At 45.6% G+C, this 144,179-nt stretch overlaps 1 protein-coding gene across 6 annotated transcripts; it reads left to right on the top strand.

Moving 5' to 3' along the window:
* Nucleotides 1-25,768: 25,768 nt before the first annotated feature.
* Nucleotides 25,769-99,036, top strand: LOC139263343 (aftiphilin-like). 6 transcript variants are annotated; one of them, XR_011593125.1, is made up of 8 exons: nt 25,769-26,291; nt 29,787-29,872; nt 32,735-34,124; nt 54,167-54,336; nt 57,674-57,789; nt 61,053-61,179; nt 85,081-85,212; nt 97,051-99,036. XR_011593125.1 is itself a non-coding variant. In XM_070879253.1 (7 exons), the coding sequence occupies exons 3-7, from the start codon at nt 33,459-33,461 to the stop codon at nt 97,186-97,188; spliced, it is 1,215 nt and encodes a 404-aa protein (XP_070735354.1). In that variant the 5' UTR covers nt 25,769-25,918; nt 29,787-29,872; nt 32,735-33,458; the 3' UTR covers nt 97,189-99,036. The 6 variants fall into 6 exon arrangements, 4 of the variants coding, with proteins under 4 accessions (XP_070735354.1, XP_070735355.1, XP_070735352.1 ...); XM_070879253.1 differs by lacking the exon at nt 54,167-54,336 and having other exon boundaries at nt 25,769-25,918; nt 57,638-57,789; XM_070879254.1 differs by lacking the exon at nt 54,167-54,336.
* The last annotated feature ends 45,143 nt before the right edge of the window (nt 99,037-144,179 follow it).

Here is a 144,179-nt window from a genome sequence, read left to right as displayed (position 1 = left end):
GCTCGCTTTCCCACTAATCTTTGTATCATCTGCAAATTTTGTTACACTATACTCTGTCCCCTCTTCCAGGTCATCTATGTATATTGTAAACAGTTGTGGTCCCAGCACCGATCCCTGTGGCACACCACTAACCACTGATTTCCAACCCGAAAAGGACCCATTTATCCCGACTCTCTGCTTTCTGTTCGCCAGCCAATTCTCTATCCATGCTAATACATTTCCTCTGACTCCGCGTACCTCTATATTCTGCAGTAACCTTTTGTGTGGCACCTTATCGAATGCCTTTTGGAAATCTAAATACACCACATCCATCGGTACACCTCTATCCACCATGCTCGTTATATCCTCAAACAATTCCAGTAAATTAGTTAAACATGATTTCCCTTTCATGAATCCATGCTGCGTCTGCTTGATTGCACTATTCCTATCTAGATGTCCCGCTATTTCTTCCTCAATGATAGCTTCAAGCATCTTCCCCACTACAGATGTTAAATTAACCGGCCTATAGTTACCTGCCTTTTGTCTGCCCCCTTTTTTAAACAGAGGCGTTACAGTAGCTGCTTTCCAATCCGCTAGTACCTCCCCAGAGTCCAGAGAATTTTGGTAGATTATAACGAATGCATCTGTGATAACTTCCGCCATCTCTTTTAATACCCTGGGATGCATTTCATCAGGAGGAGGAATTCATAGGATGCATACGGGATTGTTTCTTAGAACAGTATGTTACAGAACCTACAAGGGAGCAAGCTATCTTAGATCTGGTCCTGTGTAATGAGACAAGAATAATAAACGATCTCCTAGTGAAAGATCCTCTCAGAATGAGTGATCACAGTATGGTTGAATTTGTAATACAGATTGAGGGTGAGGAAGTAGTGTCTCAAACAAGCGTACTATGCTTAAACAAAGTGGACTACAGTGAGTTGAGGGCAGAGTTAGCTAAAGTAGACTGGGAACACAGACTAAACGGTACACAATTGAGGAACAGTGGAGGACTTTTAAGGAGCTCTTTCATAGTGCTCAACAAAAATATATTCCAGTGAAAAAGAAGGGCGGTAAGAGAAGGAATAACCAGCCGTGGATAAACAAGGAAATAAAGGAGAGTATCAAATTAAAAACCAATGCCTATAAGGTGGCCAAGGTTAGTGGGAAACGAGAAGATTGGTAAAATTTTAAACCACAGCAAAGAATGACTAAGAAAGCAATAAAGAAAGGAAAGATAGATTACGAAAGTAAACTTGCGCAAAACATTAAAACAGATAGTAAAAGCTTTTACCGATATATAAAATGGAAGAGAGTGACTAAAGTAAATGTTGGTCCCTTAGAAGATGAGAAGGGGGATTTAATAATGGGAAATGTGGAAATAGCTGAGACCTTAAACAATTATTTTGCTTCGGTCTTCACAGTGGAATTCACAAAAACCATGCCAAAAATTGCTGGTCACAGGAATGTGGGAAGGGAGGACCTTGAGACAATCACTATCACTAGGGAGGTAGTGCTGGACAGGCTAATGGGACTCAAGGTAGACAAGTCCCCTGGTCCTGATGAAATGCATCCCAGGGTAATATAATATTGAAATTAAACAGGAGCTGGATTAAACACAAGGCCCTGGAATTCCCACTGGAGCAAAGGCAAAATTCCAGTGAATCTCCAGATCAGGGGCCGCAAACTGGGCAGAATCCAGTTCTGCCTGAATTCCCTCCCATATTTCAATATTTCACAGAGAACTGTTTTCGGATGAAGGGGACAGGCCTGGGAGAGTTCAGAAATTCCATTATGATCATTCATATAAGGTCTCAGCCAAACTATCATCAGTGAAAGCAGTAATAAATCCTGTTGCGGGCTCTTGAAAGGTTCCATACCTTAAATGAGATTACCAAGCAATGGAGCAGAATGTTTGTAATCGAAGAGAGCTTAGTACATGAATCCAGTGGAAAGGCAACATCTGAATATTTGAGAGTTACTGTTCAGAGCTGACAATCAAAAGAAGCACTTCTTTTTGGAACGTGAGATTAAGAACAACTCAAATTGGCAACTAGGAATCTTGTAACCATTATGCTAATTCTTGTAACCATTATGCTAATTGTGCTAATTCACTACTCATTCATTGTTGTTTCCGTATGGTATGGGCAGAAAGTTGAAAATCAATCGCAATGAGTCAGAGAAAAGAGATTGTGTATCCTTTAGACTGTTGTATTTTAACCAAGCAACTATGCATTCACAATCTCCATAATCCTGCGCTGAAATAAGCTTTGGTGAAAAAATGTATACATTTTTATAAATGAAACTGATATCTAACAAGAACAAAATCTGATACTTGGATAGGCAGGCAAGGTGGACTGATGGTCTTCTCCTGACTGACATAAGCGACTATGATACCAACATGAACTACTTGTCCCCTTGCCTCCATCTACTTTATCTGGTGTCAGCTTTTATTAATCCATTGTATTGGACATTAGTGAAACATGTTAGAAGTAATTTTATAAGTCTGCATTGCCAGTGGGGAGCCTTGCCCTGGATTCCCTGGATCTGGGGTGGTCCCAGTGGATTGGAAAGCCGAAAATGTTACGCCTCTATTTAAAAAAGGAGGCAGACAAAAAGCAGGAAACTATAGACCAGTTAGCCTAACATCTGTCGTTGGGAAAATGCTGGAGTCCATTATTAAGGAAGCAGTAGCGGGGCATTTGGAAAAGCATAATTCAATTAAACAGAGTTAGCATGGTTTTATGAAAGGAAAATCATGTTTGATAAATTTGCTGGAGTTATTTGAGGATGTAACGAGCAGGGTGGATAAGAGGGAACCAGTGGATGTGGTGTATTTGGATTTCCAGAAGGCATTCGATAAGTTGCCACATAAAAGGTTACTGCACAAGATAAAAGTTCACAGGATTGGGGGTAAGATATTAGCATGGATAGAGGATTGGCTAACTAACAGAAAACAGAGAGTTGGGATAAATGGGTCATTTTCCGGTGGGTAAACAGTAACTAGTGGGGTGCCGCAGGGATCGGTGCTGGGGCCTCAACTATTTACAATTTATATTAATGACTTGGATGAAGAGACTGAGTGTAATGTAGCCAAGTTTGCTGATGATACAAAGATGGGTGGGAAAGCAAATTGTGAGGAGGACACAAAAAAACTGCAAGGGATATAGACAGGCTAAGTGAGTGGGCAAATATTTGACAGATGGAGTATAATGTAGAAAAATGTGAGGTTATTCACTTTGACAGAACAAATAGAAAAGCAAATTATAATTTAAATGGAGAAAAATTGCAAAATGCTGCAGTGCAGAGGGACCTGGGGGTCCTTGTGCATGAAACACAAAAAGTGAGTCTGTAGGTACAGCAAGTAATCAGGAAGGCAAATGGAACGTTGGCCTTTATTGCAAGGGAGATAGAATATAAAAGCAGAGAAGTCCTGCGACCACTGTAGAGAGTATTGGTAAGGCCACACCTGGAGTACTGCCTACAGTTTTGGTCTCCGTATTTAAGGAAGGATATACATTGCATTGGAGGCTGTTCAGAGAAGGTTCACTCAGTTTATTCTGGCAATGAGGGGGTTGACTTATGAAGATAGGTTGGGCCTATACTCATTGGAGTTCAGAAGAATGAGAGGTGACCTTATCGAAACATATAAGATAATGAGGGGCCTTGACAAGGTGGATGCAGAGAGGATATTTCCACTCATTGGGGAAACTAAAACGAGGGGACATAGTCTCAAAATAAGGGGCCGCCCATTTAAAACTGAGATGAGGAGGAATTTCTTCTCTCAGAGAGTTGTAAATCTGTGGAATTCTCTGTCCAAAGAGCTGTGGAGGTTGGGTCATTGAATATATCTAAGACGAAGATAGACAAATTTTTGAGCGATAAGGAAATAAAGGGTTATGGGGAGCGGGCAGGAAAGTGGAGCTGAGTCCATGATCAGATCAACCATGATCTTATTAAATGACAGAGCAGGCTCGAGGAGCCAGGTGGCCTACTCCTGCTCCTATTTCTTAAGTTCTTATGTTGCCCACAGCAGCACATGTCAGAAATTTGGGCATGTTGTACCTATGATTTTCTGACCAGAATTATTGGAACATGTTGGGAACTTGCCTAAATTTGCAATAAATGCTTATAAAATTACCCCTCGAGTCTATACATAAGAGTCAAAGAAAGAACAATGACCCATAACCTGTATCTACAGGACTGTATTGTAAGCTCAAACTGTTGTGACCTTAGTCTCTTTATTCAGACTCCAGAGTGGAGAAGCAGCATGGTGAATCTCCTTTTATAGCTGCTTGCCCTCGGGTGCACAGGTGACCCTTAGGTCTCCCACAGGTGTGCCCCCTAGTGGCAAGTCTTACATATTGGTGAGGTTTACATACATACATAACAGCCACCATGGGCCCTTTCCTGCGGTCTGGAGGGGAGCGTGGGCACTGTTGCATAGTCAGCCTGATTGTCTGTCCCGAGGTAAGCATCCAGCCCCTCGTCCTCCTCTTCCTCTCTCTCCTGAGGTGGACCATCAGTCCGTTCTGGCAATTCTTGTCCCCTCCTGATAGTCAGGTTGTGCAGCATGGAGCACACGACCATGAATTGAGCTACCTGATCAGGGTAATATTGTAGCTCCCCTCCTAAGTGCTCCAGACATCTAAAGCGCTGCTTAAGCCCACTAATTGTTTTCTGGACCATATTGCGTGTGTCTCTGTGGCTCTCATTGTATCGCTTCTTGGCCTCGGTGTGGGTGTCACGCAGGGGGGTCATCAGCCAGGTGGCTAGGCCATATCGTTTGTCACCAAGCTTGTGGCTGACTGGTAAACATGTCAGAGACAGCGCTCTCATGCAAGATGTGAGCCTCATCGAAGCTGCCCGGATATTTGGCATTCATTGCCATTATGATCTGGTTGTGGTCAACAACTAGTTAGACCTTCAGGGAGTGAAATCCTTTTCTGTTGCGAAAAACCTCTGGGTCCTGAGAAGGTGCCCGCATGGTGATGTGAGTACACTGTATTGCTCCCTGCACCCTGGGGAACTTAGCAATGCGGTAGAATGCTCCAGCCCTGTCAGTCTGAACCTCCGTGGTCATAGGGAAGCTGATAAAGTCCACCCTGTGCGCGTACAGGACCTCCGTGACCTGTCTAATGTAGCATTGTATGGCATGCTGAGACAGAGGGGAAATGTGGAAATGTCGACCGCAGAGGCCTAAAAGGAACCGGATGTGTAGAACGACAGTGCCACGGTGACCTTGACCTCGATGGATAGTGATGTCCTGAAGGTGCTGGCAGGCTGCAGATCTGACCTGATGAGCTGCATATTTCAGTGATCATCACTTTGTGGAAGTGCAGTCTCCCAAGGCAGTTGTTCTCGGATAAGTCGAGGTAAGACCGTTTCTCCCTGTAAGTGCGGGGGTGTATGGTCTGGACCTCCTCCTCAATCTGGCACATCTTAGATTGGGCAAATAATGCTGTGGATTAGACATTGTGCCATTTACACTCTGCCGCATCTGTGTTGCAATCGATATAAGCTGAGAAATGGCTGGCCCCATTGCAATGAAAGTATAATGCCAATTGTTCACAGACCAATACATTTCCACACTAAAAGACACCTACAGTAAAACCCAATCATCCACAGTATGAAAAGATGTCTGTTCAGATGGTCACATCACCTGAGAACAACTCCAGAGTCAATCCAAACTTCCCCGAAGTTGAAGCAGCCTTTTCAATGAAATGACCTGTGATTTGCAAAATGGCGTCCACACCGCTGTGATTAGTTCAGAACAGTTCAACTTTTTCAGAGCGGTCTTTTCGGCGAGCGATATTGTGGGCGAGATGTGTGCGAGGTGCTGAAAGTGACGCTGGCCGATATACTGGGCGCTAGTTTCAGCAAATGTGAACTTTACGACAAAAAAAAGTGGGCGGGCGGTATTATTGAATCTCGGTGTTAATTACGTGCCGAAAGTAATGCTGGGTGATATTATGGGCATTGGGTTCGCCCATTCTGATGATTCCGGCCAAAAAAAGTGGGCAGGCGGTATTATTTTTTCCTGGTGTTACGTACGTGGCGAAAGTAACGCTCGCCGATAAGTGTCCGAAAAATGGGCGTCAGTTTCCATTTTGTGGCTAAATGGGCGATATCTGGGCGTTACACCTCATTTCAGCTTTAAAATGAACGTTGAGTGGACGTTATGCATGCAAAAATAACGGAAAATCTAGCCCATTGCCTCCCCAGACCCAATGTCACTCGTAAGTTGCGTCTCTTTCAGCTCAGTATACGCCAGTTAGTTTTCATCTTCTTCAACTTTTTGGACTTGGAGCTCCAACTCGGCCAACTCTGGGTCCGGTGCCACAGGTGGGTTCGTTGTTGAAGTTGACTGCAAAGCATCGTCTTGGCCTTCATCTTCATGATCTTGAGTTTTTAGCTGTTAAAAATGATCTTGTTTAAGCAGTTTAGCTACTTCTCGTCTCTTTTGCTCCTCGTGTAGCTGGTGCTCCTTCCTGTTTTTCACCTCCGATTTGTGTGTAGAATAACAATACAACATAATGACAAAAACTGTCATGTATGTAGACCATGTATACTTACTGTATAGTTACATAAAGTGTGCCACCAGAGGGAACTGCGGTGGGAGACCTGAGGGTCACCTGCATAGGTGTACAGGGCCCAGTATAAAAGGCTGCCCATCATGCTTGTGCCTCACTCTGGAGTTACAATAAATGGGACTAAGGTCACAACAGCTCAAGTACAATACTCGACCTTGTGGAGTCATTCATAAGAGTATTAAAGACATAACAAAAACTTTATTAGATAAGTCTACAAACATTAGTGTTGGATTAGATCATGTTATTTCAGTACAACATGCTGGGCCAGAAGTGTTGGCTGGCATCGCCCTGCCAGGCACTGCAGGTATCTAGAGTCTGTTTACATCAAGTCGAGAATAACATGCCCCTGAGCCCTCGCGGCTTCGCCCTGCTCTTGCTACGTCACTTATGTCAATACTGTTTACCCTTAATCCAATCCTGTATGGGCCCACTCTAGGTTTGGTCCCTGGGTGACTGCCCCATCCGCTCCCCCACCTACCCCCGCTTTAATCCATCCTTACACCTGCTTCCTTGCCTAAGATAAAGACTTTAACTGCACCATTTTGTGCAGAGATTTAGGTTTCAGAAGTTTGCAGGCCATTTCTGCAACCTCAGAAGTCACTCTCACCACGTTGGATATCACTCCACTACATTGGAGGATTATGCCTCTGATTTCCACTTTACCTGGCATCTATTAGATCAGTATGGGTACCGCTTATACTGTTTCTCCTAGGACCTCAGAATCAGACCAAGATGAGCCCCAGCTCCAACAACACCAGCCACACCAGCAGCAGCCACAACACCACCAGCAGCCTTCTCCTCACTGAGCTGATGCGCTACAGGAAAGAGGGGGCAGCACAGGGGTGCACCACACCGGAGGCGATATCCTCAACACAGCATATACAGGCAGAGGATGAGCTTCCTGGATGTGACTGAACAGCAGTGCTTTGGGAGGCTCAGACTATCATGTCAGTTCATGGCAGACATTTGTAGCTTGCTGGAACAAGACCTGCTGCTTAGCGGACCTGGAGGACAAGCCTTACCAGTGGCGACCAAAGTTATCAGTGCCCTCAACTTCTTCACCTCAGGCTCCTTCCAGGGATCTGCAGCAGATATTTGTAGGGTTTCACAGTCAACCGCCTACAGATGCATCACCCAGATGACCGATGACATGTTTGACAAGTGAGCCAATTATGTAAACTCTGCCACTGATGAAGCCAGTGTTACTGAGCGGGCGCTCGGCTTTGCAGCTCTGGCTGGCAGGGCGTCATCGACTGTACACATGTGGCCATCACTGCATGGGCTTCCACTTCCTCAATGTGCAGCTCGTCTGCAATCATAAAAAGATCATCGTGCATGCGTGGCCAGATTCCTTGGGAGCTGTCATGACTCTTTCATGCTGGACCAGTCCACCCTCCCTCAGCACTTCACACCTCCAAACAGACTTATCAGCTGGCTGCTTGGAGACAAGGCCTATCCACTGAAGACGTGGCTCATAACACCCTTGAGGAGGTCAAGCAATGAGGCCGAGGAGCGTTATAATGACAGCCCAACAGATGTGTCATAGAGCAAGCGGTAGGCATGATGAAGATGAGCTTCAGATGCCTTGACAGATCTGGAGGAGCCCTTCAGTATGCACCAGCCAGAGTCTCCAGAATCATCGTTGTATACTGCGCATAACACAGCAGCAAGGATTGGAGCAGCAGGAGGAGCAAGGTGCAGAGCACACAGCCTCTTTGGAGGAGGAGGGGGAGGAACAGGTGGAAGATGAGGAGGAGAAGGAATCCAAAGTGGAGGTGGCACCAGCAGTGGCGTACATTGCTGCCGGGGTGGCTTCATAATGGCCTAATTTACTTAACTTGCACCTGTGCACCCGCCCCGAACAACACCACAAAGCAGTCCTACAATGACCAAGTCATTGCTGTCACCCAAACCCCCATTGCTCGAGGTTAAGTAATGTCTCACCATTCATTCTAAGTGAAAAAGCCATTTGGCCGGTAGGACGCAAAAATGTACAAGACCAGAAAGTTGTGCAAATAAATAAATTTGTGTGCATCATAAATATAACTGAACGTTAACATTAACATTTTGTCATATACCCATGTGCATCTAGGATTGTGTCTTTTTTTGTTTCTGCGTGCTTCTACAAGGTGCACCTCTGTGGCTTCAGCAGAGGTAGAGGCAGACTGCTCACTTCCCTACTGTGACTGCTTTGACACTTTTGGCGGACGTCCTCTGGGTTTTGGAGCCAAAGACTGCTCCTCCTGCAACTGTGCAGGGGCAGACTTGGCCATCAGGATCCGAGCCAGCATGTGAGGCTCTGACTGAGGGGGAGGCAACAGGAGAGAAGTGGGATGCTTCCATGTCGTCTCTCACCATCATCCCTCTCATGGACCACCCGCACCTCCTTGCTAGCAAGGAGCTGAACAGCACCTTGCTGCACATCAGTGGGGCGATGAACAGCCCACGTCTATGTTAAATGTTGCTCCTCGAAATGAGATCAATGAACGTCTGTAATCTGTTAATCACAGCAACAAAAACAACTTGTATTTATATAGCGCCTTTAACATAGTGAAACATCCCAAGGCGCTTCACATGAGTATTATGAGACAAAAAATTTGATGCCGAGGCACATAAGAAGAAATTAAGGCAGGTGACCAAAACCATGGTCAAAAAGGTAGATTTTAAGGAGCGTCTTGAAGGAGGAAAGAGAGGTAGAGAGACAGAAAGGTTTAGGCAGGGAATTCCAGAGCTTAGGGCCCAGGCAGCTGAAGGCACGGCCATCAATGGTTGAGCAGTTATAATCAGGGATGCTCAAGATGGCAGAATTTGAGGAACGCAGACATCTCGGGGGGGTTGTGAGGCTGAAGGAGATTACAGAGAGAGGGAGGGGCGAGGTCATGGAAGGATTCAAAAACAAAGGATGAGAATTTTGAAAACAAGGTGTAGCTCAGCATATAAACTGACATTTGTGTGTTTATCTCATTTGAGATTTTGGTTAGCATAATATCTACAGTAAATATATAAACTATTATACCACTTTGTCATCTTTTGTTCAATAAATTTGGTTAGTTAAAAATCTAAATGTTATGCAACTCTACCATTTTTTGAAGTGGGAAGAAAATTCTTGTGGAGGCACAAGAGATCCAGCAGCTTTTGTAATGAAAGGAAAGGTTTCCATTCATTGCGCAGTATTGGTAATGTATTTAGATATCAGAGCTCATGAAGATATTCCATAAAAAGCTGAGACTCACTCTGACAAAAATTTACCATTTTGTTTTCCTTAAGATTATTTGGTCAGTTTTCTGTTGATAACCCCAGAATGCACACAGGGTTAAAATCTGTCCTTGCGAGCTGTTTTCTGTAAATTGGAGGGAATTAAATGACAACCTGGCTAATATGCGCACCTCAGGGCAAGGCAGGGACAAGATATGCGTTGTTCTGGAAGCCCTCGGTATGCATGATCTCATTGCTGCCACTGTAAATGGCTGGGATCTGTCTGGCAGATTATTCAAAGTATTTGGCACAGATCAATTAAACTAGTCATCGTATTCAATTCAAAAACTCCCGAGGTAATTGATATCCTGAGGGAGTGATTTTTGACCAGCAGCTATGTTTGTGGTGAAGAAATGGGCCAGGCTTGCCTATGGCAGGACCAATGATTCTTTGCAGTCCCTTTGATGGCAAATTATGTGGCGAGGGCTTTCTAATTACACGTTTATATTGGGAAACCAGCGCTTAGTTCATCAATCAGTCTAGAGCCAACAAATGCCGTGCCAAAGACTTGAGCAAAAAAATCTCGGCTGACACCTGGGGGCTTGACAGGGTAGATGCTGAGAGGATGTTTCCCCTTGTAGGGGGGATTTGGAACTAAGGGGCATAGTTTCAGAATAAGGGGTTGCCCATTTAAGACTGTGATGAGGAGGAATTTCTTCTCTCAGATGGCTGAGAATCTTTGGAATTATCAACCCCAGAAAGCTGTGGAAGCTGAGTCTTGAATATATTCAAGGCTGAGATAGACAGATTCTTGAACTATAGGGGAGTCTAGGGTTATGGGGAAAAGCAACAAAGTGGAGTTCAGGCCAAGATCAGATCAGGCATGATTTTATTCATAGAATCATAGAAATTTACAGCGTGCAAGGAGGCCAATCAATTATTAAAGATGAAATAGCAGCGCATTTGGAAAGCAGTGACAGGATCAGTCCAAGTCAGCATGGATTTATGAAAGGGAAATCATAGTAGAGTGGACAAGGGAGAACCAGTGGATGTGGTGTATTTGGACTTTCAAAAGGCTTTTGACAAGGTCCCACACAAGAGATTGATGTGCAAAATTAAGGCATATGGTATTGGAGGTAATGTACTGACATGGATAGAGAACTGGTTGGCAGACAAGAAGCAGAGAGTCTGGATAAACAGGTCCTTTTCAGAATGGCAGGCAGTGACTAGTGGGGTGCCGCTCAGTGCTGGGACCCCAGCTATTTACAATATACATCAATAACTTAGATGAAGGAATAGAGTGTAATATTTCCAAGTTTGCAGATGACACTAAGCTAGGTGGTGGTGTGAGCTGTGAGAAGGATGCCAAGAGGCTGTAGGGTGACTTGGACAGGTTAGGTGAGTGGGCAAATGCATGGCAGATGCAGTATAAGGTGGATAAATGTGAGGTTATCCACTTTGGTGGCAAAAACACAAAGGCAAAATATTGTCTGAATGGCGGCAGATTAGGAAAAGGGGAGGTGAAACGAGACCTGGGTGTCATGGAACATCAGTCATTGAAAGTTGGCATGCAGGTACAGCAGGCGGTGAAGAAGACAAATGGTATGTTGGCCTTCATAGCTAGAGGATTTTAGTATAGGAGCAGGGAGGTCTTACTGCAGTTGTACAGGGCCTTGGTGAGGCCTCACCTGGAATATTGTGTTCAGTTTTGGTCTCCTAATCTGAGGAAGGACATTCTTGCTATTGAGGGAGTGCAGCGACGGTTCACCAGACTGATTCCCGGGATGGTAGGACTGACATATGAGGAGAGATTGGATCGACTGGGCCTGTATTCACTGGAGTTTAGAAGGATGAGAGGGGATCTCATAGAAACATATAAAATTCTGATGAGACTGGACAGGTTAAATGCAGGAAGAATGTTCCTGATGTTGGGGCAGTCCAGAACCAGGGGACACAGTCTAAGGATAAGGGGTAAGCCATTTAGGGCTGAGATGAGGAGAAACTTCTTCATGCAGAGAGTTGTTAACCTGTGGAATTCCCTATCGCAGAGAGTTGTTGATGCCAGTTCATTGGATTTATTCAAGAGGGAGTTAGATATGGCCCTTACGGCTAAAGGGATCAAGGGGTATGGAGAGAAAGCAGAAAAGTGGTACTGAGGTGAATGATCAGCCATGATCTTATTGAATGGTGGTGCAGGCTCGAAGGGCTGAATGGCCTACTCCTGCACCTATTTTCTATGTTTCTATTCAGCCCATCGTATCGATGCCAGCCGACAAAGAGCTATCCAGCTTAATCCCACTTTCTAGCTCTTGGTCCGTAGTCTTATAGGTTACGGCACTTCAAGTGCATATCCAAGTACTTTTTAAATGTGATAAGGGTTTCTGCCTCTACCACCCTTTCAGGCAGTGAGTTTCAGACCCTTACCTCCCTCTGGGTGAAAATATTTCCCCTCAAATCCCCTCTAAACCTCCCACCAATTACTTTAAATCTATGCCCCCTGGTTGTTGACCCCTCTACTAAGGGAAATAGGTCCATCCTATCCATTCTATCTCGGCCCCTCATAATTTTGTACACCTCAATAAGGTCTCCCTCAGATCCTCTGTTCCAAAGAAAACAACCCAGCCTATCCAATCTTTCCTTATAGCTAAAATTCTCCAGTCCAGGCAACATCCTCGCAAATCTCCTCTGTACCCTCTCTAGTGCAATCACATTTTTGCTGTAAGGTGGTGGTCAGAACAGCATGCAATACTCTAGCTGTGGCCTAACTAGTGTTTTATACAGTTCAAGCATAACCTCCCTGCTCTTGTATTCTATACTTTGGCTAATAAAGGCAAGTATTCCGTATGCCTTCTTAACTACCTTTTCTACCTCTCCTGCTACCTTCAGGGATCTGTGGACATGCACTCCAAGGTCGCTCTGTTCCTCTACACCTCTCAGTGTCGTACTATTTATTGTGTATTCCCTTGCCTTGTTAGCCTTCCCCAAATGCATTACCTCACACTTCTCCAGATTGAATTCCATTTGCTACTGTTCTGTCCACCTGACCAGTCCATTGATATCTTCCTGCAGTCTACAGCTTCCGTCTTCATTTTCAACCACACAGCCAACTTTTGTATCATCTACAACTTCTTAATCATACCCCCTAGATTCAAGTCTAAATCATTGATATATACCACAAAAAGCAAGGAACCTAGTACTGAGCCCTGTGGAACCCCATTGGAAACAGTCTTCCAGTCACAAAAATACCCCATCGACCATTACCCTTTGCTTCCTGCCTCTGAACAAATTTTGGATCCAACTTGCCACTTTGCCTTGGGTCCCATGGGCTTTTAATTTGCCATGTGGGACCTTATCAAAAGCCTTGCTAAAATCTATATTCACTACATCAAATACACTACCCTCATCAACCCTCCTCAAAAAATTCAATTGTTAATCAGACACGACCTTCTCTTAAAAAATCCATGCTGATTCACCTTGATTAATCCATGTCTCTCTAAATGAATTATATCCAATAATTTTCCCAACACCGAGGTTAGGCTGACTGGCCTGTAATTATTCAGTTTATCCCTTTCTCCCTTTTTAAACAACGGCACAACGTTAGCAGTCCTCCAGTCCTCTGGCACCACACCTGTAGCCAGAGAGGATTGGAAAATGATGGCAAGCGCCTCTGCTAATTCCTCTCTTGCTTCTCTTAACAGCTTGGGATACATTTCATCCAGGCCTGGGGATTGATCCACTTTCAAAGATATTAAACCCCTTAATATTTCCCCTCTCGCTATGTTTATTTCATCTAATTTTTCACACTCCTCCTCCCTGATTACAATGTATGTATCGCCCTTCTCTTTTTTGAAAACAGATGCAAAGTATTCATTGAGTACCATACCCACATCTTTATTGTCTCTAATAGGCCCTATTCTTTCTTTAGTTGTCCTCCTGTTCTTAATGCATTCATAAAACATCTTTGGGTTTTCCTTGATTTTACTTGCCAAAATGTTTTCATGCTCTCCCTTTGCTTTCCTAATTTCCTTTTTAATTTCACCCCTGCATTTTCTAGACTTCTCTAGGGTTTCTGCAGTATTGAGCCCTCGATATCTGTCTTATGCCTCCTTTTTTTTTAATCCTACCCTGTATGCCCCATGACATCCAGGGGGCTCAATATTTGTTAGTCCCACTCTTTTTCTTTAAGGGAACGTACTTGCTCTGAACCCTCATGATCTCCTCCTTGAATGCCTCAGTCCACTTTGGCTAAATTATATCTCAACTTAGTAACATTTTCTTTTCCCCAGTTGAGAACTTTTATTCCTGGTATTTCTTTGTCCTTTTCCATAACTACCCTAAATCTAACTGAAATATGATCAGTACCACCAAAATGCTCTCCCACTGATACCCCCTTCCACCTGCCCAGCTTCATTCCCTAAAACTAAGTCCAGAACTTCCCCCTCCCTTGTTGGGCTTGCTACGTACTGGCTAAAAAAGTTCTCCTGAATGCATTTTAGGAATTCAGCACCCTCTATACCTTTTGCACTAATTCTATCCCAGTTAATATTAGGGTAGTTGAAATCCCCTACTATTAGTGCCCTAAAGGTTTTGCCTACATATTTGTTCTTCTATTGTTCTCTGACTGTTTGGGGGTCTAAACTCCCAGCAGTGTGATCACCCCTTTTTTGTTGTTCAGTTCAACCCATATGGCTGCATTTGATTATCCTTCCAACATATCCTTCTTCACAGCTGTAATTATTTATTTAATCAATACTACTCCCCTCTTCCATTTTTATCTCCTCTCTATCCAGTCTGAAAACCTTGTAACCAGGAATGTTGAGCTGCCATTTCTGCCCTTCTTTCAGCCATGTTTCAGTAATAGCTATATCATGCTCCCACGTGTCTATCTGTGCCCTCAGCTCATCTGCCTTATTCCCATTTAGCACTGCCAAACTTCCTTGTTGTCTATTTTCTAGCCTTTGTTTCCTCTACCTTCCAAACTCGCTTACTAATTTTCTGCCTTCTAATTCCAGCTTTGCTTCTCTCCCTTCTGAAACCACTCTCAGGTTCCCATTCCCGGCAAGCTAGTTTAAACCCTCCCCAACAGCACTAGTAATCCCCCCACCCCGCCCCCACCCCACCCTGCGAGGATATTGGTCCCGGCTCTGTTAAAGGTGCAACCCGTCCGGCTTGTACAGTTCCCACCTCCCCCAGAGATGGTCCCAATGCCTCAGGAATCTAAAGCCCTCCCTCCTGTACCATTTCTCCAGCCACGCATTCATCTGCTCTATCCTCCTATTTATGTATTCACTAGCACGTGGCATCAGGAGTAATTTGGAGATTACCACCTTTGAGGTTCTGCTTTTTAATCTCTTTCCTAGCTCCCTAAAATCTGCCTGCAGGACCTCATCTCTCTTTTTTACCTATGCCGTTGGTACCATTGGTATTGAATGGCAGAGCAGGCTCGAGGGGTTGTATGGTCTACTCCTCCTCCTATTTCTTATGTTCCAAAGACACTTCAGTGCCATGCTGAGGGAGTGCTGCACTGTCGGAGGAGCCGTCTTACGGATGAGACGTTAAAACATGAGACCCCATCTGCTCTCTCTGGTGGATGTAAAAGATCCCATGGCACTATTTCGAAAAAGAGCAGCCGAGTTATCCCAAGTGTTCTGGCCAATATTTATCTATCAATCAACTAACAAAAAAAGATCGTCTGGTCATTATCACATCGCTGTTTGTGGAAGCTGGCTGTGCACAAATTGGCTGCCGCGTTTTCTGCATTACAACAATGACTACACTTCAAAAATACTTCATTGGCTATAAACCGCTTTGGGATGTCCTGAAGTTATGAAAAGCACTATATAAATGCAAGTCTATCTTTTCTAAGTCAGTGACTTCATGATTATGTTTAATCATGTAAAAGGTGAACATCCATTTTCAAGCTTTAATATAAGTTGAAAGATAGCCGAAGGAGTAGCATCTTTATTGTTTTTGATACATTGTGAAGGATAGTGAGGTTTGTAAATTACTGTAAATAAATACACCGTTTTTTACTGATTACATTAATTTACCTGTTCTATGCTAATTAAGCTGTCAGGTGATTTATGGCCTGAGCAATGGTCTGGTAAGAGTCCATGTTCAATCTGTCTACCGAAGAAAGGAGAATTACATGGCAGCACATGATTCATTCCAGTACGTCACCTGTCATGTTTCAGGATTTTTGACTATTTGCCCTAGATGTTTTTGGTTTCAGCTATAATATGGTGTTGATACAAAATCTGATTCAAAATTCTGGGATTTAACTCCCTAATGTCCAGCACCTTTTCTTGTACTTGGTAGAGAAGAAACTGGAGCAGTTGAAACATTAAGGTGTCTTAATGAGCTCTCACAAAACGCAATTAGCCTAAATAGGTGGATTGCTATCTTATTCTGTCACTTCCTGTAACATTCAGATGTTGGATGAGGTTGCTTTCGTTGACCAACTGTAATCAACTCCTCGGAGGGTGGTAGCCAGTTTTGTCAACTAAACTGGTCAATTGTCAGATAGAGAGAGCTGGGGAGGGTCAGAGGTCAAGGCTTGTTGTCCAGCTAAGAAAGGAACAAAGAATTATAGGGGGGAATATTAACATGGGTGAATGGGTGGGAGTGGGTGTGGTTGGGGAGTTAAATGGGCAAATAATTCCAAAGCGCGTTGGGAAGACAGGTTCAACCCACCGACTTACGGGTTTTACTGAGGTGCGACAAGGGGCGGTCAGCCAACCTGTTCCCAGGACGCAGGTTAGCATTTAAAATATGTTAATGAGGCTGGAAGCCTCGGATTTAACCTGCTACTGCAACTGCACAAGGCGAGGACAGCCTCGGGAGCACTCCTTGTGGGCCAGGAGGAACAGGAGTGCTTCCTCCTGGCTCGCCAAGCTCCCCGACCATCAGACCGTCTCCCCCATACAAACCCCCCCCCCTTCCCCGCCTCCAGGATCAGACCCCTTGGGATCCAAGATCGGACCCCCTTAGGATCGGACCCCCCTCCCCGGTCAGCAATCAGACCTACCTGGTCCTGCGGCCTCCTCCGGAGTGCTTCCCGCATGACTGGAAGCCAAGCCTGTCAATCAGTGGGGAACCTGTGTCAGTGGTTTGTCTTGGTGGTTTTGAATCACCCTAGCCTATGGTTCTAGACACGGGAATTATTTGGGGGAACAGAAAACTGAACCAGAGACAGGTCTTTTGGCCTCAACCGTACAATACTTTATTCGGTTCCACACACACAGACACCAGCAAAAGGAGCACCTGGTGGCATAAACGAAACAGTACAACAGTACAAAAACTGGCCCATCCTAACAGGCCCTGTCACGAATTAAGACAACTAAGAAAACAACACACTATGGTAAGGTACAGGGTATAACTGGATTCGTCCAACAAATCCCACCTTACACATACTATAACTACACGCAGCACCTCCCCACTAAACCCCTAAGGCTTGGTTTAGGACACATGACACCTCCTCACACTCGATTCGTTGGTCTTAACGGTGCACGGGCTTGGATAATGCTCACCCAGATTATCCGTTGGGTTACTCACTGCAGCTTCCTTGGGGAAAGCTTTCTCTTCCGATTCCGTGCCGCCGTTGCAGCATTCAGGTCCTGGTCTCGAGGGTCCTTCCGAAGGTAGAGTAGCGAGGCTCTTGGTCCCTCGCTGGTGGGTTTCCTCTCTGACCTGTACGGAGTGCACAGTTCTTGAAACAAAGAGAGAAGAGAGAGAAATAGCAGCGAACTGCCTTCTCTTATACGTCACAGTCCATGCTTCTTCCTGCCAAAATAGAGTATTTCCTTTGTCTGGGGTGATTGTCTGAATGGCCCATCATCCCAAATCTTACGTTCATGTATTCTGTTGATGGCTCCTGATGGGTTTCTGCTTCCACTGGGTCTGGGACTTAATAGCAGTTCTTTGTTCGGTTTCCCGCCTTTCTGGGCTATCTCATCCAGGTAATGGCGTAAATGGTCGTTGATGGGTTTCTGCTTCGCACCCGATCTTGGACTAAGTGGTTTCCCATTACTGAACAATCCTGCCAATCGCCTGAATGAGTTTTCTCTCCTGGCCATTGTTGCCCAGAGATCTCGATCTGCTCCAGACGTTTTCAGCAAACAATGAAACACAATATGTCCAAAACTCCCAATCTTTGGAAAACAGTACGTTCTTTAATTAAAACCTTCTGGCATAAGCACTTTGTCCAATATCCCTTAATATCTTTCTGGAGCCTGCGCCGATGCTTATACTTGTCACTGATAGAAAATGCACACGGTGGAGTTAAATCTCCACAGCTTCCACGCAAACCCAGATTTTTTTTGATGAGCTAACAGAGAGGATTGATGAGGACAATGTGGTTCACGTGGTGTACATGTACTTCCAAAAGGCGTTCGACAAAGTGCCACATAATAGGCTTGCCAGCAAAATTGAAGCCCATGAAATAAAAGCGACAGTGGCAGCATGGTTACAAAATTGGCCGTGACAGGAAACAGAGAGTACTGGTGAACGATTGTTTTTCAGACTGGAGGAAGGTATATAGTGGTGTTCCCCAGGGATTGGTACTAGGACCACTGCTATTCTTGATATATATTAATGACTTGGTCTTGGGTGTACAGGGCACAATTTCAAAATTTGCAGATGACAGAAAACTTGGAAGTGTAGCGAACAGTGAGGAGGATAGTGATAGACTTCAAGATGACAGACAGGCTGGTGAAATGGGCGGATATGTGGCAGATGAAATTTAATAGAGAAAAGTGCAAAGTGATACATTTTGGTAGGCAGAACAAGGAGAGGCAATATAAACTAAAGGGTGCAATCCTAAAGGGGGTGCATGAACAGAAAGACCTGGGGATCTATGTGCACAAATCATTGAAGTGGCAGAGCAGGTTGAGAGAGCAGTTAAGAAAACTTACGGAATCCTGGGCTTCATAAATAGAGGCATAGAGTACAAAAGTAAGGAAGTTATAATGAACCTTTATAAAGCATTCGGCCTCAATTGGGGTATTGTGTCCAATTCTGGGCACCGCACTTTAGGAAGAATGTGAAGGCCTTAGAGGGTGCAGAAAAGATTTACAAGAATGATCCCAGGGATGAGGGACTTCAATTACGTGGATAGACTGGAGAAGCTGGGGTTGTTCTCCTTGGAGCAGAGATTGATAGGAGATTTGATGGAGGTGTTCAAAATCATGAGGGGTTTGGACAGAGTAGATAGAGAGAAACTGTTCTTATTGACGGAAGGGTCGAGAACCAGAAGACACAGATTTAAGGTGATAGGCAAAAGAACCAAAGGTGACATGAGGAAAAACTATTTTACGCAGCGAGCAGGTCAGATCTGGAATGCACTGTCTGAGTGGGTGGTGCAGGCAAACTCAATCATCCCTTTCAAAAGGGAGTTGGACAAGTACCTGAAGGAAAAAAATTTGCAGGGTTATGAGGAAAGGGTGTGGGAGTGGGACTAAATGAAGTGCTCTTGCAGAGAACCGACATGGGTTCAACAGGCTGAATGGCCTCCTTCTGTGCTGTAACCATTCTGTGATTCTATGACTGAAAGCCAAGCCTATCAATCAACGGGGCACCTGTTACTGATAGAAAACGCACACTGTGGAGTTAAATCTCCAGTTTCCATTGAACCCAGACTTCTGGATTTCCCTTGCGCTTCCAGAACCCGGGAAATAAAAATTTCCCCCATACAGTCTGAGACAGGTTAATTTGAGCTGGCAGTGAAGCCAGGTCTAGATAGTGAGGGTGCTCTCTTTAAATTCAGGGCCAACAAACATCAGAGAATTTTTGGTCATCAGAGTGCATTTAGCCCACTAACTGGGAGTGCAATATGTTTTGCTATTTCTATATTACAAGGAGTGTTATGAAAATAAATTGAAGTAAGTTCAGATTTACTACAAAATGTTTTTGGCTTGTTCATTTATTTCTTGTAAAATAAATCAGCCTGTCGATCCATACTTGGCCTTGTTTGCCAAATTGTTCATCAGGACATCCTTCAGAAAATTGGGCAACCGCATGTGGTAGCTGAATTTCCAGTTAAACATTTAGGGCTGGAATGTCGGCTCTGCTCATTTTGAGGTGGTAATGGCGGTGGGGCGGTAAACTTTGCGCCTCAGTCAGCAAAATTGGGCAACTGGGTTCTGAGTGTGGGACAGAGCGCTAAAGGGGGCGTTGCACACCTCTCTTAGGGCGCTAGTCTGGCTATCCCATGCAAAAATCCCGAGCTAAACAACTGGTCTCGGAGGGCTCTTAGAGAGGCCTGGGGAGAAAAAAAAACAACAAAAATATTCCCAATAAATAACTCACGCCACCACAACATAAATCACAAAAATATATAATAAAAAAACAATCACACTTACCTGCGATCGACATAACTTACCTCACTGCAGATGCTACAGGTCGGACCACCCGCTTTTACAGGTGGTCCCAGCACGGCGCTCTACGGAGCGCTATGGATTGGGCGGGAGCCAAAAATTGAGCCAGTGTCGCAACCAGGGGTGTTGCACACTGGCTCGCCTCTTCAGGGTGGTAATGCGCTGCACCCTGCCAAAACCGGCCCCGAAAACCCCAGCAGGGCGCTGGAAGCTGGCCGCCTGCCCAGAAGCGCTTACTGCCACATTGCCACCCCTTCAGGGCAAAAACAGAGGCAGCAACAAGCGGAAAGTCCAGTCTCAAGTCGAATGGTGGCTCAATGGTAACAGACATTGGTGCATTGCGTCATACATTTGGGTCTTTAACTCATTTTCTCCTGACACTTAGGCATTAATTCACCCTCAACTGCTACCCGCCAAGCCATCAGCTGTGTATATATATATATATATATATATATTTATATAAACTGTAAAAGAAACTTAAGTGCATGTGCACAAATTAAACTACACCAGGGAATTTAAAGCCATGAAAAGGTATGTGGGCAGGGGGTAGAGATTAGACTCATTTTGTATCATTTTTACATATATATGCTCAGGATAATTCAGGAATTTTTTTTTTAATTAAATATTTACACGTTAAAAAAACTTCAAAACACATGTATAGACAAGGTTGTCTGGTGATGACATACACTGTGTCAATGTAACAATGCCACAGGATTATACTTTAATTGCTAATTTGTCTTTTCTCTTTATTCATGTGTGTTGTATAATGAGAGAGGATTAATTAGCAATCTTGTTGTGCGAGGCCCCTTGGGAAAGAGTGATCATAATATGGTAGAATTCTTCATTAAGATGGAGAGTGTCACAGTTAATTCAGAGACTAGGGTCCTGAACTTAAAGAAAGGTAACTTCGATGGTATGAGACTTGAATTGGCTAGGATAGACTGGTGAATGATACTCAAAGGGTTGACGATGGATAGGCAATGGCAGACATTTAAAGATCACATGGATGAACTTCAACAATTGTACATCCCTGTGTGGCGTAAAAATAAAACGAGAAAGGTGGCTCAACCATGGCTAATAAGGGAAATTAAGGATAGTGTTAAATCCAAGGAAGAGGCATATAAATTGGCAAGAAAAAGCAGCAAACCTGAGGACTGGGAGAAATTTAGAATTCAGCAGAGGAGGACAAAGGATATAAGTAGGAGGGGGAAAATAGAGTATGAGAGTAAGCTTGCAGGGAACATAAAAACTGACTCCAAAAGCTTCTATAGATATGTGAAGAGAAAAAGATGAGTGAAGACTAATGTAGATCCCTTGCAATCAGAATCAGGTGAATTTATAATGGGGAACAAAGAAATGGCAGACCAATTGAACAAATACTTTTGTTCTGTCTTCACTAATGAAGACTCAAATAACCTTCCGGAAATATTAGGGGACCAAGGGTCTAGCGAGAAGGAGGAACTGAAGGAAATTCTTATTAGTCAGGAAATTGTGTTAGGGAAATTGATAGTATTGAAGGCCGATAAATCCCCAGAGCTTGATAGTCTGCATCCCAGAGTACTTAAGGAAATGGCCCTAGAAATAGTGGATGCATTGGTGGTCATTTTCCAACATTCTATAGACTCTGGACCAGTTCCTATGGATTGGAGGGTAGCTAGTATAACCCCACTTTTTAAAAAAGGGAGAGAGAAAACAGGGAATTAGAGACTGATTAGCCTGACATTGGTAGTGGGGAAAATGTTGGAATCAATTTTTAAAGATGTAATAGCAGCACATTTGAAAAGAAGTGACAGGATTGGTGCAAGTCAGCATGGATTTATGAAAGGGAAATCATGCTTGACAAATCTTCTAGAATTTTTTGAGGATGTAACTAGTAGAATGGACAAGGGAGAACCAGTGGATGTGGTGTATTTGGACTTTCAAAAGGCTTTTGACAAGGTCCCACACAAGAGATTAGTGTGCAATATTAAGGCACATGGTATTGGGGGTAATGTATTGACGTGAATAGAGAACTGGTTGGCAGACAGGAAGCAAAGAGTAGGAATAAACGGGTCCTTTTCAGAATGGCAGGCAGTGACTAGTGGGGTACCGCAAGGTTCAGTGCTGGGACCCCAGCTATTTACAATATACATTAATGATTTAGATGAAGGAATTGAATGTAATATCTCCAAGTTTTCAGATGACACTAAGCTAGGTGGCAGTGTAAGCAGCGAGGAGGATGCTTAGATGCTGCAGGGTGACTTGGACAGGTTAGGTGAGTGGGCAAATGCATGGCAGATGCAGTATAACGTAGATAAATGTGAGGTTATCCACTTTGGTGGCAAAAACAGGAAGGCAAAATATTATCTGAATGGTGACAGATTAGGAAAAAGAGAGGTGCAACGAGACCTGGGTGTCATGGTACATCAGTCATTGAAAGTTGGCATGCAGGTACAGCAGGCGGTGAAAAAGGCAAATGGCATGTTGGCCTTCATAGCTAGAGGATTTGAGTATCGGAACAGGGAGGTCTTACTGCAGTCGTACAGGGCCTTGGAGAGGCCACACCTTGAATATTGTGTATAGTTTTGGTCTCCTAATCTGAGGAAGGACATTCTTGCTATTGAGGGAGTGCAGCAAAGATTCACCAAACTGATTCTCGAGATGGCAGGACTGACATATGAAGAAAGACTTGATCAACTAGGCTTGTATTCACTGGAATTTAGAAGAATGAGAGGGGATCCCATCGAAACATATAAAATTCTGACGGGATTGGACAGGTTAGATGCAGGAAGAATGTTCCCGATGTTGGGGAAGTCCAGAACCAGGGGTCACAGTCTAAGGATAAGGGGTAAGCCATTTAGGACCGAGATGAGGAGAAACTTCTTCACTCAGAGAATTGTGAACCTGTGGAATTCTCTACCACAGAAAGTTGTTGAGACCAGTTCGTTAGATATATTCAAGAGGGAGTTAGATGTGGCCCTTACGGCTAAAGGGATCAAGGGGAATGGAAAGAAAGCAGGAATGGGGTACTGAATTTGCATGATCAGCCATGATCATATTGAATGGTGGTGCAGGCTCGAAGAGCCGAATGGCCTACTCCTGCACCTATTTTCTATGTTTCATTCTCAGGATATGGGCATCGCTAGCAAGCCTTTCAGAGGGCAGTTAAGAGTCAACCACATTGCTGCAGGTCTGGAGTCACATATAGGGCAAACCATGCAAGGACAGCAAATCTCTTCCCCTAAAGGGCATTAGTGAACCAGATGGGTTTTTAATGACAATCCAGTAGTTACATGGTTACAAATTTATTTAACTGAATTTAAATTCCCCAGCTGCCATGGTGGGATTTGAACTCTTGTCTCCAGATTATTAGTGCAGGCTTCTGGATTACTAATCCAGTGACATTACCACTATGCTTCCGCTTGCAGTTGCTGACTGACCCATAAGAACATAAGAATTAGGAACAAGAGTAGGCCATCTAGCCCCTCGGGCCTGCTCCGCCATTCAATAAGATCATGGCTGATCTGGCCATGGACTCAGCTCCACTTACCTGCCTCTCCCCGTAACCCTTAATTCCCTTATTGGTTAAAAATCTATCTACCTGTGACTTGAATACATTCAATGAGCTAGCCTCAACTGCTTCCTTGGGCAGAGAATTCCACAGATTCACAACCCTCTGGGAGAAGAAATTCCTTCTCAACTCGGTTTTAAATTGGCTCCCCCGTATTTTGAGGCTGTGCCCCCTAGTTCTAGTCTCCCCGACCAGTGGAAACAACCTCTCTGCCTCTATCCTGTCTATCCCTTTCATGATTTTAAATGTTCCTATAAGATCACCCCTCATCCTTCTGAACTCCAACGACTAAAGACCCAGTCTACTCAATCTATCATCATAAGGTAATCCCCTCATCTCCGGAATCAGCCTAGTGAATCGTCTCTGTACCCCCTCCAAAGCCAGTATATTCTTCCTTAAGTAAGGTGACCAATACTGCACGCTGTACTCCAGGTGCGGCCTTACCAATACCCTATACAGTTGCAGCAGGACCTCCCTGCTTTTGTACTCCATCCCTCTCGCAATGAAGGCCAACATTCCATTCGCCTTCCTGATTACCTGCTGCACTTGCAAACTAACTTTTTAGGACAAGGATCCAAAAAGAGTTTCATGGACAAGGACCCCCAGGTCCCTCTGCACCTCAGCATGTTGTAATTTCTCCCCATTCAAATAATATTCCCTTTTACTGTTTTTTTTTCCCAAGGTGGACGACCTCACACTTTCTGACATTGTATTCCATCTGCCAAACCTTAGCCCATTCGCTTAACCTATCCAAATCTCTTTGCAGCCTCTCTGTGTCCTCTACACAACCCGCTTTCCCACTAATCTTAGTGTCACCTGCAAATTTTGTTACACTACACTCTATCCCCTCTTCCAGGTCATCTATGTATATTGTAAACAGTTGTGGTCCCAGCACCGATCCCTGTGGCACACCACTAACCACTGATTTCCAACCCGAAAAGGACCCATTTATCCCGACTCTCTGCTTTCTGTTCGCCAGCCAATTCTGTATCCATGCTAATACATTTCCTCTGACTCCGCGTACCTCTATCTTCTGCAGTAACCTTTTGTGTGGCACCTTATCGAATGCCTTTTGGAAATCTAAATACACCACATCCATCGGTACACCTCTATCCACCATGCTCGTTATATCCTCAATGTATTTCTAGCATTTACAGTTTTTATTTCTACAGACTTGTATAATGCAAATGCACAACCAGGAGCGAGTTGCAGTGACTTCCCAGCACCTCAGCTGGGATATCAGCCTGTACCTCACAGGATGAGCAGCAAATCCTAGGGGTCAGTCAGTAAACCTGTGTGCCTTGCTCGATCAAGTGTCATCCAATCCGACTGATATGTGACTCAAAATAGAAAACACTGGAAACACTCAGCAGATCAGGCAGCATCTGTGGAGAGGGAATCATAGTTAAAGTTTCAGGTCGATGACCCTTCGTCAGATCCTGTGACTCACTTTGATATCAATATGCAACCTGTTCTTATGCTCTTACCTCTTTAAACAAGCTTTTGGTCATCTGCCTTAATTTCTTCTTTTGTAGCTTGGTGTCAAATGTATCTGTTTTGTCTTGTAACACTGTTGTGAAGCGCCTTGGGACATAGAAACATAGAAAATAGATGCAGGAGTAGGCTATTCGGCCCTTCGAGCCTGCACCGCCATTCAATGAGTTCATGGCTGAACATGCAACTTCAGTACCCCATTCCTGTTTCCTCACCATACCCCTTGATCCTCCTTTTTGAATATATTTAGTGAATTGGCCTCAACAACTTTCAATGGTGGAGAATTCTTCTGAACTCCAGTGAATACAAGCCCAGTTGATCCAGTCTTACTACGTTACTACGTTAAAGGCGCTGTATAAATAAAAGTTACTATTATAATATAACTCGCTCATTTATAGTAAAGGTTTGAGATAGGCCCAGCTCTTAACATTGCCCGGCATTGCTTGTCTCACAAGTGCAGCAGGTGCCCGGGACCCGGTCGCCAGCTCCCGGCTCTCTGGGATCTCAGAAGGTTGGGCTGGGTGACGTAGGTTAAACTGTAGCAAATGAGGACTCGGACTGGCGTGGGCGGGGCCAATGGTGAGGCGGCGGAGGCCGAGCTCCAGCGCGTTGCTGTGGGCCCCAGCTGTTTGCTCGGGAGCGGGGCCAGGGATCGGCGGCGGCGGCGGCGGCAGCAGCAGCAGCAGCAGCAACAACAACAACAACAACAAGAGTTGCTGACAGCCCGGCCGTCGGTACGGTAGAGCTGCCTGGCGGGCAGGATCAGCACTCGGGCTGCAGTGGGAAGCGGCGCTCGTCTCACTCCCGGGTTGCGGTGTTTTTGGGTGACCGCGGGTTTGCCGGCTCCGCCCGTCCAACGTGCACTTGTACTGCACCAAGTCCAGGGGCTGGCCGCGGAGTAAAAGGCAGCGCTGCGTGGGTTACTGGGCGTTCGCTATATTGAGCCTTCCTCGCTGGGCGTTCATAAACATTCGTACTGGGTTGAAAAAGGAGATTGGGGAGAGTTTCATCAGCAGAGCTGCCAGCAGCGGAAAAGTGTCAGGGGCGAGTTCAGTGATCAGACGAGATCGACCATAAACCCATTTAAATGTATTTTACAAGAGTGAGGTAAGTCTAAATATGAGTTTCGCTTCGGATGAGTGGGAATTGCCAGGCCTGTTTAATTGGAGAGCACTGGCTGGAAACGGAACGTTAATATGGTCTCGTTTTAAATAACTCTTGACAGAGGTTGGACAAGGTGAGAGCGCGCAAAGATGCTCAGTGCTTAGAAGATGCTTAGAAGGGAGACTTGTCTTCACTTTGAGCAATTCTTACTGAAGAGTATGTGTATCATTGACTTTCTATCATCATTCCCACTCGTCAGTATGAACATGTTTTCTTTCATCTTTGTAAAATAATCCACTGACAGCAGGTCGTGAAATTGCATTGATAAGCTTTGTCACTTCCGGGTGTGGAGCAATTTTACCGTGCACAAACAGGTTTAGGCTGATCAGTGCGTTCATTTATTTTTTACTACTGTCAATAACAATCCTGGACTTTCAAGGTCTAAGGATTTTTAAGTCATCGCCTGTAATTACACCTATTGTCATTAGTGAATATCAATACAGTATTATTACTTGTAAATAAACGGTTTAAAAGATAGAGTAAAATAAGCTGCATTATTAATTGAGAGATTTTTGATCTTTTTTAAACTAGGTGCATGTGAAGTGTTGAATGTAGCATTTTGCCAATGAAAAATCAGGAGGGCAATTAAAGTTCATCAAAAAAGTTTGCAAACTTACGTACCTATTGGTTATCTAGTTTTTATTATATTTAGCCTATTCAATTATCTTTCTTTTTTGATTGTTGTGGCGAGACAAGAAAATGGTGAACCAAACGAAAATAAAAATAAATAAGGAATAACTTTAAAATCTGGGAATTTATCTGAAAATTAGCTAAAACGAGGAAACTTGAGGGGGGATCTTCATGCTATTCACTCAACAGAAACCTGGCAGATGTGCAATTAAAATCGCCCTGTCTGAAAGCTGCCACGATTGCAAAATCTACAATTTTAACCTGCTCTCCTGAGCAGGCAGCCAGGACATGCACCCGGAGCTAACAAGGTCCTTCTTTACATATGCATGCTGCGGCCAAATGTCATAATTAAGACCAGACAGTAATTTTAATTCGGGCCAAAGCAGGGAATTCACCTGGATTTAAAATCAGGGCCAAGGGGTATCTCATGAGAGAGTTTACTGTGTTTTATGTACAAAGGGAACTGGAATTTTTAAAATCATTTTCTGATTGTTATGTTGACGATCACCTCTGTTGCTTGCTAAAAAATGTTAGAACTGTGGTTACAAAAAGTAGAACACTATTGTCAAAATTTGTGTGACCAGATTTACCTTCTGCAGCACCAACCTTACTCAGTTAATGGTAAGGTGTTGCAGCAGGGTGCTTTGAAAAGGCTGTTCATTTTATAGGGAGCAAAATGGTTGGTTACAATACATGGTATCGCCAACAGGAATATGAAATGACAATCGATATAGACTTTTGTTTCTATGATTTTTATAGTTACATTTCAAATGGCTCCTGCAGTCTTTTAACTAAGTAGAACAACTCAGTTGACTATTGATGACTATAAATAAGGTTAGTCAGAACTGATCTTTACTTTTTAATTAAAACATGCATTATTCCAAAGTCAATGCATTAATTTTAAATGCTATCTATTTGGCCTGTTGGAAAATATTTCATAGAATCATAGGCCATTTGGCCCGTTGAGCCTGTGCTGGCTCTCTGCAAGAGGGCTTCAGCTCGTCTCACTCCCCCGCCCTTTCCCCATAGCTCTGCAAATTATTTTCTTTCAGGTGTTTATCCAACTCCCTTTTGAAAGCAGTGATTGCGTCTGCCTTCACCACCCTTTCAGGCAATAAATTCCAAATCCTAACCACTCGCTGCGTAAAAAAAGTTTTTTCTTATGTTGCCTTTGCTTCTTTTGTCAATCACCTTAAATCTATGTCCTCTGTTTCTCGACCTTTCTACCAATGGGAACAGTTTTCTCTCATTCTACTTTGTCCAGACCCCTCATAATTTTGAACACCTCTATCAAATCTCCTCAATCTTCTCTGTTCTAAGGAGAACAACTCCAGCTTCTCCAGTCTATCCACGTAACTGAAGTCCCTCATCCCTGGAATCATTCTCGTAAATCTTTTCTGCACCCTCTCCAAGGCCTTCACATCCTTCCTAAAGTGTGGTGCCCAGACTTGGACACAATACACCAGTTGAGGCCAAACCAGTGTTTTATACAGGTTCATCATAATTTGCAAGTTTTTGTACTCTATTCATGAAGCCCAGGATCCCGTAAGCTTTTTTAACTGCTTTTTTCAACCTGCTCTGCCACCTTCAACAATTTGTGCATATGTACCCCTAAGTGTCTCTGTTCATGCACCCCCTTTAGGATTGTACCCTTTAGTTTATATTTCCTCACATTTTGGTAGAAAGAATGAATCACTTTGCACTGTTCTGTGTTAAATTTCATCTGCCACGTGTCCGCCCATTCTAACAGTCTATCTATGTCATCTTGAAGTCTACCCCTATCCTCCTCACTGTTCACTATACTTCCAAGTTTTGTGTCATCTGCAAATTTTGAAATTGTGCCCTGTACACCCACATCCATGTCATTAATAGATATCAAGCAAAGCAATGGTCCTGGTTCCGACCCTTGGGGAACACCACTGTATACCTTCCTCCAGTCTGAAAAACAACCATTCACCACTACTCTGTTTCCTATCACTCAGCCAATTTCTTATCCATGCTGCCACTGTCCCTTTTATTCCATGGGCTTCCACTTTGGTGGCAAGCCTATTATGTGGCACCATGTCAAACGCCTTTTGGAAATTCATGTACATCACGTCAACCACACTGCCCTCATCAACCCTCTCTGTTACCTCATCAAAAAACTCGAACAAGTTGATTAAACACGATTTCCCTTTAACAAATCCGTGCTGGCTTTCCTTAATTAATCCCCACCGATCCAAGTGACTACTAATTTTGTTCCTGATCACTGTTTCTAAAAGCTTCCCCACTACCGAGGTTAAACTGACTGGCCTATAGTTGCTGGGTATATCTTTACACCCTTTTTTGATGATGTAACATTTGAAAATTTCCAGTCCTCTGGCACCACTCCAGTGTCTATGGAGGATTGGAATATAATGGCCAGTATTTCTGCCCTCAATTCCTTCAGCATTTCTTTAATATGGTTACGTTCTAAGTTGCAAGCGGGATGTATGCTTAAAGCTAGAGTACTATTTGTAAATATTTACAAGAATAAAGATTTGACAATTTTTTTGTGATGGTAAAACGACACTAACTTGTGGAAGGTTGATTAGATCAAACAACTACAAAATATATTGAAATATGTTATGGTAGAAATGGGCAGTAGGGATATAAAATATTTGGGGTTACTAAAGAGGACTTTTAAATTCAAATTCTTTTAAAGAAAAACCTTGGTGAACTTTTTAGAAACTTCTAACTGAAATTTCTTAAGAATGTGTTCTTTTCCAACATTCACCAGTTCTGACGAAGGGTCATCGACCTGAAACAACTCTGTTTTTCTCTCCACAGATGCTGCCTGACCCACTGAGATTGCCAGCATTTTCTGTTTATATTTGAATTCACGAATCCTCTGGTCGTTCAAGGAGTAATAAGTGGTGGGTTGCCTTAAAATGCTTCTGTGATGGCTGACTGTAACCTATTTTGAACCAAGGTTCACCCTTGTGTGCCACACACTTTACTGTTGCAACTTTGCTTCCTTTGACCGGGCACAAAAATCTAGGCTGATACTCCGGTGCAGTACTGAGGGAGCACTGCGCTGTCGGAGGTGCCGTCTTTCAGATGAGACGTTAAACCGAGGCCCCATCTGCTCTCTCGGGTGGATGTAAAAGATCCTATGGCACTATTTCGAAGAAGAGCAGGGGAGTTAGCCCCGGTGTCCTGGCCAATATTTACCCGTCAATCAACATCACTAAAACAGATTATATGGTCATTATCACAATGCTGTTTGTGGGAGCTTGCCCTGCAAATTGGCTGCTGCATTTCCTACATTACAACAGTGACTACACTTCAAAAAGTACTTAATTGGCTGTAACGCACTTTGGGAAATCCAGTAGTCATGAAAGGCATTCTTTTCTTTTTGGAAAGGTTTGGAAAGGTTCCTCTGCCAACTCTTTGTTTGTTCAGTGTTCAAACACTGAAGGAGTTGTATCCAAGAGCAATTGTTGCTGGCTACCCTAAACTCATTTAATCCACCAGTCAAAGTAGTTTCTGGGCTGTGACCTTTGTCATGTATCAAGATTCCAAGGGACCAAAGGTTACACGTGAGCATAATGTGGAGATTATTGTTCTGGGCAACTCAAGACGCTGTCATGGTGCAACTCCCTTATGATCATAAATGCTGCTACTCAAATACCCCAATTAAAAATTGGGTAAATTAATTTTGAGATTTTACAAAATCTACCCTACTTAAAGTGACTTGTTTTGCCTCATAGAATCATAGAAATGTACAGCATGGAAGGTGACCATTCGGCCCATCGTGTCTGTGCTGGCCGACAAAGAGCTATTCAGCCTAATCCCACTTTCCAGCTCTTAGTCTGTAGCCTTGTAGGTTACGGCACTTCAAGTGCATATCCAAGTACTTAAATGTGGCAGGGGTTTCTGCCACTACCAACCTTTCAGGCAGTGAGTTCCAGACCCCTACCTCCCTCTGGGTGAAAAGATGTCCCCTCAAATCCCCTCTAAACCTCCTACCAATTACTTTAAATCTATGCCCCCTGTTTTTCGACCCCTCTGCTAAGGGAAATAGGTCCTTCCGATCCACTCTCTCTAGGCCCCTCATAATTTTATACACCTCAATAAAGTCTCCCCTCAGCCTCCTCTGTTCAAAAGAAAACAACCCCAGCCTATCCAATCTTTCCATAGCTAAAATTCTCCAGTCCAGGCAACATCCTCATAAATTTCCTCTGTACCCTCTCTAGTGCAATCACTTCTTTCCTGCAATATGATGACCAGAACTGCGCACAGTACTCTAGTTGTGGCCTAACTAGTGTTTTACACAGTTCAAGCATAACCTTTCTGCTCTTCTTTTCTATGCCTCGGCTAATAAAGGCAAGTATTCCGTATGCCTTCTTGAACACCTTATTTCCCTGTCTTGCTACCTTCAGGGATCTGTGGACATGCACTCTGTTCCTCTACACTTCTCAGTGTTCTACCACTTAATGTGTATTCCCTTTCCATGTTAGCCCTCCCCAAATGCATTACCTCACACTTCTCCGGATTTAATTCCATTTACCACTAATCTGCCCACCTGATCAGTTCATTGATATCTTTCTGCAGTCTACAGCTTTCTTCTTCATTATTAACCACTCAGCCAAGTTTTGTGCAATCCTATGCTGGATGAAATGTAACATTGATATGCAAGTAGACTTTTAGATACCAAACAAAAGATGATTCCGTTTTTTAAAAAATATATCCGTTTCACTCAGTGGTAGCACTCTGGATTGCATTCAAACAAGGGCAGAACAAGTCACTTTATGCAGGGTAGACCATGTAAAATCTCAATTTATTGATCCAATTTTTAATTGGGGTATTTTGAGTAGTAGTATATATGATGCAGTTGCATCCTGACGTGTCTTGAGTTGCCCAGACCTTCTGAGTCAGAAGACCATTGATTTAAGCCCGATTTCATTGCAGTGCTGAGAGAGTGCTGTATTGTCAGAGGTGCAATCTTTTAGATGAGACGTTGAACAAAGGTTTTGTTTTTCTGCACCAGTGGATGCAAAAGATCCCAAGGCATTATTGTTCAAAAAAGTATGGCGTCTTCCCAGTGCCCTAGCTAACATTCCTTCCTCTGCCAACACCACCAAAAAATGATTATCTGGTCATTTATCATCTGCTTTCTTACTGTCGGTGTAAGAAAGACTTGAATAGAAAATAACTTCTTTATGCTAAAGTGGTAAGGACGGCAGTATATTGACCAGGAATGTCTTGGGTTCAATCACTGGTAACTCACTCAGGATAGTGGTGGGGCTATTACAATTGATCTCAGCACCCCAGGTTAGGAAAATCAGCTCAAGTGTGTATTCCTATTTGTTACACAATGATTCCTTCTGGGAAATGATGTGGGCAGCCACTGAGGACGATTGGGCTTGACTTTGATATGACTTATGTTTGTACCACAGCCTGATTCATCACCTCTTGGCAAAGCGATTTAACCAGGTAAGGAGGGGGAGACTTGGAGAGTATTTACTTGTTGGTAAAATGCAAAGTCTTCATAAAAAATTCAGTTTTCTAATCATTTCTTTAAATTGGCTTATATAAGCCAGCATTTATTGCCCATCCCCAGTTGCCCTTGAGAAGGCAACTTGAACTGCTGTAAGATGAGACTAATAAACCAGGATTGACGTTGGTCTGGGTATAATAGCCTTTTGTTTTCTTGCATAATACTATGCCCAATCTAACAAATATGCAAATAATGTTTCACTTCATTATTTTTTATAGATTATTTCTTTTTACAGACTGAAGGAGACAATTGGTACAAATGCTGAAGGTCATGAGAAAGCAACACAATTAGCTAAAGCTCCATGACTCATCTATAAAACCATAAACTGCAAAATAACATCAAGCATACATCCTTGTCTTGCAAATGTAGTTCTCAAATTAATACCAATATTTCCCCTAGCATGTAAAACTGCAACACAGTTAAATAAACAAAGACTGGAGGCCTATTTATTTTCCTTTTGTAAGCTGTTTCATCGGTAACTTTAAACTGGGATATGAAGTGTATTGAGTTACATGAACGCTAGAAACATAAAGTACTTCATAACCGATCAGTCCTTTGTGAACTACTTCCGAACTATCTATGTATAATAACTCAGTAGTAATACCGTCATCAATCATATGCCATCAACATGATATCAGGTGTTATACAGAGCATCAGGAAAGGTCAGCAGCAGCACCTTTGCAACAGGCTGAAAAAAATCAAAATGCAAATAATTTTCCCCAGAACATGACCGAATCCTCCTTTAAAACTGAATGAAATAAATGGAAATGTAGAAGTCTCTGTTCCTTTGGATGATTGTGGATTACATGTCAGAAATTTGTCTGTAAAACAAAGTTGTACAGAGGAACAAGTTCTTGGAAAAGTCGTCAAAATCCAAAGAGAGACAACTGTATTAGAAATCTTTCAGTTCAGAAGCATTAGATCCCAGTGGGTCAATTTTTGCCGGCCTAGGAGGTTATATGGAGGATCCCGATAACAACATGAAGCTTACCTTAAACGGAACCAATTCAGTGGATATTGGAGAGGATATGCAGCATAATGCTTCACCAAATGAAACATCTTGTGCATCAAAGGATGAAGGAAGCAATGATTTATGGAGTGACTTTGCAGGTTACTGTAAAACATCTCTTGTGCAACAGCAATTCTTTGGTACTTTTTGTGAATTGTCTTTGAGGGAAAAAGATGATTCTACAGAAAAAAGTTCCCTGCAACAGAGTTCCAAAGTTCCTCATAGCTTCAAGAATCACCGTTTTCCAGTCCAATGCCACAAATCATCTACAAATCACGAACGTGACAATGAATCTAAACCCTCTGTTTCAATTACCAATGCTTGTGCTCCGGAGTTCAGCACTTTAAAATTAGGCGTTTCTGGGAACGCTGAGGAGGAAATACTTAGTGGCAATAATCCAGGACAATCTGAAGCTTTTGTTGATAACAGTGTAGCTGATTCGGCAGTAAAATGGACAATATTTGAAGGTAATGGTCAGTTTGTGAATAGCACATTGCAGACTGTTAACTATAGTGAAACTGAATTTTCAGGCTTTGGTACAAATGGAGTACTGTGCCCTACAAGCTCGCTATTCTCACAAAACCAGGAGATCTTATCTGCAAGCTCAGCTCTGAAGGTTAGTATTACAAGTTATTTTGTAAATGATGATCATCAAGATAATTGCTTGGGAGAGTTACTAGGACTTGCCTTTGGAGAGTTGCATTAATTATTGGTAGAAAGTAAACACAGAAAATGCTGGAAACACTTAGCAAGTCAGGCAAAATTTGTAAAGGAAGGAAAATAGCCTGACTTTGAGTGTTGCCAGCATTTTCTGTATTTTTTTCAGATTTCCAACATGGGCAGAATTTTCTTTTTTGTTTAGTGATAGAGCTAGTGACAAGCCCAGGAATGACTTGGCATTAATTGTCAATTTAGCTTCCTCGCGTGGTCTGGCTCAAAAAATCTTTTAGCCAGTATTGATATCAGCACTTGCTATTTTTTAATAAATATTCGAATAAAAATCTACTGAACAGAACAAAGCAATAAGGTATTTCAAATAATTTTATAACTGGTATTGAAGGAAATGCTGATGGTGAAACTTCCTCCTTGAGTTTTTGTAACATGCTGAACAAAAAGTATCAGGGAGTGAGTTACAAGGCTGTAATCACTGGTTTATCTGGAAAAATCAAGTTAAATTACAAATCTGTATCTGTTAAATGACAACTTGTACCTTTCAGAGCTTGTTTTTCTGATGGATTCGCTGCAATATTGCCAAAAATATGTACTGTAGCGGAGGAAAAATTAGGTTATTTCTAGTTTTCTATCATCAATATGCCTTTTTTAGGATATCGAGCTTAGTAACATCACTGAGCAAGTACCATTTAGGAATTTAGTATCCTCTGAGCCCATACTGAGCCTGGGTAACCATTGCAAAAACCTACCTATCGAAAGGAATTGGCTGAATGAGGGGGAGTGAAATGGAAACTGAAAATGCTGGATCACTCAACAGGTCAGGCAGCATCTGTCAAGAGAATGCAAGTTGAGATTTTGAGTAGTGAACCCATCCTTAGAACTGAGTGTGTGAGTAGCTAAATGGGGAATAAGAATGGAAAAATGACAAAAGTGGAGTGTGTTCCAGTGTCCAGAAGTCTGGTGGAAGATACTCCAAAGGTTGCAAACCACATCGCCAGCACAGTGTTCCAAAGTGGGAAAGGGTTTCTACCTTGGGAACCAACACGCACCCCCTCCCTGGTCCCCCAAAAACACTGTCGGGCTGGGGCTCCTATTGTTTCTAATCTACATAAACACCCAGGATAGGATATGAGAAGCAATTTCAATGAGCTGTAGTTTATGAAGGGTGGAGGATGGAAGGCCAGCTAGGAGAGCATGGGAATAGTTGGGTCTGGAGATGACAATGGCATGGATAAGGATTTTGGCAACAGATGGGCAGAGACGGGCAATTTTCAGAGGTGCAAGTAGGGTGGTCTTTGTGATGAAGCGGATATGGAGTCGGAAACACAGCTTGGGGTCAAATAGAGCATCAAAGTTGCAACCTGCGACATGTTCGGGGAGGGGATGGAATCTGTGGAGAGGGTATAGAGTTTGTGGCAGGAGCCAAAGACAATGGCTTCAGTCTTCCCAATGTTTAACTGGAGGAAATTGCACCTGGAGGAAATTGCACCTTATCCAGGCCTGGTTGTCGAACAAGAAGTCTGACATCACAGATGCAATGGAGGGGTCAAGAGGGGTGGTGGTAAAGTAGAGCTGAGTTCATCCTGTGGAACGTAGCCCCATACCTTTGGATGATGTCACCAAGGAGCAGCATGTAGATGAGCAAGCGGAGTGTGCCAAGGATTGATCCATGGGGAATTCCAGAGGTAACGGTGAGGTAGTGGGAAGTGAAGCCCTTGCTGGAAATGCTCTGCTTACAATTGGATAGGTAACGGTGGAACCAAGCGAGGGCAGTCCCATGGAGCTGGACAATGGGGGAGAGGTGTTGGAGGAGGATTGTGTGGTTGCATAAAGGTCAAGAAGAAGAAGGAGGCGAAGAGAGAATGGCACCTTGGTCATCGTCGCAGAGGATGTCATCGGTGACTTTGATTTGGGTCGTTTTAGTGCTGTGGTTTCAAATGTAGAGTTTCAGGAAAGGAAACGGAGGTTGGAGATGGGGCGATAGTTTAGAAGGATAGAGGGGTCAAGGATGTGTTTTTTGTGAAGCATGATCACAATGGTTTTGAAAGGATTAGGGTCAATACCGGAACAGAAGTAACCATTTACAATATAAGCTAGCACGGGGGACCAGGAAGGGAAGTTGGTCAGTCAGCAGTTTAGTGGGCATGGGGCCAAATGAGCAAGAGGTGGGTCTCATCCAGATGAACGCGACAAGGGTGTGAAGGGAGATCGAAAAACTACAGAAAGACCCAGGTTCGGGGCTAGGGAAGGCAGCTGCTTTGGGGGAATGTGTGGCTTGTTAGGCAAGGGGTAGGGGGAGAGGCAGCTGAATGGATGGATTCAATCAAAGAAGTCCATAAGTAGTTGTTACAGGGGAGTGTTGAGGGAGCAGGGTTTAAAGAGACAATTGGTAGTGGAGAAAAGAAGCATAGGGTTATCTTTGCTTTCCAGAATGATCCTGGAACAGTGAGCAATTTTGCCAAGGAGAATGAGGCCTCATGGTGCTTTATGTGTCCAGCCAGATTTGGCAATGGGTGGTTAAATCAGTTGTGCACCACATACACTCAAGTCTGCTTCATGGTCTTGAAGGAGTGAAGTTGGATGCTACAACAGGGGCAACAGTCAGGGTGGGAGAGAGTAAAGATTTTACTGGAGCAAGGGTATCAAAGGTGCAGGTGAGGATGTGGTTGAGCAGATTGGCAGTTACAGAATATTGTGGCGAATGAAGGGTCAAAGGCTAGACTTATTTGGAGTTTGTAAGTGATTTCTGGGAGGGTTTATTCCAGTAGTAGATGAAGAAGGAAACTGGGGGGGAAAGGATTTGGGGGATATGGGTGTTGAGTTATACAATGAAGTAATCATAACGTTTGCACTCTCTTGCTCAGGAATATGCTGACTGCATTTTGCTAAACCTTGGCAGCATTCTCATTTTGAGTCAACTGAGAATTTTGTCCCATTTTATTACATACTATCTTTCTCACTGAAAGATTGTTGTTCATACTGAAAGTAGTGTGATATATGCCCACATCATGTTTCACTTGAGTCTTTTATTCCCATATGGGATATCTCAGCCTGCCCCCCCCCCCCCACAACCTTAGAGTAAGTACTAGATCATGAGATAAGAACTGTATGCTACTGCTAAAATTTATTGAAATGTTAAACTTTGAATAGCCTATTTTTGATCTGTCAATGATATTCTTATCCCAACGTTGCTGCCACCACTTTTTAAACTTTCACTAGATATTTCTCTCTTGCTTGACATCAATTGAGACCTTGCTCCCTACAAATTGAAGTGTGACCTTAAATAAGAACGTAAGAATTAGGAGCAGGAGTAGGCTATATGGCCCTTCAAGCCTGTTCTGCCATTCAATAAGATCATGGCTGATCTTCTACCTCAACACTTTCCTGCCCTATCCTAATATCCCTTAATTCACCTAGAGTCCAAAAATCTATTGATCTCAGTCTTGAATATACTCAACAACTGAGCATCCGTGGCCCTCCAGGGAAGAAAATTCCAAAGCTTCACAACCTCTTGAGTGAAGAAATTTCTCCTCATCTCAGTCCTAAATGGCTGGCCCCTTATCCTGAGACCATGTCCTCTAGTTCTAGACTCTCCAGCCAGGGGAAACAGCCACTCAGCATCTACCCTGTCAAGCCCTCTGAGAATCATTTATGTTTCAATGAGATCAGCTCTCATTCTTCTAAACTCCAGAGAATATAGGCCCATTCTACTCAATCTCTCCTCATAGGACAATCCTCTCACCCCAGGAATCAGTCTAGTGAACCTTTGTTGCAGTCCCCTTTAAGGCAAGTATATCCTTCCTTGGGTAAAGAGACCAAAATTGTACACAGTATGGTGTGGTCTCACCAAAGCCCTGTATAATTACAGCAAGACTTCCTTACTCTTGTACTCCAACCTCCTTGCAATAAATGCTAACATATCAATTGCTTTCCTCATTATTTGCTACACCTGCATGTTAACTTTCTGTGATTTTTGTACAGGGACACCCAAATCCCTTTAATACGAGCATTTACTAGTCCCTCACCATTTAAAAAATATTCTGCTTTTCTATTCTTCCTACCAAAGTGGATAATTTCACACTTACCCTCATTATATTCTATCTGCCACCTTCTTGCCCACTCGTTTAACCTTTTTATATCCCTTTGCAGCGTCTTTGCATCCTCCTCACAGCTTACTTACCATCTAGCTTTGCATTGTCAGCACAATTGGATACACTACATTCTGCCCCCTCATCCATGTCATAGATATAGATTAAATAGTAAACCTTTATTAATGTTTTTAACCTCACTGGATATGACACTAGTTCTCATGATCTCCTGTACTTCAGATAGTCTATTTTTATTCAATCCTGGGATCTGGGCGTCGCTGGTAAGGCCAGTACTTATTGCCCATCCGTATTTGCCCATTAGAAGGTGGAAGTGAGCCCCCTTCTTGAACCACTGCAGTCCATATGGTGAAGATACTCCAATAGTGCTATTAGGGATGGAGTTCCAGGATTTTGACCCAGTGACTTTAAAGGAAGGATAAACATATTAGAGTGTGGTTTGGGTTAACAACCATAGAATTGGTTTATTTAAAAAAACATATAAGCAGAAGCATGGAACAATACAGCAGCTTGCCCCATTTTTCTAGAACTTTTAACTCAAACTCCCTCCCGAGTATAAAAGTAACAGAAGGGGCAATGCTTTGCTAATTCTACTTGTAACACCAACCTTGGATTTGTCTCCATACTGTAACTCTAAGTGAGGATTTATAATGGTCCACAAAGCTCCATGAGACTATGCCACACAAGCTGTTTGGCAAGAAGAATTGAGTTGAGATGGGGTGCATAAAATATACCCATACTTGAACATGCTTTAGATGCTATATGGGACTGTTTCCAGCAAGGATAACTGGGCTAATATTTACACAAGCAAATACAGATTTTACTCAGTCGAGTTCAAAGACATAAAGCTGACCTTCTAGTCCATTACTCAAGGCAAACAGGGCGACAAGCTATCAACCTTCCAGAGGCATTAGACTCATCATCATCATCATCATAGGCAGTCCCTCGAAATCGAGGAAGACTTGCTTCCACTCTTAAAATGAGTCCTTAGGTGGCTGAACGGTCCAATATGAGAGCCACAGTACCTGTCACAGGTGGGACAGATAGTCGTTGAGGAAAAGGGTGGATGGGACAGATTTGCCGCAAATTCTTTCCGCTGCCTGCGCTTGATTTCTGCATGCTTTCGGTGATGAGACTCGAGGTGCTCAGCGCCCTCCCAGATGCACTTCCTCCACTTAGGGCGGTCTTTGGTCAGGGACTCCCAGCTGTTGGTGGGGATGTTGCACTTTATCAGAGAGGCTTTGAGGATGTCCTTGTAACATTTTCTCTGCCATCTTTGGCTCGTTTGCCATGAAGGAGTTCCAAGTAGAGCGCTTGCTTTGGGAGTCTCGTGTCTGGCATGCGGACAATGTGGCCTGCCCAGCGGAGCTGATCAAGTGTGGTCAGTGCTTCAATGCTGGGGATGTTGGCCTGGTCGAGGATGCTAATGTTGGTGCGTCTGTCCTCCCAGGGGATTTGCAGGATCTTGCTGAGACATTGTTGGTGGTATTTCTCCAGCGACTTGAGTATATGGTCCATGTCTCTGATACCTGTACGGAAGGTTATCAGAAGTGCTTCTGGTGTGATCAACACTGATGGTTTTACAAGTATATAGCAGAAGTCTTCTGGACTTCATAAAGTGTAGGAGCAAAGCAACTACTGCCTTGTAAATCTGTTAGCATTTTTATTGAGGAAGTGTACTTATTGCTTAAGCTCAATTTGGAGTTGGTTATGGATGATTGTGTAAGATATTTTTGACAGCATTGCTCAGCTATTGGGTTAAAGTTTGGAGGGTAATAAAGATAAGAAAGTCATTTTGGCCTGAGGGCATACAGTGACTACTACTAAAGTAATAGTTTATAATTGAATTTAGAAAAGTATAGGTATTAATATATTTTTAAGGAATAGCTACATTACAATTATTACCTTTTTATAGTTTATTTAAAAATAAACCGCAAAGTTCTGTGCTGGGGCCCCAGCTGTTTACATTAATGTACAATGATTTAGACGAGGGGATTAAATGTAGCATCTCCAAATTTGCGGATGACACTAAGTTGGGTGGCAGTGTGAGCTGCGAGGAGGATGCTATGAGGCTGCAGAGTGACTTGGATAGGTTAGATGAGTGGGCAAATGCATGGCAGATGAAGTATAATGTGGATAAATGTGAGGTTATCCACTTTGGTGGTAAAAACAGAGAGACAGACTATTATCTGAATGGTGACAGATTAGGAAAAGGGGAGGTGCAACGAGACCTAGGTGTCATGGTACATCAGTCATTGAAGGTTGGCATGCAGGTACAGCAGGCGGTTAAGAAAGCAAATGGCATGTTGGCCTTCATAGCGAGGGGATTTGAGTACAGGGGCAGGGAGGTGTTACTACAGTTGTACAGGGCCTTGGTGAGGCCACACCTGGAGTATTGTGTACAGTTTTGGTCTCCTAACTTGAGGAAGGACATTCTTGCTATTGAGGGAGTGCAGCGAAGGTTCACCAGACTGATTCCTGGGATGGCGTGACTGACATATCAAGAAAGACTGGATCAACTGGGCTTGTGTTCACTGGAGTTCAGAAGAATGAGAGGGGATCTCATAGAAACGTTTAAAATTCTGACGGGTTTAGACAGGTTAGATGCAGGAAGAATGTTCCCAATGTTGGGGAAGTCCAGAACCAGGGGTCACAGTCTAAGGATAAGGGGTAAGCCATTTAGGACCGAGATGAGGAGAAACTTCTTCACCCACACAGTGGTGAACTTGTGGAATTCTCTACCACAGAAAGTTGTTGAGGCCAATTCACTAAATGTATTCAAAAAGGAGTTAGATGTAGTCCTTACTTCTAGGAGGATCAAGGGGTATGGTGAGAAAGCAGGAATGGGGTACTGAAGTTGCATGTTCAGCCATGAACTCATTGAATGGCGGTGCAGGCTCGAAGGGCCGAATGACCTATTTTCGATGTTTTTATGTTAATACAGTACTTACAATTTGCTATAAACACACAGGACTCTTATGTGGCATCTTTAATTTTGTTTCATTCTCCTAAATATTCTTTTTATAGCAGTTCATAGAAAATCTTTAATGTGCAACTGATCAGTGATTTACACAAGTTGAATGCTTTCATTTTGTTTTGAACAGTGTCATGTTTTTCAGTCTAATGGTTGATACTTTTTAATCACCAGCCACACCCTGACAGACCTCACACTCCCTATGATTGGGAGCATGCCTTAACCTGCCCGCTATCTAGGTCAATGATACAAATATCCAAGGATTTTAATAGAGAACCCTTGCTCTATACCGGCTATAGGATTCTCCTTTTTTTGATAGGCAGACTGAATATACACTATTACCAGAATGGGACTCAAGCTGTGTACATAAGATGTCATTTACTTTCTCACGAAACATAGACTCCCAAGACCTAAACTATCTTTTTGCACTGTAGAACAGACTACCGCTTGAAAGCTCGCACTGGTTGTCACAGAACATAAACTCTAAGCTCCCAGGCATCTGACTGCTTTCTCCAGAAAGCTTATACATAAATATGATCTAAAACCCTTTGAAGTTATACAGAAACATCACTGGATATGACTATATTTCTCATAATTTAAATTAGATAAATAGCCATCCATCAGTATTGCAATCTTTGACTAAAGCAAATACGTCTGTGATTGAATGTAAAAGCTGCGACCAAACATAGAAACATAGAAACATAGAAAATAGGTGCAGGAGTAGGCCATTCAGCCCTTCTAGCCTGCACCGCCATTCAATGAGTTCATGGCTGAACATGCAACTTCAGTACCCCCTTCCTGCTTTCTCGCCATACCCCTTGATCCCCCGAGTAGTAAGGACTTCATCTAACTCCTTTTTGAATATATTTAGTGAATTGGCCTCAACAACTTTCTGTGGTAGAGAATTCCACAGGTTCACCACTCTCTGGGTGAAGAAGTTTCTCCTCATCTCGGTCCTAAATGGTTTACCCCTTATCCTTAGACTGTGACCCCTGGTTCTGGACTTCCCCAACATTGGGAACATTTTTCCTGCATCTAACCTGTCTAAACCCGTCAGAATTTTAAACGTTTCTATGAGGTCCCCTCTCATTCTTCTGAACTCCAGTGAATACAAGCCCAGTTGATCCAGTCTTTCTTGATAGGTCAGTCCCACCATCCCGGGAATCAGTCTGGTGAATCTTCGCTGCACTCCCTCAATAGCAAGAATGTCCTTCCTCAAGTTAGGAGACCAAAACTGTACACAATACTCCAGGTGTGACCTCACCAAGGCCCTGTACAACTGTAACAACACCTCCCTGCCCCTGTACTCAAATCCCCTCGCTATGAAGGCCAACATGCCATTTGCTTTCTTAACCGCCTGCTGTACCTGCATGCCAACCTTCAATGACTGATGTACCATGACACCCAGGTCTCGTTGCACCTCCCCTTTTCCTAATCTGTCACCATTCAGATAATAGTCTGTCTCTCTGTTTTTACCACCAAAGTGGATAACCTCTCATTTATCCACATTATACTTCATCTGCCATGCATTTGCCCACTCACCTAACCTATCCAAGTCACTCTGCAGCCTCATAGCATCCTCCTCGCAGCTCACACTGCCACCCAACTTAGTGTCATCCGCAAATTTGGAGATGCTACATTTAATCCCTTCGTCTAAATCATTAATGTACAATGTAAACAGCTGGGGCCCCAGCACAGAACCTTGCGGTACCCCACTAGTCACTGCCTGCCATTCTGAAAAGTACCCATTTACTCCTACTCTTTGCTTCCTGTCTGACAACCAGTTCTCAATCCACGTCAGCACACTACCCCCAATCCCATGTGCTTTAACTTTGCACATTAATCTCTTGTGTGGGACCTTGTCGAAAGCCTTCTGAAAGTCCAAATATACCACATCAACTGGTTCTCCTTTGTCCACTTTACTGGAAACATCCTCAAAAAATTCCAGAAGATTTGTCAAGCATGATTTCCCTTTCACAAATCCATGCTGACTTGGACCTATCATGTCACCATTTTCCAAATGTGCTGCTATGACATCCTTAATAATTGATTCCATCATTTTACCCACTACTGAGGTCAGGCTGACCGGTCTTTATTCCCTGTTTTCCCTCTCCCTCCTTTTTTAAAAAGTGGGGTTACATTGGCTACCCTCCACTCGATATAAACTGATCCAGAGTCAATGGAATGTTGGAAAATGACTGTCAATGCATCCGCTATTTCCAAGGCCACCTCCTTAAGTACTCTGGGATGCAGTCAATCAGGCCCTGGGGATTTATCGGCCTTCAATCCCATCAATTTCCCCAACACAATTTCCCGACGAATAAAGATTTCCCTCAGTTCCTCCTCGTTACTAGACCCTCTGACCCCTTTTATATCCGGAAGGTTGTTTGTGTCCTCCTTAGTGAATACCGAACCAAAGTACTTGTTCAATTGGTCTGCCATTTCTTTGTTCCCCGGTATGACTTCCCCTGATTCTGACTGCAGGGGACCTACGTTTGTCTTTACTAACCTTTTTCTCTTTACATACCTATAGAAACTTTTGCAATCCGCCTTAATGTTCCCTGCAAGCTTCTTCTCGAACTCCATTTTCCCTGCCCTAATCAAACCCTTTGTCCTCCTCTGCTGAGTTCTAAATTTCTCCCAGTCCCCGGGTTCGCTGCTATTTCTGGCCAATTTGTATGCCACTTCCTTGGCTTTAATACTATCCCTGATTTCCCTTGATAGCCACGGTTGAGCCACCTTCCCCTTTTTATTTTTACGCCAGACAGGAATGTACAATTGTTGTAGTTCATCCATGCGGTCTCTAAATGTCTGCCATTGCCCATCCACAGTCAACCCCTTAAGTATCATTCGCCAATCTATCCTAGCCAATTCACGCCTCATACCTTCAAAGTTACCCCTCTTTAAGTTCTGGACCATGGTCTCTGAATTAACTGTTTCATTCTCCATCCTAATGCAGAATTCCACCATATTATGGTCACTCTTCCCCAAGGGGCCTCGCACAATGAGATTGCTAATTAATCCTCTCTCATTACACAACACCCAGTCTAAGATGGCCTCCTCCCTAGTTGGTTCCTCGACATATTGGTCTAGAAAACCATCCCTTATGCACTCCAGGAAATCCTCCTCCACCGTATTGCTTCCAGTTTGGCTAGCCCAATCTATGTGCATATTAAAGTCACCCATTATAACTGCTGCACCTTTATTGCATGCACCCCTAATTTCCTGTTTGATGCCCTCCCCAACATCACTACTACTGTTTGGAGGTCTGTACACAACTCCCACTAACGTTTTTTGCCCTTTTGTGTTCTGCAGCTCTACCCATATAGATTCCACATCATCCAAGCTAATGTCTTTCCTAACTATTGCATTAATCTCCTCTTTAACCAGCAATGCTACCCCACCTCCTTTTCCTTTTATTCTATCCTTCCTGAATGTTGAATACCCCTGGATGTTGAGTTCCCAGCCCTGATCATCCTGGAGCCACGTCTCTGTAATCCCAATCACATCATATTTGTTAACATCTATTTGCACAGTTAATTCATCCACCTTATTGCGGATACTCCTTGCATTAAGACACAAAGCCTTCAGGCTTGTTTTTTTAACACCCTTTGTCCTTTTAGAATTTTGCTGTACAGTGGCCCTTTTTGTTCTTTGTCTTGGGTTTCTCTGCCCTCCACTTTTCCTCATCTCCTTTCTGTCTTTTGCTTTTGCCTCCTTTTTGTCTCCCTCTGTCTCCCTGCATTGGTTCCCATCCCCCTGCCATATTAGTTTAACTCCTCCCCAACAGCACCAGCAAACACTCCCCCTAGGACATTGGTTCCGGTCCTGCCTAGGTGCAGACCGTCCGGTTTGTACTGGTCCCACCTCCCCCAGAACCGGTTCCAATGCCCCAGGAATTTGAATCCCTCCCTGCTGCACCACTGCTCAAGCCACGTATTCATCTGCGCTATCCTGCGATTCCTACTCTGACTAGCACATGGCACTGGTAGCAATCCCGAGATTACTACTTTTGAGATCCTACTTTTTAATTTAGCTCCTAGCTCCTTAAATTCATTTCGTAGGACCTCATCCCTTTTTTTACCTATGTCGTTGGTACCAATGTGCACCACAACAACTGGCTGTTCTCCCTCCCTTTTCAGAATGTCCTGCACCCGCTCCGAGACATCCTTGACCCTTGCACCAGGGAGGCAACATACCATCCTGGAGTCTCGGTTGCGGCCGCAGAAACGCCTATCTATTTCCCTCACCATTGAATCCCCTATCACTATCGCTCTCCCACTCTTTTACCTGCCCTCCTGTGCAACAGAGCCAGCCACGGTGCCATGAACTTGGCTGCTGCTGCCCTCCCCTGATGAGTCATCCCCCCCAACAGTACTCAAAGCGGTGTATCTGTTTTGCAGGTGGATGACCACAGGGGACCCCTGCACTACCTTCCTTGCACTACTCTTCCTGCTGGTCTTCCATTCCCTATCTGGCTGTGGACCCTTCTCCTGCGGTAAGACCAACTCGCTACACGTGCTACTCACGTCATTCTCAGCATCGTGGATGCTCCAGAGTGAATCCACCCTCAGTTCCAACTCCGCAACGCGGACCGTCAGGAGCTGGAAGCGGATACACTTCCCGCACACGTAGTCGTCAGGGACACTGGAGTCGTCCCTGAGTTCCCACATGGTACAGGAGGAGCATAACACCCGACCGAGCTCTCCTGCCATGACTTAACCCTTAGATACACTTAAATACACTTAAATTGGCAACACAATGTTAAAAGTTACTGACTAATATAAAAAAAGAAAAAGAAAATCTACTCACCAATCACCAGCCAATCACTTACCCCCGAGGCTGTGACGTCACCTTTTGATTTCTTTCTACTTCTTTTTTGCCTTCTCCCTGTAGCTGCACAAGTATGCCTTTTATAGGCCTCTGCTGATCCCCGGACTCACGCCTCAGCGACCATTAGTTTGCACTTCCAGCAACTTTAAGACCAAACAATTTTTGAGCTTTCCAATAATTGTTGAAGCTTCTCGTTTTATTGCATCTTCGACGTTGGGGGTCTTGGCTCACCAGATCTGCTCTAGTCCCAGTTTAGTGTGGTGAAGATTCAACTTCTCTCCCTCCATCTTCCCGAGATACTGTTCACTCCAAGGAATTACGGTAACTTTAAATTGTTTTTTTCTTTCCTTTCCCCTATTCCTGTGGACTAAACCCACTCGCAGTGTCAGATGTCACTTCAGTTACTCCAACTGATGTTGTGTAACCAAGGATATAAATCTGCTTCCAGGTGACAAAACAAAGGAACCAACAGCAAATACAAAACAATACCCCGGCCCTCCTGCTGTGTGACTGGTACAGGAGAGATGTGATGCACTTAAACCAATTGAGGGAAAAAAAGATAATCTCAAAGAAAATTCATACAGGAATTGAGAATCACTTAAACTAGATAGGTGGAGGTGAGGGTGGGGAATCCTACAGCAATGTCCTGGGGCTGGGGTGATTGCCCTCTAAGAATCATAGGGGAAATTAAAACTAGGGGACATAGGGCTCAAAATTGGCCCCTGCAGATTTTTGGCGTACCCACTGGAGTTGTGCCGCAAAAATGAAAAGGGCGCCAAAAAAATGTCCCCTGATTCTGGCCGCTGTGTTGCCTCTCCCGGGGCTTGGAGCAGCATGGCCAGTGGATTTGGGGTGGAGCTACTGTCCTGGCGCTGAAAACAATTCCAGGACGTCTGTACATGCGCGTTAAGAGTGTGCACGCATGCACAATAGCTCCTCGCCCCCAGCGTGTCCTTCAGCTAGTGTGGGAGGGACCCGATGCTTGCTACCCCTATCCCTGGACGAGTGGTCCCCCTCACCTGCCGGGCCCACTGTGGAAATGTGAAGAATTGTAAGTAAATGCTGTCCAGAGGGCATTGTCATTTATTTAGAATTTTGTACATCAATAATACAACACCAGGAATCGGTGAGTGTAGATGAACAGAGTCTTGTGTTTTGAGATGAAGGTAGGACTTACTTCTATTTTTTATTATTGAATGTTTATTACTTTTTGTGCTTTGTAAGTCTTGGTGCTTTAGGTGCAGGTCATCTCCACTTCCTTCTATTTTTTATTTGTTATTGAATGCTTATTTTTGTGCTTTGTTTAGAGTTTTGATATGAAGGTAGGACTTAGTTTTATTTTTTTATTTCTTCTTGAATGTTTTTATGTCTTCTTGAATGCTTACAACTTGTTGTGCTTTGTTTAGTGCTTTGCAAGGTCCTCTCCGCTTCCCTTTTAGTTAGCCATCCGTGGCTAACTAAAGAAATAAAGTATGGTATCCAATTAAAAACAAGGGCATACAAAGTGGCCAAAACTAGTGGGAGGAGAGAAGACCGACCGGGAAGCTTTTAAAAGCCAGCAAAGAACGACTCAGAAAAATGATTAAGAAAGGGAAGATAGACTATGCAAGTAAACTAGCATGAAATATAAAAACAGATAGCAAAAGTTTCTATAGGTATATAAAAAGGAAAAGGGGGGGCTAAAGTAAATGTTGATCCCTTAGAGGACGAGACCAGGAAATTAGTAATGGGGAACATGGAGATGGCAGAAACTCTGAACAAATATTGCTTATCAGTCTTTACGTTAGAGGACACTAACAATATTCCGACAGGGGATAGTCTAGGGGCTATAGTGGGGGAGGAACTTAACACAATCACGATCACTAAGGAGGTGGTATTCAGTAAGATAATGGGACTAAAGGCAGATAAATCCCCTGGACCTGATCGCTTGCATCCTAGGGTCTTAAGAGAAGTAGTGGCAGGGATTGTGGATGCATTGGTTGTAATTTACCAAAATTCCCTGGATTCTGGGGAGGTCCCAGCAGATTGGAAAACTGCAAATGTAACGCCCCTATTTTTTTTAAAAAAAGGAGGCAGACAAAAAGCAGGAAACTATAGATCAGTTAGCCTAACATCTGTGGTTGGGAAAATGTTGGAGTCCATTATTAAAGAAGCAGTAGCAGGACATTTGGAAAAGCAAAATTCGGTCAGGCAGAGTCAGCATGGATTTATGAAGGGGAAGTCATGTTTGACAAATTTGCTGGAGTTCTTTGATGATGTAGGAACAGGGTGGATAAAGGGGAACCAGTGGATGTGGTGTATTTGGACTTCCAGAAGGCATTTGACAAGGTGCCACATAAGGTTACTGCACAAGATAAAAGTTCACAGGGTTGGGTATAATATATTAGCATGGATAGAGGATTGGCTAACTAACAGAGAACAGAGAGTCGGGATAAATGGTTCATTTTCTGATTGGCAAACAGTAACTAGTGGGGTGCCACAGGGATCAGTGCTGGGACCCCAACTATTTACAATCTATATTAACGACTTGCAAGAAGGGATTGAGTGTAACAGCCAAGTTTGCTGACGATACAAAGATGGGATGTGTGATACAAATCAATGTCTGAGGAGGACACAAAAAATCTGCAAGAGGACATAGACAGGCTAAGTGAGTGGACAAGAATTTGGCAGATTGAGTATAATGTTGGAAAGTGTGAGGTCATGCACTTTGGCAGAAAAAAAATCAAAGAGCAAGTTATTATTTAAAGGAGAACGAGTGCAAAGTGCTGCAGTACAGCAGGACTTGGGGGTACTTGTGCATGAAACACAAAAGGATACTAAGCAGGTATAGCAAGTAATAAGGAAGGCCAATGGTATCTTGGCCTTTATTGCAAAGGGAATGGAGTATAAAAGCAGGGAAGTCTTGCTACAACTATATAAAGTATTGGTGAGGCCACACCTGGAATACTGAGTGCAGTTTTGGTTTCCATATTTACGAAAAGATATATTTGCTTTGGAGGCAGTTCAGAGAAGGTTCACTAGGTTGATTCTGGGGATGAGGGGGTTGACTTATGAGGAAAGGTTGAGTAGGTTGGGCCTCTATTCATTGGAATTCAGAAGATTGAGAGGTGACCTTATCAAAACGTATAAGATTATGAGGGGGCTTGACAAGGTGGATGCAGAGAGGATGTTTCCACTGATGGGGGAGACTAAAACTAGATGGCATGATCTTAGAATAAGGGGCTGCCCATTTAAAACAGAGATGAGGAGAAATTTCTTCTGAGTGTCGTAAATCTGTGGAATTCGCTGCCTGAGAGAGCTGTGGAAGCTGGAACATTGAATAAATTTAAGACCGAAATAGACAGTTTCTTAAACGATAAGGGGTTATGGGTAGTGGGCGGGGAAGTGGAGCTGAGTCCCTGATCAGATCAGCCAGGATTTTATTGAATGGCGGAGCAGGCTTAAAGGGCTGTATGGCGTACTCCTGTTCGTATTTCTTATGTTCTTCCCACCCCTATCTCTGGCAGAATGGTCTCTGATGGTACCTACCTGCGCTGATTTCTTAACTCTCCGCAAGGGTTTTCTGTGCGGCCACAAGTGGCCACATACGCTGGCCTAAATTAGTTTGGAGTAACTATTAGCAGTCTAAGGTGGCCTAAATGGCCAAAACGGGTGTAGGTGGCTGGCAACGCCCCCTTTTGGAAAAAAAAACTAAAAAAATCCTAACTGACTCACTTACACTGGCGCAAATTGAATGTGCAAAATGAGGATTTTTAAGATACTTCAGAAAAATCAAGTTGCTCCAAAAAAAAGTGGAGCAACTCCTGGCAAATTTTGAGCCCAAAGTCTCCGAATAAGGAGCTGCCCATTTAAAACTGAGATGAGGAGGAATTTCTTCATTAGGAACATAGAAACATAGAAATTTACAGCGCAGAAGAAGGCCATTTCAGCCCATCGTGTCCCCGCCGGCCAACAAAGAGCCGCATGGCCCTTGATCAGCAGCCTGAAAGGTTACATATAAACCTATGAACAATGATGGAAAGGCAAAGAGCACCCAGCCCAACCAGTCCACCTCACACAACTGCGACACCCCTGATACTGAAACATTGTACACTCCACCCCAACCGGAGCCATGTAATCTCCTGGGAGAGGCAAAAACCAGATTTAAAAACCCAGACCAATTTAGGGAGAAAAAATCTGGGAAAATTCCTCTCTGACCCATCCAGGCGATCGAAGCTAGTCCGGGAGATCACGCTGGCCGTATTCTATTCCCTGCAGTACTTACCATTATATCTGAACTGTCCAACGAAAGGTCATACAGTCTAATCCCAACTACCAGCTCTAGGTCCGTAACCTTGCAGGTTACTGCACTAAGTGCCCATCCAACCATCTCTTAAAAGTGGTGAGGGTTTCTGCATCCACCACTCTTCCAGGCAACGAGTTCCAGATCCCTACAACCCTCTGCGTAAAGAAGCCCCCTCACAAATCCCCTCTAAACCTTCCACCAACCACCTTAAAACTATGCCCCCTCGTTATAGACCCCTCCACTATGTCCAGGCCTCTCAATATTTTGTACACCTCAATGAGGGCTCCTCTCAACCTCCTCTGTTCCAGTGATAACAAACCCAGCCTATCCAATCTGTCCTCATAACTAAGATCCTCCATTCCAGGCAGCTTCCTAGTAAATCTCCTCTGCACCCTCTCTAGTGCAATCACATCCTTCCTATAATACAGCGACCAGAACTGCCGCAGTACTCCAGCTGTGGCCTAACCAAAGTATTATACAATTTAAGCATAGCCTCCCTGCTCCTATATTCTATGCCTCAGGAAATAAAGGCAAGTATTCCGTATGCCTTCTTACCCACCTTATCCACCTGGCCTGCTACTTTCAGGGATCTGTGGACAAGCACTCCAAGGTCCCTTTGTCCATCTACACTATTAAGTGGCCTACCGCCTAATGTTGTATACCCTTTCCTTATTAGTCCTCCCAAAGTGCATCACCTCACACTTCTCTGAAATAAATTCCATTTGCCACTGCTCTGCCCACCTGACCAGTGGATTGATATCCTCCTACAGCCCATGACTTTCCTCTTCATTATCAACCACACAGTCAATTTTAGTGTCGTCTGCAAACTTTTTAATCATACTCCCTATATTCAAATCTAAATCATTGATATGTACCACAAAACGCAAGGGACCCAGTACTGAGCCCTGCGGAACCCCACTGGAAACATCTTTCCAGTCATAGACATCCATCAATCATTAACCTTTGCTTCCTACCTCCAAGCCAATTTTGGATTCATTGAGGGTTGTAAATCTATGGAATTCTCTGCCTCAGAGAGCTGTGGAGGCTGGATCATTGAATATATTTAAGGCGGTGATAGAGCGAAAAAGGAATAAAGGGTTATGGGGAGTGGGCAGGCAAATGGGGCTGAGTCCATGATCAGATCAGCCATGTTCTTATTAAATGGCAGAGCAGGCTCGACTGGTCAAATGGCCTACTCCTGCTCCTATTTCTTATGTTTTTATGTTCTTGATCACAATCATCTTCCTTTGTGCCACCTTTGACTCCAGGCACTGGAGAGTTTTCCCTCTGATCCCCACTGACTTCAGTTATACTGAGGCTTGTTGGTGCTACACTCGTCAAATGCTACCTTGATGTCAGGGGCAGTCACTCTCCTCACCTCTGGAATTCAGGTCTTGTGTCCATGTTTGAATCAAGACTGTAATGAGGTCTGTCTGGAGCAGAGTGGTCCTCACAAAACTGAAACTGAACATTGGTGATTAAGTACCACTTGATAGCTCTGTTAATGACTCCTCCCATCACTTTGCTGATGGATGAGAATATAGAATCATGCAGCACAGAAGGAAGCCATTTGGCTCAGCTTGTCTGTGCCAGCTCTTTGTAAGAGCTATTCAGTTAGTCCAACTCCCTACTCTTTCTCCAAAATTCTGCAAATGTTTATTTTTCAGAGTTGGTTGATGCCTTCATAAAAGGGTCATATGTCGGGTATATCGGGTAGGTAAATGAAGTTGATCCTGTGAAGGCGAAATCTACAAAATGATTAGAAATCTATAATGTGGTTGTAATCTACCAAATTTCCTGGATTCTGAGGCGGTCCCAGCGGATTGGAAAACCGCCAATGTAACGCTCCCATTTAAAAAAAGGAGGTAGACAAAAAGCAGAAAACTAGACCAGTTAGTCTAACATCTGGGAAGATGCTGGAGTCCATTATTAAGGAAGCAGTAGTGGGATATTTGGAAAAGTATGATTCGATCAAACAGAGTCAGCATGGTTTTATGAAAGGGAATGTTTGACAAGTTTGCTGGAGTTCTTTGAGGATGTAACAAGCAGGGTGGCTAAGGGGGAACCAGTGGATGTGGTGTATTTGGATTTCCAGAAGGCATTCGATAAGGTGCCACATAAAAGGTTACTGCACAAGATAAAAGTTTACGGGGTTGGGGGTAAGATATTAGTATGGATAGAGGATTGGCCAACTAATGGAAAACAGAGTCGGGATAAATGGGTCATTTTCCGGTTGGCAAACAGTGACTAGTGGGGTGCTGCAGGAATCGGTGCTGGGTCCTCAACTATTTACAATCTATATTAATGACTTGGATGAAGAGACCGAATGTAATGTAGCCAGGTTTGCTGATGATACAAAGATGGGTGGGAAAGCAAATTGTGAGGAGGACACAAAAAATCTTCAAAAGGATAAAGACAGGGTAAGTGAGTGGGCAAAAATTTGGCAGATGGAGTATAATGTGGGAAAATGTGAGGTTATCCACTTTGGGAAAAATAATAGAAAAGCAAATTATAATTTAAATGGAGAAAAATTGCGAAGTGCTGCAGTACAGAGGGACCTGTGTGTCCTTGTGCATGAAACACAAAAAGTGAGTATGCAGGTACAGCAAGTAATCAGGAAGGCAAATGGAATGTTGGCCTTTATTGCAAGGGGGATGGAGTATAAAAGCAGAGAAGTCCTGCCACAACTGTACAGTGTATTGGTAAGGCCACACATGGAGTACTGCGTACAGTTTTGGTCTCCGTATTTAAGGAAGGATATACTTGCGTTGGAGGCTGTTCAGTGAAGGTTCACTAGGTTGATTCTGGAGATGAAGGGGTTGACTTATGACGATAGGTTGAGTAGGTTGGGCCTGTACTCATTGGAGTTCAGAAGAATTGAAACAAGGTGGATGCAGAGAGGATATTTCCACTCATAGGGGAAACTAAAACTAGGGGACATTGTCTCAGAATAAGGGGCCGCCCATTTAAAACTGAGATGAGGAGAAATTTCTTCTCGCAGAGGGGTGTAAATCTATGGGATTCTCTGCCCCAGAGAGCTGTGGAGGCTGGGTCATTGAATATATTTAAGACGGAGTTAGACAATTTTTTGAGCGATAAAGGGTTATGGGGAGCGGGCAGGGAAGTGGAGCGGAGTCCATGATCAGATCAGCCATGATCTTATTGAATGGTGGAGCAGGCTCAAGGGGCCAAATGGCCTACTTCTGCTCCTATTTCTTATGTTTCTTAAAATCCAAGTTAACTCTGGGGGTATGATCGAGACAAATAGATCAGCACAAGAGGAACAGTTTGCAAAATAAAGTAATAGAAAGGATACGTGAGGACATGGCGATTATTTTAATGGGCAACTTTAAACAACGAAGTATAAATTGAGAAAATCTAAGTGGTTTAGCGTCCTGTGTTGGTAAACGTGGCCGCTTCATCTTGACTTGATATTTGTTAGTAACCCAAACAACTTACAGGAAATAAAAGTTGCATCACCCCCGGGGAACAGCAACTGTAGATTGATTAAGTTTACCATGATTTTTGAGTCAGAAATATCAAAGACTAGCAAAGAGTTTGGGAGAGGATGTTCAATGCCACTTCTGCAGAATATTGTTACAGATATTGATATACTCTGGGATTCATCAGACACATCACTCCCATAACCAAATCCAGCATCTATTGCAGTTCAAGAGTTTACCTAGCCGGTCCTCTGAAAGCAACCTGCCTGGACCTTCCTGGCCTCCATCCCTGTAAATCCTGCCTAGTGACTTCCCACATTGGTTCTTTTGCTTCCTGCCCCACAGGCATTGGGGAGAATGGATCCTGATCCCTCCTTGTCTGGGGTTGACCAGAAGAGCTGTCAATCAAGTCTACTATTGCCTTCACTCTTTGAAACTAATTTCATGCAGAACGCAACAGGAAGGGAACCTTACAATCCCCAAGTATGAATGTTTTTGATAGCATCTGAGATAAGGTAATGACTCGCTTATTGTCTGCGATTGTCATAGGTAACAGTTTCTAGTATGTCTCTACTTATCTGTAGAATAAATCCACGAGGCCTAGTGCTGTGCTTGAACTGCTGTGACCTTAGTCTCTTTATTGTAACCCAGAGTGAGGCAGCAATGTGGTGATCAGCCTTTTAAACAGCTCCTGCCTGGGCCTCCCAAAGTTTGTACCCTCTAGTGGTACCAGCATATTATATACAGAGTATACATATATGACCATTTCAATGCCTAGCTTAATAACATCAATCCCCTCTTTGTCCTAACTGCTCTGGCATGTATCTGTGAGAAGAAATTCTAACCTTCATCACCTCCCTTTAATTTAAAATCAACACCGTAACATTAATTACATCCAAGTCCTTTCAATGAAAGCATGGATAGAAATCCTGAAATGTGACAATCACAACAACTTGTATTTATTTTGCCAATTTTTTATGATAATGCTCCTGTGAAATAACTTGGGACTTTTTACTACATTAAAGATGCTATATAAATCAAAGTTATTCTTGTATATAGCACCATAACATATAAAAACGATTCAAGGCACTTCAGAGGCACAATTTAAAAAATGCTGAGCCAAAGAAGGAGATTTCAGGAGGGATGATTAAAATCTTGGTCAAGGAAATGGGTTTTAAGGAGGGTCTTAAAGGAGAAGAGGGACACAGAAAAGCAGAGACAGTTAGGAAGGGAATTCCAAGGCATGGGATCTTGGCATTGAAGGTTTAGCCACCAATGGTAGGGTGAAGAGAGGTGGGGATTCACAAGAGGCCTGAGTCAGGAGAAGGGGATTGTCGAGCTGGAGGCGTTTACAGAAATGGAAAAAGGTGATGCATGAAGTGATTTTAAAAACTGAATGAGAATTTTAAATTGGAGCCATTGGGGACCGGGAACCATTTAGCTCCGCGAAGATTAGGATAATGGCGAGGGGCCCTTCCTGCAGGATAGAGTATGGGCAGCAGAGTTTTGGATGAGTTGAAATTTGTGGAGAGTGGAGGAGGGAAGGTCATCCAGGAGAGAATTAAAATAGTTGAGACTGGAGGTGACTAAGGCATGGATAATGGCTTCAGCAGCAAATCGGCTAAGGTAGAGATGAAGGAGGACAATGTTATGGAGTAGAAATAGATGGTCTTTATGATGGAGAGGATATGGGGTCTGAAGTTCAGCCTGAGGTCGAATAGGATCCCGAGGTTGAAAACAACCTGGTTCAGCCTGACAGTGGCAGGAAAGAAGTCTTCCTAATGCTCAGTTGGAAGATATTATGGCTCATTCCAGGCTGAATGTCAGATAAGCAGACTGATAGCACAAAGGCAGTTGGAGAGGTCGGGGAAGATGGAAGTTGACCCCACATATCCAAGGGGCAACATGTAACTGAGGAAGAGCCGAGGATAGATCCTTGGGGGATTCCAGCATTCATGGTGCTGGAGAAGAAGCCATTGTTGCTCTGGTTACAATTGGATAGGTATGAATGAAACCAAGTGAGGGTAGTCCCAGCAAATGGAGGTTTGCTAGGGGTGCTGACGACACCCAGTTCTACCACTACACCTGTCTCGATACTCCCACTGTCATGATCATCAGGAGCATCTTAAAGGACGAGAGAGAGGTGGAGAGGAGGAGATGTTTAGGGAGGAATTTCCAGAGCTTAGGGCCTTGGCAGTTGAAGGCACAGCCACCAATGATGAGGCAAAGGAAATCAGGGATGCACAAGAGGTCACATTGGAGGAATGCAGAGTTCCTTGAGGCTTGTAGGGCTGGAGAAGATAACAGATAGGGAGGGGTGAGGCCATGAAGGGATTTAAACACAAGGATGAGAATTTTAAATTTGGTGGACCGAGAGCCAATGTAGGTCAGCGAGCACAGGGATGGTGGGTGAACGGGACTTGGTGTGGGTTAGGATAAAAGCAGCAGAGTTTTGGATAAGATTAAGTTTATAGAGGGGAGGCCAGCAATGAGAGCATTTGAATAGTCGAGTCTGAAAGTAACAAAAGCCTGGATAAGGGTTTCATCAGCAGAAAAGCTGCAACATCTGCAGAGACGGCGGTGTTACAGAGGTGCAAGTAGGCGTTCCTTGCGATGGAGAGGATATGGGGTTGCAAGATCAGCTCAAAGTCAAATAAGATGCCGAGGTTGTGAACAGATGAAGTGCAGCACTGTTCGAGGTAAGGGTTGCTAGCCACCCCCAACCCACCCAGCTAGCTCCTTGATCAGAATTGTATATGCAATCATCTCCAAGCCTGTATCGACAGTACGCTTTGGTTATTTTTTCCAAGAACAATGTTTTAGCTATTTGGAAAGGAACCTTTAGATTCCCTCTCTGAGACACCTGTCTGGACTTGCCAAACCTCATCCACAGCCTAGGGGAGGCTCACACGTAAATGTCAATTGAGTGTGGAATTCCAGTGTTTCCTAATCAAGAGTACAGCACTCCAATATTACAGCAACTCAGTTATCTTATCTGTTTATTAAACAAAAAAGGGAAGTGGATATAAAGGGCCTATTTCCCTTAGCAGAGGGGTCAACAACCAGGGGCATAAATTTAAAGTAATTGGTAGAAGGTTTAGAGGGGATTTGAGGGGAAATTTCTTCACCCAGAGGGTTGTGGGGGTCTGGAACTCACTGCCTAGGATGGTAGAGGCAGAAACCCTCACCACAACTTAAAAGGCCACAGACCTAGAGCTGAAAAGTGGGTTTAGGCTGGATAGCCTCTTGTTGGCTGCACAGACACGATGGGCCGAAATGACCTCCTTCCATGCTGTAAATTTCTATGAATTCTATGATTTGGTGCTCTGACCAGGACACACCTTGAGTATTGACACCATTCCTAATTGTTGAGATATTTAAGTGATGGAAGCAATACAGAAAAGAGCCATTAGGATACTCCCTAATACAAATGTCCAAGTTGTAAGCAAAGACTGTGGAAACTTGATTTTCTCAGCCTGCAAAGAAGGTTTCAATTAATAGAATATTCTTTCAAAATAAATTACAAGAGTAAGACAAAGGGACAGAGTTTCAAACTAGTAAAAGGTATTAGGAATTATATCAGGAAATTCTTCTTCATACAAGGAGTGATCACTACATGGAATGGACTTCCAGATAGTGTAATAGAGGTGAAATTCCTGGAATAATTTAACAATTGATCCTGCAATGTAGAAACTTCAGGATTATGATGAATGAATTAAGATGGGCTGAATGGGCTTCCTCATCCATAATTATCTTGTGGTCTTGTAAAGTGAAACATCAAAGAATACTGAGCATGAAATATCTTAATTCCTTTAGGCTGATACTAGGAATCTCTTGGAAAACATTTTTCAGAACTCCTTTCCATCTGAACCTGTGAGGCATTCCTTTGGAGACATCCCAACACTTGAGAAACTTCTTGAAAAAAATGGAGAAAAAAGTGATACAAGTAAAGCAGAGACATCAAGCAGGTAATTGATAATATTACAGCAAATGAGTTATGTTAAAGCTGCTGTGATACAAGATTTTTGTAGCCGCTTCACAGTGTACTAAGTGGAAAATAAAGTAGTATCAGCTTGGCTTAGTATTAATAGTACACTCACCACTGAAACAGAAGATTGTCAGCCGAAACCCCGCCCTAGGATATAAGCACACAATCCAGCATAGATTAGTATCTTTCTTGGTCAGCTGGACAACTCTGACTCCTTTCAGGCACAGAATGGCGACTCATCAAGTGACTGCAAAAATTAATCTAGCAAAGTCAGAGACAACGATTACTATCCAATGATGATAAATTCCTGTTCAACCAAGCCTCTCGCATACAAAAGTCTTGATTGATTGAATGGGAGACTCGATGGGCTGAATGGCCTCCTTCTGTGCTGTACTATTTTATGATTCTATGATCTGTTGCTCTTCTTCTGTAATTAGCTCAGTCACACAAAATCCCATTAGACTATTACAGATTTTGAAAGTTGGAGTTTCTTTCTCACAAACTGAAGGTGGTGTCCAACCCCAAGTAGTTTTCTCACCTGATAGGAAAAGTACAATATTGGAGTCATAATGTAGCTGAAATCAGAGCTGCCATCTGTCAAATTGATGAGTATGGAATCTATACAGAGCTGTTTGTGTAGATTGTTGAATTGCAGCACTTTAATTACTTGTTGATGGCTACCTACAGAGAGCTAGCAAAGAATCAATCCTTTCCCTATAAGTTGTTATCAACAGATAATTGAAGAGCTGCAGTTTAATAAACGACAGAAGTACCTCAATAGAGATACCATTCTTGATAATTAACAGACTTTGAGCTATACTGTAGGTCTGGAAGTGTCCAAGACAGAAAGCCCGTTGGCAATTAATAGTTACTTTGTGTTAGATGGCTGCAAGGATTACCCTATCTGAGACATCTGGGTGCCTAAAACTGTAATTCCAAGCCAGCCCTTGGGGTCACATCTTTCCACTCTGATTTGAAAGAAAATCTGCATTCATTTGGAATACGTCTTTGTGCTCTTAAACTCCGTGGTTAGGTGTATGTGTGTCAGGCATTGAGGGTCATGTTGCCTAATTGCAACTTTCAAAATTGCAATGCAACAGACTCAAATAAACCAGCTGATCTTTTTCTGTCCATCTTTTTGTCCTTCATACCTATGTAGTTTCTGGTTTATGTTCAAGCCTTGGATTCTGGGAAATAGATGTTTCTAGAGAAGAATGCCGCAGCTTCAGTACAAGATAGATACATGCAGACCAGATATGTGACTGCATCAGAGACTGATTGATTGATTGTGCTTCATTTCACAATCATTATTACAAAGAGGCTGCTCAGCAGCACCACCAGCGTCCTGTTTAGCCAAGGCCCAACAGGAGGGTGGAAAATGGAATGAGAGTGTCTAGGAGAAAGTACAAGGAGAAATACCAAGCTGAGCAAGAGAATGAGAACCAGAAAGGGGAGGTAGTGAGTAAGAGAAGTAAGAGGCAGAAATGGAACAAGGACACAGCAGGAAGAGAATGTATGTGAGAGTCCTAAGTACAGGGAAGAGAGCATTGCAGAGATCCTTGAATGCCAGCATCCCTCAAACATAAGTTTAATGGAAACATAGTAAAACCCATAGAGGAAAGAAAACTCGTGCAGAAAGCCCCGAGTGTCCATCATCAGAGAGACCTACAATAACCCCAAGGAAGCTAACATGATCAGCTCCTTAGCTCCAGGAGCCAGAAGAAAGGCGAAAAGGGAAAATGAAAAATAATAGAAATAAAAGTGAAGGAGAGGCAATAGTGAGCGAGAAAGAAATAAACAAAAGTGGAGGAACAGTGTGAGAAAAACAACAAAAGGATGAGTGAGAAACAAGCGAAAAAGGGAGAGAGACAAAAACTAAAGGGCAGAGAGGTTTTTTCTTGCAGACTTACTACAACAGGTTGAACCTCCCTTATCCAGAACTCCCTTATCCAGAACTATCTCTCGTCCAGAACCATTCCCGGCCACCGAGTGGCGCATGCACAGAACTCTGACATGAACAAATTAAAGTCCTTCCTCGCTGCCGACTCCCGCAATCGCTGGACTGACCCCGTGATCCACCGCTCCCCCCCCCCCCATGATCTCTCTGCCGCACTCCGAACCCCAAGTCAGCCAGCCCCGATATCCCCTTGCGCAGTACCTGTACCATCCAATTTAACGTAACCACCCCTCATCCAGAAAAATCCCTTATCCAGAACAGGCCAGGTCCCGAGGGTTCCGGATAAGGGAGGTGCAACCTGTACCAGTATTCTTAGCCAAAGGAGCACGAGAGGCTGACCGTTTCTTTCTGTTGGGACCCAACCCGAGACCACCAAATTATTTAACTTTTAAAAAATGTATTGTCCAGAATGGCAGTTGGCTTGAGTGAGTCATAAACAAGAAGTTTGACCCAGTGCTTTTGAAGGAACAGTGATATATATCCAAAAATAGGTTTACGGTTGGTGCTCGCAAATTTGCATTACCAACATCTACCCATGTGTAAGATTGTCTCCTAATTTACAGCCAAGAAAACTCCTTCAGTCAGCAGCACTGCCTTCAATTAGTAGTGAAGTTAGATTTCTGCAGAAACTCTTGTGACACAATGTTCTCTCCGGCTCCTAGAATATAATTACTACTCTTTTTCTGCTCCTAGTCTTTTCTCTCCGAGTGTCTCTCTGCCTGTTTTGTACGTCTTTATGTCTTTGTGTCCGCCCTCTCTCCTTCTGGTGTCTTTGTGGCTCCTACTCTGGTTTTACAATGTTGAGAGTACATCTTACTTTTATCTCTAACTCATATTCTGATCACAGACCTGTGGATTTTTTAAAAAGTAGCACATTGCTACAGCTAGCAGCAATCTGTAATTCCCATTCAGCCCACAAAAGGAGACTGCTCACTGTTAAACACACTAGGGATTACTGATTCTTCAGTCCACAAACCCATTGAGGATTGTTCAGCTTCGAGCTCACTAATCCATTGGGAATCAGGCAATGTCAAGCCACAAATCCACTGGGAATCAAGTACTGTCGAGCCACAAACATCTCCATGCAATGTGACACTCTATCAATATTTGTCTAGCAAATTTAATTGAGGAGAACTGTTTGAACAACCCACTGCTGAAACCCTCCTCACTACCTGCTGAATATTAAACGCACACACTATTTACAAATGTTAAATGTGTAACTGCTATAACATATTTAAGTGTAAAACTATTTTCTGTATTTATTAGAATTGTTTGTTCTGTTTCAGTCATGAATTTGCATTTGCATGGGAAATGCTTCAGGATTTAAATAAAGTGGCTTTAAGATCTTGCTGGAATGTATCCCACACCCGAGAGAAGCTGCTATCTACACTGGGAATTGATCAAAATCAAAAGGCAAGGCCATTCTGTGCAATTCATTTATATATTGTGCCAATACTTTAATTATCTAATGAGGTTCACATTTATTTCAATTTAGCCCAAATTTAAGTACTTTCAGTGCATTCAGAAAGGGTCTAACGTTTTGAATCATCATCTCCGTGACTCATGATAGCAGTAATATATGGTTTCAGAGTGGTTGTAGGAATCATCCCACCAAAGAGATTTTCAAAATGGCGGCAGGTCAAATTTAGAGAAAGATTGATGGTACCTGCTTTGACTTGTGTATTAAGTTGCTCTCTATGCTTGCAATAATCTTCATTGAAACCAATAAATATGTGTTAAACAGAATAAACACTATGAAAGAAGATAGTACTTTCATTTATATAGCACCTTTCACATCCTCGAGATATCCCAAAGTCCTTCGCAGTCAATTTTGAAACGTAGTTACTGTGGTAATGTAGGCAAACATAGCAGTCAATTCACACAGACAATAATGAGATAAATTACCAGATAATCAGTTTCAGTGGCCTTGATTGAGGGATAAATGTTGGCTCTGGAAACCAGGAGAATTCACGTTGCTCTTCAAACCATGTCCTGGGATCATTTATGTCCACTAGGGCCTTGATTTAATGTCTCATCCAAAAGATGACCATGCAGATTGTGTGCCCAAGTCTTGGGAGTATGACTCGGAGGTAAGACTGCTGCCATTGAGCCGAAGTCTACGTGTAGGGAAACCATGAACTTCCCACTTTATTTCATTCATAAAGATGACCGTTATCATGCATTTGGGACCTCATTACTTGTGAAACTGCAGTGTGTTGCTGTCTCTCAATTGCTAAATATTGAGGATACGCACAAATTGCTGCAGTCAAGTTCTGCCATATCTAAAGAAGTAAACACAATTACATAGGAGATTACAAAAGCATGCTGTAGAGCACAAACAAAAGTTTGCCTGAAAGTCAAAGCCAACATATTGCCAATACTAAGCTTGCTTATAGGTTTGATTGCTGTGATTAGGGAGGGAGGTACAATATAAAGTCAATATTGACACCCTGGCTAAATGTGAAATTGTTGAGATGTTTAAAGTTTGAATACCAGAAGATTGTAACTGGTTTGAGATTTAACTTGGAACTGTAATCTTTCTGATTTTTTTTTTTTAAAAAGCATAATTTTTTAAAAAATGCCCCTATAAGTTTTCTCCTGGGTTGTTTACAGCAGTATCCTGGAGCTTAACCTTTAATTTCTGGAAACTCCAGGACAATCCTGAAGGATTGGCAACCCTTAGTGGCATGTTAATGAGTCCCGGGCCTCAAAATGGCTGGGCAGTGTCGACGTCCATTGTGGATATGAGTCAATACAAAGGCATTAGTTTGTGTGAGCAACAAAGACAAAGTATGGAACAGCTGGATAAATCAGAAACAATTATTCGTTAATTTACTAATATAAAGTTAAATTCATTTACAGTGGTTGTTATAACTATACAAGTGCTTTGAAAATAATAAGTATGATAGTTTGAAGCTGCATTTGCACCAAGGGAAAAAATATTATCCAATAATTTGAATGAAGGAACAACAATAACAACTTACATTTTTGTCATGCTTTTTAACATAGAATAACATTCCAAGATGCATAACAAAACCATGGGGTGGGAATGGACACTGAGCCATCGAATAAATTAGGAGGAGGTCAAAGAGATGGGTTTTAAGGTGGGTCTTAAAGGATGAGAGGGAGTTGGAGGGGCTGGGGGATTTAAGGAGGGAGTTCCAAAACGTGGGGCTAAGGCAGCTGAAGGCTCAGCTGCCAACGAGGGAGTAAAGCGGGGCGGGAGGGTGAGGATTTGGGGAGGTACACAAGAGGTAGAGGAATAGTGAGATTGTAGGGCTGAAGGAAGTTGGAGATCAAGAAGGATAAGGCTATGGAGAAATTTAAATACAGAATTGAGAATTTTAAATTTGAGGTGTTGGAACATTGGAAGATAATGTAGGTGAGTAAGGTCAGGAGTAATGGGCTTGTGAGTGGGATTTGTTGTATGATTAGATATGGGTTAGCAAAGTTTTGGATGAAGTTTCGAGGGTTGGGAGGCCAGCCAGGAGGGCATTGGAATAGTTGAGTCGGGAGATGATGGTTTTAGTGGAAGATGGTTGGAGAAAGTGATGGGAATGGGGGAAAATATGGGTGGAAGTAGATAGTCTTTGTGATGGAGAGGATATGGGATTGGAAGCTCAGCTCGGGGATAAATAGGACATTGTGGTTGCTAACAGTCTGGTTTGTCCTGAAGCAATAGGTGGGAGGGAGTTGGAGTTGATAAGATTAGAGAGTCTATGTTAAGGGGCAAAGATGGTGGCTTCATTCTTTCCAATGTTTAGCTGGAGGAAACTGCAGGTCACCCAAGATTGATTGTTGGACAAGCCTTCTGACAACACGGTCAGTCGAAAGATTGGTGGAGAGTTATGGTTGGATGCTGATGATATTGCCCCGGGTAGCATGTGGATGAGGAAGAGGAAAGGGATAAAGATGGACCCTTGGGAATCTTCCACAGTGGTGGTGCAGGGGCAAGAAGAGAGACAATATAACAAAGGCAGAAAAGTAGGAATTCTGTATAATAACATTCCGAATTAAACAGTTTGAATTATCTGATAATTTGCATTGGACAATCTCAAATTAAAAGTATTCTGTACACTATATAGTCTGAGTAGCTTTCATTTAACCTGGCTGATTGAATTTTAGTTTAACAATTGATCTGTACATTCTATTTAATCTACAAATGGTCACAGATAAATTGATCCATGCGCTGATTTTTCCTTCTGTCACTATATGGATAAAGCCTTAGTCATTGTAGAAGACACATTGGCCTGGAAATTCCTGGGGTCCGCTCAGCTGGCATAAGTGCAGTGGAGCAGAAACCCAGGCAAATCTTACCTAATATTAGATATCCTGCCATAAATCCCATGGATAGGGTCATTTGAATATCTCAGCACAGGCCACTGGCACCTGTAAGGGAACATTACAGGCAGCCTCCCCAGCCCAAGCTGACTAGCCCTTCAAAGATGGAGCAACGTTTTGTTGCTCCACCTGAAATCATCCCAGTGGCCCAAATGGGCTGAAGACAATTTTGTTTTGAATATTTAATCTACAAACATCCAGTGGGGGCGGACTCTCCGTCGATCGGGTCATTGCCCTCGTGATTTTTTGAGCTGGAGCCTGGCTCCGCTGGGATGCCTTGCCGTTTAGAATGGACATTCAAATTCTTGCCAAGGAAAAAGAAGCAGGCCATGGGATCTTCCACACCCCTCACATCAAGAAGGTGTCGGGGGGTGAGTTCTCGGGTTTAAGTCGAATCCATACCATTTGAGACCATGGGTTAGATTTTACACTTTTGTGCAGATCGTCCAAAAATGGGCATTATTTCCAGCGTAGGCGGTAAAAATGGGTTTTCAGATCGCCGGCTTCTCGCCCATTCTCAAAGCACCTAGTCTCCATTTTTGAAATTGGGCGTTACCGCGAGCAATATGAAATGGCCGGTAGCGTTAAACCTCTCTGACCTTCTGCTGTAAAGTGTCACCGTCCTTAGCAACGGTGACACTCGATTCCTGCGATTCAGGAGGTCAAGGGTCATCATGACATGCGCAGAAGAGGAGACAGTGAGAGGGACTGAAAGCATGTGTGACTGTGGTGTGTGCTTGTTTGGCTGTTGTGGGAGGCACGAGGGAGATTCACCAGCAGCAAAAAGCCTACTAAGCACCAAGAACATAGTTGGCACCGAGTTTTTGTCCAACAAATAAGATATAACATGGAAGGGATGGTGGAGGCCCTGGAGCTGGTAGCCAGGAACACTGGTGGCAGAGGGGTCCCGGAGCACGGCACTGCACCCCAAGGTGCTACATTCCCATTACCAATGACACGAGAGCCAGGAGCAACATCTTGTTTCTGGCTCTGAGCATGTTCCCACCTCAGGACCATCCTCTCCCGTATCCAACCAAACAGCAGTTCGTCTGTCATTCACTGCCCCCCCCCCCCCCCCGCATTCCCCGCCCCCCCCACCCCCGCCCCCGCAATGAAGCAATGCCTGAGGACCTCCTTGGCCAGGCTGCTTGAAGTCAGGAGGGGTGGGGGGCGGTGAGGGTGGATGGTTGGCTTTTATAATAATACTGATGATTTCAGACAAATGTTCAGTTTTAATGTTTTTTATTTAACAAAACGTTGTTGCGCATTGGCTCAGATAGCTGCAGCGTTACACACTGGTGATTCCTTAACATCAAAGGGTATAATTACACTTAACTTCAATCAACTTAAACTTTAACTGTCACCAAGGTGATGCCCACTATTGATGTATGACCTGCACACCCAGCAGTGTGTCAGCCTTGTAAATAACGCCATTATTCTTTCAGGCAAAGTGCTCATTGATGAGCTCCTGACTTAAAGCTCTTGCAGCTATGATGCCACCACGGGCCCTTTCATGTGGTCTACAAGGGGTTGGGGCATGGCTTCAGCATCAGCCTGATTGTCTGGGCCGATGTCAGCGTCCACCTCCTCATCCTCCTCTTCCTCTCTGTGGTGAGGTGGACTGTCAGACTCTTCAGCAATTCTTGTCCCCTCCGGATAGCCAAGTTGTGCAGCATGGAGCATACCACCATGAATTGAGCTACCTGCTCAGGGTGGTATTAGAAGTCTCATCCTGAGCGGTCCAGGCATCTAAAGCACTGCTTAAGCACGCCAATAGTTTTCTCCATGATATGTCGAGTGGCTCTGTGGCTCTCATTGTATCACCTCTTGACTTCGGTGTGGGTGTCACACAGAGGGGGTCATCAGTCAGGTGGCGAGACCATATCCTTTGTCACCAAGCATCCAGCATTGACCTTGTGGCTGATTGTTAAACAAGTCAGATACAGTGCTCTCATGCAGGATGTAAGCATTATGGATGCTGCCCGGAAACTTAGCATTCACTGCCATTACAATTTGCTGATGGTTGACAATGAGTTGGACATTCAGGGAGTGGAATCCATTGCGGTTCCTGAAAACCTCTGCATCCTGAAAAGGTGCCCACATCGCGATGTGCGTACAGTCTATTGCTCCCTGCACCTTGGGGAAGTTTGCAATTCTGGAGAATCCTAGAGCCCTCTCAGTTTGTGCCTCCCTGGTCATAGGGAAGCTGATCAAGTCCCTCCTGCATGCATACAGGGCTTCAGTGACCTGTCTAATGCAGCAATGTGTGGCATTCAGAGACAGACCGCAAATGTCGCCAGCTGAGGCCTGAAAAGAACCCGACACATAGAATGACAGTGCCGCGGTGACTTTGACCTCGACGGACAGTGCAGTACTGATGGTGCTGGCAAGCTGCAGATCTCCCCTTATGAGCAGGCATAACTCAGTGATAACCTCTTTGTGGAAGCGCAGTCTCCGAAGGCAGGTGGTGTTGGGCAAGTCGAGGTAAGACCGCTTGTCCCTGTACTTGCAGGGGGTGCAACGTCTGGTCCTCCTCATCAGTCTGGCACGTCTTACATTGGCCACATAATGCTGTGGATCATACGTTCGGCCATCTTGCGTCTGCAGCATGTAATTGGTCATCAAGAGAGGGCGAGAAAGGACAAGTCTGCTGCAATAGCTCTCTGTTTTCACCGATTGGTCATAAAGAATGAATGTCCCAACGAAGACACCAATTAAATTCCAATTGTTCACAACATGGTAAAGATGTTTGTACAGATGTTCACATCACCTCCAAAGACCTTCAGAGCACATCCAAACTCCCCCGAGAGCAGCCTTTTTAAAGAATGGGATGTGATGTAGAACATGGCGTCCATAACACTGTGGTTAGTTCCACTTTTACTGGGTTTTTTCTGGGCGAGCGATATTGTGGCCGATATGTGTGCGAGGTGGTGAAAGTGACACTGGGCGATCTCCTGGGCGTTCGTTTCGGCAAATGTGATCTCTACGACAAAAAAAGGTGGGCGGTCGGTATTATTGAATCTCGGCGTTAATTTCGTACGGAAACTAATGCTGGGCAATATTATGGCCATTGATTTCGCCCATTCTGATGATTCCGTCCAAAAAAAGTGGGCGGGCGGTATTTTTTCCCGGCATTACGCACATGGGGAAAGTAACGCTCACCGATAAGTTTCTGAAAAATGCCTGTCCGTTTTCATTTTGTGGCTAAATGGGAGATATATGGGCGTTATATGTCATTGCAGCGGTAAAATGAACGTTGAGTGGGCGTTAAGCGTGCAAAAATAGTGGCAAATCTAGCCCCATAGTGCGAGTCCCTTTGAGATCTTCTGAAAGGGCTGAAATTCTAATTCTCTGGTGAATTATCGCCTAAATCGATGGGGCGGGGAATAGAGGGAAATTGCCCTCTTTTCTTTTGAAAAATCATCGTGGCAGTGTTTAGGGCGGCAGAGGGGCAGAAGCGAGTCGGGAGCAGGCAGAAGGCGGGCGGTGTCGCCAGCGGGATGCAGATGTGCTGCGTCGCACTGGCGCTTAGTTACAACCCTCCCCTTCACTTAAAGGGGAGGGATGCTGCGAGGCCTACTTGTCGGCCACCAGGGAGGACTTCAACTGGGCCAGCGGTCCGGCACCCAAAAGGAGCTACTGGGCTGCCTGTTGGCGGCCCGACCGAACCCGTGGCTGCCATTGTCGTGCTGACTGCAGAGTCGGCTGATAATTAAAATAAAATGGCGGCCACTGAGGTGCGCCCTTCCCTTTAAGGGCGGACGTGCCACCCAGCCAATGGCAGCATCCCGCCGCGCGAAGCTGTCGGGGGCACCGACAAGCGGTCGATCGACTGTTTGAGGGCAATATCACTTCTGGGGCAGGGACCAGATGGTGCAGGCTCTAATGGCATCATTAACGTCGGGACAAAATAATACCGCCCGCCTACTTTGTTGGGGCAGAATCAGAATGGGCAAAATCAACGGCGGTGAAGAAGGCAAATGGCATGTTGGCCTTCATAGCAAGAGGATTTGAGTATAGGAGCAGGGAGGTCTTACTGCAGTTGTACAGGGCCTTGGTGAGGCCATACCTGGAATATTGTGTTCAGTTTTGGTCTCCTATTCTGAGGGAGGACATTCTTGCTATTGATTGTGCAGCGAAGGTTCACCAGACTGATTCCCGGGATGGCAGGACTGACATATGAGGAAAGACTGGATTGACTAGGCTTATATTCAATGGAATTTAGAAGAATGAGAGGGGATCTCATAGAAACATATAAAATTCAGACAGGATTGGACAGGTTAGATGCAGGAAGAATCTTCCCGATGTTGGGGAAGTCCAGAACCAGGGATCACAGTCTAAGGATAAGGGGTAAGCCATTTAGGACCGAGATGAGGAGAAACTTCTTCAATCAGAGAGTTGTGAACCTGTGGAATTCTCTACCACAGAAAGTTGTTGAGGCCAGTTCGTTAGATATATTAAAACGTGAGTTAGATGTGGCCCTTTCAGCTAAAGGGATCAAGGGGTATGGAGAGAAAACAGGAATGGGGTATTGAAGTGTATGATCAGCCATAATCCTATTGAATGGTGGTGCAGGCTCGAAGGGCCGAATGGCCTACTCCTGCACCTATTTTCTATGTTTCTATGTTTCTCCGCCTCAAAAAATCACAAGGGCAATGTCCCGATCGTCGGAGAGTTCACCCCGATTGGACGGAAACTCATTTCTGCCCTGTTATTGCGCAGTAAGTGCTCTCTTTTTTTTTTAAAAAGGGGCAATTTCGGCCCCATAGTCTTTGATTCCCACTGGAGTCAATCTGATTAGCGAGGATTTTCAACCCTTTTGCGATCTATTACTTTGCTTTAATGTTTTGGGGCTTTCAGAAGGTCTCAAAGGGACTCGCACTATGTCTCAACTGGTACGGGTTCGACTTAAGCCTGAGAACTCCCCCCCCCCCCCCCTTGATGTGAGGGGTGTGGAAGATCCCATGTCCCACTTCTCTTTCTCTGGCAAGAATTTGAATGTCCATTCTAATCGGCGAGGTGTCCCAGCGGAGCCAGGCTCCAGCTCAAATTTCAATATTCCTGTTTGCTACTAAAGTTTTCCTAAATTACACATGCTAGCTCCTTCACAAGATTGATGGAGCTATTGTACAATGAATAATGTGGTATATGGGAACTATAATTGATTTTTTTTACTGAACTCGAGTTTTGCATTGATTTTAAAAATGAAAATGCAATCTATTATTTTTCTCAATTGAAACTATTCTATTTAAACATGTCTGGTTTGTTTCTTTGGTTAAATATACTTGCTTTATTTTGTAACTGCCATAATTTTAATATATGCATGTTTCCAAAACCCAATTCCTGTTGCAGTGAAATACAGAATAGCTGTAATACAATTATTTCCACTAGGTGGTGCTCTTTAGCACCAAAGCAATAGCGATTTATCACCTGAGTCTACCCAAGATGTTGCCATGAGCATTTCTACAAATGGTCACAATGAACTGCTGACTATTAAGAGTTAATGGAAACAAATGAGACCTACTAATGAAGTAGGGATTAAAATATAGCAAGTTCACATTGCTAAAATAATGCTGTTCAGTGATAGGCCACTGTGCCCTAGCTACAAATGACCATAATGTGTTATGCTGCATAGAGGATGGGGAGTTGAGTGTCTTGTGCTTTAAGCAGTCCTTTGATGCATTTTTTAAAAAATGGAGTAGGGTCAAAGGATTAATTGTAAGTATAATATAAACAGAGTTCCTTTTCATATCTTTATCATGTCTCACTGTTTTATCAAACTTGCATTTTTCATGAGAGCAGAGAACACTGAAATAGCTCTAATATCGACCAGAGAGGAACTAACTGACCTGTTATCAGGGACACTGAAAAGCTTCTCTGGTATTACAGAGCCAAATACTAAGAATAGGTGAACAAACTGGGGCAACTTCTCATACGCACTCAGCAAATGCAGTACCGAACTATTGCTTAAAACAGGCAAACTGATGGTAACTTCACTTCAGAGCACACTGAGAACAGTAGAGTAGCTGCACACTGTTAAGCCTCACTAAAAACAAGTCCCAGGTCATGCAACAAGAAACTGTACAATACTTACATAACCTGGCTCTCTCTCAGCTCACAGGACAGCACATAGTTGCTTGATACCTCAAACTCAGACATCTCGAGCCAACAGACCATGAGAAGCCCCCCTTCTCGAAAAATCCCAGGACCTGATGGCTACTTTGGCAAATGTTACGAGGCATTAATCTCCATGCTGATCCCTCTTCTGCTTCAACTTTTCCACCATGTGCTCATGACAAATGCCTCCCCTTTATCCATCAAGACAATCAGACTAATATGTAACAAAGCTAAGACCCCACCTAAAGCTTGTCACAAATACCAATATCACTCCTCAATGCTGTCTACTCTTTTTTTTTATTCATTCACGGGACAAGTCCAGCATTTATTGCCCATCCTTAATTGCCCTTGAGAAGATGCTGTTGAGCCATCTTCTTGAATCGCTGCAGTCCTTCTCGTGAAGGTACTCCCACAGCGCTGTTGGGGAGGGAGTTCCAGGATTTTGACCCATCGTCGATGAAGGAACGGCGATATATTTCCACGTCAGGGTGGTCAAACAACGAGTGACAGATTCTCCGGTGCTCAGGTACTTTGACCACAAACTTGCAACCGAAGGTCAAAGAGATACTTCGAACAAGGATCTTGGTTCCGTCCGTCTGCAACAGGGACAACCAATTGCATACGTGGGCCGAGCGCTCACTCCAGCAGAAGTAGGAAACGTCTGAGAGAGCGCTGAGACATTCATCGAAACTCCACATACGATCCGCTAACTACACAGCCAACTAACAGGCAAAACAACATTTCAACGACAACACATGAAAGCAGGTATATGTTGCCTGATATTTCCCCTCAAGCACTGATTAAGGGACTAAAGCGATCAGTGCACAGAACGCCACTGAAACAACCAGTTTGAGGCGAAGCAACAGAATCCACACAACACCAAAATACCTGGAAAACTATGTACAGAAATAAGAAATCATGGACACTGGACACTTGGATAAAGAATTAATAAAACAAGAGTTTTGTTAAACTTGTAGTTGTTTGATACATGTATTCATAAGAAGTTAACTACCCGTTTATATTGAAACTAACATGAATTCATTTTTGTTTCTTATGAAAGGAAAGGTGTAACGAGATAATGTATAGCGCCCTCTAGCTAGGAGGTATCGATATAATGTATAGAGCCCTCTAGATAGGGAGCTGTATTGAGAGAGAGGGTCTGTGAAGGATCGCCATCTTAAGCTCCACATGGCTGTCTGAGATCTCCCAAATTAATAGAGTTAAGTTGCACTAAGAGTGTTCAAGACACTATAAAATACAATCATCATCTTTCTCATTCTCCTTTCAAATGTCAATATCTAATTCAGATATTCAGACCAAAGCTTCCGGTGTGAATATCTTGTAGGCTACCTCAATGGTGCTCCAGGGCAGTGCTCAATGATGTGCTTCAGGGTCAGATTAGGACCTCCACAGTCACATGATGGGGATGCTTTAATCTTCCATCTATCGAGAAAGTGGCAGCATCTAGCATGACCAGTTCTGAGGTGCTTGATAGCTGTGTCCATTGTTTGCAAGGTAAGTTTGATCCCTCAGGTTGTACTATGGGGTTCTCTATAAGGAATCCATTCCATATGTCACAGTTCTTCCAAGCATTTCACCATCAGTCATCAAGGCTGAGGGGAGATCGCTGAAGGGCTTCGGCGATGGTCCAAAATGGCCTTCTAGATTTGAGACGGGTTAGTGGTAGGTTGTTCAAGTCAGCCTGGATTGGCATGTCTTTGCTGGTATAGCAGTTGTATTCTCTGGAGACTGCATATTCACAGCATAGGTGTGGTTGTGCGATGTTTGCAAGCACGGGCAGCCGTGCTGTCGATGGGCAGGACCGGAACCTATGTCCTAGGTGGAGTGTTTGCTATTGCTGTTGGGGAGGGGTTAAACTAATATGGCAGGGGGATGGGAATCTATGCAGGGAGGCAGAGGGAAGTAAAAATGGGGCAGAAGCAAAAGGTAGGAAGGAGAAATTCAAGAGTGGAGGGCAGAGAAATCGAGGGCAAAAATCAAAGGGCCACATTACAACAATTCAAAAAGGACAAAGAGTGTTAAAAAAAACAAGCTTGAAAGCTCTGAGTCTCAATGCAAGGAGCATTCGTAATAAGGTGGATGAATTAACTGCGCAGATAGCTGTTAATGGATATGATGTAATTGGGATTACGGAGACATGGCTCCAGGGTAACCAAGGCTGGGAACTCAACATCCAGGGGTATTCAATATTCAGGAAGGACAGACAGGAAGGAAAAGGAGGTGGGGTAGAGCTACTGGTTAAAGGGGAGAGTAACGCAATAGTAAGGAAGGACATTGTCTTGGATGATGTGGAATCTATATGGGTAGAGCTGTGAAACACCAAAGAGCAGAAAACGTTAGTGGGAGTTATGCACAGACCACCAAACAGTAGTAAGGAGGTTGGGGATGGCATCAAACAGAAAATTAGGGACGCGTGCAATAAGGGTACAGCAGTAATATTGGTGACTTTAACCTACATATTGATTGGGCTAACCAAACTGGTAGCAATACTGTGGAGGAGGATTTCCTGGAGTGTATAAGGGATGGTATTATAGACCAATATGTCGAGGAACCAACTGGATGAATACGTGGCTTGAGCAGTGGTGCAGCAGGGAGGGATTCAAATTCCTGGGGCATTGGAACCGGTTCTGGGGGGGATGGGACCAGTACAAACTGGACGGTCTGCACCTGGGCAGGACCGGAACCAATGTCCGAGGGGGAGTGTTTGCTAGTGCTGTTGGGGAGGAGTTAAACTAATATGGCAGGGGGATGGGAACCAATGTAGGGAGACAGAGGGAAACAAAAAGGAGACAAAAGCAAAAGACAGAAAGGAGATGAGTAAAGGTGGAGGGCAGAGAAACCCAAGGCAAAAAACAAAAAGGGCCACTGAATATAAAAGGGCTGCAGGAGGGGTCAAAACTAAAAATCATGGTTTAAAAACTAGGATTAAAACACTCTACCTAAATGCACGCAGCATTTGAAATAAAGTAAATGAGTTGACGGCACAAATCATTACAAATGGGTATGATTTGGTGGCCATTACAGAAACATGGTTGCAGGATGGCCAAGTTTGGGAATTAAACATACAGGGGTATCTGACGATTCGGAAAGATAGACAAGAAGGGAAAGGAGGTGGGGTAGCTCTGTTAATAAAGGATGATATCAGGGCAGTTGTAAGAGACGATATTGGCTCTAATGAACAAAATGTTGAATCATTGTGGGTGGAGATTAGAGATAGTAAGGGGAAAAAGTCACTGGTGGGCGTAGTTTATAGGCCCCCAAATAATAACTTCACGGTGGGGCGGGCAATAATCAAGGGAATAATGGAGGCATGTGAAAAAGGAACGGCAGTAGTCATGGGGGATTTTAACCCACATATCGATTGGTAAAATCAAATTGCACAGGGTAGCCTGGAGGAGGAATTCATAGCATGCATACGGGATTGTTTCTGAGAACAGTATGTAACAGAACCTACAAGGGAGCAAGCTATCTTAGATCTGGTCCTGTGTAATGAGACAGGAATAATAAACGATCTCCTAGTAAAAGATCCTCTCGGAATGAGTGATCACAGTATGGTTGAATTTGTAATACAGATTGAGGGTCAGGAAGTAGTGTCTCAAACGAGTATACTATGCTTAAACAAAGGGGACTACAGTGGGATGAGGGCAGAGTTGGCTAAAGTAGACTGGAAACACAGACTAAACGGTGGCACAATTGAGGAACAGTGGAGGACTTTTAAGGAGCTCTTTCATAGTGCGCAACAAAAATATATTCCAGTGAAAAAGAAGGGCAGTAAGAGAAGGGATAACCAGCTGTGGATAACCAAAGAAATAAAGGAGAGTATCAAATCAAAGACCAATGCGTATAAGGTGGCCAAGGTTAGTGGGAAACTAGAGGATTGGGAAAATTTTAAACAGCAAAGAATGACTAAAAAAGCAATAAAGAAAGGTAAGATAGATTTCGAAGGTAAACTTGCGCAAAATATAAAAACAGATAGTAAAAGCTTTTACAGATATATAAAACGGAAAAGAGTGACTAAAGTAAATGTTGGTCCCTTAGAAGATGAGAAGGGGGATTTAATAATGGGAAATGTGGAAATGGCTGAGACCTTAAACAATTATTTTGCTTCGGTCTTCACAGTGGAAGACACAAAAACCATGCCAAAAATTGCTGGTCACGGGAATGTGGGAAGGGAGGACCTTGAGACAATCACTATCACTAGGGGGGTAGTGCTGGACAGGCTAATGGGACTGAAGGTAGACAAGTCCCCTGGTCCTGATGAAATGCATCCTAGGGTATTAAAAGAGATGGCGGAAGTTACAGCAGATACATTCGTTATAATCTACCAAAATTCTCTGGACTCTGGGGAGGTACCAGCGGATTGGAAAGCAACTAATGTAACGCCTCTGTTTAAAAAAGGGGACAGACAAAAGGCAGGTAACTATAGACCGGTTAGTTTAACATCTGTAGTGGGGAAAATGCTTGAAACTATCATTAAGGAAGAAATAGCGGGACATCTAGATAGGAATAGTGCAATCAAGCAGATGCAGCATGGATTCATAAAGGGGAAATCATGTTTAACTAATTTACTAGAATTCTTTGAGAATATAACGAGCATGATGGATAGAGGTGTACCGATGGATTTGGTGTATTTAGATTTCCAAAAGGCATTCGATAAGGTGCCACACAAAAGGTTACTGCAGAAGATAGAGGTACGCGGAGTCAGAGGAAATGTATTAGCATGGATAGAGAATTGGCTGGCGAACAGAAAGCAGAGAGTCGGGATAAATGGGTCCTTTTCGGGTTGGAAATCGGTGGTTAGTGGTGTGCCACAGGGATCGGTGGACTTCTCTGCCCAAGGAAGCAGTTGAGGCTAGCTCATTGAATGTATTCAAGTCACAGATAAATAGATTTTTAACCAATAAGGGAATTAAGGGTTACGGGGAGAGGGCGGGTAAGTGGAGCTGAGTCCACGGCCAGATCAGCCATGATCTTATTGAATGGCGGAGCAGGCTCGAGGGGCTTGATGGCCTACTCCTGTTCCTAATTCTTATGTTCTTGTATAGAGAGCAGGCCATCCTAGACTGGGTTTTGTGTAACGAGAGAGGATTAATTAGCAATCTGGTCGTGCGTGGCCCCTTGGGGGAGAGTGACCATAATATGGTAGAATACTTTATTAAGATGGAGAGTGACACAGATACTAGTGTCCTGAACTTAAAGAAAGGTAACTGAGATGGTATGAACGTGATTTGGCTCGAATAGACTGGTGAATGATACTTGAAGGATTGACGGTGGATAGGCAATGGCAGACATTTAAAGATTACATGGATCAATTACAACTATTGTACACCCTGTCTGGCGTAAAAATAAAACAGGAAAGGTGGCTCAACCGTGGCTAACAAGGAAAATTAGGGATAGTGTTAAATCCAAGGAAAAAGCATATAAATTGTCCAGAAAAAGCAGCAAACCTGAGGACTGGGAGAAATTTAGAATTCAGCAGAGGAGGACAAAGGGTTTAATTAGGAGGGGAAAATAGAGTATGAGAGTAAGCTTGCTGGGAACATAAAGACTGACTGCAAAAGCTTCTATAGATATGTGAAGAGAAAAAGATTAGTGAAGAATCAGGTGAATTCATAATGGGGAACAAGGAAATGGCAGACCAATTGAACAAATACTTTGGTTCTGTCTTCGCTAATGAAGACACGAATAACCTCCTAAAAATACTAGGGGAACAAGGGTCTAGCGAGAAGGAGGAACTGAGGAAAATCCTTATTAGTCAGGAAATGGTGTTAGGGAAACTGATGGGACTGAAGGCCGAAAAATCCCCAGGGCCTGATAGTCTGCATCCCAGAGAACTTAAGGAAGTGGCCCTAGAAATTGTAGATGCATTAGTGGTCATTTTTCAAAATTCCATGGACTCTGGATCAGAACCTATTGATTGGAGGGTAGCTAATGTAACCCCACTTTTTAAAAAGGGTGGGAGAGAGAAAACCGGTAATTATAGACTGGTTAGCCTGACATCGGTGGTGGAATCAATTATTAAATGCTGGAATCAATTATTAAAGATGTAATAGCATTTGAAAAGCAGTGACAGGATCGGTCCAAGTCAGCATGGATTTATGAAAGGGAAATCATGCTTGACAAATCTTCTGGAATTTTTTGAGGATGTAACTAGTAGAGTGGATAAGAGAGAACCAGTGGATGTGGTGTATTTGGACTTTCAAAAGGCTTTTGACAAGGCTCCACACAAGAGATTAGTGTGCAAAATTAAAGCACATGGTATTGACGTGGGTAGAGAACTGCTTAGCAGACAGGAAGCAAAGAGTGGGAATAAACGGGTGTTTTTCAGAATTGCAGGCAGTGACTAGTGGGGTGCCACAAGGTTCAGTGCTGGGACCCCAGCTATTTACAACATACATTAATGATTTAGACGAAGGAATTGAATTTTATATCTCCAAGTTTGCAGATGACAATAAGCTGGGTGGCAGTGTGAGCTGTGTGGAGGATGCTAATAGCCTGCAGGTAACTTGGACAAGTTAGGTGAATGGGCAAATGCATGGCAGATGCAGTATAATGTGGATAAATTGAGGTTATCCACTTTGGTGGCAAAAACAGGAAGGCAGATTATTATGTGAATGGTGAAAGATTAGTAAAAGGGGAGGTGTCATGGTACATCAGTCACTGAAGGTAGGCATGCAGGTACAGCAGGCAGTAAAGAAAGCAAATAGCATTCTTGTTATATATGTGGACTTGTATTTACTCTGTACAGCCACCAGAGGGCTCATCCCCTGGAATCCCAAGGGATCTCATAATCCCTTGGGAGCACAGGTATTTAAGGAGGCTTCACACGTTGGAGAGGCATTCTCTTGCAATAAAAGACTAAGGTCACACTTTACTTTGAGCTCAGTGTTCAGTCTGACTCTTCTCCATATGCAACAATGGCGACGAGATACAGATAGCGAACCCAAAGATGCAGAGAACAGTGGGCATCTGGAGAAATTTTCAGAGTGAGATGATTGGGAAACTTTTGTGGAGCGACTCGACCAATACTTCATGGCCTACGAGCTAGATGGGGAAGAGAACGCTGCCAAACGAACGGCAATCCGCCTCACCGTCTGCGGAGCACCAATGTATGGCCTCATAAAGAATCTGCTCACTCCAGCGAAACCCATGGAGAAATCGTATGACGATTTGTGCACACTGGTCCGAGAGCATTTGAACCCGAAGGAACATGTTCTGATGGCGAGGAACCGGTTCGACACCTACAAAAGGTCTGAAGGCCAGGAAGTGGTGAGTTATGTCGCCGAACTAAGACGCCTTGCAGGACATTGCGAATTTGAAGGACATTTGGAGTACATGCTCAGAGACTTTTTCGTACTTGGCATTGGCCACGAAACCATACTTCGCAAACTTTTGACTGTAGACACCCCAACCTTGAGTAAGGCCATAGCGATAGCCCAGGCATTCATTGCCACCAGTGACAATACGAAGCAAATCTCTCAGCACACAAGTGCTGCTACAAGTACTATGAACAAAGTGATGTTTTCGAATCGTAACGTACAGGGCAGGTCACACATACCTGCAGCTGCACGTCCGCAGATGACTCAGAGACCACCATCAAGGGTGATGATTGCAAGGCCATTAACACCTTGTTGGCGCTGCGGGGGTGATCATCCTTTCCATTCATGCCGATTCAAAGAGTACGTTTGCAAGGGCTGTGGAACAATGGGACACCTCCAACGCAAAGCCTATTAAACCTGCAAACCACCATGTTGCAGAGGAGGACAGATCAACGGAGGATCACAACAAACCAGAGCCTCAGATAGAGGAGGCAGAGGTACATGGGGTGCACACATTCACCACGAATTGTCCTCCGATAATGCTGAATGTTGAACTAAATGGACTCCTGGTGTCAATGGAGTTGGACATGGGCGTGAGCCAGTCCATCATGGGCAAAAAGACTTTCGAAAGGCCAGTCTTAATTCCAGTTCGCACAAAACTAAGAACTTACACTAAAGAACTGATTCCTGTAATCGGCAGTGCTACCGTAAAGGTCTCCTACGATGGAGCGGTGCACAAGCTACCACTCTGGGTGGTACCAGGCGATGGTCCCATGCTGCTCGGCAGGAGCTGGCTAGGAAAGATACACTGGAAATGGGATGACATCCGAGCACTATCGCCTGCTGATGACACTTCGTGTGCCCAGGTCTTAAACAAATTTATTTCGCTGTTCGAACCAGGCATCGGGAAATTCCAAGGAGCAAAAGTGCAGATCCACCTAATTCCGGGGGCGCGACCCATCCATCACAAGGCGAGAGCAGTACCGTACATGATGAGAGAAAAGGTAGAGATCGAGCTAGACCGGCTGCAAAGAGAGGGTATCATTTCACCGATTGAGTTCAGCGAGTGGGCCAGTCCTATTATCCAGTTCTCAAGGGAGACGGCACCTTCAATTGTCAAAAACGATCAATTGTTTCTCCCTGCAGGACCAAACCACTACCAAAGGCCGACGACCTCTTTGCAATGCTGGCAGGAGGAAAGACGTTCACGAAGCTGGATCTGACTTCAGCCTACATGACGCAGGAACTGGAGGAATCATCAAAGGCCCTCACCTGCATCAACACGCACAAAGATCTTTTTGTTTTTACTAGATGCCCGTTTGGAATCTGATCAGCGGCGGCGATATTCCAGAGAAACATGGACAGTTTACTGAAGTCGGTCCCGCACACCGTGATCTTCCAGATCTTGGTCACAGGTCGGAACACAGTCGAGCACCTGCAGAATCTGGAGGAGGTTCTTAGTCGACTCAACTGCGTGGGGCTCAGGTTAAAACGCTTGAAATGCATTTTCCTGGCACCTGAAATGGCGTTCTTGGGAAGGAGGATTGCGGCGGACAGCATCAGGCCCACCAACGCGAAGACGGAGGCAATCGCAAATGCACCGAGGCCACGGAACATGACGGAGCTGCGGTCGTTTCTGGGACTCTTGAACCACTTTGGTAACTTCTTACCGGGTCTCAGCACACTGCTAGGACCACTACAAGCCTTACTACAAAAAGGGGGTGAATGGGTTTGGGGCAAAAGCCAAGAAAGTGCCTTTGTAAAAGCGAGAAGATTGTTATGCTCAAATAAATTGCTTGTGTTGTATGATCCATGTAAGCGTTTGGTACTAGCATGTTTTGTGTCATCATAGTGTGTCGGGTGTGTATTGCAACAAGCTAATGATTTTGGGAAACTGCAACCGGTTGCTTATGCATCCAGGAGTCTGTCTAAGGCTGAGAGAGCCTACAGCATGATTGAAAAAGAAGCGTTAGCGTGTGTCTATGGGGTAAAGAAAATGCATCAATACCTGTTTGGGCTAAAAATTGAATTGGAAACTGACCATAAGCCACTTATATCCCTGTTTTCCGAGAGTAAAGGGATAAATACCAACGCATCGGCCTGCATCCAGAGGTGGGTGCTCATGTCCGCATACAGCTACGCCATCCGCCACATGCCAGGCACAGAAAACTGTGCCGATGCTCTCAGTAGGCTGTCATTGCCCATCATGGGGGTGGAAATGGCGCAGCCCGCATATCTAGCCATGGTTATGGAAGCATTTGAGAGTGAGCAATCAGCCGTCACTGCTCGGCAGATCAAAACCTGGACAAGCCAGAACCCCTTATTATCTCTAGTCAAAAGCTGTGTGCTTCACGGGAGCTGGTCCAGTGTCCCAGTGGAAATGCAGGAAGAGATAAAGCCGTTCCAGCAGCGCAATGATGAAATGTCTATGCAGGCAGACTGCCTTCTGTGGGGCAATCGAGTATTGGTCCCCAAGAAGGGCAGAGACACCTTCATCAATGACCTCCACAGTACCCACCCAGGCATCGTAATGATGAAAGCGATAGCCAGATCCCACATGTGGTGGCCCGGTATCAATGCGGACTTAGAATCCTGCGTTCACAGGTGTAATACATGCTCGCAGTTAAGCAATGTACCCAGGGAGGCACCGCTAAGTTTATGGTCTTGGCCTTCAAACCGTGGTCTAGGGTACACGTCGACTATGCAGGTCCGTTCTTGGGTAAAATGTTCCTTGTGGTTGTAGACGCGTACTCCAAGTGGATTGAATGTGAGATAATGTCGACTAGCACGTCCGCTGCCACTACTGAAAGCAGTGGGCCATGTTTGCCACCCACGGCTTACCCGCTGTCCTGGTGAGCGACAATGGGCCATGTTTTACCAGTGCTGAGTTCAAAGAATTCATGACCAGTAACGGGATCAAACATGTCACATCTGCCCCGTTTAAACCAGCGTCCAATGGTCAGGCAGAGAGAGCAGTGCAAACTATCAAGCAAGGCTTGAAGAGGGTAACTGAAGGCTCACTGCAGACTCGCCTATCCCGAGTCCTGCTTAGCTACCGAACGAGACCCCACTCACTCACTGGGATCCCACCTGCTGAACTGCTCATGAAAAGAGCACTTAAGACAAGGCTCTCGTTAGTTCACCCTGATCTACCTGAACTGGTAAAGAGCAGGCGACTTCAACAAAGTGCATACCATGACAGCACAAATGTGTCACGCGAGATTGAAATCAATGATCCTGTATTTATATTAAATTATGGACAAGGTCCCAAGTGACTTCCCGGCACTGTCGTGGCCAAAGAAGGGAGCAGGATGTTTTGGGTCAAACTTTCAAATGGACTCATTCAACGGAAACACTTGGACCAAATCAAACTCAGATTCACAGACTATCCTGAGCAACCCATCTTGGACCTGACCTTTTTTGATCCCCCAACATACACACCAATGGCAACTGGCACCACGGTTGACCACGAAGCAGAACCCATAATCCACAGCAGCCCTGCAGGGCCCAACACACCAAGCAGCCCAGCAAGGCCAGCTGCACAACAGCCCAGCGAGGGCCCAACAAATGATTCAACATCACCAGCTTTCACACCGAGACGATCAACCAGGGCAAGAAGGGCCCCAGTTCGACTCACATTGTAAATAGTTACACTTTTGACTTTGTGGGGGGGGGGGGTGTTGTTATATATGTAGACTTGTATTTACTCTGTACAGCCACCAGAGGGCTCATCCCCTGGAATCCCAAGGGATTCCATAATCCCTTGGGAGCACAGATATTTAAGGAGGCTTCACAGGTTGGAAAGGCACTCTGGAGACCTGCAATAAAAGACTACGGTCACACTTTACTTTGAGCTCACAATGTTCAGTCTGACTCTTTCTCCATACACAACAATGCTGGCCTTCATAGTGAGAGGATTTGAGTATAGGAGCAAGGAGGTCTACTGCAGTTGTACAGGGCCTTAGTGAGACCACACCTTGAGTATTGTGTGCAGTTTTGGTCTCCTAATCTGAGGAAGGACGTGCTTGCTATTGAGGGAGTGCAGCGAATGTTCACCAGACTAATTCCCAGGATGACAGGACTGACATAAGAAAGAAAGACTGGATCGGCTAGGCTTATACTCACTGGAATTTAGAAGAATGAGAGGGGATCTCATAGAAACATATAAAATTATGACGGGATTGGACAGGTTAGATGCAGGAAGAATGTTCCCAATGTTGGGGAAGTCCAGAGCCAGAGGTCACAGTCTAAGGCTTAAGGGGTAAGCCATATAGGACTGAGATGAGGAGAAACTTTTTCACCCAGAGAGTGATGAACCTGTAGAATTCTCTACCACAGAAAGTTGTTGAGTCCAGTTCGTTGGATATATTCAAGAGGGAGTTAGATGTGGCCCTTATGACTAAGGGGATCAGGGGGTATGGAGCAAAGGCAGGAATGGGGTACTGAAGTTGCATGATCAACCGTGATCATATTGAATGGCAGTGCAGGCTCAAAGGGCCGAATGGCCTGCTCCTGCACCTATTTTCTATGTTTCTATGATAAAAGCGTACCGGTGATAATTCTCAAAGTAGAATTCAGCTGGACATCAATGGATTTTACATGCGGACTTGATAGCCATGCCAGAGAGCAGTACTCCGCTGTAGAGTACACCAGAGCAAGCGCTGCCTTATGGAAGGTTTGAGCGTCTGCTCCCCATGTGGGTCCGTTGAGTTTCTGGATCAAGTTGACCCTACTCTTTAGTTTCTTCCCAAGGTTCTGGAGATGCTGTCGAGATGACAGGGTGCGATCAAGCGTGACTCCTAAATGTGGTTTTTGGCATGGTTTACCTCTACCCCACAAAAGGAGACCTCCAAGGCTTGGTTTGCTTGATGGGTGTTGAGATGGAATGTCGAGGTGACAGTCTTTTGCGGGTTTTGCCGAAGTCATCATTGGCAGAAGTCGGCCTCCATCCTCTGTAAATCACTAGTCAGGTTCTCGTCGGTGATGGACTGATTCATGTTTTGCATGGCCAAGGCAATGTCATCAGCATACATGAACTTGCGGGACTCTGTTTTGGGCAAGTCACTGGTGTAAACGTTGAATAACATGGGTTCCAGGACAGATCCCTGTGGGAGTCCGTTGTTCAATTCAAATCTGCTCTTCTGGGTGCCAGAGTACACAGAGAAGCATCGGTTGCTAAGCATGGAGTTGAGAAGATGGATCATTGTTCTGCAGGGTAAAATGGTGGAGAACTTGAAAAGCAGTCCATGCCTCCATACTATGTCATAGGCCGCTGACAGGTCCAGGAGTGCTACGGCGGTCTTGAGCTGGCACTGGAAGCATGCTTCGATGTGCGTTGTTAAAGCTACCACTTGCTCGCAGCAGTTATGGATGCTCCGGAAGCCCTCTTGCTCCTTAGGAATGTGGTTGGCTCGATGATGGGGCTAGTCTTTGGAGTAGTAGCCTCTCCAGCACTTTATAACCAGTGCAAAGTAAAGAGATCAGGTGGTAGCTGGAAGCTTCACAAGCATTAATCCCCTGCTTCAGAAGGGAAATTATTTTAGCTTCCCTCCAATAGGTGGAATTTTACCAGTTGCCAGTACCTCAGAAGGAGGTCAACCATCTCTTCACTTCGGCTCCCAGCACTTTTAAGAATTCTGGGTAAACACCATCTGGACCAGCAGCTTTTCCAGATTTGGTTGTCAACAGGGCTGCATTTAGTTAGTTCAAGGTGAATGGATCAAAATATAGTTGATGACCTTGGTGCCGCCATCAAGTTTGTTGAAAGCTGCCGCTTCACCTGGCGTCATTCTGGGCAACACACTTTAGGAAGGATGTCAAGGCCTTGGAGAGTGTGCAGAGGAGATTTACTAGAATGGTACCCTGGGATTAGGGACTTCAGTTATGTAGTGAGACTAGAGAAGGTTAAGGGGAGATTTAATAGAGGTCATTATGAAGGATTTTGATAGAGTAAATAGGGAGAAACTGTTTCTTCTGGCAGGAATGTCGGTAACCGGAGGACACACATTTAAGGCAATTGACAAAAGAACCAGAGGGGAGATGATGAGAATATTTTTTATACAAAAAGTTGTTGTATCTGGAATGCATTGCCTGAAAGGGTGGTGGAAGCAGATTCAGTAGTAACTTCCAAAGGGAATTGGATAAATACTTGAAGGGAAAACATTTTCAGGGCTATATGGAAAGAGGATGGGAGTGGGACCAATTGCATAGCTCTTTCAAAGAGCCAGCACAGGCACAATGGACCAAATGGCCTCCTTCCCTGCTGTATGATCCTATGCCCAGATGAACTGAACTGATACTCCCTCAGCAGGATCCACTCCAGACTCCTGCAGGCCAATATGAGGGGTCGGAGAGCGGGGACAGATCGGTCTGTGAAGGAGTTTGATCGCAGGTCCAGAACCGTCAGTGAGCAGTTTGTACTAAGAGCGGAGACATCTGGAGTCGCTGAGGGGACACAGACCCAGACTGAGAGTGTATGTGTGAACATTTCACTGTTTGACCATCACTGCTCTCAGCAGGCCGGGGCCATTGGAGGGAGCAGCATGCGGCGGTATGCCACTGCAGGGAACAGCACGTGCTGCTGCAGGAGGGCGATGGCTACGAAGCCAGGTCGCTGATTGCAGCGCAGGCAGGCACAGCAGGAGGGGCGAAGGAGCAGTAAGAGTTCGTAGAGAGAAGTGACCGGGGCCCAGGAGAGGCGTGAATCTGGGGCCCAGAAGAGGCGAGGGCCTAGGGGCAGCATGGGCCAGCCCACACTGCGATATGCGCTCGGTCCATGCAACAGAGCTGGTCTCCAGTTAGTCTTGGGTAATCCTTGCCACTGGACCAAGACCTAGCTCTGTCAAGCCCATGTGCTGGCTGGTGTGCAATGGCCACCACACGTTTTTTTTTTAAAAAAAATCCAAGCACAGGCATCTTCCACCCTTCACGATGTAGTTCGGGATTTGGAATATTAGGTCCTTCATTGAAACACCTGTGAACTCATCCCTTTTCGGCGTGGAAGCAAGACTTCCTCGCTTTGAGGGACTGCCTATGATGATGATGATGATTCTATGTTCTCAACATATTTTGACTATTTTAGGATTATTTAAACAATCTTAAGTACTGTTTTAAGTATTTTTTTTCATATTCCCAGTTTCATTTTAACTTTAAAATACTGTCTTCAAAGGATTGATCTTAAACTGAGGTTTCTCTGTCAGTCATTAAAATGGAAAAGTATTTTTTGTGCAGTTTTTAAAATGTATTTTACTTTACATCATATTTATCTCAACATTATACATTGCTATGTGACTAAAGGAATTTGTCAAGAACCTTATTTCTTTCTTCCAAAGTTGTATATTTGTTGTGAAAAATCTTTATCTCTATAAAATGATCTAACTCTATAGTCAAGTTATTATCGTAGAATCCTAACCCTGAATCTGATCTGTTGTCTGACAACTGGCACTGATTTTAAATATTTGATTTATTTATGTACAGATTGACTTAGTCTTTTTTTCCCCTCATATGTGCTACACAGGACGTTGGACAAGCTGACCTCCAGTTTCTGGAGGACACTATGACCTGCTGTTCAGACCTGGAGAAGATTGGAGCACTGCAAGAAGTTGCTGGATTGCCTGAAAATGGCACCAAGACATTAATCCAGACCAGGGTACAAGAAAAATATATAGTAGTTATTAGATTTTGAAATCCTGGCTTTTTTTTTTATATATATACTTTAAATTTAGAACTCTTGTACCAAGCGATAGTATTTTAAGTAGTGTTTTCTTTGATGTTTTCCCATGGGCTTTGTTGCACAAGATTTTGAAATGTGTTATTTTAAATATGATTCATTGTAGTTAACAACTAGAATGTCAGAATCTTGCCACCTATGTTGAGAAATAATGTGGTGGCTCCAATCCCTGGTAATCATTTATGCCTGCTATTGATTGTTTTGCCTATTCCCCTAAGATATTTATTTGTGGCGGTTGAATCCCATAGTGGGGAGGAACTAGCTGATGCTTGTGCTTAGCTCCTAGCCTTTTGCCCTGGGCTGCTCAGCTGGCTGCAAGATATGCAAGAGTTCAGGTTCATCAGGTCATCTGGGATTAGTAAATCTCAGTCGTCAACCTCCCCTTGTGTCATAGGATCTGACACCCTTGCACATAGGTAGTGTACAGCCTAGGGGGCCAAAATTGCCCCTCTGAGAAAGGCCTGTTAGCGCCTCCGGGAGCTGACCCTGCCTGGTGGCCACTAAAGCGGCTGCAGAGTTCGCAACGGCCCTCTCCTTTAAAAGAAGGGGAGGGACGGTGTGACGCGTTAGACGTGCTCAGCATGGTGCTGAGAGTCGCACCCCGCAATCGACCAGTTACTGCCCCACACTTTTTTTTTGCTCTAAGACCCCAATTCGGCCCATCTCGCCGGGCGCTAAATTTTCTTTTAATTCAAATTATGCGCCCAAAACCAGGTGCAGGCAATTTCGCCCCCAAGTCTTTCTCCACAGAGTAACATAGGTTTGTCTGCACTAGGTCAAATCAAGCATGTGTAGATCTATCCAGGTAATCACTGGGAGAGTCCACGGCTTGTTGCTTGTAGCGTGGGTTTCTGTATTCAGTATCTCTATTATTAAAGTGTGGCGACTCCTCCCTCATTCTGAGGGAGATGCTATTTGTTCCTGTGGATGGTGGGAAGTCATGTGTCAGGTGGGGCTTGTTGGAACTTTTGATTGGCAAGTAGCGGGGCAACAGTATAGAGAGATGTACATAAGAACGTAAAAACGTAAGAAATAGGAGCAGAATTAGGCCATTTGGCCCCTCGAGCCTGCTCCGCCATTTAATAAGATCATGGCTGGTCTGATCATGGACTCAGCTCCACTTCCCTGCCCGCTCGCCATATCCCTTTATCACCTTGTCGATCAAAAATCAGTCTATCTCCGTCTTAAATATATTCAATGATCCATCCTCCACAGCTCTCTCGGGCAGAGAATTCCACAGTTTTTACAACTCATCTCAGTTTTAAATGGGCAGCCCCTTATTCTGAGACTATTCCCCCTAGTTTTAGTTTCCTCTATGAGTGGAAATATACTCTGCATCTACCTTGTCGAGCCCCCTCGTTATCTTATATGTTTCGATAAGATCACCTCTCATTCTTCTGAACTCCAATGAGTATAGGCCCAACCTATTCAACCTATCTTCATAAGTCAACCCTCTCATCTCTGGAATCAACCTAGTGAACCTTCTCTGAACAGCCTCCAATGCATAGAAACATAGAAACATAAAAAATAGGTGCAGGAGTAGGCCATTCGGCCCTTCGAGCCTGCACCGCCATTCAATGAGTTCATGGCTGAACATGCAACTTCAGTACCCCCTTCCTGCTTTCTCGCCATACTCCTTGATCCCCCTAGTAGTAAGGACTACATCTAACTCCTTTTGAATATATTTAGTGAATTGGCCTCAACAACTTTCTGTGGTAGAGAATTCCACAGGTTCACCACTCTCTGGGTGAAGAAGTTTCTCCTCATCTCGGTCCTAAATGGCTTACCCCTTATCCTTAGACTGTGACCCCTGGTTCTGGACTTCCCCAATATTGGGAACATTCTTCCTGCATCTAACCTGTCTAAAGCAGTCAGAATTTTATAAACGTTTCTATGAGATCACCTCTCATTTTTCTGAAAACTCCAGTAAATACAAGCACAGTTGATCCAGTCTTTCTTGATATGTTAGTCCAGTCATCCCGGGAATCAGTCTGGTGAACCTTCGCTGCACTCCCTCAATAGCAAGAATGTCCTTCCTCAAGTTAGGAGACCAAAACTGTACACAATACTCCAGGTGTGGCCTCACCAAGGCCCTGTACAACTGTAGTAACACCTCCCTGCCCCTGTACTCAAATCCCCTCGCTATGAAGGCCAACATGCCATTTGCTTTCTTAACCGCCTGCTGTACCTGCATGCCAACCTTCAATGACTGATGTACCATGACACCCAGATCTCGTTGCACCTCCCCTTTTCCTAATCTGTCACCATTCAGATAATAGTCTGTCTCTTTGTTTTTACCACCAAAGTGGATAACCTCACATTTATCCACATTATACTTCATCTGCCATGCATTTGCCCACTCACCTAACCTATCCAAGTCAATCTGCAGCCTCATAGCATTCTCCTCGCAGCTCACACTGCCACCCAACTTAGTGTCATCCGCAAATTTGGAGATACTACATTTAATCCCCTCATCTAAATCATTAATGTACAATATAAACAGCTGGGGTCCCAGCACAGAACCTTGCGGTACCCCACTAGTCACTGCCTGCCATTCTGAAAAGTACCCATTTACTCCGACTCTTTGTTTCTTGTCTGCCAACCAGTTCTCAATCCACGTCAGCACACTACCCCCAATCCCATGTACTTTAACTTTGCACATTAATCTCTTGTGTGGGACCTTGTCGAAAGTCTTCTGAAAGTCCAAATACACCACATCAACTGGTTCTCCCTTGTCCACTCTACTGGAAACATCCTCAAAAAATTCCAGAAGATTTGTCAAGCATGATTTCCCTTTTACAAATCCGTGCTGACTTGGACCTATCATGTCACCTCTTTCCAAATGCGCTGCTATGACATCCTTAATAATTGATTCCATCATTTTACCCACTACCGATGTCAGGCTAGCCGGTCTATAATTCCCTTTTTTCTCTCTCCTTTTTTAAAAACAATGCAAGTACATCTTTCCTTAAATACAGAGACTAAAACTAGACGCAGTACTCTAGGTGTGGCCTCACCAATACCTTGTACAGTTGTAGCAGGACTTCTCTGTTTTTATATTCTATCCCCTTTGCAATAAAGTACAACATTCCATTTGCTTTTCTGATTATTTGCTGTACCTGCATACTAACTTTTTATGTTTCATGCACAAGGACCCCCTCTGTACTGTAGCACTTTGCAATTTTTCTCCATTTAAATTATAATTTGTGCTGTTATTTTTTTCTGCCAAAGTGGATAACCTCACATTTTTCCACATTATTTTCCATCTGCCAAATTTCTGCCCACTCACTTAGCCTGTCTCTATCCCTTTGCAGATTTTTTGTGTCCTCCTCACAATTTGCTTTCCCAACCATCTTTGTAACATCAGCAAACTTGGCTATATTACACTCGATCCCTTCATCCAAGTCATTAATATAGATTGTAAATAGTTGAGCTCCAGCACCGATCCCTGCGGCACCCCACTAGTTACCATTTGCCAACCGGAAAATGACCCATTTATCCCGTCTTTCTGTCTGCCTCCTTTTTTAGATAGGGGCATTACATTGGCGGTTTTCCAATCTGCTGGGACCTCCCCAGAATCCAGGAAATTTTGGTAGATTACAACCAGTGCATCCACTACCTCTGCAGCCACTTCTTTTAAGACCCTAGCATGCAGGCCATCAGGTCCCAGGGACTTGTCCACCTTTAGTTCCATTATTTTACCGAGTACTACTTCTTTAGTGATAGTGATTGTATTAAGTTCCTCCCTCCCTATAGCCCCTTGAATATTCACTATTGGGATGTTTTTAATGTCTTCTACCATGAAGACCGATACAAAATATTTCTTTAACATCTCTGCCATTTCCCTATTCCCCAAAATTAATTCCCCAGTCTCATCCTCTAGGGGACCAAGATTTACTTTAGCTACTCTTTTCCTTTTTATGTACCTGTAGAAACTCTTACTTTTTGTTTTTATATTTCGTGCTAGTTTACTTTCATAATCTATCTTCCCCCTCTTTATTACTTTTATTTGTTCTTTGCTGGTGGGGGGCGGGGTCAGGGGAAGAATGCCTTTTTCCTCTTATCAACTGGTAATTGGCTGCTATTGTCCCGTCCCATCCCCCTCACTCATGACTATCTTTTACCCTTTGTGATTGAGCTGTTGATTGCTTGCCCCCATACTTTCGCCCATTCGCATTGTTCCCAACCCTTCCCCTCCCACCTGTCGGCAACCAGTGTCGTTTTGCTCAATCTAGGGCAAGCCCTTGTCCTGGTGCTTCAGCAATGGTGGGACCGTTGGGTTATATAATATTGCTTCACTTATAATGGAGGGAAAATAGCTTACAAGAAACCCTGAAGGAGACACAAACGCTGAAGGCACAAAATTTGATTTCTGCAGGGGGAGGGGTGGGGGCTAGGAGCACACCAGAGGAAAGAACCCCAGCCTGTTCAGTCATTCCTGATTCTTGTACCCTCTCAGTTCTTCTATATCCTTTTTGTAATGACACCAGAAACAGAATAGGATGCCAAGGTTGCAAACAATCTGGCTCAACCTGATACAGTGGCTGGGAAGGGGATGAAATCAGTGACAATAGTAGAGTTTGTGGTGGGGCTGAAGACAATGGCTTCGGTGTTCTCAGTATTTAACTGGAAGAAATTGCGATTCATCCAAGACTGGATGTTGCACAAGCAGTCTGACAACTCAGACAGTGGAGGGGTCAATAAAAGGTAAAGAAAGAACATGGATTTATATCGTGCTTTTCATAACCTTGGGATATCCCAAGGTGCTTCACAGCCAATGAAATACATTTAAAGTATAGTCACTCTTGCAATGTTAAGAAATGCGACAGCTAATTTGTGCACAGCAAGGTTCCATAAAGATCATTGAAACAAATCACCAAATAAGCTGTTTTAATGACGGTTGAGGAATAAATGGTGGCCAGAATACCAGGAGATTACCCCGGCTCTTCTGCAAACAGTTTTCTTGCCTCCACCTAAAAGAGCAGATGAGGGTTCCATTTAATGTCTCCTGTAAAAGACAGCACCTCCAACAGTGCAGCACTGTCGAGGGATATGGAGCAAAGGCGGGTAGATGAAGTTGAGGTACAGATCTAGTACGTCTCTAATTATCTGTAGAATAACTCCATGAGGCCTAGTGCTGTGCTTGAAGTGCTGTGACCTTAGTCTCTTTCTTGTCTCTCAGAATGAGCCAGCAATGTGGTGACTAGCCTTTTATACAGCTCCTGCCTGGGCCTCCCACAGTTGCACCCTCTCGTAGTACCAGCATAGTATAGAAACATAGAAACATAGAAAATAGTTGCAGGAGTAGGCCATTCAGCCTTTCGTGCCCGCACCACCATTCAATAAGATCATGGCTGATCATTCACCTCAGTACCCCTTTCCTGCTTTCTCTCCTTTAGCCGTAAGGGCCATATCTAACTCCCTCTTGAATATATCCAATGAACTGGCATCAACAACTCTCTGCAGTAGGGAATGCCACAGGTTAACAACTCTTGAGTGAAGAATGTTGTCATATATGTATACTCTGTACATGGGGTAAGCTATGTACAGAGTATACATATATGAAAACATTCCCCCCCCTCCCCCCCCCAAAGTCTTTGATGCGAGTTAGTTACAGGTTGAGGCGATCCGGAACTCTACACTCCCTGGTTGATCGTCTGAGTGTCACTTCTGGCCTGGGTGAGTTGGTCGGGCCACTGCTGTCTTGCAGCGCTGTTGGTCTGACTGGGCTGTTGGAGATGGTGGGATCATCTTCATGGTTGGCAGCTAAGTCTGTTGCTGATTGGGTGTGTGCAGGTGGATCACTGAAGGTAAGGTCCTCTCCCAGTAGTTCCTGGTTACCTGTAAATCGCAATTTGGTGTGGTCCAAATGCTTTCTACACGTTTGTCCGTTAAGCAGTTTGACAAAAAACACTCTCTTCCCCTCCTTGGCTAAAACAGTGCCTGCGACCCATTTGATGCCATGACCATGATTCACCAGATCATTTACATTGATGTAGCGTGATACATGGTACATGTTTTGCCGATAGCGCCTGGTTTCCACCTGATTGTTGAGGTCAGGGTGGACTAAGAAGAGCCTGGTTTTGAGTGCACATTTCATTAGTAACTCTGCAGGGGGGACTACCGGTAAGTGAGTGGGGTCGTGTCCTGTAATTGATCAGCACCCGGGATAGGCGGGTTTGTAAGGAGCCTTCCGTGACGCGTTTCAAGGTCTGCTTTATGGTTTGGACTGCCCGCTCTGCTTGGCCATTGGATGCGCGCTTGAACGGGGCAGACCTGACATGCTTGATGCCATTGCGGGTCATGAATTCATTGAATTCTGAGCTGGTGAAACACGGACCATTGTCGCTGACCTGAAGGTCGGGCAAGCCATGGGTGGCAAACATGGCCCTGAGGCTTTCAATGGTGGCGGTGGACGTGCTGGATGCCATTATTACACATTCGATCCACTTAGTGTAGGCGTCCACTATAACGAAGAACATTTTTCCTAGAAAGGGGCCCGCATAGTCTACGTGGATCCTGGACCATGGTTTTGAGGGCCAGGACCACAGATTAAGTGGAGCCTCCCTGGGGGCATTGCTCAATTGTGACTCCAAGTCCCCAAGTCAATGCCGGGCCACCAGACATGGGACCTGACGATAGCCTTCATCATGACTATGCCTGGGTGGGCACTGGGTAGATCGCGTATGAAGGTTGCCCTGCCTTTTTTTGGCAGGACGACGCGGTTGCCCCATAAGAGGCAATCCGATTGAATGGACATTTCGTCTTTACGACGGTGAAACAGCTTTATCTCTTGCATTTCTCTTGGGACCGCTGACCAGCCCCCATTGAGGATGCAACTTTTTACAAGAGATAACACGGGGTCCTGGTTGGTCCAGGTCCTGATCTGGCGGGCCATTACAGGTGACCTTTCGCTTTCGAAGACGTCCATGACCAGGCACAGGTCTGCGGGCTGTGCCATTTCCACCCCGGTGGTGGGCAACGATAGTCAACTGAGGGCATCAGCGCAGTTCTCAATACTTGGCCTGTGGCGGATCGTATAATCGTAGGCTGACAGTGTTAGTGCCCATCTTTGGATTCGCGACGAAGCATTGGTGTTTATGCCTTTGCTTTCTGAAAACAGTGCGATTAGGGGTTTGTGGTCGGTTTCTAACTCGAACCTGAGTATGAACAAATACTGGTGCATTTTTTTTTAACCCCATAGATACAGGCCAAAGCCACCTCCTCGACCATACTATAGGCTCTTTCGGCCTTGGATAGACTTCTAGACGTTTATGCAACCGGTTGGAGTTTGCCCGCTACATTTGCTCGCTGTAAAACACACCCGACACCGTACAACGACACATCACATGCTAAAGCTAGATGTTTGCTTGGGTCATACAATACAAACAATTTGTTCGAACACAGCAAGTTTCTGGCCTTTTTGAAGGCGGCCTCTTGATTTTGACCCCAAACCCAGTCGTCTCCCTTGCATAGCAACTTGTGCAACGGTTCGAGCAAAGTGCTCAACCCTGGAAGAAAGTTACCGAAATAGTTGAGGAGTCCCAGGAACGAGCGCAGCTCTGTTACATTTCATGGTCTGGGTGCATTCTTGATGGCCTCTGTCTTCGAGTCTGTGGGCCTGATGCTGTCTGCCGCAATCTTGCTCCCCAGGAATTCTACCTCTGGCGCCAGGAAGACACTTGGATCGTTTCAACCGGAGTCCGACTCTGTTTAGTCGACTTAAAACCTCTCTTGCACGTTGTGCAGATGTTCGGTGGTGTTGCGACCAGTGATTAGGATGTCATCCTGAAATACAGCAGTGCGTGGAACCGATTTCAACAGACTCTCCATGTTCCTTTGGAAGATGGCTGCAGCCGAGCGGATCCCGAACGGGCACCTGTGTTACAAAAACAGTCCCTTATGTGTGTTAATGCACGTTAATTTTTTCGACGACTCAACCAGCTCCCGGGTCATGTAAGCGGAGGTTAGATCCAGCTTGGTGAATGCCTTTCCCCCTGCTAATGTCGCAAAGAGATCATTGGCTTTGGGTAGCGGGTACTGGTCCTGTAATGAAACTCGGTTGATCGTTACCTTGTAGTCGCCACAGATTCTGACCGTGCCATTGCTCTTTAGTACCGGAACAATCGAGCTGGCCCACTTGTTGAATTTGACTGGTGATATGATTCCCTCGCGTTGAAGTCTGTCCAATTCGGTCTCCACTTTCTCCCTCATCATGTAAGGGACCACTCGAGCCTTGTGATGAACAGGCCGTGCCTCGGGGACCAAGTGAATCTGTACTTTGGCACCTATGAAGTTGCCGATGCCTGGTTCAAATAGGGATGGGAACTTGCTCAGCACTTGAGCACAGGAAGCATCGTCCACTGAAGATAGTGCTCTGACATTCCCAGTTCCACCGAATCTTCCCCATCCAGCTTCTGCCAAGCAGCGTTGGTCCATCGCCTGGTACAACCCACAGTGGCAACTCGTGTATCTCTCCATCATAGAATAATTTTACGTTCGCACTACCGATAACTGGGATCAGTTCCTTGGTGTAAGTGCGCAGCTTTGTCTGAATTGGGCTCAGCTTGGTCTTTGTTCTTTGTTGCCCCACAGCCTTTCAAATGCCTTCTGGCTCATAAGTAACTGACTCGCCCCCGTGTCCAACTCCATGGAAACAGGAATGGCATTTATCTTGACTTTCATCATCATGGGGGGACTTTTGGTAGTGAAGGTGTGCACCCTGTGCACTGCTTTCTCAGGCTGAGTCGCCTCTCTAGTTTGTACTTTATGATCCTTGCAGGATCGGAAACCTCCTGTCGAGTCCTCTGCCACGTTTTGCGTCGCAGTTCTTCTGCACATTTGCCGTGGGTGGCCCTTTTGGCCGCAGCCTTTGCGCACACAGTGTCTGAATCGACACAGATGGGCCCGATGGTTACCCCCACAATGCCAGCATGTTAAACGATTCACATTTACACCCCTTGGCAGACTCTGAGTCAGACTAATTCTTTGATCAACAGTTATTTTCTGCACAGTACTTGCCAGTGAGTTTTGATTCTGGGAGAATCTCAACGTTGAGGTCGTGAAGGTGATGGTCCGCTTCCGTCTCGTCGCGAAAACGCCCCGCAACACATTGCAAGGAGTTCGCCAAATTCGCACGGTTCCACGAGCCTTCGTAGGTCTGCAACAAATCCTCGGTGTGGCGGTGTGTGTAGAAGCGATACCTGGCCAGCAAAACCCAAGTAAAGGCTTCACCCTCTGTAAACTTTTCTAAACTACCAATGGCAGCCATCTCTGTGTGTAAGTCCGTGAACTGTTCTTGTTGCCAGTTAGTATGTCTCTACTTATCTGTCGAATAACTGCATGAGGCCTAGTGCTTGCTTGAACTGCTGTGACCTTAGTCTCTTTGCTGGCTCATTCTGAGAGACAATAATGTGGTGACCAGCCTTTTATACAGCTCCTGCCTGGGCCTCCCACAGTTGCACCCTCTAGTGGTACCAGCATAGTATGTGCAGAGAATACATATATGACAAGATCAGCCATCTAAAGAATGGCAGAACAAGCACAAGGGGCTTAATGACCTACCTCTATTCCTATGTCAGATGGAGCATCAATCTAGATTTTATGCTCAAGTCTCTGGTGTGCGGTTTGTCCCAACCACCTGCCTGAGATGAGAGTGCTACAACTGAGCCAAGACTGATACCTAGTGGAGAGGTAGAACTGTGTGTCTTCAGCATACTTATGGCAGCTGATCCTTTGTCTAAGGATGATGTCACCAAGGGGAATAATGTGGATGCAGAATAGGAGGGGGCTAAGGATAGATCCAGGGATAAATAGGGACTTGAATGGTATGGGACAGGAGAGAAACCATTGTTGGCGATGCTGTAACTGCGATCAGAAAGGTGTTTTTAAAAATTCATTCTCGTGATGGGGTGACATTGACTATACTGACACATCCCTAGTTGCCCTGAGAAAGTGGTGGTGAGCCTCCTTGAGCCACTGAGGACAACTGAGTTGCTTGCTAGGCGACTTCAAATGATTGGGACTGGAGTCACATATAGACTGGACCTGTGAACCAGTTGCCTTTTTACAGGTTCTTGGTCACTTTTACTGGTACCAGCTTTTGCTTATCTTTCCAGATTTAAAGAAAGACTAAATTAAAATTGTCAAATTGCCTTGGTGGTATTTGACCTTGTGTTCCCTGGACTACGAGTCCAGTAATATAACTCCTATACTACTGTACCCTATGGTATGAGAGGAACCAAGTAGCAGCAGACCCACTGAGCTTGTCAATGGAGGACAGTATTTGGAGGAAGTTCATGTGGTTGACCATATTAAAGGCTGCAACAAGGTCATAGAGGATGTAATTTGTGACTTCAGTTAGGACCATTTCAATGGTGTGGCAGGGGTGGAGACGACATGTTCAAAGACTTTGGGGAGGAAAGGAAGACTGGAGCTGATGTGGTAGTTTGCAAGGATAGAGGGGTCAAGGGTGGATTTTCTTTTGGAGATAATGGTGGTAGTTTTAAAAGGGAACGGGACAGTCCCAGAGGAGAGGGAATCATTTACAATGTCAGATATTGTAGAGTCCAGGTCGGGAAATTGGGTGGTCAGTAGTTTAGTGAGATTAGAATTAAGGGAGCAGGAGATGGAACGTAAAAATGATGAGCTCAGAGAGGGCGTGACAGGGGAGAAGGGGAGAATGCTTAGAAAAAGATGCACGGTTCAGGGCGAGGGCAGGGAAAGCCGAGGAGGGAGGTTGGGTTGGTGGACAAGTGGGAGGGAAGAGGAAAAGCTGAGGAGGCATCTGAACAAATGGTCTCAATCTTGATTTCAAAGAAGTCCATGTACTTATTGGAGATAAGGGTAGAGGGGACAGCAGTCGGGGTTTTAAGGAGACGGTTGGTAGTGGAGAAAATAATCCGGGGGGTGATCTTTGCTTTGGTGAATGATCCTGGAGTAGTGAGCAGTTTTGTAGAGGAGAGTGAGGCCCTCTAACGCTTGATGTGGTCCAGCCAGATCTGGTGATGGATGGCTAAACCAACTGTGTACCATATACGCTCAAGTCTGCACCCCTTGGACTTGGGAATGAAATGTGGGCCATACTGGGTTAGGAGAGAGATTAAGAGAGAGAAATTTGGGTCATTTGTGCCTCCCACTAGCAGGGGCGCTAACTGGGCGCAAACTCATTTTCACCCAGGCACAGCACCATTAGCGACTCCTACTAAATTCCAGTAGCGCCCCGCTCTGCTGCACTGGCAATGATGACATCATCACAATGCACAGTGACCCATTTTCGCTCCGGAGCGAAAATTCGGGAATGCTCCATGAAGCTGCGCCGGGCAATGACAGCAACAGCTTAAGGAGGCACACTGCTTGAGTGCCAGGCTGCTGCCAAGGCACCCCACCTCCCGGTGGTGCAGGGACCTGCAGAGTCAGCAGCTTGGCCCTCTTTAATGAAGGGGAGGGCCCCTTCTATGCAGCAGTGCTACAACGCCCCTCTCATTTCGCTTCCGCCCTGCTTGCGTCCCACAGAGCAAGTGGAGCGCGTTATTTTGCGCCCCACTTGCTCTCGGGTGTGGTAATCTCAATATCGCGAGCTGGGCGGGGCTTCCGTGCTTGGCGCAGGAAATCCCGCCTCACGGATTTAACTGTCCCCAAATGGAGCGCGATGCAATTTCCCCCCTAAAGGTTTTGATGGGGATAAATATATTTCAGTACTGTAGATTGTAAATCATCCATCAAATTTTATCCATCAGCTTTTATTCTTATTTACAGATCTCCGTAACCCCATCCCAAAGAACTGGCCGTAGTTTTACTCATCGATTGGAGACCGTATTTGTGCAGTGGCTGCAGATGAATGGAAATAGAGTCCGAGAAGCCCCAAGGATCAAGAAGAATTCATTGTTTTTGTGATACAAAATTTGAAACATTCATATTTTGTCTTTTTTCCTTTAGTTTTTCACTAACACAGATTTGTTTCAAAATGTTTATCTAAATTTTTAACTTTTTATCTGTTAAGATCATTCTGCTTCATATTTAAATTCATTACACTTAGCATTTCAAAATTTGTTTTAAAATTTCGTTACAGCACAGATATTTTAAAGCAAGTATAATTTAACACATTGTCTATAACTTATATATTTTTTTAAAATGTCTTTCTCGGGATGTGGTTGCCACGAGCATGGCTGTCCTTTATTGCCCATCCCTAGCAGCCCAGAGAAGATGGTGAGTCCTCTTGAACCGCAAAAGTAGTTTATACTACTGACCGACTTACTAGGCCACTTCTGAAGGCATTTGTTTGAAACAATGTTGGTGTGGGACTGGAGTCACACATAGGCCAGCTTTCCTTCCCTAAAGGACATTAATGAACATGTTGAGTTTTTCCTGACAATCCAACAGCTGAGTGGTCACTTTTATTGATATTTATTTCCAGATTTTTTTTAACTGAATTCAAATTCTCAAACTGCCATGGTAGGATTTGAACTCATGTTTGCTGAGTTATTAGTTCAGCCTCTGTATTCCTAGATCCACACTCGATCAGCTTCGCTGGGCAGGCCACATAGTTCGCATGCCAGATACGAGACTCCCTAAACAATTGCTCTATGCGGAGCTCCTTCATGGTAAACGAGCCAAAGGTGGACAGCGGAAGCATTACAAGGACACCCTCAAAGCCTCCCTGGTAAAGTGCGACATCAACACTGACACCTGGGAGACCCTGGCCGAAGACCGCCCGAGGTGGAGAAAGTACATCCGGGAGGGCGTTGAGTTCTTCGAGTCTCAACGCAAAGAGCGTGAAGAGGTCAGGCGCAGACAGCGGAAGGAGCGCGCGGCAAACCAGTCCCACCCACTCCTTCCCTCGACGAATGTCTGTCCCACCCGTGACAGGGTCTGTGGCCTTCGTATTGGACTGTTCAGCCACCAGAGAACTCACTTTGGGAGTGGAAGCAAGTCTTCCTCGATTCCGAGGAACTGTCTATGATGGATGAGTATTTCTAGTCTAGTAACATAATCACAACACTACTGTACTCCCTTATATTTTGGGACTTCATTAAATATGTGACTACTCCATTGCAATTTTAATGTGAGATTGTAGATGACGTACTGCTACTTTTTTATTGATGTAATGTTGTCTTAGATGCACATAATGTAAAATTTAACTCAGGAGAATACCAAGCACAATAAAGCTGTGAGGTACGAGGCTCCTTCCAGGGAAGGCGTTTCAAGGGTTTGAGTTTGCAGTGTAATATAACTCCCGCCTTAATGGACCAAAATGCAGTTTAATTCTTTTATTGGTGTCAACTTTTTATAGCTGACTTCAAGCAGTGAATACTTGCAGGTATTTCCTACATTTTGGGTTTTGTTACTGCTATACTAATAAAAGTTTTTAATCATAATGTTTACCATGTAAAGTCACTGGCTGCAATAGAAATACAATCAGTAGTGCTGATCTAGTGTGCTTTTCAGTGTAATGGATAGGTTCCTGAACCATAGCTATTGTTGGATCACACAATTTCTTGCCAATATGATAAACATCTCAATTTTGATTTAATAGTTATACGATGCATGTAGTTATTTTTCTGTGATTATATTGTTTATAGGTCACTGGATTAGTTTTGAGTCTACCTATATTGCTTTAAATTCTGCTTCTATTTAACCACACCAGCTGTACTCAGACATCTTGCTGTCCCCAGATTTGTAAATATTGACTGATTACATTTCTATCCTAGAATTTGAAATAAAAACTTGAATTTTTTTGTATAATGTCCTTGAATCATTTGTACTGCCCATTAGGCACACTACTAACTGAGGCACACCAACTGAATATGAATGGCATTTGAGACACTTTACTTCCACTGCACTATTCATCTCCACAATGAGATGAAAGATGAAATAGCAGCGCATTTGGAAAGCAGTGACAGGATCGGTCCAAGTCAACATGGATTTATGAAAAGGAAATCATGCTTGACAAATCTTCTGGAATTTTTTGAGGATGTAACTAGTAGAGTGGACAAGGGAGAACCAGTGGGTGTGGTGTATTTGGACTTTCAAAAGGCTTTTGACAAGATTTCACACAAGAGATTGGTATGCAAAATTAAAGCACATGGTATTGGGGGTAATGTACTGACATGAATAGAGAACTGGTTGGCAGACAAGAAACAGTGAGTCAGGATAAACGGGTCCTTTTCAGAATGGCAGGCAGTGACTAGTGGGGTGTCGCAGGGCTCAGTGCTGGGTCCCCAGCTATTTACAATATACATTAATGATTTGGATGAAGGAATTGAGTATAATATCTCCAAGTTTGCAGATGATACTAAACTGGGTGGCGTTGTGAGCTGTGAGGAAGACACTAAGAGGCTGCAGAGTGACTTGGACAGGTTAGGTGAATGGGCAAATGCATGGCAGATGCACTATAATGTGGATAAATGTGAGGTTATCCACTTTGGGGGCAAAAACAAAAAGGCAGAATAATATCTGAATGGCAGATTAGGAAAAGGGGAGGTGCAATGAGACCTGGGTATCATGGTTCATCATTCATTGAAAGTTGGCATACAGGTACAGCAGGCGGTGAAGAAGGCAAATGGTATATTGGCCTTCATAGCTAGGGGATTTGAGTATAGGAGCAGGGAGGTCTTATTGCAGTTGTACAGGGCCTTGGTGAGGCCTCACCTGGAATATTGTGTTCAGTTTTGGTCTCCTAATCTGAGGAAGGACGTTATTGCTATTGAGGGAGTGCAGCGAAGGTTCACCAGATTGATTCCCGGGATGGCTGGACTGACATATGAGGAGAGACTGGATCGATTGGGCATGTATTCACTGGAGTTTAGACGGATGAGAGGGAATCTCATAGAAACATAAAATTCTGACATGACTGGACAGGTTAGATGCAGGAAGAATGTTCCCGATGTTGGGGAAGTCCAGAACCAGAGGACACAGTCTAAGGATAAAGGGTAAGCCATTTAGGACTGAGATGAGGAGAAACTTCTTCACTCAAAGAGTTGTTAATCTGTGGAATTCTCTACCGCAGAGAGTTGTTGATGCCAGTTCATTGGATATATTCAAGAGGGAGTTAGATATGGCCCTTATGGCTAAAGGGATCAAGGGATATGGAGTGAAAGCATTCCCACCCAGCGGTAAATGGTACTGAGGTGAATAATCAGCCATGATCTTATTGAATGGTGGTGCAGGCTCGAAGGGCCGAATGGCCTATTCCTGCACCTATTTTCTATGTTTCTATGTTTCTAATCCTGGAATGTGAAGATAAACCTGGCTGCTTTTCTCTACCGCTAACCGTCTTCTTAAATCTCTTTCCCCTGTCTGCTCCACCCTCACCTCCAACAAGAAGTGCGAGGAGCTCATGGACTTCTTTGTCTCTAAGATTGAGATCAGACGCTCAGCTGCCTCTCGCATCCCTCTCTTCCCCTAGACCACCGGGCCAAACTTCCTCTCCGGCTCCCCCCTACCCTAGCCCTGAACTCGCATCTTTTTCCAGTTTCTCTCCCATCTCCCCTCATGATCTCTCCATGCTCATCTTGTCCATGAGACCCACTTCCTGCTCCCTTGACCCTATTCCCACCAAACCGCTGACCACCCAACTTATTTTTCTGGCTCCCATGTTAGCTGATATTGTTAACGGTGCTCTCTCCTCAGGTACTGTCCGCATCTCCTTCAAATCTGCTGTCATTACCCTTCTTAAAAAAACAATCCTTGACCTATGTTCCCTGTAATTTTTACTGGCCCTGCACAGCCCTGTAAGAGGCTGCACGGGCCACTTTACATTGAAATACCAACAAGCCAGCTGTATGGGTTTCCTGGAGCAGTGTGTGGCCGTGCACCTTGCAAGGAACACTGCCCTTGACACTTCCGTCCTTGCAAACACCCACCCCATCCCCAACCTCCCTTTCCTCTCCAAAATCCTTGACCGTGTTGTCGCCCCCCCAAAACCGTGCTCATCTTTCCCGGAACTCCATGTTTGAATCCCTCCAATCAGATTTTCATCCCTGCCATAGTACTGAAATGTCTCTCATCAAAGATACAAATTACATCCTTTGTGACACTGACAGAAGTAAACTCCTCATCCTTCTCGACCTGTCGGCAGTCCTTGACAGCTTAACCACTCCATCCTTTTCCAATGCCTCATCACCATCATCCAGCTGGGTGGGAATGCACTCACTTTTTTCCATTATTATCTATCTAATCGTAGCCAGAGAATTACCTGCAATGGCTTCTCTTTCAGTTCCCACTTAACTATGGTGTCCCCCAAGGATCTATCCTTGGTCCCCTCCTATTTCTTATCTACATGTTGCCCCTTGGTAACATCATCTGAAAACGCAGCTTCAGTTTCCACATGTACGCTGACGACATCCAACTCCAGCTCACCACTGCTTCTCTTGACCCCTTCACAGTGTCTAAATTGTCAGACTGCTTGTCCAACATCCAGTTTTGGATGAGCGGAAATTTTCTGCAATTAAATATAGGGAAGACCAAGGCCATTGTTTTCAGTCCCCGCCACTGACTCCATCCCTCTCCCTAACATTTGTCTGAACTAGTCTGTTCGCAACCTTGGTGTCAGATTTGGCCTGAAATTAGTTTCCAACCACATTTCCACACCATAACTAAGACCGCTTATTTCCACCTCTGTAACATCGCCCATGTCCGCTCTTGCCTCAGCTCATCTGTAGCTGAAACCCTCTTCCATGCCTTTTTTACCTCTAGACTTGGCTATTCCAATGCACTCCTGGCTGGCTTCCCACATTCTACCCTATGTAAACTAGAGGTGATCCAAAACTTGGCTGCCTGTGTTCCATTCACCCATCACTTTTGTGTTCTCTGACCTACACTGGCTCCCGGTTAAGCAATGCCCCGATTTTAAAATTCTCATCCGTGTTTTCAAATCCCTCCATGGCCTCACTACTCCCTATCTCTATAATCTCTTCCAGCCCCACAACCTCCTGAGATATCTGCGCTTCTCTAATCTGGCCTCTTGAACATCCCTGATTTTAATTGCTCAACCATTGGTGGCCATACCTTCAGCTGCCTAGGTCCTAAGCTCTAGAATTCCCTGCCTAAATCTTTCCACCTCTTTACCTCTCTTTCCTCCTTTTAAGATGCTCCTTAAAACCTACCTCTTTGACCAAGCTTTTGGTCACCTGCCCTAATTTCACTTTGTGGTTCGGTTTGTTTTGTAACACTCCTGTGAAGCGCCTTGTGACATTTTACTACATTAAAAGTGCTATATAAACACAAGTTGTTGTTTATCCACACTGCTGCAGAATTCCCTATTTTCAGCCTTATCACTTCTAGATGAATTCTCCAACCTCCCTACTTCCACTCTTCATAAATCCAAATGATCTAAAAATGCCACCTCTGTATTTTGCCCTTGTAGAATTTACCAATATCTCACAAAGATTCCAGGTATCTTTCCCCTACAGAGGAGAAGAATCCCTTTCTGGGCTTTTAAAATGAGTTTAAAGGGGCAGACGAAGCCTGCGGGGGATAAAAGGGGATGCATTCATGGAGACCCCCCCACCAAGTGTTTGGACTCATAGGAAAGGGAATTCAAAATGGACCTAAATTACAGAAGCTTGAGGTCCCCTAAACATCTATGGGAAGGAGCATATCAATTTTAAGATTCTACAACATTTTGGCTGCAAAGAAAAGAGTTACCAAATACAGGAGGTGGGGCCAAATTTGTGCATTAAGGACCCCAGGCTATGCACCCCCTAAGAGATAATCGAATTACCCAATCAAGCACAATGGAAATCATGGTCAGAAAAACCAGACAATCCTAAAACAATGCACTTTCTCACACCCTAATCGAGTTACTGCTGACAAAGGAGACATTTGAAAATCAATGGACAGACAGTTAAAACAGAGTCCAAGAGATTTGATGGGAGATAACAGAGCCTTTTTTGGGGGATATATCTATCTCCCAGTTTTACAAGAACAGACTAGCAGAACACAGAAACTAGCAGAACACAGGAAAACTAGCAGAACTCAAAGCTAGCAGAACACAGAGACTGGAACTCGCACAGACTCGAACACAGACAGACACAAGCAGCCGGAGCTGGGGAGTGAAGAAATGGAGCAGTGAAGGAAACTACTCGAACTCATCAAGAACTGACTGAGCACGAGGCCCATGAAATGGAAGGTTGTCAGCAACCAAATTGACAAACCCGGGCTACCACAACCAGCGAAACGACCAACCAAAACCAACTCAGCAAAACCCGAAGAATCGACATTTATTTCCACTCTACAATCTACTTCTGAATGGCCAACGGGTGAGAAATTACCTAAAGGGACTAACTAAAACCAAAGAAAGTGGGTACTTATCCCATACATCCGAAACGCAACTTACCGCATCAACGGACGCACCCCAACCGAAGACTACGCAGTCCGAAGTCCTCTCCTCCGTCCGGGGTACGGCTCGCCTAGAAGGCCAAGTGCAGCGAACCCCGAAACCGTGATTCACCGGCAACTGTCTAAAGGGATTGGTGAGCATAGCCCCTGAACCCTGAGAGCTATAATTTGGTTAGTTAGGGGAATTGGGAGGGGGGGAGGCTGGGATAACTTGTGTAAATGTATCTGCATTCGCCTCTTTACCCCATTTAGAGTTTAAGCTGTATTCTTTTCCCCACAGACTGTAATTGGACAATTTATTCAATGTGTTGTACCCTTCAGTGTGTATTGGTCTGTGTGTGTTATTAAAGGTGTGCCTTTTTATTTCTTTTTAAACACAATAAAGCCATACCTGCTTCCTACCTTGAAACCGATTGTCTGTCCAAGTCTGTCACAGCCCCTTCATAATTCCAGTGTCTAGAACCAAGGGTGTGGGAGCGATTCGGAACCGCTCATATAAGGTCAGAAGGGAAAGCTGACCCCCTGCAAACCACCCCTTACATAATGGCGACCCAGATGGGACACTGGTACAAGGGACGTGATAAGAGAGAGACTGGTTTCAGGAAACGAAGCAAAATGGAAGAGGGGATTTCCTCGTATGTGTTTAAGAGGGTAAATGTGGCTAAGGAGTGGGTACTCGATCTACTGTATGCTGAGCGTCCAGAAGATGCTGCAGCTCAATGGACCGAGAGCAAGGACCATAAAAAGTCGATAGAGAAGACCATTTGGCTAGTTTGCCTTCAGCAACAGATCCGGCTTCTAGATGAGGAGAATGAGAAATTAAAGGGAGTATTGAGACAGGCAGAAGAGAGGTCCAGCGCAAGGGCCACAGTCGGGGAAAGGCTGTGGACAGAGGTGGGACAGTTAAAGGAAAGTAGAGAGCTCACTAAAGAAAGGTACAAAACCCAACTGGACCTTTTACAGTGTCAGATTATTGAAGCCAAGAATAGCGAACGGGCATTGCGGGAAGAGAATTCCTGCCTCGCCAAGCAAGTTAAAGAATACGAGGAGAGGGTGAGAGACATTCAGGTAGCCTATAAGGTAGCCAGTACCAGGGAATTTGAGGCAGAAGATCACGGCCCCTGCCAGCAGCAGATACAAAGCTTGAACCTTGCTCTATCCCGGGCTAAAGGCATGGTGTGCCTGATAAACCCGGGTTTAGCCCAGGAACACCTGGTTGGGCAAGGAGAAACCCCTCAGTCACCGTCTGCAGCTCCCAGGAATGGCCCGGGGCAGCAGGGGTGTCAGCCAGAGTGCGGGGCAGGCAAGGATTGCGAACTACCAACACCGGCAGCCCCGAGTTTTAACTCTGCTTGGCAGCAGAGGGAAGAGGGCGAGCCAATACAAGAAGGGCCGGAACCAGGGCCAATGCACCCGGTCCGGCAACAGAAGTTTGGCCCGCCTGATGCCAATGGGGCAGCAGGACCCCTAGAAAGCAACTTCGTAGTCCACCACGACACCCAAAAACTGAGGGCTTTGATAGGCCACCTAAGTAAGCTCACCCAACAGGTGGATCCCTCGGTACACTTCCTGGAAGTGGAACACACAGGGGATATTAACGGGTGCGATGATTCAGAGCAGGCTAAGCTGTTGCTCTTCTCGCTAGACACCAAGCTGTGCCATTCCCTCTCTGCAGACAGCAGAAAGGGGCGAAACACGTATGCTACGGTTAAGGAGGAGGTTCTAGAGGCCATGGGTATGAACGACGGGAGTCCTTTCTCCCGAGTGGAGAAAACAGTGCAGCTCTATGGGGAGGCCTGTAGTGGGGTTCTTGACTGGGCCCACCTGAACGCTAATGAGCTGGCTCACTGGCTCCGCAGCCTGGTGGCAAACAACTTACCTGGAGTAAAGGCAAAAGCCCAGGTCTGGTTCAATCCAAGAGATCCCAGAACCACTGAGGAGACAGTGGTCAGATAGTTGACACTGGCTTACCGGAACGGTAGAGGGACAGAGGAGCCCTCCTCTAAAGGGAGGGTCCATGAGATTAAACCCAGCCAAGACAAGAGAGAGTGGCATCAGGAAGGTGGGAACCCTCCCCACAAAGGGGATGAGTGTTTTGGGTGTGGGAAATGTGGGCACTGGAGGAAGGACTGTAGGAACCCATGGAAAGAGACTAAGGGAAAGGCCACTTCAGCCCCAGCCCGTAAGGCCGGGGCAGGAACACCCGACTCATATGAGACACTCGTAGCCGCCCTACAGACACTCATAAACGGACAGGGAGCAGTAGCTATCGCAACCGGTCCAGTAGCCAGTACAGTAAAACCCTCTGCTCCAACCCACCCAGATGCATGACTAGAGCCAGCGCAGCCTGTGTACCTGTGTTCCATAGAGTATGATGCCTGGAAGAGACCGTGCGTTACGATGGAGGTGGAGAAAGTGAAAGTGACCTACTTGCTAGATACTGGTGCTTCCAGCACCCTTGTATATGCAGATAACCCAGCTACCTCACCTCTATCGAACGGGGTCCCGTACAGTCTAGTGGGGTTCACAGGCAATGAGCAAACTGGTTCGTTTTCCATCCCGCTCATCATTCAGTTAGGGACACTCAAAACCAAATGGAAGTGTGTCCTGATGAAATGGGAGCAGAAGGGAAAAGGGATCCTGGGGGCTGATTTTATCATTGGCCACCAGATCCTAGTGGATCTCAGGAACCACTGTCTATGGGGAGCCATAGTGACTGAGAGGGAAGGTGAGGTGGCGGTGATCCCAGAAAAAGGGGCCAAGGGAACATTGTGTACCGTGAAGCCAAAGGAGGGTTATGACTTGGAATTACTGGTCAGTAACACCCCAGTGGAGTACCAGGCATATGTACGGGCACACCTTGCAGCATTTGCCACCCACAAACATGACTGTGGTAGGGTAACGGGGGTGGAAGTTAGTATAAAAGGGGACCCCATGACCCGACCACAAAAGCAATATAACTTCCCCAGGGAGGCAGAGGCAGACCTGACAACGGCGCTGGGATCAGTGGTAGAGCAAGGGGTGTTAAGACCGATAGCAACCCATGTGAACTCTCCACTGCGGCCGGTTAAGAAACCGGACAACTCATGGAGGGCCACCGTGGACTATCGAGTACTAAATAAGAATATCCCTGCCTGTGCACCCACTGTAGCAGCCGTAGCGGATCTCATAGGGAGTATTCCAGCATCTGCGACCACTTTCACGGTGCTGGACATTTCAAATGGGTTCTGGTCCATTCCTTGAAAACGGGAGGATCAGTACAAGTTCGCCTTTACCTTTAAGGGCCAACAATACACGTGGAACTGTCTTCCCCAAGGCTTCCACAATAGTCCCAGCATTTTTCACCAATGCATGCCGAACTGTTTAAAGGGCTTTAGCAGACCCCAGCAGTTGGTGCAGTATGTGGATGACCTGCTCCTGTTCACCGATCAGGGGGAGGAGCATGGCCCACTGCTGGCTGAGCTGCTGGAAGAAGAAGGGTTTAAAGTAAACCCCAAGAAGGCACAGATCGGCCAGAAGGAAGTCAAATTCCTGGGGCTGACTGTGCGCGCTGGGGAAAGGGCCATAGACAAGGCTAGAAGGGAGGCAGTACAGGAGTTACCAGCCCCCAACACAGTGACAGGGGTAAGGTCCTTTCTAGGACTCACCGGGCACTGCAGAGACTTCATTGAGGATTATGCAGCCACCGCAGCCCCTCTGCTCAGGCTCCTACACAAGGGGGTAGAGTGGGACTTGGATGAGAGTTGCGAGGCAGCATTTAATCAGGTCAAGAAGGACTTGCAGACCGCGCCAGCCTTAGGAGCGATAGATGTAGGAAAGGAGTTTTTCCTGGAGGTGGCAGCCAGCGGGGACAGTTTAAGCTCAGTGCTGCTTCAAGAGCGGCACGGCCAGCTGAGGCCGGTGGTTTACTCCTCCAGGATCCTCACAGATGTGGAGAAGGGGTACTCCAACTGTGAGAGACACCTCCTAGCCACACATTGGGCAGTGAAAAGATCCTTGATCTTCACGGGAGGGTCTCCTCTAACACTCCTAACCCACCACACACCTACTCAGATGCTCCTGGATGGGAGGATTAAGGACGGGACGGTGAGCAGTGCTGCTCCTCTCCCAGATGGACCTCAGAGTAGAAGGCCCCCGCGAGCCAAGGCTCGCAGCCAACCTAATCTATCCAGGGAAAGCCCACAGGTGCTCCATAGAAGGGGTATGGGAGGTGAACATTGGCCTTCGGGCTGGGTTACACCCTACAGGCCGGGACATCTACGTGGACGGGTCCAGCATGGTATCAGCTGGCGAACGACTCACTGGGTGCGGAGTCTATGACCCAAGGGCAGGTATTGCCCTGGCAATCAAGCTCCCCAGCACCATGAGTGCCCAGCATGCGGAACTGTCCGCCGTAATGTAAGTGGTGACCCACCCCGAGGAATTCCCTACCCCGTACACGATTTGCTCGGACAGTATGTTCACCTGCAATTCATGTACGGAGTACCTGGCTATCTGGTCCCGTTGCGGATACACGTCCGCTGACGGGAGACCTCTGGCAATCAAGCCCCTGCTGGAGAAAATCATGACAGCGGTGGTGGAAGAAGGAAAGGTCTACATACATAAGGTGAAGGCCCATTCAAAAACCGAACCCCGTGCAGAGGGAAACCAACAGGCTGACAAACTGGCCAAAGAAGGTGCCCGCACGGGAAAGTTCTGGGACCCCTATGACACCGGCCGCATAGCAGCGGTCAAGAATAAGAACAGGGCAGCAGAGAGTACAGGGATAGCTTTGGCCCCGGACTTAAAAACAGTTCAGGCACAGGACCCGGTCCTGAAAGCTGTCCTGAACACGCTAGCTAGAGGACAGAGAGTAGAAGGTCCGTACGGCACAGCAGCCATTACCGTTAAGGAAGGCATGCTGTTTAAAGAGGGACAATGGGTCGTGCCACAGCAGCACCAGAGGGAATTCCTAAAACTGGCCCATGAGGGTCCAGGAGTGGGACACCCGGGCCTGAGACCACCTGGCAACGGGTGGAACAGGCAGGATGGTGGCCGGGGCTCAGGGAGGACGTCCGCGAGTTCTGTGCGAACTGCCTGGTGTGTGCTGCAAACAACCCTGACCCCCAGAAAAGGAAGGTGTCTCAAGGACACGTCAGGAGGGTAGAGGGACCATGGCAGTCAATCCAAATTGACTACATCGGTCCACTACCCACCGCCCAGGGAGGCTACAAATACTGCTTAGTCCTGGTGGACGTGTTCTCAAAATGGGTTGAAGCCTTCCCCTGCCGAACAGCCACCGCACTAGGGACAGCTAAGATTCTAGTGAGGGAAGTGTTCTCCTGGTGGGGACTCCCACAGTATGTGGAGTCGGACCAGGGGAGCCATTTCACCGGGCAGGTAATGCAGGCACCCCTTAAGGTGCTCGGCATTGAGGGGAAATGGCACGTTGCCCACAATCCACAGTCATCGGGCATTGTGGAGCGTTTAAACCGCACCATTAAAGAAAGGTTGCGGAAGGAAACAGGAGACTCACCCCAAAAGTGGGTGGAGGTCTTACCGTTGGTCCTAATGAGGATCCGAGCTAGCTAGTCAAAGAGCACCGGGTATTCCCCTTACGAGCTCATGACTGGCCGGATCATGCGGACCCCCACCCATGTCCTAGCCCCGGTGCTCACAGAAGGTCAGCTCAGAGAGGTGAACCGGGACCGGTTTGTCAGGAACCTGTTTGAACACCTCAAACAGATTCACTGGCAGGCTGTTAGTAACGTGGGCAGACAGCATCAGGGGAACCGATTGCTGCTAGAACCCAGCAAACACCACGAATGGGAGATAGGGGACCAGGTCATGGTGAGGAACTATGCTCGGGTCGGGGTTTTTAAAGCATTATATATGGGGCCATACAGCATTGTGGACAAGGCAAGCCCGATGGTCTATGCCATAAAGCTGCCCCGCCGTACTAAGTGGTTCCACGTCAACCAGTGCAAGCTGTACAACCCAGGGTCAGCACAGCACAGAGGGCAGCCGGGAGGGGTGAATGGTCCTCAGGACAGGGACCTTCCGTTGGCCGCCCCCGACGGTGCAGGGCCCACAGGGAATGTGGCAGGCTCAGAAACCGTGCCTATAGGGGCAGTGTATTGCAGTACTGGAGGGGCTATCCCACCCATCGTTTGGGATTCGGACACACCCCCAGTAACCCAAGCCCTGAGAAGGACCCTCCGTACACCACGGCCAAAGATACCGTGGTCACCGGCATCTGAGCCTCAGCGATTCTACCCTAGGAGAAGGGCAGCCCGACAGGAAAGGCCGAAGGTCAGAAGTACAGAGGCCGCTCAGAGTAGGGACCACCAGCCAGCCGCCTCCAGTGGTGAGGGACTCACAGGAGCAGTAGCCACGAGCTGTCACAGAGACAAGGGTCTCCAGCTCACCAGCTGCGGGGAAACCCAAGCATCCAGGTGGCTATCAGGCCGCACAAGGCATGGGCCTGACATGGACTAACCAGGCCACCCGGAGACGGGTGGCGGTTGTACATAGCTCTAATTTTAGTTTAAGGCAGCTGACTGCACCATTTTACATTTTAAGGTTTAGTTTAGAATTGAGGGTAATGTTGCAGTAATGTTTAGGTGATTATTTTGAGTTTGTCTTGTGTGTCAGTCAGCCTGAGAGCAGTTCTCAAGGGCAGGACCCAGACATTACCGGGTGATGGACAAACCTCAGGAGACCAATTGATGTTGTTTAATTTTAATCTAGGTTTTTTCTTTCTGTAATGTGGTTGTATGTTGTCTATATGCTGGTGAATATAATGTCACTGAAATGAAATGTAACTGTGCTGAAATGCAATTGTAGTAATTGAACCCCCTCCAAGCTGGGAGGGTATAAATGTAAAACGTTTGTATCTGTAAAGGGAAAAGTGTGCATCTATTATGATGTTGCATAAGTGTAATGCATTTTGGGTATTAGTTTAGCTAATTTACGGGGAAGGTTATCTCTTGGGAGTCAGGAACTTTGCTCACCTCGAAGATGATGCCATAAGTGATATGGTATCACAGTTGGGAATGTAGAATTTACCAATATCTCGCAAAGATTCCAGGTATCTTTCCCCTACAGAGGAGAAGAATCCCTTTCTGGGCTTTTAAAATGAGTTTAAAGGGGCAGACGAAGCCTGCGGGGGATAAAAGGGGATGCATTTATGGAGACCCCCCCCCCCCCTCAGTGTTTGGACTCATAGGAAACAGAATTCAAAATGGACCTAAATTACAGAAGCTTGAGATCCCCTAAACATCTATGGGAAGGAGCATATCAATTTTAAGATTCTACAACATTTTGGCTGCAAAAAAAAGAGTTACCAAATACAGGAGGTGGGGCCAAATTCGTGCATTAAGGACCCCAGGCTATGCACTCCTTAAGAGATAATCGAATTACCCAATCAAGCGCAATGGAAATCATGGTCAGAAAAACTGGACAATCCTAAAACAATGCAAAACCAGTGATAGCACATTCTCACACCCTAATCGAGTTACTGCTGACAAAGGAAACATTTGAAAATCAATGGACAGACAGTTAAAACAGAGTCCAAGAGATTTGATGGGAGATAACAGAGCCTTTTTTGGGGGATATATCTATCTCCCAGTTTTACAAGAACAGACTAGCAGAACACAGAAACTAGCAGAACACAGGAAAACTAGCAGAACACAGAGACTGGAACTCGCACAGACTCGAACACAGACACAGACACAAGCAGCCGGAGCTGGGAGTGAAGAAATGGAGCAATGAAGGAAACTACTAGAACTCATCAAGGACCGACTGAGCACGAGGCCCACGAAATGGAAGGTTGTCAGCAACCAAATTGACAAACCCGGGCTACCACAACCAGCGAAACGACCAACCAAAACCAACTCAGCAAAACCCGAAGAATCGACATTTATTTCCACTCTACAATCTACTTCTGAATGGCCAACGGGTGAGAAATTACCTAAAGGGACTAACTAAAACCAAAGAAAGTGGGTACTTATCCCATACATCCGAAACGCAACTTACCGCATCAACGGACGCATCCCAACCGAAGACTACGTAGTCCGAAGTCCTCTCCTCCGACCGGGGTACGGCTCGCCTAGAAGGCCAAGTGCAGCGAACCCCGAAACCGTGATTCACCGGCAACTGTCTAAAGGGATTGGTGAGCATAGCCCCTGAACCCTGAGAGCTATAACTTAGTTAGTTAGGGGAATTGGGAGGGGGAGGAGGCTGGGATAACTTGTGTAAATGTATCTGCATTCGCCTCTTTACCCCATTTAGAGTTTAAGCTGTATTCTTTTTCCCACAGACAATTTATTCAATGTGTTGTACCCTTCAGTGTGTATTGGTCTGTGTGTGTTATTAAAGGTGTGCCTTTTTACTTCTTTTTAAACACAATAAAGCCATACCTGCTTCCTACCTTGAAACCGATTGTCTGTCCAAGTATGTCACAGTCCCTTCATAATTCCAGTGTCTAGAACCAAGGGTGTGGGAGCGATTCGGAACCGCTCATATAAGGTCAGAAGGGAAAGCTGACCCCCTGAAAACCACCCCTTACACCCTACACTATGACCTACCCAGCCATTGCCCATCACTTTCATTCTTGCTGACCTACATTGGCTCCCTATCCCTCAGTAGATCAAATTTTAAATCCTGTCAATAAATCCTTTCATTGCCTTGCCCCAACCTAGCTCTGCACCCTTCACCAGCTTTACATCCTCTCCACTCCTCCCGCTGGCCTTCTCTGCATCCCTCCCTCCTTCCACTCCACCTTCAGCTACCTCACTCCTACTCATTAGAACTCCCTCCCCAAAGTACACCACCTTTGTTTCCTCTCTGCTTTTTAAAAGCCTCTCAAAATATATCTCTGGCCAAGCTTTTGGCCAGTTCTCTGAATTCTCCTACAAAGCGAAGAATTCTCTTTTTCTCTTCCAACTGCCTTGGGGCATTTTTCCACTTTAGTGGTGCAATATAAATGAAAGGTGTTTTTGAATTTGATCATCTGTTCCAGATGTGACTTCATTTGGGACCATGTGATTTGGCTAGCTTCTAAAGATTAAAACTACCATGATTTTACTGTGCCTGATTTCATTGTTGGCCTGCTAAGAAAGAATGAAAATACTGCAGGTTCATGTTCACATTTTGAAAAACACCTTTAGTTAAAATTAGAAATGACTGCAGCTGTAAAATGGAGAGGGAATACTCTTCCTGCTTCAATAAACTTTCAATTAAAAACAACATTTAAATACATTTACAAGGAGTGTTGACCAAATATTTACAGCTTTTATTTTTGTTTATTGAAGATATATATGGTGGAATATGGTGGAATTCTGCATTAGGATGGAGAATGAAACAGTTAATTCGGAGACCATGGTCCAGAACTTAAAGAAGGGTAACTTTGAAGGTATGAGGCGTGAATTGGCTAGGATAGATTGGCGAATGATACTTAAGGGGTTGACTGTGGATGGGCAATGGCAGACATTTAGAGACCGCATGGATGAACTACAACAATTGTACATTCCTGTCTGGCGTAAAAATAAAAAAGGGAAGGTGGCTCAACCGTGGCTATCAAGGGAAATCAGGGATAGTATTAAAGCCAAGGAAGTGGCATACAAATTGGCCAGAAATAGCAGCGAACCTGGGGACTGGGAGAAATTTAGAACTCAGCAGAGGAGGACAAAGGGTTTGATTAGGGCAGGGAAAATGGAGTACGAGAAGAAACTTGCAGGGAACATTAAGGCAGATTGCAAAAGTTTCTATAGATATGTAAAGAGAAAAAGGTTAGTAAAGACAAACGTAGGTCCCCTGCAGTCAGAATCAGGGGAAGTCATAACGGGGAACAAAGAAATGGCAGACCAATTGAACAAGTACTTTGGTTCTGACCTATCAAGAAAGACTGGATCAACTGGGCTTGTATTCACTGGAGTTCAGAAGAGTGAGAGGGGACCTCATAGAAACGTTTAAAATTCTGACGGGTTTGGACAGGTTGGATGCAGGAAGAATGTTCCCAATGTTGGGGAAGTCCAGAACCAGGGGTTACAGTCTAAGGATAAGGGGTAAGCCATTTAGGACCGAGATGAGGAGAAACTTCTTCACCCACAGAGTGGTGAACCTGTGGAATTCTCTACCACAGAAAGTAGTTGAGGCCAATTCACTAAATATATTCAAAAGGGAGTTAGATGAAGTCCTTACTACTCGGGGGATCAAGGGGTAGGGCGAGAAAGCAGGAATGGGGTACTGAAGTTTCATGTTCAGCCATGAACTCATTGAATGGCGGTGCAGGCTAGAAGGGCTGAATGGCCTGCTCCTGCACTTATTTTCTATGTTTCTATGTTTCTATGTTTCTATGTTCGGTATTCACTAAGGAGGACACAAACAACCTTCCGGATATAAAAGGGGTCAAAGGGTCTAGTAAGGAGGCGGAACTGAGGGAAATCTTTATTAGTTGGGAAATTGTGTTGGGGAAATTGATGGTATTGAAGGCCGATAAATCCCCAGGGCCTGATGGACTGCATTCCAGAGTACTTAAGGAGGTGGCCTTGGAAATAGCGGATGCATTGACAGTCATTTTCCAACATTCCATTGACTCTGGATCAGTTCCTATCGAGTGGAGGGTAGCCAATGTAACCCCACTTTTTAAAAAAGGAGGGAGAGAGAAAACAGGGAATTATAGACCGGTCAGCCTGACCTCAGTAGTGGGTAAAATGATGGAATCAATTATTAAGGATGTCATAGCAGCGCATTTGGAAAAAGGTGACATGATAGGTCCAAGTCAGCATGGATTTGTGAAAGGGAAATCCTGCTTGACAAATCTTCTGGAATTTTTTGAGGATGTTTCCAGTAAAGTGGACAAGGGAGAACCAGTTGATGTGGTGTATTTGGACTTTCAGAAGGCTTTCGACAAGGTCCCACACAAGAGATTAATGTGCAAAGTTAAAGCACATGGGATTGGGGGTAGTGTGCTGATGTGGATTGAGAACTGGTTGTCAGACAGGGAGCAAAGAGTAGGAGTAAATGGGTACTTTTCAGAATGGCAGGCAGTGACTAGTGGGGTACCGCAAGGTTCTGTGCTGGGGCCCCAGCTGTTTACATTGTACATTAATGATTTAGACGTGGGGATTAAATGTAGTATCTCCAAATTTGCGGATGACACTAAGTTGGGTGGCAGTGTGAGCTGCGAGAAGGATGCTATGAGGCTGCAGAGTGACTTGGATAGGTTAGGTGAGTGGGCAAATGCACGGCAGATGAAGTATAATGTGGATAAATGTGAGGTTATCCACTTTGGTGGTAAAAACAGAGAGACAGACTATTATCTGAATGGTGACAGATTAGGAAAAGGAGAGGTGCAACGAGACCTGGGTGTCATGGTACATCAGTCATTGAAGGTTGGCATGCAGGTACAGCAGGCGGTTAAGAAAGCAAATGGCATGTTGGCCTTCATAGCGAGGGGATTTGAATACAGGGGCAGGGAGGTGTTGCTACAGTTGTACAGGGCCTTGGTGAGGCCACACCTGGAGTATTGTGTACAGTTTTGGTCTCCTAACTTGAGGAAGGACATTCTTGCTATTGAGGGAATGCAGCGAAGATTCACCAGACTGATTCCCGGGATGGTGGGACTGACCTATCAAGAAAGATTGGATCAACTGGGCTTGTATTCACTGGAGTTCAGAAGAATGAGAGGGGACCTCATAGAAACGTTTAAAATTCTGACGGGTTTAGACAGGTTAGATACAGGAAAAATGTTCCCAATGTTGGGGAAGTCCAGAACCAGGGGTTACAGTCTAAGGATAAGGGGTAAGCCATTTAGGACCGAGATGAGGAGAAACTTATTCACCCACAGAGTGGTGAACCTGTGGAATTCTCTACCACAGAAAGTAGTTGAGGCCAATTCACTAAATATATTCAAAAGGGAGTTAGATGAAGTCCTTACTACTCGGGGGATCAAGGGGTATGGTGAGAAAGCAGGAATGGGGTACTGAAGTTGCATGTTCAGCCATGAACTCATTGAATGGCGGTGCAGGCTAGAAGGGCTGAATGGCCTACTCCTGCACCTATTTTCTATGTTTCTATGTTTCTATATTGGTCAGAAATGTCATTACTTGGGCGGGTTGGGTGCGAGCAGTCAGCGTGATGGATCAGAACCGCATTCTTTTTATCATCCCACTCCTCATAGTGACTCTACGTTAATGGCACCTATTAAGGCAGGCACACGCATTTTCTGGCCCTATGAAATGGTGCAGGTCTAATGACGTCATTAATGACTCAGTTCCAGTGGGGCTATTTAAAGCAGCCTTGGCCACATTGCATTTAAAGGTTCATCTAGGAGTGTGCAGGGAGGTATATCACCAGCTGCTTACTGCTCAGCCTTGCAGACATGGCTTCACAAAGACAGGGCTGCACCCAGGTTTTCAGACGACTCCCTGCATATTCTTGTGGAGAGTGTTAGGTCACACAGGGAAATCCTCTTTCCTGCTGATGGGGGCAAGAGACCTCCCCAGAAGACAAAAAGCACCTGCCTTGAAATTGCAGAGGAGGTGAACAGCAGGGATGTAGTGAGGAGGACCAGGATACAGTGCAGGAAGTGCTTCAATGATCTCATAAGATCAGGAATGGTGAGTGCAAAGCCACACTCAGCTTCATCCTACTTTGCCTGTCATCACATCCCCATCACTCTGCCTTCCCAAACCTACTCCTGCACATTATTCCTCACACCAACATAACGTGAACCCATCTCTCTCTATCTACATACTCACATTTCCCTCTGACTAGCCACCCCTCACCCTCGTTCTAATGCAATCATACCAACAACACACAAGGAGGCCATTTGGCATTGGCACCTTGGCACCAGACTCCCTCATAGTCACCCTCTAAAGATGTAACCCACACACTCCTTACACTCATGCCATCACTCAGACTTCTCTTCTGTCCCTCCTTGCAGTCTAAACAAGCACACAATAACAGAGCGAGGGAGAGAATCGGCACTTTGACAGCAGCAGAGGAGGTTGGCCCGGCGGTGTCAGGAGTTGCAGAGCAGCTGACGGTGGGAGACAGAGATGGGGACCTCTCAGCAACCTGGTAACAGAATTACATCTCATACAGCCACATGGCCTACAGCAGTCACTCATATGGTGACAATGTCAACAGCCATTGAATGTTCATCATGTGCATAATTGTATCGTTACCCATTCTTAATATAATATTTCTAAATCATCTTTTTACTTTCCCACAGGTCCATCAAGCGGCCTCCCCCCTCCTGCCACTGTCCAGCTGGAAGAGGAAGACAACTTCTCAGAGGAGCCTCCAGCCTCTGAGGGTGCACCATCAACAGACCTAGGCACATCCAGCACAGATATGCACACCTCGGTGGGATCTACATGACAGAATAGTGTTATCACCTGATGTATCACAAGTCACAAGTGATCAAGAGGAGATGGTGGAGATAGGGACAGCAGTGGAGACTCCTCGCTGGAGGGCTCCAAGCTCTGCTCTACTGCATGCAGAGGGCCATCCAGAAAGAGGGCAATCCTGGTGGCGCACGAAAAAATGCAGGAGGCTCTGACAGGTTTTGCGACCGCGATGTCTGCAACTGTGCAGAGAATGGAGTAATTTATCACCAACATGAGCACCACCATGTCACAGGCAATGGTGACGATGTGCTGTTCCATGGAAAGGATGGACACCTGCAAGGAAAAGTTAATGCACCATTCACATAAGCACATGCTTGCTATGGAGAACAGATGGCAGAGGTTCATAGCCTTCCTCTCTAGGAGGGTTGTCAATGTAGACTTGGGTCCTCATGGCCCCACTACTGTGCAGCAAGGTGCTCCCCAGCTCCTTGTTAGCTGGGAAGTGCGGGTGGCCCATGAGAGGGATGATGCTGAGAAGGGATGTGGAAGTGTAGGCTTCCTCTCAAAGTGCTCACATTTCTCCCCCATTGCCTCCCCTTCAGTCAGTGCCCAAGTTGCCTCCTTGAGTCATGATGACTGAGTTTGCCCCTGCGGAGTTGCAGAAATGGCAGTCTTTGGTGGGGCCATCAAAGGCTCCAAAATCCAGAGGACATCCGCCAAAAGCTTACACGCAGTCGCAGCAGGGAAATGAGCAGGCTGCCTCTACTGAAGCCACAGGGATAGCACCTCATAGAAACATGTGTACAAGAAAAATGACACAGAAGGAGATGCACAAGGTGTTATGTATGTAATAACTCGATAGACTGAATACTGTAAACTAACACAGGTACAAACCTGGCTCTGCTTTATTAGGGCCCAAAGTGATTACATTACATGATGGCTTGCCTTTTATACCTGGGCCGCACACACGTGCGTCTGGCCCAATCACCTCTGATAGTGGCGCCACCTGGTGGCTAGTAACCCCAAGCATATATACATGACAATATCCCCCTTTAAGATATTAGTAACAGTCTTTTTACGAGTTGAGACAGTCTGGGGATTTCCGCTTCCGAGTTGATCGTCTCAGTTTAACGCCAGCCTTGGGTGAGCGTTCTGAGTCTGTTATGACTGGGGGCTGGGTAGCCGATCTGATGGGAGTGACAATGACCATGTCAGGGATTGAAAGTCCGGATTCATTGATGACAGCGGAGTCCTCTGATGACTGAGGGTAGGTTAGTTGGTCACGAATTGTGTCTTCCTCAGACTGTTCTGGTTCAGCCGTATGCCGCATAAACACTCTGTTACCCTCCTTGGCAATAACAGTACCGGTGATCCATTTAGGACCTTGACCATAATTTAGTACATACATAGGATCTATATCAGAAATGTCGCATGACACAGCAGCGCGATCATGATACCAGTGCTGATTTTGACATCTGTATTCAACATGAACGTTCAAGTCAGGGTGGACAAGAGAGAGCTTGGTCTTGAGACCTCTCTTCATCAATAGTTCAGCAGAGGGGAGCCCGGTAAGCGTGTGGGTTCTTGTCCTGTAACTAAGCAATATGCATGATAAGCAAGTCTGCAGTGAACCTTGAGTTACACGTTTCGTACTCTGCTTTATGGTTTGGACAGCACGCTCTGCTTCATCATTAGATGCGGGTTTGAATGGTGTTGAGCTCACATGTTTGATACCATTGAGTTTCATGAACTCTTGAAACTCCAGACTAGTGAAGCAAGGTCCGTTGTCGATTACAACGATGTCGGGCAGACCATGAGTGGCAAACATGACACGAAGGCTCTCAATAGTAGCTGTAGATGTACTGAATGACATGATTATACACTCTATCCACTTGGAATATGCATTCACCACAACTAAAAATATCTTTCCCAGGAAGGGACCTGCAAAGTCGATGTGGATCCTCGACCATGGTTTAGATGGCCACAACCACAGACTCAGTGGCGATTCCACAGGTGCTTTACTAAGCTGCATGCAAGTGTTGCACTGATGCACACATGATTCCAGATCAGAGTCAATTCCAGACCACCATACATGAGACCTGGCAATGGCTTTCATCATGACAATACCGGGATGAGTGCTATGTAGATCATGTACAAATTTCTCTCTGCCTTTCTTAGGCATAACAACATGATTACCCCACAAAACCAAGCATACATATATGACAATAGGGTAAGCACTTTAAATAAGTGTTTTGGTTAAGGTTCTGTTACTGTTATGACACATATAAAACTATTTATTTTCACCACTTATGCCCATTTTTATAATCTACTTTGGAAGTGGCTTTGTGAGTTGGAATGAATGGTGAGAGATAACGTTACCTCCTGCAATGGGGGTCAGTTGAAAGGAATGGCTTGGTTCATTGTAGGAATGCTTCATGGTATTGTTAGGGTCGGGGGGGAGGGCGGCAGCCATATGGGTGTAATGCAGGAAGTTAACTAAATCTGGCCATGTTGAGGCCATCCCTGACCTCCCGGGCACCCCAGGTTCCTCCTGCTCCTCGTCTTCTGGCTGATGCTCCTCCTTCTCCTCCTCCTCTGAAGAGGGTGTGCTCTCTGCGCCTTGCTCCTCATGCAGCGCTAATCCTCGTTGCTGCGTTGTGTCGTGCAGCGCGCAGCAGACAATGATGATTCTGGTGACGCTGGGTGGTGCGTACTGAAATGCTCCTCCAGATCTGTCAAGGCATCTGATGCACATTTTCAGCATGCCTATTGCTTGCTCTATGACACATCTGGTGGACATGTGGCTTTCATTATATCTCTCCTCGGCCTCAGTACTTGGCCTCCTCAAGGGTGTCATGAGCCACGTCGTCAGTGGATAACTCTTGTCTCCAAGCAGTCAGCCAGAAAGTACGTTTGCAAAGAGCCAAGGGAGGGTGGACTGGCGTAGGATGAACGAGTCATGTCAGCTGCCAGGGAATGTGGCGCACACATGCAGGATCATCTTCCTATTGTTGCAAGCAAGCTGCATATTGAGAGAGTGGAAGCCCTTGCGGTTGACAAACACTCCTGGGTTATGATGGCCACATGTGTACAGTCGATGTCACCCTGCACCCATGGGAGTCAGCGAGAGGTGGGAGCAGAGTCGAGAGGCGTGGCTTGTGCAGCTGCAGGGAGAGAAAGCAAAAAAGTAGAAAGAAATCGAAAGGTGATGTCACAGCCAAGGGGGTAAGTGATTGGCTGGTGATTGGTAAATAGTTTTTCTTTTTTTCTATATCAGTAAGTAACATTTAGCATTGTTGTTGCCAATTTAAGTGTATCTAAGGGTTAAGTCATGACAGGAGAGCTCGGACACGCGTTATGCTCCTCCTGTACTATGTGGGAACTCAGGGACGCTTCCGGTGTCCCTAACGACTAAGTGTGCGGGAAGTGTATCCGCCTGCAGCTCCTGACGGACCGCATTGCGGCACTGGAGCTGTGGGTGGATTCACTTTGGAGCATCCACGATGTTGAGAATGACGTGAATAGCATGTTTAGTGAGTTGGTCTTACCACAGGTAAAGGGTACACAGCCAGATAGGGAATGGGTGACCAACAGGAAGAGCAGTGCAAGGAAGGTAGTGCAGCGGTCCCCTGCGGTCATCCCCCTGCAAAACAGATATACCGCTTTGGGTACTGTTGAGGAGGGTGACTCATCAGGGGAGGGCAGCAGCAGCCAAGTTCATGGCACCATGGCTGGCTCTGCTGCACAGGAGGACAGGAAAAAGAGTGGGAGAGCGATAGTGATAGGGGAATCGATTGTAAGGGGAATAGATAGGCGTTTCTGCGGCTGCAACCGAGACTCCAGGATGATGTTATCTCCCTGATGCAAGGGTCAAGGATGTCTCGGAGCGGGTGCAGGGCATTCTGAAAAGGGAAGGTGAACAGCCAGTTGTCATGGTGCATACAGGTACCAATGATATAGGTAAAAAACGGCATGAGGTCCTACGAGACGAATTTAGGGAGCTAGGAGTTAAATTATAAAGTAGGACCTCAAAAGTAGTAATCTCAGGATTGCTACCAGTGCCACGTGCTAGTCAGAGTAGGAATCGCAGGATAGCTCAGATGAATATGTGGCTTCAGGAGTGGTGCAGAAGGGAGGGATTCAAATTCCTAGGGCATTGGAACCAGTTCTGGGGGAGGTGGGACCAGTACAAACTGGACGGTCTGCACCTGGGCAGGACCGGAACCAATGTCCGAGGATGAGAGTTAGCTAGTGCTGTTTGGGAGGAGTTAAACTAATATGGCAGGGGGATGGCAACCTATGCAGGGAGATAGAGGGAAATAAAATGGAGTCAGAAGCAAAAGATAGAAAGGAGAATAGTAAAAGTGGAGGGCAGAGAAACCCAAAGCAAAAAACAAAAAGGGCCACATTACAGCAAAATTCTAAAGGGGCAAAGTGTGTTAAAAAGACAAGCCTGAAGGCTCTGTGCCTCAATGCAAGGAGTATTCGGAATAAGGTGGATGAATTAACTGCGCAGATAGCAGTTAACGGATAAGATGTGATTGGCATCACAGACACATGGCTCCAGGGTCACCAAGGCTGGGAACTCAACACCAGGGATATTCAGCATTTAGGAAGGATAGACAGAAAGGAAAAGGAGACGGGGTGGCGTTGCTGGTTAAAGAGGAAATCAATGTAATTGTAAGGAAGGACATTAGCCTGGATGATGTGGAATCGGTATGGGTGGAGCTGCGGAATTCCAAAGGGCAGAAAACGCTAGTGGGAGTTGTGTACAGATCACCAAATAGTAGTAGAGCGGTTGGGGACAGCATCAAACAAGAAATAAGGGATGTGTGCAATAAAGATACAGTAGTAATCATGAGCGACTTTAATCTACATATTGATTGGGCTAACCTAATTGGTAGCAATGCAGTGGAGGAGGATTTCCTGGAGTGTATTAGGGATGGTTTTTTAGACCAATATGTCGAGGAACCAACCAGGGAGCTGGTCATCCTAGACTGGGTGATGTGTAATGAGAAGGGACTGATTAGCAATCTTGTTGTGCGAGGCCCCTTGGGGAAGAGTGACCATAATATGGTAGGATTCCTTATTAAGATGGAGAGTGACAAAGTTAATTCAGAAACTAGGGTCCTGAATTTAAGGAAAATAACTTCTACGGTATGAGGCGTGAATTGGCTAGAATAGACTGGCAAAGGATACTTAAAGGGTTGACGGTGGATAAGCAATAGCAAACATTTAAAGATCACATGGATGAACTTCAGCAATTACATCCCTATCTGGAGTAAAAATAAAACTGGGAAGGTGGCTCAACCATGGCTAACAAGGGAAATTAAGGATAGTGTTAAAGCCAAGAAAGAGGCATATAAATTGGCCAGAAAAAGCAACAAACCTGAGGACTGGGAGAAATTTAGAAATCAACAGAGGAGGAGTAAGGGTTTAATTAAGAGGGGGAAAATAGAGTACGAGAGGAAGCTTGCAGGGAACATAAAAACTGACTGCAAAAGCTTCTATAAATATGTGAAGAGAAAAAGATTAGTAAAGACAAACGTAGGTCCCTTGCAATCGGATTCTGGTGAATTTATAATGGAGAACAAAGGAATGGCAAACCAATTGAACCAATACTTCAGTTCTGTCTTCACGAAGGAAGATACAAATAATCTTCCAAATGTACTAGGGGACAGTGGTCTAATGAGAAGGAGGAACTGAAGGATATCCTTATTAGGCGGGAAATTGTGTTAGGGAAATTGATGGGATTGAAGGCAAGTAAGCAGGGGGCCGAAATTCAGCCTCCTGAAAAGGCCTCTAACCGCCGGAAAGCGGTCGCCAAGCAGCGGAGTCGAATGGCCACTGATTTGCAATCCAATGGCTGCCGCCAGCGAAATTCTCCTCGGTGCTTTTTCCGGCAGTCCCCACTTCCGCCCCGCTACTGCCGAACCCTCCTCGGTGCATCGTCAAAGAACGCATTGCCAATCACCCACACCTCCATCCAAATTCTTTGGGACATCGAGCGGTGCCCTCGACAGCTTTTTCTGTCAGTGCACTGTGTTTTCAGTGTGTGTGACATGGCTGTGCGGCGGGCATTCAAGGGGAGTGGCACTGCCGCGGCCACCATTTAATTATTTTTTTGGCCGACTGCCATCAGACAGCCTGGCACCCCCTCTTGGGTGTCAGGTCGCTGGCCAGGCCAAAACCCTCCCTGGTGGCCCAGTGGACATAACTGAAATCGCAGAGCTCGCACCGGCTCTGCCCTTTAAGTGAAGGGGAGAGACATGGTGACACACAAGCATCATGACGTCATCAGCGGAGGAGATTCCGTCCCGCGTCCACCTCCGCCCCTCTAGAGTGCTCACCGCCGCACTTCCGCCCTCATTATGACAGACTTACGGAAAAAAATGACAAAGAGCTGAATTTCACGCAAGAGACCACCTCATCCAATGCGGCGGAGAAAACACATCAACAGTGGTGGGTGCGACCCGTTTCAGACGGACCTGAATTTCTACCCCCAGGTGTCAGGTGGGAGTATTTATTGTGCTTTCCATGCTCAGCAGTAATGACCCCGATCAATGACCACTGAGCTTCCACCTCAGCTTGGCAGATGTGGTTTGTTATGTATGCAACCCTATATAACCAGCATTCTACCGCCACCAGAGGGCGTATCTGTTAGAGTCCCAAGGGATCCCAGCATCCCTTGGGAGCACTATATATAAGCAGGCCTCCTATGCTGTACCAACACTCTGGAGTTAGAATAAAGAGACTAAGGTCACACTTACTCACGTCTACAGTACTCAATCACATTACTTTATTCTGGACATAACAACTGGCGACGAGATAACAAACCATCACGCAAAAATGCAGAGAACTGTTTGTATCCTGGAGAAATTCTCCGAAGGCAACGAGGCCTTTGTGGAGCGACTCACCCAATACTTCGTGTCCAATGAGCTGGAAAGGAGTGTGAACATTGCCAAACGAAGGGCGATCCTCCTCACCATCTGTGGGGCAACAACCTATGGCCTCATGAAGAATCTTCTTGCTCCGGTAAAACCAACAACCAAATCGTATGAAGAACTGTATACGCTGGTCCGGGAGCACCTAAATCCAAAGGAGAGCGTTCTGATGGCAAGGTATTGATTTTTCATGGCAATAGTCTGAAGGCCAGGAAGTGGCGAGCTATGTCGCTGAATTAAGGCGCCTTGCAGGACATTGCGAATTTGATGGGTTCCTGGAGCAAATGCTAAGAGACTTTTTTGTGCTTGGCATTGGCCATGAGGTTATCCTTCGCAAACTATTGACTGTTGAAACACCAAACCTGAGCAAAGCCATAACGATAACTCAGGCATTTATGTCCACCAGCGATAACACCAAACAAATTTCGGCAAGTAACGTCGTTTTCAGGCAGGAATGCATATGGCAGAACGTACACGCCGGCAGCTGCACGACCTCAAATGATTCAGATACCTTCAAGCGTTAATGTGAGGCAGTTAACAACTTGTTGGCGCTGCGGAAGTGATCATCGAGCCCATCAATGCCGCTTCAAACACTATGCATGCAAAGGCTGTGGAATAATGGGACACCTCCAGCGAATGTGCAGACGAGCTGAAAATCCTGCAAACCACCACATTGCAGAGGAAGACCGATCCATGACGGATCAAACGGAACTAGAGACTCAAACCGAGGAGGGAGAAGTGTACGGGGTACACACCTTCACCTCGAAATGTCCACCGAGCATGTTAAAAGTTGAACTGAACGGAATTCCAGTATCCATGGAATTGGACACGGGTGCGAGTCAGTCTATCATGAGCAAAACGGCCTTCGACAGACTGTGGTGCAACAAGGCACACAGGCCCAAGCTGAGCCCCATTTACACCAAGCTGAGAACTTACACTAAAGAGCTGATCCCTGTAATTGGCAGTGCAGCAGTAAAAGTCTCCTATGATGGAGCAGTGCACGAACTCCCACTATGGATAGTACCAGAAGATGGCCCTACACTGTTCGGCAGAAGCTAGCTGGGAAAAATCCGCTGGAACTGGGACGACATCCGACCGCTTTCATCCGTCGACAATGCCTCATGTGCCCAGGTTCTGAGCAAGTTTCCATTGTTGTTTGAGCCAGGCATCGGAAGTTTCTCGGGGATGAAGGTGCAGATCCACTTGAGTCCCAGTACACAGCCCATCCACCACAAGGCACGGGTGGTGCCATATATGATGTGAGAGAAAGTGGAGATGGAGCTAGACAGGCTGCAACGAGAGAGCATCATCGCGCCGGTGGAGTTCAATGAGTGGGCCAGTCCGATTGTTCCGTTTTCAAGGGCGATGGCACGGTCAGAATTTGCCGGCACTATAAAGTAACAACTAACCGTTTTTCGCTGCAAGACCAGTACCCGCTATCCAAGGCATACAACCTATTTGCGACACTGGCAGGAAGAAAGACAATCACCTAGTTGGACCTGACCTCGGCCTACATGACGCAGCAGCTGGAGGAATCTTTGAAAGGTCTCACCTGCATCAACACATGCAAAGGTCTGTTCATCTATAATAGATGCTCGTTTGGGATTCGATTGGCCGGAGCTATTTTTCAAAGGAACATGGAGAGTCTGCTAAAGTCGGTTCCGGCACCGTGTTTTCCAGGACGACATATTGATCACAGGTCGGGACACCATCGAACACTTGCAGAACCTGGAGGAAGTTCTAAGTCGGCTAGATCGTATGGGACTCAGGTTGAAATATTCGAAGTGTGTTTTCCTGGCGCCAGAGGTCGAGTTCTTAGGGAGAAGAATCGCGGCAGACGGCATCAAACCCACTGACGCCAAGACGGAGGCCATCAAGAACGCGCTGAGACCACAGAACGTGATGGAGCTGCAGTCGTTCCTGGGACTCCTCAATTATTATGGTATTTTCCTATCCGGGTTAAGCACCTTGCTAGAACCTCTACACGTGTTGCTACACAAGGGAGATGACTGAATATGGGACAATCACAAGAGACTGCTTTTGAGAAAGCCCAAAATCTCTAATGTTCCAACAAACTACTTGTTCTGTATGATCCTTGTAAACGTTTAGTGCTAGCTTGCGATGCGTCTTCGTACGGGGTCGGGTGCGTGTTACAACAAGCAAATTAATCGGGAACATTGCAACCGGTCAATTATGCGTCCAGGAGCTTGTCCAAGGCCGAAAGGGCCTACAGCATAATTGAAAAATAGGCTCTGGCAAGCATTTACGGGGTAAGAAAAATGCATCAGTATCTGTTTGGGGTAGAGTTCGAGTTAGAAACTGACCATCAGCCGCTTACATCGCTATTCTCAGAGAGCAAAGGTATTAATACCAATGCCTCTGCTCGCATCCAAAGATGGGCGCTCACGCTGTCTGCATATAACTGTGTAATTCGCCACAGGCCAGGCACAGAGAACTGCGCTGATGCCCTCATTCGGCTATCATTGCCCACCACCGGGGTAGAAATGGCACAGCTTGCAGACTTGCTCTTGGTGATGGATGCACTTGAAAACGAAAAGTCACCCAAAACGGCCCACCAGATCATGACCTGGAGAAGCCAGAATCCTTTACTGCCCATTGTAAAAAACTGTGTCCTCCATGGGAGCTGGTCCAGCATCCTAGCAATGATGCATTAAGAGATCAAGCTGTTCCAGCGGCGTAAAGACGAAATGTCCATACAGGTGGACTGTCTTTTGTGAGGTAATCGCGTGGTTTTGCCCAAGAAAGGCAGGGAAATGTTCATACATGACCGACACAGTACCCACCCAGGCATAGTAATGATGAAAGCTTTAGCCAGATCCCATGTGTGGTGGCCCGGCATCGACTCAGATTTGGAATCTTGCATAGTGCAATGCAACACTTGCTCTCAACTGAGCAATGCACCCAGGGAGGCACCGCTAAGTTTGTGGTCATGGCCCTCCAAACGTGGTCTAGGATCCACTTTGACTTCGCTGGCCCGTTTCTAGGCAAAATGTTTTTGGTTGTTGTGGATGCTTATTCAAAGTGGGTTGAGTGTGTAATAATGTCTGTAAGCACGTCCACTGCCACCATCGAAAACCTATGAGCCATGTTGGCAATGCACGGCCTGCCTGATGTCCTTGTCAGCGACAACGGGCCGTGCTTCACCAGCGCTGAATTCAAGGAGTTCATGACCCGCAATGGGATCAAGCACGTCACATCTGCCCTGCTCAAGCCCACATCCAACGGCCAGGCAGAACGGGCAGTCCAAACCATCAAGGAAAGCTTGAAACGCATGTCGGAAGGTTCCCTGCAGACCCGCCTGTCCCGTGTCCTGCTCAGTTACCGCAACAAACCCCACTCGCTCACCGGGGTTCCCTCAGCCGAGCTGCTCATGAAAAGGGCACTCAAAACAAGGCTCTCTCTAGTCCACCCTGATCTCCATGATCACGTTGCGGGCAGGCGGCATCAACAAAGCATGTACCATGATCGCGCAAATTTGTCACGTGATATTGAAGTCAATGACCTTGTATTTGTACTCAACTATGGACATGGTCTTGAATGGCTTGCTGGCACTGTCATAGCCAAAGAAGGGAGTAGGGTGTTTCAGGTCAAACTTGCAAAGGGACTAACTTGCAGAAAGCATTTGGACCAAACCATCTGCATTCGCAGACAGCCACGAGCAACCTGAAGAGGACACCACCAACTTCGACCCTCCGACACACACACAAGTGGCAACCGACATCATGTTGGACCATAAAGCTGAACTCATCATCCCCAGCAGCCCAGCAAGGCCAGCTGCGCAGCAGCCCAGCGAAGAACCAACCAACTAACCTGCACCTGCATTTGTACCGAGACGATCCACTAGGGAGCGAAAGGCCCCAGATCGTCTCACCCTGTAAATAAGTGTACTATTGACTTTGGGAGGGAGTGATGTTATGTATGCAACCCTATGCACCCAGCATTCTACCACCACAAGAGGGCTTATCTGTTGGAGTCCCAAGGGATCCCAGCACCCCTTGGGAGCACTGTATATAAGCATGCCTCCCATGCTGTACCAACACTCTGGAGTTAGAATAAAGAGACTAAGGTCACACTTACTCACGTCCACAGTACTCAATCACATTACTTTATTCTGGACATAACATGGTTCACATGGCTATCCAGTGAAATTCAAAAGGCCTGGTTAAAAAGACTGTTATGGGTCTGACAAAAAGGTATTAATGAACTAAATTAGGTCACCTGCCTCTGCCTTTCGGGTCCGTGCATCTCTGGCAAACATGCCTGAGTTAAAGGCGTGAGGAGACGGGATGACGGCGGGTTCATGGTGCATTCCCTTTTTTGTGACTTTTGCTCCCGACCTGCCTCCAATCCCGCACGCACGGCAGCGGGAAAGTTCTGGCCCGTGTTTAAGCAACATTTTTGCTGTTTAAACCCACATTTGCATAAACAGGAAACCAAATTACTTCTGAGATGTCAAAGGGAGCAAGATTATTTAATTTTCTTTTTAATGGCTTTGATTAAATCTTCACATTGAGGAATTTTGCCACTTGTCGCTGCACTACTTATTAGGAATTATTTGACAAAGTGCCACAACAGAAGTCAGGTTTATTCATATTAGGTTGGTTGGAAACCTGGAACCCCCAGTGAGGAAGGAAAAGGAAGCCATGTCTGGCCCCAGAATTAAAATGAAACATGGTAAAATAAAGCCAAATTAGCTATTAGGTAATCACAGCGATAAATCAGTCATGGTGTGCAAATGATGCACCATTATCATCATCATCATAGGCAGTCCCTCGGAATCAAAGAAGACTTGCTTTCACTCTAAGAATGAGTTCTTAGGTGGCTGAACAGTCCAACATGAGAACCACAGTCCCTGTCACAGGTGGGACAGATAGTCGTTGAGGGAAAGGGGGGTGGGACTGGTTTGCCGCACACACTTTCTGCCGCCTGTGCTTGATTTCTGCATGCTCTCGGCGATGAGACTCGAGGTGCTCAGTGCCCTCCCGGATGCACTTCCTCCATTTAGAGCGGTCTTTGGCCAGGGACTCCCATGTGTCAGTGGGGATGTTGGCCTTTATCAGGGAGGCTTTGAGGGTGTCCTTGTAATATTTCCTCTGCCCACCTTTGGCTCGTTTGCCGTGAAGGAGTTCCGAGTAGAGCGCTTGCTTTGGGAGTCTCGTGTCTGGCATGCGAACAATGTGGCCTGCCCAGCAGAGCTGATCAAGTGTTGTCAGTGCTTCAGTGCTGGGGATGTTGGCCTGGGCGAGGACGCTAACGTTGGTGCGTCTGTCCTCCCGGGGGATTTGTAGGATCTTGCGGAGACATTGTTGGTGGTATTTCTCCAGCGACTTGAGGTGTCTACTGTAGATCATCCATGTCTCTGAGCCATACTAGAGGGTGGATATTACTACAGCCCTGTAGACCATGAGCTTGGTGACAGATTTGAGGGCCCGGTCTTCAAACACTCTTTTCCTCAGGCGGCCGAAGGTTGCACTGGCGCACTGGAGGCGGTGTTGAATCTTGTAGTCAATGTCTGTTCTTGTTGATAAGAGGCTCCCGAGGTATGGGAAATGGTCCACGTTGTCCAGGACCGCGCCGTGGATCTTGATGATTGGGGGGCAGTGCTGAGCGGCATGGACAGGTTGGTGGAGGACCTTTTTCTTTGATATTTAGCATAAGGCCCATGCTTTCGTGCACTTCAGTAAATACGTTGACTATGACTTGGAGTTCAGCCTCTGTATGTGCGCAGACGCAGGCATCGTCCATGTACTGTAGATTGACGACAGAGGTTGGGGTGGTCTTGGACCTGGCCTGGAGATGACGAAGGTTGAAAATTATCCCGCTGGTTCTGTAGTTTAGTTCCACTCCAGCGGGGAGCTTGTTGACTGTGAGGTGGAACATGGCAGCGAGGAAGATTGAGAAGAGGGTTGGGGCAATGACGCAGCTCTGTTTGACACCGGTCCGGATGTGGATTGGGTCCGTAATGGATCCATTGGTAAGGATCATGGCCTGCATGTCGTCGTGGAGCAGGTGGAGGATGGTGATGAACTTTTGGGGCATCCGAAATGGAGGGGGATGCTCCATAGACCCTCGTGGTTGACAGTGTCAAAGGCCTTTGTAAGGTCGAAGAAGGCCATGTATAAGGGCTGGCGCTGCTCCCTGCATTTTTCTTGAAGCTGTCACACTGTAAAAATCATGTCCGTTGTGCCTCGTAGGGGTCGAAATCCGCACTATGACTCCGGGAGGAGCTCCTCGGCCACAGGAAGAAGACGGTTGAGGGTGACTCTAGCGACAACTTTCCCAGCGGCTGATAGCAGGGAGATTCCTCTGTAGTTGCCACAGTCGGACGTGTCCCCTTTTTTAAAGATTGTCACGATCACTGCATCTCTGAGATCTCCTGGCATGCTCTCCTCCCTCCAGATGAGAGAGACAAGGTCATGTAATCGCACCAGCAATGCCTCTCCGCATGTTGCACCATAATAGTATTGGATGGGCTTGTTGGACCAGCAGGTCTTTTCTGTCTGTCACTTTTATATAATTCATGAGTGTTCCTTTACACTTCTCAATGTCCCACCATTTAATGTCTATTCCCATGCCATATGGGACACACTACGTAGGTGCATTAGAATAGGTAAAGCCAGTGTTAAGAGGGGATTTAGGGCTGGATCATTTAGCCCTACCACTTGTTTTCCGATGGTATTTCGGTGCTATTTAAAAATTGTGGGGTTTTTTACCACCAAAATACCACTTTCACTCAAGGCCGTTATTTTCATCAAATATGGCCGGTGGTAGGGCTAACTGTATTTCGTTCTTATTTATGATCATGCAACACTCAAAGTGAATTGGGTGGTATTTTTGCAGGTGGTAAAAATGGTGGTATTAATGAATTTACCTCTGGTGGTAATTTTCGGTGGTATTTTGGTGTTGGAGTCTTGGCCACAGGTAATAGAAGTGCAGAGTGGGGGCTGATGTTTTATTGCTGTTTTTGTTCTTGCTGTTATAGTTCTTGTTGTATTATTGTTGTTATATTGTTGTTGCAAAAAATGTTAAATCGTTGAAGTTAAAAAATATATTTATTTATTGACTTTTACATTTTTCAAAAGTTTACAACATTTTATAAAACTTTGTTAAACTTATCCAATCTTCTACTGTGTCTAACTTTTAGAAAATGAAGGGTAAAACAACAATAGAGTGGGCAGTAAAGGTGAAACATAACTTTCACTGTTGAAGCAAAACATTAATTTATGAGCTGCTGTTGTCCTCAAATATCCTCAAATGTTCTCAAAATGTCCTCAAATGCCCTCCAATTTTCTTAAGTATCCTTAAAATGTCCTTCAATTTTCTCAAATAATCCATTAAAAGCCTCAAATAACCTTAAAATCTAGCTCTTAACTCACATAAAGATGTCTATGTAAAATTCAGCCTTCTCTCATGACACAGCTCCATTTTTTACAATGGTGTCCGTAGCACTGGATTCAATCAGATAAGATCAGATAAGACTGCACTTTTATCGTTGGTAATTTAGGCCAGTGGTAAAAATGGTGGCGTTGTTGAATTTACCTCTGGTGGTAATTTTCAGTGGTATTTCGGTGTTGCACACTTAATGACGTCATAAAAACAGCAAAAAAATGAGATCGGTGATATTTTTTATGACTGGTGGTAAATCACTGATGAATTTAACACCGGTGGTATTTCTGTGCTAAATTATGAAATCGGCGATATTTCAGTGGTAATCTGCGTTACCACCGGTGGTATTTTCGGTGGTAAATGGATGTAGGGAGTGGTGTGTGGGGTCAGGTTCACCTCTGACCTTCTGAGTGGTTCGAATCACTCCCACTCTCTGGGTTCTAGAATCTGGATTTATTTGGGGCATGTGATAAAGTGCAAGAGACAACTGGTTTGGTGCAAAAGAACTTCGATTTTATTAAAGGCAAGAAAATACAATGTCAAACTTATAATCACTCAAGTAAAGAACAGTACATCACACATTCAAAGGGGTTACAGTGAATACACCTCCCACCTCCCAATGCCTAACACTCACTAGGTTAAACTCCAGGGCAAACAGGGATTATGCTCACCAATCCTTTACTGGTAGTTGGCGGTGGTTCGCGATTTTGGGGTTCGCTGGATTCTGTAGGTTCTGCTTGCCGTACCCCGAACGTCGTAAAAGACTTCTTACTGCGCAATCTTCAGTTGGGTGGTGTCCGCTGATGCGGTAGGGCGCATTTTGGATTTATGGGGTAAGTACCCACTTTCTTTCGTTAGAAATAGGTTTCAAAGTCTCTTTAGGTAATGTTTTCACCTGTTGGTAGTCAGGCCTAGGTTGTAGAGTGGAAACTTTCGATTCTTCGGTTTCTTCCTTGTGGAGTTTTGATTCGAAGTTGGTCGATCGCGGTGTTTTTGGTGGTACCACGTTGGCTGTGGTCGGTTGCTGCCGCGATGGTGATGTTCTTCCTTCCTTTTCGGTTGCAGGACGTCGAAGCTGAAGAGGCTTGTTAAAACTGCTGTGGTGGTCTCTCTCCTTTCTCCCTCTGATGCATAGCATTGCATACCCTTTGTTAAAGCAGGGCCCAGTTATACCTTTGCAGCTGTTTTAATCTTCGCACCAAATCAGCCCTGAGTCTTTGTTTAATTTTGGCGGGCTTGATATTTCTTTGTCATGTTTTGGCGGGCCCATTAAATGTTAACCTGTCTCGGATGTGTCGATCTTTTAAATCTTTGATTTGCTATTTGCAATGTCTGTCTGTGCTTGGGGTTTCCATGCGGGCTGGATGTGCCATTGTTATTATGTATCTGCTGGAATGGTTTTCCAGGTCAGGATGATGGTTAGCTATCTCTGGGTTAATTGTTGCTATGTTAATATCTCCTGGGGAGAAGGGTTTTCGAGTATCCACAATTCTCCAGACAATTTGCTTTAGCTTCAATACCCCAGACGGCTTCAATACTCAAGCTGGCTTCTTTGAAGGACAGTTCCTTTAGTTCTTAGCCCTGCCCACACAGACCCAATCTGCCTTGTAAAATCCCAAATTTGATTAAAGTTTGTAGTTTCTTCCATGTGCACTTTAGGATCTCAAACTTTCTGGTAGATAGTTCCAAATTAAATTTATTTTCCAATGGGTCCAAACACTGGGGGATGGGGGAGGGTTCCCACGAATTTTGCAACTCTACAGGCCCCCCCAGTGACACTCTCCATGCTCAAGTGCCATGTTAGGTGAGCAAAATTCCTGATCTCCCGAGAGTCAACCTTTTCTGTATTTACCTAACTAAAACTTAAACATGCATCTCCCTTTGAAATGCAATGCAGTTTATAGGCAAATACAGTCATTTCAATTATGTTACAGCATAGAGGGGGTCCAATGTCCCTCCATTACCCATTTTACAGAAAATAAAGGTACATAGTCAAACACATTTTTAAATAACATTCTTACAACACTCGATCTCTGCGTTTTTACAGCAGGTGAAAATTAAAACAAGTCAAACATGGTAGTATGGTGTCACCCCTCCCTGTGCGGTCCCCAAGTTTGACCAGGGAGTGTACAGCACCCTTTGGTGCCTGACCTGATGGCCTCTTCGTTTCACTCAGCAAGTGAGACACCATAAGTAAAGAATAATCGCGAGTTGGCAGATAACTAAAATGTGGGAGGCTATGCTGATACCGGCTGGAACTTCTATATTTCGCATGGAAACCCCAACGCCTGCAATCTACTGGAACAGGGTAGGCTTCAGAAGCTAGGCGGAGCTAGCACAGGCTTAGTGAATTGCTGTACGGGTGGAGGGATATGAGGTGCTTGTTCCTGATCCAAGAGGGGACTACACTTTGTCTTAAATACTCCAGGTTGTTGTGGCCCTCATTCAACAACCATTCCCCATACAGTACACACACCTCGTTCTATGCAACCTGGTCAGAAGCATTTCTATCCTCCCGTATAAGTGCATTCACTGTCTGTGCATGTTTTTCCAGCTCAACCACAATTTCTTTTAAATGGACCATCATAGCCTGGTCCTCGTGTAGCTCTGAGCTGACTACTATGTTTTCCTCTTTCAAGATCTTTCTCAATTGGTTCTTAAGACCATTTATCTGCGTTTGCAGTTCTATATCATCCAGGCTATTTGTCACAGAGGACCCTGTATTATATGCAGTAAAAATGTTGTTCAAAGTTCCCCTTCTAGGTCTCCCCATGCCCATGATGTCCCTAGCGTATAGGGTGTATAGATCTGCTTTGTCTACGTTCCCAAAGTCTAACTCGTAAAATTTCTTGAACATTTCTAAGTAGGGCCTGATATAGCAGCTCTGTTTCGTTCGGGCATCATGTAAGTAAGTGTACCTCGGTAAGGTTTAAAATAACTGAAGCTATTGCATAGTGTACCCCCTGGTATAACACCCTTTCGGTTGGTACCAATACATCCGTTCCCTGGTCCCTTGGTGGTGGTAGGATACCTTTCTATTATTGTTCACACTGGCGGGGTCATGAGCAGGGGTTTCTTAATGTTGCTCTAAGTTCGGTGGCATTAATTGGGAGTGGGGAGTGTGGGACCGCACACCCGAGTAAACTGGAATCCCACCCCATCCCTTCCCAGTCATCTTGCCATTGCCTGGTGAAGGCGATTGATATGCCTGCGGGACACATCTCTTCTGACCACCACATGCAGATGTAAATTCCCTGTTCAGACTCCCACCACTTGTTCCAACACGCCTTCACTCCTCCTCGTGTCCCCGTGATGGTACGGCACGTGTCATTACCGAGTCTTTCCCAGTCAGATTCCTGGTCCCCTGCATCCTTGCTCAGCTTCCTGAGCCACCACCATCTATCCAGGGAAATCTGTCCTTTACAAGTCAAACACACACGTTTTCCCTCCGTAACACTGACCCCCAAAGCAACGACTTGTACCCTGGGGCATGGAACAGAGGCCTCCCCATAGGTAAACCCTTCCTGGCTGGAATAGCGAGTGGAATTAGACTCCAGCCGCCCTGGCCACCTCCCGTCGTGGGCATAAACGGCAAGCTCTTCCACACCCGGTGTGCCACCCCCGGCGATTACGATCGGTGCTCTCTCTCCTGAGCACCCATAAATGAGGGATTCTTCCACATCTCCTCAGCCGCTGCTGCACATCCTTATCAAGGCGAGCAGGAACAGGACCCTTCTCATGTTGTTCTCTTTCCTATAGGGGCACATAAAACACATTGTCCAGCCCTGAGCAAAGCTCTCTGGCTCGACAAAAGGTGATCGAGTTCCAGTTTGGGCTAATTTCTTCTCAGACACATTTAAGTCTTTAATTGACTGGCTGTCTTCTCCAGTTCCCGTGGGAATGGATGTCTGTTTTTAACTTTAATCCCATAGCCATTTTACTCTTATCGTTCTTGTAGTGCCTCTTTTGCTGCCTACAACGTGGGGTCTTTTTCCTTTCCCCAATAACTAGTACCGGTACTTCCTCTAATAGCTGTACTGGTAGATTCTTCCTACTCCCGGGCTGTGCCTCTTTTAATAGCTGCACAGGTGAATTCTTTTCCATTTTACTCCTGGGTGAGCTCTTATGCGTTTCCCCCAAATACCACCAGGCATATATCACTAGTTAGTCACCGGCTGTTGGCTGAAACTCTTACATTCTATATTCATCTAAACATTCTTATTCTATTCTACTTGTTTCACTCTTCCCATACGTGTGGTTTCTTTTCGGTCGTAGTGACCTGACATCATTACACGCATAGTCTACACTACGCTAGATTCTTACTAAACATACATTAACTCATATCGTGCTATTTCTGTACATCTGCCACCTGTCTCCAGGTGGCCAGGTTAATTCCTGCCCTTCTCCTTTCTTCTCTGGCCTCTGGGTTTCCAGCGGGGCCGGGAGTAAGTGTCGGCCTGTACCGCAGGACCTGACGTGTCCTGACCGGAGGTCGGTCTGAGTCCCACACTATTGGGGGAACATCCCCTCCGGTGATACAGCACACCGCTCCTTTGGGGGTGGCTGCCTGGTTCATTTCATCCCATGGGGGTTCTGCCTGGTCGAGGGCTGTGGGCTGGGGACTCCCGATTGATGGCTGGTCTACCACTATCGCTTCTGGGGGTCCCTCATCGCCCGAAGCTACTGGCTGGGTACCCCTTTGCAGCTGGTCCCTCTCCCGGGGCTGAACCACTTAAATTGGGGTGCTGGCGACCACAGTGCCTTAGGCCATGGCGTGCGGAGAGTCCTTCTCAAGTCTCTGACTGCTGGGGGTGCGTCCGAGTCCCAAATGATTGGGGGATAAGCCCCTCCAGTAACACAGTCCACCGCCCCTCTAGGTGCAGTCTGTGGGTCTGCCACGTCCCCTGTGGGATCTCCACAGTCGGGGGCTGCTGGCTGAGAATCCCTGCCTTTGGTACGGTTCACTGTTTCTGGTTGTCCTTTACGCTTAGCTGCTATCCCGGGGTTGAAAAGTTTGCACTGGTTTATGTGGAACCACTTTGTATGGCAGGGGATTTTCACGGCATAAACCATGGGGCTTGCCTTGTCGACAATGTGGTGCGGTCCCATGTACAGTGCCTCAAAAACCCCTACTCGAGCGTAGTTCCTTACCATGACCTGGTCCCCTACCTCCCATTCATGGTATTTGCGGGGTTTTAGCAGCATTCGGTTGCTCCGATGCTGTTTTCCCATGTTGTTAGCAGCCTGCCAGTGAATCTGTTTAAGGTGTTCAAACAGATTTCTGACAAAGTTGTCCTGGTTCGCTTCCCTAAGCTGACCTTCCGTGAGTACCGGGGCTAATACATAGGTGGGGGTTCGCATGGCCCTGCTGGTCATGAGCTCATATAGGGAGTACCCCGTGCTCTTTGACTGGCTGGCCTGGATCCCCATGAGGACCAGTGGTAGGACCTCTACCCACCTCTTGGGTGAGTCCCCTGTCTCTTTACGCAATCTTTCTTTTATAGTGCAGTTTAAACGCTCCACAGGCCCGGATGACTGCGGGTTGTGGGCGACATGTCATTTCCCTTTGATGCCGAGCACCTTAAAAATCTCCTGCATCACCTGCCCGGTGAAGTGACTCCATTGGTCGGACTCCACGTATTGTGGTAGTCCCCATCGGGAGAACACTTCTCTGACCAGGATCCTAGCTGTTCCTAGAGCAGTAGCTGTTCGGCATGGAAAGGCTTCCACCCATTTGGTGAATACATCCACCAATACTAGGCAGTACTTGTAACCTCCCTGGGCAGTGGGTAGGGGCCCAATATTATCGACCTGGATCGACTGCCAGGGTCCCTCTACCCTCCTGATATGTCCCATAGACACCTTTCTATTCTGGGAGTCGGGGTTGTTGGCCGCGCACACCTGACAGCTGCCGCAGAACTCGCGGTGGTCTTCCCTGAGTCCTGGCCACCACCCTGCCTGTTCCACCCGTTGCCAAGTGGTCTCAGGTCCGAGGTGTCCTGCTCCTGGGCCCTCATGGGCCAGCTGGAGGAATTCTCTCCGGTGTTGTTGCGGCACTAACCATTGCTCCCCCCTGAACAGCATGCCTTCTTTAATGGCAATAGCTGCGGTGCCGTACGGGCCGTCTACCCTTTCCCCTTTAGCTAGCGTGTTCAGGACAGTTTTGAGGACGGGGTCTTGGGTCTGAACCGTTTTCAGGTCCGGGGGCAATGCTACCTCTGCCCTCCCTGTCGTCCCAATCCTGCCCCTGACTGCTGCGATGGGGCCTGGGTTGTACGGATCCCAGAGCTTGCCCCTGAGGGCACCCTGCTTGGCCAACATGTCAGCCTGCTGGTTAACTCTGTACAGGGTTCAGTGGTGGAATGTGCCTTCACTTTATGTATGTAGGTATTCCCTTCCTCCCCCACGGCTGTCATGATCTTTTCCAGTAAAGGCTTAATTACCGGGGGTCTTCCGTCTGCAGATGTGTATCCGCGACGGGACCAGATAGCCAGGTACTCCGTACACAAATTGCATGTGAACATACTGTCCGAGCAAATCATGTATGGGGTAGGGAATTCTTCGGGGTGTGTGACCATGAACACCACCGCTGACAGTTCAGTGTGCTGGGCACTTAAAGTACTAGGAAGTTTAATCACCAGGGCAATGTCTGCCTCTGGATCATACACACCGCAGCCTGTGAGTCATTTGCCCGCAGATACTGTGCTTGAACCGTCCACATAGATCTCTCGGCCTGTGGGGTGTAACCCGGCCCGAAAGCCTATGTTAATTTCCCATACTCCTTCTATGGAACATCGGTGGGCTGTCCCTGGATAGATCATGTTGACTGCGAGTCGTGGCTTGCAGAGATCCTTTACCCTTAGGTCCATCTGAGAGAGGAGTAGGGTCCAGCGAGCAATGCGGGCACTGCTCACCGTCCCATCCTTGATTCTCCAGTCCAGGAGCATTTGGGTGGGCGTATGGTGGGTAAGGAGTGTGATGGGGACCCCCCTGTGAAGATCAGTGATCTTTTCACAGCCCAGTGAGTGTCTAGGAGGTGCCACTCACAGTTGGAGTATCCCTTCTCCATGTCCGTGAGTATCCTGAAGGAGTAGACCACTGGTCTCAGCTGGCCGTGCCGCTCTTGGAGCAGTACTGCGCTCAGGCTGTACCCGCTGGCTGTTACCTCCAGGAAAAGCTCTTTACCCCGCTCTATGGCCCCTAGAGCTGGCGCAGTCTGCAGGTCTTTTTTGAGTTGGATAAGTGCTGCCTCGCAACCTTCGTCCCAATCCCACTCCACTCCCTTGTGTAGGAGTCGGAGCAGAGGGGCTGTGGTGGCTGCATAATCCTCAATGAAATCTCTGCAGTACCCGGTTAGCCCTAGAAAAGATCTTACTCCTGTTACTGTGTTGGGGGCTGGTAACTTCTGCACTGCTTCCCTTCTAGCTTTGTCAATGGCCCTTTCCCCAGTGTGCACAGCCAGTCCCAGGAATTTTACTCCCTTCAGGCCGATTTGTGCTTTATTGGGATTCACTTTAAACCCCTCTTCTTTCAGCAGCTCCAGCAGTTCAGCCAGCAGTGGGCCATGCTCCTCACCCTTGTTGGTGAATAGGAGCAGGTCGTCCACATACTGTACCAACTGCTGGGGTCTACTGAAGTTCTTTATACAGTTGGCCATACATTGGTGGAAAATGCTAGTGCTGTTGTGGAAGCACTGAGGGAGACAGTTCCAAGTGTATTGCTGTCCCTTCAAGGTAAAAGCAAACTTGTTCTGGTCTTCTCTTCGTAAAAGGATGGACCAAAAACCCATTGGAAATATCCAGCACCGTGAAGGTGGTTGCGGAGGCTGGGATACTTCCAATGAGGTCAGCGACGGCAGCAACAGTGGGTGCACAGACGGGGATGTTATGGTTGAGGATTCGATAGTCCGCCATGGCTCTCCAGGAGTTGTCCGGTTTCTTAACCGGCCACAATGGAGAGTTCACATGGGTAGCTATTGGTCTCAATACCCCCATTTAACCAAAGAACCCAACGCTGTTTCCATGTCTGTTTCCGCCTCCCTGGGAAAGTTATACAGTTTCTGTGGTCGGGTCATGGGGTCCCCATCTATGCTAACCTCGACCCCGTTTATCCTTCCACAGTCATGGTTGTGAGTGGCAAAAGCTGCAAGGTTTGCCCACACATACTCTTGGTACTCCATCGGAGTGTTACTGACCAGTGAGTCAAGGTTGTAACCCTCCTTTGGCTTCATGGTGCACACTGTCCCTTTTCCCCGTTTTTCTGGGATAACCACCACCTCACTCTCCTGTCCCGTACATACTGCCCCCCAAAGACAGTGGTTTCTTAAATCCACTAGGATCCCGTGGCCTAGAATGAAGTCAGCCCCCAGGATCCCCCTCCCTTCCTATTCCCACTTCATCAGGTCACAAGTCCACTTGGTGTGGAGTGTTCCCAAACGACTAGAGAGCGGAACGGAGAATGAGCCAGCCTGCTCGGTGCCTGTGAAACCCACCAAGTTGTAGGGGACCCCGCTAGACAGAGGTGAGGCGGCGGAGTTAACTGCATAGATGAGGGATGCTGCTTGATGCACCAGTATCCAGCAGATAAGTCCCCTTTACCTTTTCCACTTCCATCTGAACGGTCGGTCTTCCCCACGCATCGTACTCGAGGGAACACAGGTGAACAGGCTGCGCCTGTCCTAGTCACTGTTTTGGATGGGATGGGGCAGATGGGATTTCGGTACCGGTGGCAGCGGCTACCCTCCCAGGGCCATCCAGCATTGTTCGGAGCGCAGTCATGAATGTGTCAAACGTGTGGGGAGAGACTGGTTTCTCGGTCTCAGTCCTTTGGGCAGGGACTGGAGAATTCTTCCCTGCGCTATTCTTCCATGGTTTTCTGCAATCCTTTCTCCAGTGCCCACTCTTTCCGCACCCAAAGTAGGTACGTTTTGTATCGGAGAGGTTGCCCCCTTCATGGCGCCATTCCCTCTTATCCTGATTTCGTGGACCCGTCCCTTGGGTGGCTGCCGTTCCGGTAGGCTAGGGTCAGTTGCCTGACCACTCCCGCTCGGTGGCCTGTGGATCTCTCAGGTCAAACCAGGTCTCTTATTCATGGCAAACTGTTTGTCACCAGGTTTCGGAGCCAGTGGGCTCTCTCATCCAGGTTTAGGTGACTCCGGTTGAGGTCCCCACCACAGGCGGTCTGGTACACAGGCCACAGTCTGTCTGCGAAAGCCTGTGGGGTTTCCCCTGTGAGCTGCACTGTCTTCTCCACTCTGGAGAAGGGACTCCCGTCATTAGAGCCCATGGCTTCTAGAATGTCTTCCTGGACAGCAGCACATGTCCTCTGTCCCCTTTTGCTCTCGGCAGAGAGGGACTGTTACAGCTTGCTGTCTAGTGAGAGGAGGAGCATCTTTGCTATCTCGGCATCATCACACTCGTTAATATCCCCTGCCTGTTCCACTCCCATAAAGTGGACCGAGGGGTCTCCCTTTGGAGTGAGCTTTCCCAGGTGGCTTATCATAGCCCTAAGCTGTTGGGTAGTGTGGGGAACCACAAATGGACTTTGCAGGGGCCCCTGACCCCCAGCACCGGTGGGCGGACCAAACTTCTGTTGCCGGACCGGGGACATCGGCCCCGGCTCTGGCTCTTCCTGCTCTGGCTCACCCACCCCTCCCTGCTGCCAGACCGAGCTGAACCTCGGTGCCACAGGTGGTTGTCCGTTATCCCTCTCCGCTCCGCAACTCGTTCGCCCCTCCTGCTGCCGAACCGGTGTACTCACCGTTGCTACAGGTGGTGGCTGAACAGTTTCCTCCTTCTCTTCCAGGTTTACCTGGGCTGTACCCGGGCTTATTAGGCATATCATGCCTTTTGCCTTAGATAGAGCAAGGATTAAACTTTTGATTTGTTGATGGCAGGAACCATGGTCTCCTGACTCAAACCCATTAGTGCTGGCTACTTTATAAGCTGCTTGTACATCTCTTAAATTCTCCTCCAGCTCCTTTACTTGAAGGGTGAGGTGAGTATTTTCCTCCCGCAGTATCTTTTCATTATTCCTAACCTCGGTAACCTGACACTGAAAATAGTCCTGACTGTTCTTAAACCTTTCTATTAGCTGTGCCTTTCCATGTTTTAGCTTACGGAGTTCTCCCCATAACCTTTCTCCTGCCATAGCCCTTTCATGTGATGTCTCTGCACATTCCCATAGTTCTGCCTGTAGTGACTCGATGGTTTTATCTAGGAGTTGGACCTGTCGCTGTAGACAGACCAATTAAATTGCCTTTTCTACTGATTCTTTATGGTCCTTGTTTGCTGTCCACTAGGTCGCAGCGTCTCCCGGACGCTCAGCGTGCAATAGACCAAGCACCCATTCCTTCATGATGTTCACTTTCTTGTGCATATAGGAGGAAATCCTCTCTTCCATCTTGGTTCTTTCTTCCAAAACAGCACTCTCTGCATCACATCCCTTATACCAGAGTCCTGCCGCGGTCGCCATTTCTGTAGGGAGAGGTGTGTGGGGTCAGATTCATCTCTGACCTTCTGAGCGGTTCGAATCACTTCCACTCCCTGGGTTCTAGACTCTGGATTTATTTGGGGGATGTGATAAAGTGCAAGAGACAACTGGTTTGGTGCAAAAGAACTTCGATTTTATTAAAGGCAAGAAAATACAATGTCAAACTTATAATCACTCAAGTAAAGAACAGTACATCACACATTCAAAGGTGTTACAGTGACTAATGTACCTCCCACCTCCCAATGCCTAACACTGACTAGGTTAAACTCCAGGGCAAACAGGGATTATGCTCACCAATTCTTTACTGGTAGTTGGCGGTGGTTTGCGATTTTGGGGTTCGCTGGATTCTGTAGGTTCTGCTTGCCGTACCCCGAACGTCGTAGAAGACTTCTTACTGCACAATCTTCAGTTGGGTGGTGTCCGCTGATGCGGTAGGGCGCGTTTTGGATTTATGGGGTAAGTACCCACTTTCTTTTGTTAGAAATAGGTTCAAAGTCTCTTTAGGTAATGTTTTCACCTGTTGGTAGTCAGGCCTAGGTTGTAGAGTGGAAACTTTCGATTCTTCGGTTTCTTCCTTGCGGAGTTTTGTTTTGAAGTTGGTCGATCGTGGTGTTTTTGGTGGTACCACGTTGGCTGTGGTCGGTTGCTGCCATGATGGTGATGTTCTTCCTTCCTTTTCGGTTGCAGGATGTCGAGGCTGAAGAGGCTTGTTAAAACTGCTGTGGTAGTCTCTCTCCTTTCTTCCTCTGATGTATAGCATAGCATACCATAGCATTGTATACCCTTTGTTAAAGCAGGGCCCAGTTATACCTTTGCAGCTGTTTTAATCTTCGCGCCAAATCAGCCCTGAGTCTTTTTTTAATTTTGGCAGGCTAGATATTTCTTTGTCATGTTTGGCCGGGCCCATTAAATGTTAACCTGTCTCGGGTGTGTCGATCTTTTAAATCTGTTTTCTTGATCGAAATATTAGCTTTGGTATTTGCAATGTCTGTCTGTGCTTGGGGTTTCCATGCGGGCTGGATGTGCCATTGTTATTATGTATGTGCTGGAATGGTTTTCCAGGTCAGGATGATGGTTAACTATCTCTGGGTTAATTGTTGCTATGTTAATGTCTCCTGGGGAGAAGGGTTTTCAAGTATCCACAATTCTCCAGACAATTTGCTTGAGCTTCAATAGCCCCAGACAGCTTCAATACTCAAATTGGCTTCTTTGAAGGATAGTTCCTTTAGTTCTTAGCCCTGCCCACACAGACCCAATCTGCCTTGTAAAATCCCAAATTCAATTAAAGTTCGTAGTTTCTTCCATGTGCACTTTAGGATCTCGAACTTTCTGGTAGATAGTGCCAAATTAAATTTCCTTTCCAATGAGTCCAAACACTGGGGTGGGGGGGGGGGGGGGGGCGGTTTTCCCACGAATTTTGCAACTCTACATGGGTGGTAAATGATCGGAAAGAAATGACAAAAATCCAGCCCATAGGTTTTGCACAAGGGTTTTGCACAGTGGCTGTTGTTACAAGATTGTAGCTGCAGCGAGAGTGCAGACTATCCTGGACCGAAAGGACCCCGCACCAGCCCGCTTCTGTCCTGGACCAAAAGGACCCCGCACCGGCCCGTTTCTATCCTGGACCAAAAGGACCCCACACCGGCCCGTTTCTGTCCCGGACCAAAAGGACCCCGCACCAGCCCGCTTCTGTCCTGGACCAAAAGGACCCCGCACCAGCCCGCTTCTGTCCCGGACCAAAAGGACCCCGCACCGGCCCGCTTCTGTCCTGGACCAAAAGGACCCCACACCGGCCCGTTTCTGTCCCGGACCAAAAGGACCCCGCACCGGTCCACTTCTATCCTGGACCGAAAGGACCCTGCACCGGCCCACTTCTATCCCGGGCCGGAGGGACCCCTGCACTGGCCCATTTCTGTCCCGGACCGAAAGGACCCCGCACCAGTCCATTTCTGTCCTGCACCAAAAGGACCCCGCACTGGCCCGTTTCTATTCCGGACCGAAAGGACCCCGCACCGGCCCACTTCTATTCCGGGCCAGAGGGACCCCTGCACTGGCCTGCGGCTCCTGTTCGGGGCTTGCGATCTACACCGGGACATCATCCAAGTTAGAGAAGTTTGGTTGATTAGTGCTCCTGTCACTGCGAGACACCGAGAATCAGACACCGGGAGTCCGACACACCGAGAACCAATCACCGGGAGTCCGACACACCGGGAACCAAACATCGGGAACCAAACACCAGGAGCCTGACACATCGGGAGCCCCCGAGAGACACCGGGAACCAAATACTGCGTGTCTGACCCACCAGGCTTTTAAATCTTTCATTTTAGTCGAACATTTTTAATGTTTTAATGTTTCCTTTTAATATTTT

The sequence above is a fragment of the Pristiophorus japonicus genome, chromosome 4 (assembly GCF_044704955.1).
Source record: "Pristiophorus japonicus isolate sPriJap1 chromosome 4, sPriJap1.hap1, whole genome shotgun sequence".
Lineage (NCBI taxonomy): Eukaryota > Metazoa > Chordata > Chondrichthyes > Pristiophoridae > Pristiophorus > Pristiophorus japonicus.
The sequence above is the reverse complement of the archived record's forward strand: the minus strand, read 5'-3'. Positions and strand labels throughout refer to the sequence as shown.

Coding starts and splice junctions, on each gene's coding strand:
- LOC139263343 (XM_070879253.1), top strand. CDS start 33,459: ATGGAGGATCCCGATAACAACATGAAGCTTACCTTAAACGGAACCAAT. Junction 34,125..57,637: donor CTGCAAGCTCAGCTCTGAAG/GTTAGTATTACA, acceptor TAATTCCTTTAG/GCTGATACTAGGAATCTCTT. Junction 85,213..97,050: donor AGACATTAATCCAGACCAGG/GTACAAGAAAAA, acceptor TCTTATTTACAG/ATCTCCGTAACCCCATCCCA.